Raw genomic sequence first — 144,179 nt, forward strand, 5'->3', positions numbered from 1 at the left:
AGCGTGGAAGAGGAAAGAAGGGGGACTAGCTTACATAGCTGTCTAATTAAGTTAGTACAGGTCCCAACCACAGATGAAATCTGACTAGCCATTGACAGTTCATGGTAAATTGTTATACCTAGAATTTTTACCTTAGGGCAAGGTTTCGGGGTGGGGCCAAGCTCTTGGAGCCAAAACAGATCGCTCCAAGGAGAAGCCTCAGTGGAGACCACCAGGACCTCCATCTTGTCTGGGTTGATCTTCAACAAATTTGCTGTCATCCAGCACACTGTGTATCTAAGGATTTTTTGGGCATAGGTCTGTGCGCAAGCTGTATTATTGATGCTCAGTAACAACTGAGTATCGTCAGAGTAATTAAAAGTTTTACAACCCATGCTTACCAAGGAGCTGATTAAGGGCTGCAGATAAAGATTAAAAAGGAGTGGGTACAAAGCAGATCCCTGGGGGACTCCACACTTCAGAGCACCCAAGTCTGATACACAGTCCCCCATTTGAATCCTCCGAGTTCTCCCAGAAAGAAAGGATTTTAGCCAATTATAGGCTGTGTCTTTTATCCCAAATGCGGCCAATCTGTCCAGAAGCAGGGTATGGCTGACAGTATCGAATGCCGCTGACAGATCTAATAGTATCAGGGCACTCGGCGTTTTACTGTCAGCCATACCTCTGAGCTCATCCAGCACTGAAAGTATCACTAATTCAGTGCTATGGTGCGCCCGAAACCCTGCTTGCCACTCATGAAGTAGATGGTGTGACTCCAGAAATACTGAGAGAGATCTCAGGACATGTTGTTTCTAAATTTTGGACAGAAAAGGCAGCTGGGATATAGGCCTATAATTTTTTAAGTTAGTGGGATCAGCCCCCAGCTTTTTTATTAGGGGCCTAAATCGTGCTTCTTTGAAACTAGAGGGGAGCTGGCCAATATCTAGTGATTTATTCAATAGGGAGATAAAATTATTCTCTAAAGTAGGAAGCGCCAGGCGAAAGATGCTAGGAGGACATGGGTCTGCTGGCGAGCCTGACTTAGTACGATTTATAAGTTGACCTAAAACTGTAGAATCAATCAAAGGAAATTTAAGGAAGGTGTGCTCAGAAGAGGGGGTTTGAGGATGGGAAAATGAAGGTAGAGAGTGGCTGCTGGAAGAGTTCTGAATGTCAGAAAGAATAGTTTTTACCTTATCAAGAAAGTAGTGTTGAAAGATGTTACAATCTATCGGAGATTCTACTTTTCCTTCTTTCTTGCTCAGTTCATTTAAGATCTTAAAGGTTTCTTTCTGTACATTCTCTGCGTTATTGATTCGGGATTTGTAGTACTCTGCTTTTGCTGATAAAATATAGTTTTTGTACAATTTAAGAGATGTTCTATAATGACCCCAATCTGTGGAGTCCTTTGTTTTCCTCCAGCGTCTTTCTAAGTGGCGTGACTTTATTTTGTGTTCTATCATGGAAGGGTTAAACCATGGGGCTCCTTTCACTGCTCTACTTATCTTTTGGTTTCTTTCAGGAGCAATTAAATCAATGGCCTGACTAGGATTTTGCATCACATTTGCGAGTTCATGATCTAAATCTCCAGACGTATCATGTAGCTGTAGATTATTTTTGCGGAGGGTGTCAGTCAGTGTTCCTGAGTCAATTTTTTTCAATTGGCGTACTTTCTTAAATTTTAAGGGTAGTGATTGAGACAGATATCCATCAATTGGGATGTCGCAGTTTATCAAGTAATGGTCTGACCATGTACAGGGTAGGACATCCGTTAGAACAACATCCAGGTCTGAAGTGCAGATGAGTTCAAGAGTATGACCTTTATCATGCGTGGGTACATCTACCAATTGCTGGAGTCCAAGTGTACTGAGAGTAAGGAGTCCCAGTGTATGTGTAAATTAATGTTTAAACAATCAAAGCAAATAATTAACAACACATTGAATGAGTCCACATTGTTTTAATCACAACGAGACTGGGTATATTAAATATACACAAGAGTAAATCAATAAGGACAATTGGTTGTACAGTGCCCCAAGAGGGATAGGGAAGATGAAGGTGAGTGATCAGGTGAGGATGAGGTAGTGAGGAAGAATAAGTGACAGTAAAATCAATGAATCAAAAACACTGTATTTATTATTCATATACAGTATGGTGGACCAACAGTTCCTGATAGTTAGGTTAAGGGATCATACTTCACATAAAACAGTAAATGAAGCAATTGATGGTGTGAAGTTGATAGACCAGTGGGCGGTTGTCGGAGTCCAAGTGTAGTCTTAGTGGTTTCCAGATGTCGAGTTACCACATCTTTAGACGTTTTATCCCAATGGACGTTGAAATCTCCTGTTATTACAACTTTTTGGTAGTGCGTGCAGACATCTGAAATAGTGGGGGTTAGTAGATCATTAAACAAGGGGGTAGATTTTGGGGGGCAATAAACTGTAAGAACAGCAAGGCAGGTGTTCCACAATGTAATTTTCACCCCAAGTAAGTCAGCTAAATCGACTGTTTCTGCCATTAATTTTGTAACAGTTAAATGTATTTTAAAAAAGAATTGCTACACCATGTCCTCGAGCATTATCTACGCGATTATTCCACATAGCATCATATTCATTGGGGAGGGCGGCTATGATGTCAGGTAGGGAGCTATCTCCCATCCACGTTTCTGTGGGAGTTAGGACATCTATGTCTTCATTCTGAAGGAAAGTGAAAATTTCAAGGTGGTGTTTTTGTAACGATCTAGTGTTCATTCTAGTTAGTTTCAAACAGGAGTGAGTTGCAGGCGCATGCCTATTAGTATATAGAATGCCAGTCTCTTTTAGCTTGGTCAAAGTGGTAGGGGTTAAGATAGGATTACTAGAATCTAGCCGGTGTAGCTCACCAGATGAATACATCAGTCGACACTCAGGGGGAGAGGACCGTGTGCCCGGTTGTGCGCGGACGGGCGCACACGGGCAGGACTCTGGCACGACTCCTGCGCAGGTCCGCCGCGTCCGCTGTACGCGTCCGCTGCGCGGAGGCATGGCCGTCCCCTTTTAAGCACTACTAGAGCGCGTCACCCGCAATAGCCCAACCCAATATGGCGGCCGTCAGTCACACGCCAACCAGGAACCAGCTCTCGGCGTCAATACTCAGCCGAGAGCGGTCCTGTGGCGAAGGGAGGGGGGAGAGGTCACAAGCGCAAGGTAAACACAGTAAAGCTTATTAAATCAAGCTAGCGTAACAGCTTATTAAGTCAAGCCAAATTTAAAACACGCAATCTAAAAAGTGCAAAGTGAAAGGAGTAGACCTCCCGGCTTCCGCCTCAGGAGGGGAAGAAATTTGCTCTGTCAAGATCAGGCGCACGGGCACACTAAGCCCCTTTTAAGCGCTACTAGAGCGCGTCACCCGCAATAGCCCAACCCAATATGGCGGCCGTCAGTCACACGCCAACCAGAAACCAGCTCTCGGTGTCAATACTCGTCCGAGAGCGGTCCTGTGGCGAAGGGAGGGGGGAGAGGTCACAAGCGCAAGGTAAAGAGAGTAAAAGCTTATTAAATCAAGCTAGCGTAACAGCTTATTAAGTCAAGCCAAATTTAAAACGCGCAATCTAAAAAGTGCAAAGTGGAAGGAGTAGACCTCCGGGCTTCCGCCTCAGGAGGGGGAGAAATTTGTTCTGTCAAGCTCAGGCGCACTGGAACACTAAGCCCCTTATAAGCGCTACTAGGACATGGCTTTTGTAGTTCGGACTGGACTGTTCCCATGGGGCAACAGGGTCAGAGCTGATTTGCATATCGCCATTGTCTAACCCAGGGTGGTGTGGAGTGCAAAAAATTGATGGATTTGGGCCCAGATCTTTTGACTGGGGGAGTGTGTGACATTGATCCACATTCAGTCCATCACTTGTTGTTTTTGCAATTGCCGCCCTAAGTGCGCTGGGGATGCCCAGACGTGGGTCCCAGGCACTCCACACCACTGGAGTCAAGCTAGCCGGGCTGATGAGAGGTGTTACCTCGAAACCGGTCCGGTCCTCGGATGCTTGATTCCGTTCTGGGAAGGACATGGCTTTTGTAGTTCGGACTGGACTGTTCCCATGGGGCAACAGGGTCAGAGCTGATTTGCATATCGCCATTGTCTAACCCAGGGTGGTGTGGAGTGCAAAAAAACGATGGATTTGGGCCCAGATCTTTTGACTGGGGGAGTGTGTGACATTGATCAACATTCAGTCCATCACTTGTTGTTTTTGCAATTGCCGCCCTAAGTGCGCTGGGGATGCCCAGACGTGGGTCCCAGGCACTCCACACCACTGGAGTCAAGCTAGCCGGGCTGATGAGAGGTGTTACCTCGAAACCGGTCCGGTCCTCGGATGCTTGATTCCGTTCTGGGAAGGACATGGCTTTTGTAGTTCGGACTGGACTGGTCCCATGGGGCAACAGGGTCAGAGCTGATTTGCATATCGCCATTGTCTAACCCAGGGTGGTGTGGAGTGCAAAAAAACGATGGATTTGGGCCCAGATCTTTTGACTGGGGGAGTGTGTGACATTGATCCACATTCAGTCCATCACTTGTTGTTTTTGCAATTGCCGCCCTAAGTGCGCTGGGGATGCCCAGACGTGGGTCCCAGGCACTCCACACCACTGGAGTCAAGCTAGCCGGGCTGATGAGAGGTGTTACCTCGAAACCGGTCCGGTCCTCGGATGCTTGATTCCGTTCTGGGAAGGACATGGCTTTTGTAGTTCGGACTGGACTGTTCCCATGGGGCAACAGGGTCAGAGCTGATTTGCATATCGCCATTGTCTAACCCAGGGTGGTGTGGAGTGCAAAAAAACGATGGATTTGGGCCCAGATCTTTTGACTGGGGGAGTGTGTGACATTGATCCACATTCAGTCCATCACTTGTTGTTTTTGCAATTGCCGCCCTAAGTGCGCTGGGGATGCCCAGACGTGGGTCCCAGGCACTCCACATCACTGGAGTCAAGCTAGCCGGGCTGATGAGAGGTGTTACCTCGAAACCGGTCCGGTCCTCGGATGCTTGATTCCGTTCTGGGAAGGACATGGCTTTTGTAGTTCGGACTGGACTGTTCCCATGGGGCAACAGGGTCAGAGCTGATTTGCATATCGCCATTGTCTAACCCAGGGTGGTGTGGAGTGCAAAAAAACGATGGATTTGGGCCCAGATCTTTTGACTGGGGGAGTGTGTGACATTGATCCACATTCAGTCCATCACTTGTTGTTTTTGCAATTGCCGCCCTAAGTGCGCTGGGGATGCCCAGACGTGGGTCCCAGGCACTCCACACCACTGGAGTCAAGCTAGCCGGGCTGATGAGAGGTGTTACCTCGAAACCGGTCCGGTCCTCGGATGCTTGATTCCGTTCTGGGAAGGACATGGCTTTTGTAGTTCGGACTGGACTGTTCCCATGGGGCAACAGGGTCAGAGCTGATTTGCATATTGCCATTGTCTAACCCAGGGTGGTGTGGAGTGCAAAAAAACGATGGATTTGGGCCCAGATCTTTTGACTGGGGGAGTGTGTGACATTGATCCACATTCAGTCCATCACTTGTTGTTTTTGCAATTGCCGCCCTAAGTGCGCTGGGGATGCCCAGACGTGGGTCCCAGGCACTCCACACCACTGGAGTCAAGCTAGCCGGGCTGATGAGAGGTGTTACCTCGAAACCGGTCCGGTCCTCGGATGCTTGATTCCGTTCTGGGAAGGACATGGCTTTTGTAGTTCGGACTGGACTGTTCCCATGGGGCAACAGGGTCAGAGCTGATTTGCATATCGCCATTGTCTAACCCAGGGTGGTGTGGAGTGCAAAAAAACGATGGATTTGGGCCCAGATCTTTTGACTGGGGGAGTGTGTGACATTGATCCACATTCAGTCCATCACTTGTTGTTTTTGCAATTGCCGCCCTAAGTGCGCTGGGGATGCCCAGACGTGGGTCCCAGGCACTCCACACCACTGGAGTCAAGCTAGCCGGGCTGATGAGAGGCGTTACCTCGAAACCGGTCCGGTCCTCGGATGCTTGATTCCGTTCTGGGAAGGACATGGCTTTTGTAGTTCGGACTGGACTGTTCCCATGGGGCAACAGGGTCAGAGCTGATTAGCATATCGCCATTGTCTAACCCAGGGTGGTGTGGAGTGCAAAAAAACGATGGATTTGGGCCCAGATCTTTTGACTGGGGGGGTGTGTGACATTGATCCACATTCAGTCCATCACTTGTTGTTTTTGCAATTGAGTCCATCTAGGTAGCCTGAAAATCAGCCTGGCTGCGTCATTCAAGACAACTTGAAACCTGTTGATCAAAGATTTGGGCAGACCCAAATACAGGGCGTTCCCAGAGTCTAGTCTTGAAATTATTGTGGTGGAGACAATGGTGCGAAGCGTGGAAGAGGAAAGAAGGGGGACTCGCTTACATAGCTGTCTAATTAAGTTAGTACAGGTCCCAACCACAGATGAAATCTGACTAGCCATTGACAGTTCATGGTAAATTGTTATACCTAGAATTTTTACCTTAGGGCAAGGTTTCGGGGTGGGGCCAAGCTCTTGGAGCCAAAACAGATCGCTCCAAGGAGAAGCCTCAGTGGAGACCACCAGGACCTCCATCTTGTCTGGGTTGATCTTCAACAAATTTGCTGTCATCCAGCACACTGTGTATCTAAGGATTTTTTGGGCATAGGTCTGTGCGCAAGCTGTATTATTGATGCTCAGTAACAACTGAGTATCGTCAGAGTAATTAAAAGTTTTACAACCCATGCTTACCAAGGAGCTGATTAAGGGCTGCAGATAAAGATTAAAAAGGAGTGGGTACAAAGCAGATCCCTGGGGGACTCCACACTTCAGAGCACCCAAGTCTGATACACAGTCCCCCATTTGAATCCTCCGAGTTCTCCCAGAAAGAAAGGATTTTAGCCAATTATAGGCTGTGTCTTTTATCCCAAATGCGGCCAATCTGTCCAGAAGCAGGGTATGGCTGACAGTATCGAATGCCGCTGACAGATCTAATAGTATCAGGGCACTCGGCGTTTTACTGTCAGCCATACCTCTGAGCTCATCCAGCACTGAAAGTATCACTAATTCAGTGCTATGGTGCGCCCGAAACCCTGCTTGCCACTCATGAAGTAGATGGTGTGACTCCAGAAATACTGAGAGAGATCTCAGGACATGTTGTTTCAAAATTTTGGACAGAAAAGGCAGCTGGGATATAGGCCTATAATTTTTTAAGTTAGTGGGATCAGCCCCCAGCTTTTTTATTAGGGGCCTAAATCGTGCTTCTTTGAAACTAGAGGGGAGCTGGCCAATATCTAGTGATTTATTCAATAGGGAGATAAAATTATTCTCTAAAGTAGGAAGCGCCAGGCGGAAGATGCTAGGAGGACATGGGTCTGCTGGCGAGCCTGACTTAGTACGATTTATAAGTTGACCTAAAACTGTAGAATCAATCAAAGGAAATTTAAGGAAGGTGTGCTCAGAAGAGGGGGTTTGAGGATGGGAAAATGAAGGTAGAGAGTGGCTGCTGGAAGAGTTCTGAATGTCAGAAAGAATAGTTTTTACCTTATCAAGAAAGTAGTGTTGAAAGATGTTACAATCTATCGGAGATTCTACTTTTCCTTCTTTCTTGCTCAGTTCATTTAAGATCTTAAAGGTTTCTTTCTGTACATTCTCTGCGTTATTGATTCGGGATTTGTAGTACTCTGCTTTTGCTGATAAAATATAGTTTTTGTACAATTTAAGAGATGTTCTATAATGATCCCTATCTGTGGAGTCCTTTGTTTTCCTCCAGCGTCTTTCTAAGTGGCGTAAATGTATTTTGTGTTCTATCATGGAAGGGTTAAACCATGGGGCTCCTTTCACTGCTCTACTTATCTTTTGGTTTCTTTCAGGAGCAATTAAATCAATGGCCTGACTAGGATTTTGCATCACATTTGCGAGTTCATGATCTAAATCTCCAGACGTATCATGTAGCTGTAGATTATTTTTGCGGAGGGTGTCAGTCAGTGTTCCTGAGTCAATTTTTTTCAATTGGCGTACTTTCTTAAATTTTAAGGGTAGTGATTGAGACAGATATCCATCAATTGGGATGTCGCAGTTTATCAAGTAATGGTCTGACCATGTACAGGGTAGGACATCCGTTAGAACAACATCCAGGTCTGAAGTGCAGATGAGTTCAAGAGTATGACCTTTATCATGCGTGGGTACATCTACCAATTGCTGGAGTCCAAGTGTACTGAGAGTAAGGAGTCCCAGTGTATGTGTAAATTAATGTTTAAACAATCAAAGCAAATAATTAACAACACATTGAATGAGTCCACATTGTTTTAATCACAACGAGACTGGGTATATTAAATATACACAAGAGTAAATCAATAAGGACAATTGGTTGTACAGTGCCCCAAGAGGGATAGGGAAGATGAAGGTGAGTGATCAGGTGAGGATGAGGTAGTGAGGAAGAATAAGTGACAGTAAAATCAATGAATCAAAAACACTGTATTTATTATTCATATACAGTATGGTGGACCAACAGTTCCTGATAGTTAGGTTAAGGGATCATACTTCACATAAAACAGTAAATGAAGCAATTGATGGTGTGAAGTTGATAGACCAGTGGGCGGTTGTCGGAGTCCAAGTGTAGTCTTAGTGGTTTCCAGATGTCGAGTTACCACATCTTTAGACGTTTTATCCCAATGGACGTTGAAATCTCCTGTTATTACAACTTTTTGGTAGTGCGTGCAGACATCTGAAATAGTGGGGGTTAGTAGATCATTAAACAAGGGGGTAGATTTTGGGGGGCAATAAACTGTAAGAACAGCAAGGCAGGTGTTCCTCAATGTAATTTTCACCCCAAGTAAGTCAGCTAAATCGACTGTTTCTGCCATTAATTTTGTAACAGTTAAATGTATTTTAAAAAAGAATTGCTACACCATGTCCTCGAGCATTATCTACGCGATTATTCCACATAGCATCATATTCATTGGGGAGGGCGGCTATGATGTCAGGTAGGGAGCTATCTCTCATCCACGTTTCTGTGGGAGTTAGGACATCTATGTCTTCATTCTGAAGGAAAGTGAAAATTTCAAGGTGGTGTTTTTGTAACGATCTAGTGTTCATTCTAGTTAGTTTCAAACAGGAGTGAGTTGCAGGCGCATGCCTATTAGTATATAGAATGCCAGTCTCTTTTAGCTTGGTCAAAGTGGTAGGGGTTAAGATAGGATTACTAGAATCTAGCCGGTGTAGCTCACCAGATGAATACATCAGTCGACACTCAGGGGGAGAGGCCCGTGTGCCCGGTTGTGCGCGGACGGGCGCACACGGGCAGGACTCTGGCACGACTCCTGCGCAGGTCCGCCGCGTCCGCTGTACGCGTCCGCTGCGCGGAGGCATGGCCGTCCCCTTTTAAGCACTACTAGAGCGCGTCACCCGCAATAGCCCAACCCAATATGGCGGCCGTCAGTCACACGCCAACCAGGAACCAGCTCTCGGCGTCAATACTCAGCCGAGAGCGGTCCTGTGGCGAAGGGAGGGGGGAGAGGTCACAAGCGCAAGGTAAACACAGTAAAGCTTATTAAATCAAGCTAGCGTAACAGCTTATTAAGTCAAGCCAAATTTAAAACACGCAATCTAAAAAGTGCAAAGTGAAAGGAGTAGACCTCCCGGCTTCCGCCTCAGGAGGGGAAGAAATTTGCTCTGTCAAGATCAGGCGCACGGGCACACTAAGCCCCTTTTAAGCGCTACTAGAGCGCGTCACCCGCAATAGCCCAACCCAATATGGCGGCCGTCAGTCACACGCCAACCAGAAACCTGCTCTCGGTGTCAATACTCGTCCGAGAGCGGTCCTGTGGCGAAGGGAGGGGGGAGAGGTCACAAGCGCAAGGTAAAGAGAGTAAAAGCTTATTAAATCAAGCTAGCGTAACAGCTTATTAAGTCAAGCCAAATTTAAAACGCGCAATCTAAAAAGTGCAAAGTGGAAGGAGTAGACCTCCGGGCTTCCGCCTCAGGAGGGGGAGAAATTTGTTCTGTCAAGCTCAGGCGCACTGGAACACTAAGCCCCTTATAAGCGCTACTAGGACATGGCTTTTGTAGTTCGGACTGGACTGTTCCCATGGGGCAACAGGGTCAGAGCTGATTTGCATATCGCCATTGTCTAACCCAGGGTGGTGTGGAGTGCAAAAAATTGATGGATTTGGGCCCAGATCTTTTGACTGGGGGAGTGTGTGACATTGATCCACATTCAGTCCATCACTTGTTGTTTTTGCAATTGCCGCCCTAAGTGCGCTGGGGATGCCCAGACGTGGGTCCCAGGCACTCCACACCACTGGAGTCAAGCTAGCCGGGCTGATGAGAGGTGTTACCTCGAAACCGGTCCGGTCCTCGGATGCTTGATTCCGTTCTGGGAAGGACATGGCTTTTGTAGTTCGGACTGGACTGTTCCCATGGGGCAACAGGGTCAGAGCTGATTTGCATATCGCCATTGTCTAACCCAGGGTGGTGTGGAGTGCAAAAAAACGATGGATTTGGGCCCAGATCTTTTGACTGGGGGAGTGTGTGACATTGATCAACATTCAGTCCATCACTTGTTGTTTTTGCAATTGCCGCCCTAAGTGCGCTGGGGATGCCCAGACGTGGGTCCCAGGCACTCCACACCACTGGAGTCAAGCTAGCCGGGCTGATGAGAGGTGTTACCTCGAAACCGGTCCGGTCCTCGGATGCTTGATTCCGTTCTGGGAAGGACATGGCTTTTGTAGTTCGGACTGGACTGGTCCCATGGGGCAACAGGGTCAGAGCTGATTTGCATATCGCCATTGTCTAACCCAGGGTGGTGTGGAGTGCAAAAAAACGATGGATTTGGGCCCAGATCTTTTGACTGGGGGAGTGTGTGACATTGATCCACATTCAGTCCATCACTTGTTGTTTTTGCAATTGCCGCCCTAAGTGCGCTGGGGATGCCCAGACGTGGGTCCCAGGCACTCCACACCACTGGAGTCAAGCTAGCCGGGCTGATGAGAGGTGTTACCTCGAAACCGGTCCGGTCCTCGGATGCTTGATTCCGTTCTGGGAAGGACATGGCTTTTGTAGTTCGGACTGGACTGTTCCCATGGGGCAACAGGGTCAGAGCTGATTTGCATATCGCCATTGTCTAACCCAGGGTGGTGTGGAGTGCAAAAAAACGATGGATTTGGGCCCAGATCTTTTGACTGGGGGAGTGTGTGACATTGATCCACATTCAGTCCATCACTTGTTGTTTTTGCAATTGCCGCCCTAAGTGCGCTGGGGATGCCCAGACGTGGGTCCCAGGCACTCCACATCACTGGAGTCAAGCTAGCCGGGCTGATGAGAGGTGTTACCTCGAAACCGGTCCGGTCCTCGGATGCTTGATTCCGTTCTGGGAAGGACATGGCTTTTGTAGTTCGGACTGGACTGTTCCCATGGGGCAACAGGGTCAGAGCTGATTTGCATATCGCCATTGTCTAACCCAGGGTGGTGTGGAGTGCAAAAAAACGATGGATTTGGGCCCAGATCTTTTGACTGGGGGAGTGTGTGACATTGATCCACATTCAGTCCATCACTTGTTGTTTTTGCAATTGCCGCCCTAAGTGCGCTGGGGATGCCCAGACGTGGGTCCCAGGCACTCCACACCACTGGAGTCAAGCTAGCCGGGCTGATGAGAGGTGTTACCTCGAAACCGGTCCGGTCCTCGGATGCTTGATTCCGTTCTGGGAAGGACATGGCTTTTGTAGTTCGGACTGGACTGTTCCCATGGGGCAACAGGGTCAGAGCTGATTTGCATATTGCCATTGTCTAACCCAGGGTGGTGTGGAGTGCAAAAAAACGATGGATTTGGGCCCAGATCTTTTGACTGGGGGAGTGTGTGACATTGATCCACATTCAGTCCATCACTTGTTGTTTTTGCAATTGCCGCCCTAAGTGCGCTGGGGATGCCCAGACGTGGGTCCCAGGCACTCCACACCACTGGAGTCAAGCTAGCCGGGCTGATGAGAGGTGTTACCTCGAAACCGGTCCGGTCCTCGGATGCTTGATTCCGTTCTGGGAAGGACATGGCTTTTGTAGTTCGGACTGGACTGTTCCCATGGGGCAACAGGGTCAGAGCTGATTAGCATATCGCCATTGTCTAACCCAGGGTGGTGTGGAGTGCAAAAAAACGATGGATTTGGGCCCAGATCTTTTGACTGGGGGGGTGTGTGACATTGATCCACATTCAGTCCATCACTTGTTGTTTTTGCAATTGAGTCCATCTAGGTAGCCTGAAAATCAGCCTGGCTGCGTCATTCAAGACAACTTGAAACCTGTTGATCAAAGATTTGGGCAGACCCAAATACAGGGCGTTCCCAGAGTCTAGTCTTGAAATTATTGTGGTGGAGACAATGGTGCGAAGCGTGGAAGAGGAAAGAAGGGGGACTAGCTTACATAGCTGTCTAATTAAGTTAGTACAGGTCCCAACCACAGATGAAATCTGACTAGCCATTGACAGTTCATGGTAAATTGTTATACCTAGAATTTTTACCTTAGGGCAAGGTTTCGGGGTGGGGCCAAGCTCTTGGAGCCAAAACAGATCGCTCCAAGGAGAAGCCTCAGTGGAGACCACCAGGACCTCCATCTTGTCTGGGTTGATCTTCAACAAATTTGCTGTCATCCAGCACACTGTGTATCTAAGGATTTTTTGGGCATAGGTCTGTGCGCAAGCTGTATTATTGATGCTCAGTAACAACTGAGTATCGTCAGAGTAATTAAAAGTTTTACAACCCATGCTTACCAAGGAGCTGATTAAGGGCTGCAGATAAAGATTAAAAAGGAGTGGGTACAAAGCAGATCCCTGGGGGACTCCACACTTCAGAGCACCCAAGTCTGATACACAGTCCCCCATTTGAATCCTCCGAGTTCTCCCAGAAAGAAAGGATTTTAGCCAATTATAGGCTGTGTCTTTTATCCCAAATGCGGCCAATCTGTCCAGAAGCAGGGTATGGCTGACAGTATCGAATGCCGCTGACAGATCTAATAGTATCAGGGCACTCGGCGTTTTACTGTCAGCCATACCTCTGAGCTCATCCAGCACTGAAAGTATCACTAATTCAGTGCTATGGTGCGCCCGAAACCCTGCTTGCCACTCATGAAGTAGATGGTGTGACTCCAGAAATACTGAGAGAGATCTCAGGACATGTTGTTTCAAAATTTTGGACAGAAAAGGCAGCTGGGATATAGGCCTATAATTTTTTAAGTTAGTGGGATCAGCCCCCAGCTTTTTTATTAGGGGCCTAAATCGTGCTTCTTTGAAACTAGAGGGGAGCTGGCCAATATCTAGTGATTTATTCAATAGGGAGATAAAATTATTCTCTAAAGTAGGAAGCGCCAGGCGGAAGATGCTAGGAGGACATGGGTCTGCTGGCGAGCCTGACTTAGTACGATTTATAAGTTGACCTAAAACTGTAGAATCAATCAAAGGAAATTTAAGGAAGGTGTGCTCAGAAGAGGGGGTTTGAGGATGGGAAAATGAAGGTAGAGAGTGGCTGCTGGAAGAGTTCTGAATGTCAGAAAGAATAGTTTTTACCTTATCAAGAAAGTAGTGTTGAAAGATGTTACAATCTATCGGAGATTCTACTTTTCCTTCTTTCTTGCTCAGTTCATTTAAGATCTTAAAGGTTTCTTTCTGTACATTCTCTGCGTTATTGATTCGGGATTTGTAGTACTCTGCTTTTGCTGATAAAATATAGTTTTTGTACAATTTAAGAGATGTTCTATAATGATCCCTATCTGTGGAGTCCTTTGTTTTCCTCCAGCGTCTTTCTAAGTGGCGTAAATGTATTTTGTGTTCTATCATGGAAGGGTTAAACCATGGGGCTCCTTTCACTGCTCTACTTATCTTTTGGTTTCTTTCAGGAGCAATTAAATCAATGGCCTGACTAGGATTTTGCATCACATTTGCGAGTTCATGATCTAAATCTCCAGACGTATCATGTAGCTGTAGATTATTTTTGCGGAGGGTGTCAGTCAGTGTTCCTGAGTCAATTTTTTTCAATTGGCGTACTTTCTTAAATTTTAAGGGTAGTGATTGAGACAGATATCCATCAATTGGGATGTCGCAGTTTATCAAGTAATGGTCTGACCATGTACAGGGTAGGACATCCGTTAGAACAACATCCAGGTCTGAAGTGCAGATGAGTTCAAGAGTATGACCTTTATCATGCGTGGGTACATCTACCAATTGCTGGAGTCCAAGTGTACTGAGAGTAAGGAGTCCCAGTGTATGTGTAAATTAATGTTTAAACAATCAAAGCAAATAATTAACAACACATTGAATGAGTCCACATTGTTTTAATCACAACGAGACTGGGTATATTAAATATACACAAGAGTAAATCAATAAGGACAATTGGTTGTACAGTGCCCCAAGAGGGATAGGGAAGATGAAGGTGAGTGATCAGGTGAGGATGAGGTAGTGAGGAAGAATAAGTGACAGTAAAATCAATGAATCAAAAACACTGTATTTATTATTCATATACAGTATGGTGGACCAACAGTTCCTGATAGTTAGGTTAAGGGATCATACTTCACATAAAACAGTAAATGAAGCAATTGATGGTGTGAAGTTGATAGACCAGTGGGCGGTTGTCGGAGTCCAAGTGTAGTCTTAGTGGTTTCCAGATGTCGAGTTACCACATCTTTAGACGTTTTATCCCAATGGACGTTGAAATCTCCTGTTATTACAACTTTTTGGTAGTGCGTGCAGACATCTGAAATAGTGGGGGTTAGTAGATCATTAAACAAGGGGGTAGATTTTGGGGGGCAATAAACTGTAAGAACAGCAAGGCAGGTGTTCCTCAATGTAATTTTCACCCCAAGTAAGTCAGCTAAATCGACTGTTTCTGCCATTAATTTTGTAACAGTTAAATGTATTTTAAAAAAGAATTGCTACACCATGTCCTCGAGCATTATCTACGCGATTATTCCACATAGCATCATATTCATTGGGGAGGGCGGCTATGATGTCAGGTAGGGAGCTATCTCTCATCCACGTTTCTGTGGGAGTTAGGACATCTATGTCTTCATTCTGAAGGAAAGTGAAAATTTCAAGGTGGTGTTTTTGTAACGATCTAGTGTTCATTCTAGTTAGTTTCAAACAGGAGTGAGTTGCAGGCGCATGCCTATTAGTATATAGAATGCCAGTCTCTTTTAGCTTGGTCAAAGTGGTAGGGGTTAAGATAGGATTACTAGAATCTAGCCGGTGTAGCTCACCAGATGAATACATCAGTCGACACTCAGGGGGAGAGGCCCGTGTGCCCGGTTGTGCACGGACGGGCGCACACGGGCAGGACTCTGGCACGACTCCTGCGCAGGTCCGCCGCGTCCGCTGTACGCGTCCGCTGCGCGGAGGCATGGCCGTCCCCTTTTAAGCACTACTAGAGCGCGTCACCCGCAATAGCCCAACCCAATATGGCGGCCGTCAGTCACACGCCAACCAGGAACCAGCTCTCGGCGTCAATACTCAGCCGAGAGCGGTCCTGTGGCGAAGGGAGGGGGGAGAGGTCACAAGCGCAAGGTAAACACAGTAAAGCTTATTAAATCAAGCTAGCGTAACAGCTTATTAAGTCAAGCCAAATTTAAAACACGCAATCTAAAAAGTGCAAAGTGAAAGGAGTAGACCTCCCGGCTTCCGCCTCAGGAGGGGAAGAAATTTGCTCTGTCAAGATCAGGCGCACGGGCACACTAAGCCCCTTTTAAGCGCTACTAGAGCGCGTCACCCGCAATAGCCCAACCCAATATGGCGGCCGTCAGTCACACGCCAACCAGAAACCTGCTCTCGGTGTCAATACTCGTCCGAGAGCGGTCCTGTGGCGAAGGGAGGGGGGAGAGGTCACAAGCGCAAGGTAAAGAGAGTAAAAGCTTATTAAATCAAGCTAGCGTAACAGCTTATTAAGTCAAGCCAAATTTAAAACGCGCAATCTAAAAAGTGCAAAGTGGAAGGAGTAGACCTCCGGGCTTCCGCCTCAGGAGGGGGAGAAATTTGTTCTGTCAAGCTCAGGCGCACTGGAACACTAAGCCCCTTATAAGCGCTACTAGGACATGGCTTTTGTAGTTCGGACTGGACTGTTCCCATGGGGCAACAGGGTCAGAGCTGATTTGCATATCGCCATTGTCTAACCCAGGGTGGTGTGGAGTGCAAAAAATTGATGGATTTGGGCCCAGATCTTTTGACTGGGGGAGTGTGTGACATTGATCCACATTCAGTCCATCACTTGTTGTTTTTGCAATTGCCGCCCTAAGTGCGCTGGGGATGCCCAGACGTGGGTCCCAGGCACTCCACACCACTGGAGTCAAGCTAGCCGGGCTGATGAGAGGTGTTACCTCGAAACCGGTCCGGTCCTCGGATGCTTGATTCCGTTCTGGGAAGGACATGGCTTTTGTAGTTCGGACTGGACTGTTCCCATGGGGCAACAGGGTCAGAGCTGATTTGCATATCGCCATTGTCTAACCCAGGGTGGTGTGGAGTGCAAAAAAACGATGGATTTGGGCCCAGATCTTTTGACTGGGGGAGTGTGTGACATTGATCAACATTCAGTCCATCACTTGTTGTTTTTGCAATTGCCGCCCTAAGTGCGCTGGGGATGCCCAGACGTGGGTCCCAGGCACTCCACACCACTGGAGTCAAGCTAGCCGGGCTGATGAGAGGTGTTACCTCGAAACCGGTCCGGTCCTCGGATGCTTGATTCCGTTCTGGGAAGGACATGGCTTTTGTAGTTCGGACTGGACTGTTCCCATGGGGCAACAGGGTCAGAGCTGATTTGCATATCGCCATTGTCTAACCCAGGGTGGTGTGGAGTGCAAAAAAACGATGGATTTGGGCCCAGATCTTTTGACTGGGGGAGTGTGTGACATTGATCCACATTCAGTCCATCACTTGTTGTTTTTGCAATTGCCGCCCTAAGTGCGCTGGGGATGCCCAGACGTGGGTCCCAGGCACTCCACATCACTGGAGTCAAGCTAGCCGGGCTGATGAGAGGTGTTACCTCGAAACCGGTCCGGTCCTCGGATGCTTGATTCCGTTCTGGGAAGGACATGGCTTTTGTAGTTCGGACTGGACTGTTCCCATGGGGCAACAGGGTCAGAGCTGATTTGCATATCGCCATTGTCTAACCCAGGGTGGTGTGGAGTGCAAAAAAACGATGGATTTGGGCCCAGATCTTTTGACTGGGGGAGTGTGTGACATTGATCCACATTCAGTCCATCACTTGTTGTTTTTGCAATTGCCGCCCTAAGTGCGCTGGGGATGCCCAGACGTGGGTCCCAGGCACTCCACACCACTGGAGTCAAGCTAGCCGGGCTGATGAGAGGTGTTACCTCGAAACCGGTCCGGTCCTCGGATGCTTGATTCCGTTCTGGGAAGGACATGGCTTTTGTAGTTCGGACTGGACTGTTCCCATGGGGCAACAGGGTCAGAGCTGATTTGCATATTGCCATTGTCTAACCCAGGGTGGTGTGGAGTGCAAAAAAACGATGGATTTGGGCCCAGATCTTTTGACTGGGGGAGTGTGTGACATTGATCCACATTCAGTCCATCACTTGTTGTTTTTGCAATTGCCGCCCTAAGTGCGCTGGGGATGCCCAGACGTGGGTCCCAGGCACTCCACACCACTGGAGTCAAGCTAGCCGGGCTGATGAGAGGTGTTACCTCGAAACCGGTCCGGTCCTCGGATGCTTGATTCCGTTCTGGGAAGGACATGGCTTTTGTAGTTCGGACTGGACTGTTCCCATGGGGCAACAGGGTCAGAGCTGATTAGCATATCGCCATTGTCTAACCCAGGGTGGTGTGGAGTGCAAAAAAAACGATGGATTTGGGCCCAGATCTTTTGACTGGGGGGGTGTGTGACATTGATCCACATTCAGTCCATCACTTGTTGTTTTTGCAATTGAGTCCATCTAGGTAGCCTGAAAATCAGCCTGGCTGCGTCATTCAAGACAACTTGAAACCTGTTGATCAAAGATTTGGGCAGACCCAAATACAGGGCGTTCCCAGAGTCTAGTCTTGAAATTATTGTGGTGGAGACAATGGTGCGAAGCGTGGAAGAGGAAAGAAGGGGGACTAGCTTACATAGCTGTCTAATTAAGTTAGTACAGGTCCCAACCACAGATGAAATCTGACTAGCCATTGACAGTTCATGGTAAATTGTTATACCTAGAATTTTTACCTTAGGGCAAGGTTTCGGGGTGGGGCCAAGCTCTTGGAGCCAAAACAGATCGCTCCAAGGAGAAGCCTCAGTGGAGACCACCAGGACCTCCATCTTGTCTGGGTTGATCTTCAACAAATTTGCTGTCATCCAGCACACTGTGTATCTAAGGATTTTTTGGGCATAGGTCTGTGCGCAAGCTGTATTATTGATGCTCAGTAACAACTGAGTATCGTCAGAGTAATTAAAAGTTTTACAACCCATGCTTACCAAGGAGCTGATTAAGGGCTGCAGATAAAGATTAAAAAGGAGTGGGTACAAAGCAGATCCCTGGGGGACTCCACACTTCAGAGCACCCAAGTCTGATACACAGTCCCCCATTTGAATCCTCCGAGTTCTCCCAGAAAGAAAGGATTTTAGCCAATTATAGGCTGTGTCTTTTATCCCAAATGCGGCCAATCTGTCCAGAAGCAGGGTATGGCTGACAGTATCGAATGCCGCTGACAGATCTAATAGTATCAGGGCACTCGGCGTTTTACTGTCAGCCATACCTCTGAGCTCATCCAGCACTGAAAGTATCACTAATTCAGTGCTATGGTGCGCCCGAAACCCTGCTTGCCACTCATGAAGTAGATGGTGTGACTCCAGAAATACTGAGAGAGATCTCAGGACATGTTGTTTCTAAATTTTGGACAGAAAAGGCAGCTGGGATATAGGCCTATAATTTTTTAAGTTAGTGGGATCAGCCCCCAGCTTTTTTATTAGGGGCCTAAATCGTGCTTCTTTGAAACTAGAGGGGAGCTGGCCAATATCTAGTGATTTATTCAATAGGGAGATAAAATTATTCTCTAAAGTAGGAAGCGCCAGGCGGAAGATGCTAGGAGGACATGGGTCTGCTGGCGAGCCTGACTTAGTACGATTTATAAGTTGACCTAAAACTGTAGAATCAATCAAAGGAAATTTAAGGAAGGTGTGCTCAGAAGAGGGGGTTTGAGGATGGGAAAATGAAGGTAGAGAGTGGCTGCTGGAAGAGTTCTGAATGTCAGAAAGAATAGTTTTTACCTTATCAAGAAAGTAGTGTTGAAAGATGTTACCATCTATCGGAGATTCTACTTTTCCTTCTTTCTTGCTCAGTTCGTTTAAGATCTTAAAGGTTTCTTTCTGTACATTCTCTGCGTTATTGATTCGGGATTTGTAGTACTCTGCTTTTGCTGATAAAATATAGTTTTTGTACAATTTAAGAGATGTTCTATAATGACCCCAATCTGTGGAGTCCTTTGTTTTCCTCCAGCGTCTTTCTAAGTGGCGTAAATGTATTTTGTGTTCTATCATGGAAGGGTTAAACCATGGGGCTCCTTTCACTGCTCTACTTATCTTTTGGTTTCTTTCAGGAGCAATTAAATCAATGGCCTGACTAGGATTTTGCATCACATTTGCGAGTTCATGATCTAAATCTCCAGACGTATCATGTAGCTGTAGATTATTTTTGCGGAGGGTGTCAGTCAGTGTTCCTGAGTCAATTTTTTTCAATTGGCGTACTTTCTTAAATTTTAAGGGTAGTGATTGAGACAGATATCCATCAATTGGGATGTCGCAGTTTATCAAGTAATGGTCTGACCATGTACAGGGTAGGACATCCGTTAGAACAACATCCAGGTCTGAAGTGCAGATGAGTTCAAGAGTATGACCTTTATCATGCGTGGGTACATCTACCAATTGCTGGAGTCCAAGTGTACTGAGAGTAAGGAGTCCCAGTGTATGTGTAAATTAATGTTTAAACAATCAAAGCAAATAATTAACGACACATTGAATGAGTCCACATTGTTTTAATCACAACGAGACTGGGTATATTAAATATACACAAGAGTAAATCAATAAGGACAATTGGTTGTACAGTGCCCCAAGAGGGATAGGGAAGATGAAGGTGAGTGATCAGGTGAGGATGAGGTAGTGAGGAAGAATAAGTGACAGTAAAATCAATGAATCAAAAACACTGTATTTATTATTCATATACAGTATGGTGGACCAACAGTTCCTGATAGTTAGGTTAAGGGATCATACTTCACATAAAACAGTAAATGAAGCAATTGATGGTGTGAAGTTGATAGACCAGTGGGCGGTTGTCGGAGTCCAAGTGTAGTCTTAGTGGTTTCCAGATGTCGAGTTACCACATCTTTAGACGTTTTATCCCAATGGACGTTGAAATCTCCTGTTATTACAACTTTTTGGTAGTGCGTGCAGACATCTGAAATAGTGGGGGTTAGTAGATCATTAAACAAGGGGGTAGATTTTGGGGGGCAATAAACTGTAAGAACAGCAAGGCAGGTGTTCCTCAATGTAATTTTCACCCCAAGTAAGTCAGCTAAATCGACTGTTTCTGCCATTAATTTTGTAACAGTTAAATGTATTTTAAAAAAGAATTGCTACACCATGTCCTCGAGCATTATCTACGCGATTATTCCACATAGCATCATATTCATTGGGGAGGGCGGCTATGATGTCAGGTAGGGAGCTATCTCCCATCCACGTTTCTGTGGGAGTTAGGACATCTATGTCTTCATTCTGAAGGAAAGTGAAAATTTCAAGGTGGTGTTTTTGTAACGATCTAGTGTTCATTCTAGTTAGTTTCAAACAGGAGTGAGTTGCAGGCGCATGCCTATTAGTATATAGAATGCCAGTCTCTTTTAGCTTGGTCAAAGTGGTAGGGGTTAAGATAGGATTACTAGAATCTAGCCGGTGTAGCTCACCAGATGAATACATCAGTCGACACTCAGGGGGAGAGGCCCGTGTGCCCGGTTGTGCGCGGACGGGCGCACACGGGCAGGACTCTGGCACGACTCCTGCGCAGGTCCGCCGCGTCCGCTGTACGCGTCCGCTGCGCGGAGGCATGGCCGTCCCCTTTTAAGCACTACTAGAGCGCGTCACCCGCAATAGCCCAACCCAATATGGCGGCCGTCAGTCACACGCCAACCAGGAACCAGCTCTCGGCGTCAATACTCAGCCGAGAGCGGTCCTGTGGCGAAGGGAGGGGGGAGAGGTCACAAGCGCAAGGTAAACACAGTAAAGCTTATTAAATCAAGCTAGCGTAACAGCTTATTAAGTCAAGCCAAATTTAAAACACGCAATCTAAAAAGTGCAAAGTGAAAGGAGTAGACCTCCCGGCTTCCGCCTCAGGAGGGGAAGAAATTTGCTCTGTCAAGATCAGGCGCACGGGCACACTAAGCCCCTTTTAAGCGCTACTAGAGCGCGTCACCCGCAATAGCCCAACCCAATATGGCGGCCGTCAGTCACACGCCAACCAGAAACCAGCTCTCGGTGTCAATACTCGTCCGAGAGCGGTCCTGTGGCGAAGGGAGGGGGGAGAGGTCACAAGCGCAAGGTAAAGAGAGTAAAAGCTTATTAAATCAAGCTAGCGTAACAGCTTATTAAGTCAAGCCAAATTTAAAACGCGCAATCTAAAAAGTGCAAAGTGGAAGGAGTAGACCTCCGGGCTTCCGCCTCAGGAGGGGGAGAAATTTGTTCTGTCAAGCTCAGGCGCACTGGAACACTAAGCCCCTTATAAGCGCTACTAGGACATGGCTTTTGTAGTTCGGACTGGACTGTTCCCATGGGGCAACAGGGTCAGAGCTGATTTGCATATCGCCATTGTCTAACCCAGGGTGGTGTGGAGTGCAAAAAATTGATGGATTTGGGCCCAGATCTTTTGACTGGGGGAGTGTGTGACATTGATCCACATTCAGTCCATCACTTGTTGTTTTTGCAATTGCCGCCCTAAGTGCGCTGGGGATGCCCAGACGTGGGTCCCAGGCACTCCACACCACTGGAGTCAAGCTAGCCGGGCTGATGAGAGGTGTTACCTCGAAACCGGTCCGGTCCTCGGATGCTTGATTCCGTTCTGGGAAGGACATGGCTTTTGTAGTTCGGACTGGACTGTTCCCATGGGGCAACAGGGTCAGAGCTGATTTGCATATCGCCATTGTCTAACCCAGGGTGGTGTGGAGTGCAAAAAAACGATGGATTTGGGCCCAGATCTTTTGACTGGGGGAGTGTGTGACATTGATCAACATTCAGTCCATCACTTGTTGTTTTTGCAATTGCCGCCCTAAGTGCGCTGGGGATGCCCAGACGTGGGTCCCAGGCACTCCACACCACTGGAGTCAAGCTAGCCGGGCTGATGAGAGGTGTTACCTCGAAACCGGTCCGGTCCTCGGATGCTTGATTCCGTTCTAGGAAGGACATGGCTTTTGTAGTTCGGACTGGACTGGTCCCATGGGGCAACAGGGTCAGAGCTGATTTGCATATCGCCATTGTCTAACCCAGGGTGGTGTGGAGTGCAAAAAAACGATGGATTTGGGCCCAGATCTTTTGACTGGGGGAGTGTGTGACATTGATCCACATTCAGTCCATCACTTGTTGTTTTTGCAATTGCCGCCCTAAGTGCGCTGGGGATGCCCAGACGTGGGTCCCAGGCACTCCACACCACTGGAGTCAAGCTAGCCGGGCTGATGAGAGGTGTTACCTCGAAACCGGTCCGGTCCTCGGATGCTTGATTCCGTTCTGGGAAGGACATGGCTTTTGTAGTTCGGACTGGACTGTTCCCATGGGGCAACAGGGTCAGAGCTGATTTGCATATCGCCATTGTCTAACCCAGGGTGGTGTGGAGTGCAAAAAAACGATGGATTTGGGCCCAGATCTTTTGACTGGGGGAGTGTGTGACATTGATCCACATTCAGTCCATCACTTGTTGTTTTTGCAATTGCCGCCCTAAGTGCGCTGGGGATGCCCAGACGTGGGTCCCAGGCACTCCACATCACTGGAGTCAAGCTAGCCGGGCTGATGAGAGGTGTTACCTCGAAACCGGTCCGGTCCTCGGATGCTTGATTCCGTTCTGGGAAGGACATGGCTTTTGTAGTTCGGACTGGACTGTTCCCATGGGGCAACAGGGTCAGAGCTGATTTGCATATCGCCATTGTCTAACCCAGGGTGGTGTGGAGTGCAAAAAAACGATGGATTTGGGCCCAGATCTTTTGACTGGGGGAGTGTGTGACATTGATCCACATTCAGTCCATCACTTGTTGTTTTTGCAATTGCCGCCCTAAGTGCGCTGGGGATGCCCAGACGTGGGTCCCAGGCACTCCACACCACTGGAGTCAAGCTAGCCGGGCTGATGAGAGGTGTTACCTCGAAACCGGTCCGGTCCTCGGATGCTTGATTCCGTTCTGGGAAGGACATGGCTTTTGTAGTTCGGACTGGACTGTTCCCATGGGGCAACAGGGTCAGAGCTGATTTGCATATTGCCATTGTCTAACCCAGGGTGGTGTGGAGTGCAAAAAAACGATGGATTTGGGCCCAGATCTTTTGACTGGGGGAGTGTGTGACATTGATCCACATTCAGTCCATCACTTGTTGTTTTTGCAATTGCCGCCCTAAGTGCGCTGGGGATGCCCAGACGTGGGTCCCAGGCACTCCACACCACTGGAGTCAAGCTAGCCGGGCTGATGAGAGGTGTTACCTCGAAACCGGTCCGGTCCTCGGATGCTTGATTCCGTTCTGGGAAGGACATGGCTTTTGTAGTTCGGACTGGACTGTTCCCATGGGGCAACAGGGTCAGAGCTGATTTGCATATCGCCATTGTCTAACCCAGGGTGGTGTGGAGTGCAAAAAAATGATGGATTTGGGCCCAGATCTTTTGACTGGGGGAGTGTGTGACATTGATCCACATTCAGTCCATCACTTGTTGTTTTTGCAATTGCCGCCCTAAGTGCGCTGGGGATGCCCAGACGTGGGTCCCAGGCACTCCACACCACTGGAGTCAAGCTAGCCGGGCTGATGAGAGGCGTTACCTCGAAACCGGTCCGGTCCTCGGATGCTTGATTCCGTTCTGGGAAGGACATGGCTTTTGTAGTTCGGACTGGACTGTTCCCATGGGGCAACAGGGTCAGAGCTGATTAGCATATCGCCATTGTCTAACCCAGGGTGGTGTGGAGTGCAAAAAAACGATGGATTTGGGCCCAGATCTTTTGACTGGGGGGGTGTGTGACATTGATCCACATTCAGTCCATCACTTGTTGTTTTTGCAATTGAGTCCATCTAGGTAGCCTGAAAATCAGCCTGGCTGCGTCATTCAAGACAACTTGAAACCTGTTGATCAAAGATTTGGGCAGACCCAAATACAGGGCGTTCCCAGAGTCTAGTCTTGAAATTATTGTGGTGGAGACAATGGTGCGAAGCGTGGAAGAGGAAAGAAGGGGGACTAGCTTACATAGCTGTCTAATTAAGTTAGTACAGGTCCCAACCACAGATGAAATCTGACTAGCCATTGACAGTTCATGGTAAATTGTTATACCTAGAATTTTTACCTTAGGGCAAGGTTTCGGGGTGGGGCCAAGCTCTTGGAGCCAAAACAGATCGCTCCAAGGAGAAGCCTCAGTGGAGACCACCAGGACCTCCATCTTGTCTGGGTTGATCTTCAACAAATTTGCTGTCATCCAGCACACTGTGTATCTAAGGATTTTTTGGGCATAGGTCTGTGCGCAAGCTGTATTATTGATGCTCAGTAACAACTGAGTATCGTCAGAGTAATTAAAAGTTTTACAACCCATGCTTACCAAGGAGCTGATTAAGGGCTGCAGATAAAGATTAAAAAGGAGTGGGTACAAAGCAGATCCCTGGGGGACTCCACACTTCAGAGCACCCAAGTCTGATACACAGTCCCCCATTTGAATCCTCCGAGTTCTCCCAGAAAGAAAGGATTTTAGCCAATTATAGGCTGTGTCTTTTATCCCAAATGCGGCCAATCTGTCCAGAAGCAGGGTATGGCTGACAGTATCGAATGCCGCTGACAGATCTAATAGTATCAGGGCACTCGGCGTTTTACTGTCAGCCATACCTCTGAGCTCATCCAGCACTGAAAGTATCACTAATTCAGTGCTATGGTGCGCCCGAAACCCTGCTTGCCACTCATGAAGTAGATGGTGTGACTCCAGAAATACTGAGAGAGATCTCAGGACATGTTGTTTCTAAATTTTGGACAGAAAAGGCAGCTGGGATATAGGCCTATAATTTTTTAAGTTAGTGGGATCAGCCCCCAGCTTTTTTATTAGGGGCCTAAATCGTGCTTCTTTGAAACTAGAGGGGAGCTGGCCAATATCTAGTGATTTATTCAATAGGGAGATAAAATTATTCTCTAAAGTAGGAAGCGCCAGGCGGAAGATGCTAGGAGGACATGGGTCTGCTGGCGAGCCTGACTTAGTACGATTTATAAGTTGACCTAAAACTGTAGAATCAATCAAAGGAAATTTAAGGAAGGTGTGCTCAGAAGAGGGGGTTTGAGGATGGGAAAATGAAGGTAGAGAGTGGCTGCTGGAAGAGTTCTGAATGTCAGAAAGAATAGTTTTTACCTTATCAAGAAAGTAGTGTTGAAAGATGTTACAATCTATCGGAGATTCTACTTTTCCTTCTTTCTTGCTCAGTTCATTTAAGATCTTAAAGGTTTCTTTCTGTACATTCTCTGCGTTATTGATTCGGGATTTGTAGTACTCTGCTTTTGCTGATAAAATATAGTTTTTGTACAATTTAAGAGATGTTCTATAATGATCCCTATCTGTGGAGTCCTTTGTTTTCCTCCAGCGTCTTTCTAAGTGGCGTAAATGTATTTTGTGTTCTATCATGGAAGGGTTAAACCATGGGGCTCCTTTCACTGCTCTACTTATCTTTTGGTTTCTTTCAGGAGCAATTAAATCAATGGCCTGACTAGGATTTTGCATCACATTTGCGAGTTCATGATCTAAATCTCCAGACGTATCATGTAGCTGTAGATTATTTTTGCGGAGGGTGTCAGTCAGTGTTCCTGAGTCAATTTTTTTCAATTGGCGTACTTTCTTAAATTTTAAGGGTAGTGATTGAGACAGATATCCATCAATTGGGATGTCGCAGTTTATCAAGTAATGGTCTGACCATGTACAGGGTAGGACATCCGTTAGAACAACATCCAGGTCTGAAGTGCAGATGAGTTCAAGAGTATGACCTTTATCATGCGTGGGTACATCTACCAATTGCTGGAGTCCAAGTGTACTGAGAGTAAGGAGTCCCAGTGTATGTGTAAATTAATGTTTAAACAATCAAAGCAAATAATTAACAACACATTGAATGAGTCCACATTGTTTTAATCACAACGAGACTGGGTATATTAAATACACACAAGAGTAAATCAATAAGGACAATTGGTTGTACAGTGCCCCAAGAGGGATAGGGAAGATGAAGGTGAGTGATCAGGTGAGGATGAGGTAGTGAGGAAGAATAAGTGACAGTAAAATCAATGAATCAAAAACACTGTATTTATTATTCATATACAGTATGGTGGACCAACAGTTCCTGATAGTTAGGTTAAGGGATCATACTTCACATAAAACAGTAAATGAAGCAATTGATGGTGTGAAGTTGATAGACCAGTGGGCGGTTGTCGGAGTCCAAGTGTAGTCTTAGTGGTTTCCAGATGTCGAGTTACCACATCTTTAGACGTTTTATCCCAATGGACGTTGAAATCTCCTGTTATTACAACTTTTTGGTAGTGCGTGCAGACATCTGAAATAGTGGGGGTTAGTAGATCATTAAACAAGGGGGTAGATTTTGGGGGGCAATAAACTGTAAGAACAGCAAGGCAGGTGTTCCTCAATGTAATTTTCACCCCAAGTAAGTCAGCTAAATCGACTGTTTCTGCCATTAATTTTGTAACAGTTAAATGTATTTTAAAAAAGAATTGCTACACCATGTCCTCGAGCATTATCTACGCGATTATTCCACATAGCATCATATTCATTGGGGAGGGCGGCTATGATGTCAGGTAGGGAGCTATCTCCCATCCACGTTTCTGTGGGAGTTAGGACATCTATGTCTTCATTCTGAAGGAAAGTGAAAATTTCAAGGTGGTGTTTTTGTAACGATCTAGTGTTCATTCTAGTTAGTTTCAAACAGGAGTGAGTTGCAGGCGCATGCCTATTAGTATATAGAATGCCAGTCTCTTTTAGCTTGGTCAAAGTGGTAGGGGTTAAGATAGGATTACTAGAATCTAGCCGGTGTAGCTCACCAGATGAATACATCAGTCGACACTCAGGGGGAGAGGCCCGTGTGCCCGGTTGTGCGCGGACGGGCGCACACGGGCAGGACTCTGGCACGACTCCTGCGCAGGTCCGCCGCGTCCGCTGTACGCGTCCGCTGCGCGGAGGCATGGCCGTCCCCTTTTAAGCACTACTAGAGCGCGTCACCCGCAATAGCCCAACCCAATATGGCGGCCGTCAGTCACACGCCAACCAGGAACCAGCTCTCGGCGTCAATACTCAGCCGAGAGCGGTCCTGTGGCGAAGGGAGGGGGGAGAGGTCACAAGCGCAAGGTAAACACAGTAAAGCTTATTAAATCAAGCTAGCGTAACAGCTTATTAAGTCAAGCCAAATTTAAAACACGCAATCTAAAAAGTGCAAAGTGAAAGGAGTAGACCTCCCGGCTTCCGCCTCAGGAGGGGAAGAAATTTGCTCTGTCAAGATCAGGCGCACGGGCACACTAAGCCCCTTTTAAGCGCTACTAGAGCGCGTCACCCGCAATAGCCCAACCCAATATGGCGGCCGTCAGTCACACGCCAACCAGAAACCAGCTCTCGGTGTCAATACTCGTCCGAGAGCGGTCCTGTGGCGAAGGGAGGGGGGAGAGGTCACAAGCGCAAGGTAAAGAGAGTAAAAGCTTATTAAATCAAGCTAGCGTAACAGCTTATTAAGTCAAGCCAAATTTAAAACGCGCAATCTAAAAAGTGCAAAGTGGAAGGAGTAGACCTCCGGGCTTCCGCCTCAGGAGGGGGAGAAATTTGTTCTGTCAAGCTCAGGCGCACTGGAACACTAAGCCCCTTATAAGCGCTACTAGGACATGGCTTTTGTAGTTCGGACTGGACTGTTCCCATGGGGCAACAGGGTCAGAGCTGATTTGCATATCGCCATTGTCTAACCCAGGGTGGTGTGGAGTGCAAAAAATTGATGGATTTGGGCCCAGATCTTTTGACTGGGGGAGTGTGTGACATTGATCCACATTCAGTCCATCACTTGTTGTTTTTGCAATTGCCGCCCTAAGTGCGCTGGGGATGCCCAGACGTGGGTCCCAGGCACTCCACACCACTGGAGTCAAGCTAGCCGGGCTGATGAGAGGTGTTACCTCGAAACCGGTCCGGTCCTCGGATGCTTGATTCCGTTCTGGGAAGGACATGGCTTTTGTAGTTCGGACTGGACTGTTCCCATGGGGCAACAGGGTCAGAGCTGATTTGCATATCGCCATTGTCTAACCCAGGGTGGTGTGGAGTGCAAAAAAACGATGGATTTGGGCCCAGATCTTTTGACTGGGGGAGTGTGTGACATTGATCAACATTCAGTCCATCACTTGTTGTTTTTGCAATTGCCGCCCTAAGTGCGCTGGGGATGCCCAGACGTGGGTCCCAGGCACTCCACACCACTGGAGTCAAGCTAGCCGGGCTGATGAGAGGTGTTACCTCGAAACCGGTCCGGTCCTCGGATGCTTGATTCCGTTCTGGGAAGGACATGGCTTTTGTAGTTCGGACTGGACTGGTCCCATGGGGCAACAGGGTCAGAGCTGATTTGCATATCGCCATTGTCTAACCCAGGGTGGTGTGGAGTGCAAAAAAACGATGGATTTGGGCCCAGATCTTTTGACTGGGGGAGTGTGTGACATTGATCCACATTCAGTCCATCACTTGTTGTTTTTGCAATTGCCGCCCTAAGTGCGCTGGGGATGCCCAGACGTGGGTCCCAGGCACTCCACACCACTGGAGTCAAGCTAGCCGGGCTGATGAGAGGTGTTACCTCGAAACCGGTCCGGTCCTCGGATGCTTGATTCCGTTCTGGGAAGGACATGGCTTTTGTAGTTCGGACTGGACTGTTCCCATGGGGCAACAGGGTCAGAGCTGATTTGCATATCGCCATTGTCTAACCCAGGGTGGTGTGGAGTGCAAAAAAACGATGGATTTGGGCCCAGATCTTTTGACTGGGGGAGTGTGTGACATTGATCCACATTCAGTCCATCACTTGTTGTTTTTGCAATTGCCGCCCTAAGTGCGCTGGGGATGCCCAGACGTGGGTCCCAGGCACTCCACATCACTGGAGTCAAGCTAGCCGGGCTGATGAGAGGTGTTACCTCGAAACCGGTCCGGTCCTCGGATGCTTGATTCCGTTCTGGGAAGGACATGGCTTTTGTAGTTCGGACTGGACTGTTCCCATGGGGCAACAGGGTCAGAGCTGATTTGCATATCGCCATTGTCTAACCCAGGGTGGTGTGGAGTGCAAAAAAACGATGGATTTGGGCCCAGATCTTTTGACTGGGGGAGTGTGTGACATTGATCCACATTCAGTCCATCACTTGTTGTTTTTGCAATTGCCGCCCTAAGTGCGCTGGGGATGCCCAGACGTGGGTCCCAGGCACTCCACACCACTGGAGTCAAGCTAGCCGGGCTGATGAGAGGTGTTACCTCGAAACCGGTCCGGTCCTCGGATGCTTGATTCCGTTCTGGGAAGGACATGGCTTTTGTAGTTCGGACTGGACTGTTCCCATGGGGCAACAGGGTCAGAGCTGATTTGCATATTGCCATTGTCTAACCCAGGGTGGTGTGGAGTGCAAAAAAACGATGGATTTGGGCCCAGATCTTTTGACTGGGGGAGTGTGTGACATTGATCCACATTCAGTCCATCACTTGTTGTTTTTGCAATTGCCGCCCTAAGTGCGCTGGGGATGCCCAGACGTGGGTCCCAGGCACTCCACACCACTGGAGTCAAGCTAGCCGGGCTGATGAGAGGTGTTACCTCGAAACCGGTCCGGTCCTCGGATGCTTGATTCCGTTCTGGGAAGGACATGGCTTTTGTAGTTCGGACTGGACTGTTCCCATGGGGCAACAGGGTCAGAGCTGATTTGCATATCGCCATTGTCTAACCCAGGGTGGTGTGGAGTGCAAAAAAACGATGGATTTGGGCCCAGATCTTTTGACTGGGGGAGTGTGTGACATTGATCCACATTCAGTCCATCACTTGTTGTTTTTGCAATTGCCGCCCTAAGTGCGCTGGGGATGCCCAGACGTGGGTCCCAGGCACTCCACACCACTGGAGTCAAGCTAGCCGGGCTGATGAGAGGCGTTACCTCGAAACCGGTCCGGTCCTCGGATGCTTGATTCCGTTCTGGGAAGGACATGGCTTTTGTAGTTCGGACTGGACTGTTCCCATGGGGCAACAGGGTCAGAGCTGATTAGCATATCGCCATTGTCTAACCCAGGGTGGTGTGGAGTGCAAAAAAACGATGGATTTGGGCCCAGATCTTTTGACTGGGGGGGTGTGTGACATTGATCCACATTCAGTCCATCACTTGTTGTTTTTGCAATTGAGTCCATCTAGGTAGCCTGAAAATCAGCCTGGCTGCGTCATTCAAGACAACTTGAAACCTGTTGATCAAAGATTTGGGCAGACCCAAATACAGGGCGTTCCCAGAGTCTAGTCTTGAAATTATTGTGGTGGAGACAATGGTGCGAAGCGTGGAAGAGGAAAGAAGGGGGACTAGCTTACATAGCTGTCTAATTAAGTTAGTACAGGTCCCAACCACAGATGAAATCTGACTAGCCATTGACAGTTCATGGTAAATTGTTATACCTAGAATTTTTACCTTAGGGCAAGGTTTCGGGGTGGGGCCAAGCTCTTGGAGCCAAAACAGATCGCTCCAAGGAGAAGCCTCAGTGGAGACCACCAGGACCTCCATCTTGTCTGGGTTGATCTTCAACAAATTTGCTGTCATCCAGCACACTGTGTATCTAAGGATTTTTTGGGCATAGGTCTGTGCGCAAGCTGTATTATTGATGCTCAGTAACAACTGAGTATCGTCAGAGTAATTAAAAGTTTTACAACCCATGCTTACCAAGGAGCTGATTAAGGGCTGCAGATAAAGATTAAAAAGGAGTGGGTACAAAGCAGATCCCTGGGGGACTCCACACTTCAGAGCACCCAAGTCTGATACACAGTCCCCCATTTGAATCCTCCGAGTTCTCCCAGAAAGAAAGGATTTTAGCCAATTATAGGCTGTGTCTTTTATCCCAAATGCGGCCAATCTGTCCAGAAGCAGGGTATGGCTGACAGTATCGAATGCCGCTGACAGATCTAATAGTATCAGGGCACTCGGCGTTTTACTGTCAGCCATACCTCTGAGCTCATCCAGCACTGAAAGTATCACTAATTCAGTGCTATGGTGCGCCCGAAACCCTGCTTGCCACTCATGAAGTAGATGGTGTGACTCCAGAAATACTGAGAGAGATCTCAGGACATGTTGTTTCTAAATTTTGGACAGAAAAGGCAGCTGGGATATAGGCCTATAATTTTTTAAGTTAGTGGGATCAGCCCCCAGCTTTTTTATTAGGGGCCTAAATCGTGCTTCTTTGAAACTAGAGGGGAGCTGGCCAATATCTAGTGATTTATTCAATAGGGAGATAAAATTATTCTCTAAAGTAGGAAGCGCCAGGCGAAAGATGCTAGGAGGACATGGGTCTGCTGGCGAGCCTGACTTAGTACGATTTATAAGTTGACCTAAAACTGTAGAATCAATCAAAGGAAATTTAAGGAAGGTGTGCTCAGAAGAGGGGGTTTGAGGATGGGAAAATGAAGGTAGAGAGTGGCTGCTGGAAGAGTTCTGAATGTCAGAAAGAATAGTTTTTACCTTATCAAGAAAGTAGTGTTGAAAGATGTTACAATCTATCGGAGATTCTACTTTTCCTTCTTTCTTGCTCAGTTCATTTAAGATCTTAAAGGTTTCTTTCTGTACATTCTCTGCGTTATTGATTCGGGATTTGTAGTACTCTGCTTTTGCTGATAAAATATAGTTTTTGTACAATTTAAGAGATGTTCTATAATGATCCCTATCTGTGGAGTCCTTTGTTTTCCTCCAGCGTCTTTCTAAGTGGCGTAAATGTATTTTGTGTTCTATCATGGAAGGGTTAAACCATGGGGCTCCTTTCACTGCTCTACTTATCTTTTGGTTTCTTTCAGGAGCAATTAAATCAATGGCCTGACTAGGATTTTGCATCACATTTGCGAGTTCATGATCTAAATCTCCAGACGTATCATGTAGCTGTAGATTATTTTTGCGGAGGGTGTCAGTCAGTGTTCCTGAGTCAATTTTTTTCAATTGGCGTACTTTCTTAAATTTTAAGGGTAGTGATTGAGACAGATATCCATCAATTGGGATGTCGCAGTTTATCAAGTAATGGTCTGACCATGTACAGGGTAGGACATCCGTTAGAACAACATCCAGGTCTGAAGTGCAGATGAGTTCAAGAGTATGACCTTTATCATGCGTGGGTACATCTACCAATTGCTGGAGTCCAAGTGTACTGAGAGTAAGGAGTCCCAGTGTATGTGTAAATTAATGTTTAAACAATCAAAGCAAATAATTAACAACACATTGAATGAGTCCACATTGTTTTAATCACAACGAGACTGGGTATATTAAATATACACAAGAGTAAATCAATAAGGACAATTGGTTGTACAGTGCCCCAAGAGGGATAGGGAAGATGAAGGTGAGTGATCAGGTGAGGATGAGGTAGTGAGGAAGAATAAGTGACAGTAAAATCAATGAATCAAAAACACTGTATTTATTATTCATATACAGTATGGTGGACCAACAGTTCCTGATAGTTAGGTTAAGGGATCATACTTCACATAAAACAGTAAATGAAGCAATTGATGGTGTGAAGTTGATAGACCAGTGGGCGGTTGTCGGAGTCCAAGTGTAGTCTTAGTGGTTTCCAGATGTCGAGTTACCACATCTTTAGACGTTTTATCCCAATGGACGTTGAAATCTCCTGTTATTACAACTTTTTGGTAGTGCGTGCAGACATCTGAAATAGTGGGGGTTAGTAGATCATTAAACAAGGGGGTAGATTTTGGGGGGCAATAAACTGTAAGAACAGCAAGGCAGGTGTTCCTCAATGTAATTTTCACCCCAAGTAAGTCAGCTAAATCGACTGTTTCTGCCATTAATTTTGTAACAGTTAAATGTATTTTAAAAAAGAATTGCTACACCATGTCCTCGAGCATTATCTACGCGATTATTCCACATAGCATCATATTCATTGGGGAGGGCGGCTATGATGTCAGGTAGGGAGCTATCTCCCATCCACGTTTCTGTGGGAGTTAGGACATCTATGTCTTCATTCTGAAGGAAAGTGAAAATTTCAAGGTGGTGTTTTTGTAACGATCTAGTGTTCATTCTAGTTAGTTTCAAACAGGAGTGAGTTGCAGGCGCATGCCTATTAGTATATAGAATGCCAGTCTCTTTTAGCTTGGTCAAAGTGGTAGGGGTTAAGATAGGATTACTAGAATCTAGCCGGTGTAGCTCACCAGATGAATACATCAGTCGACACTCAGGGGGAGAGGTCCGTGTGCCCGGTTGTGCGCGGACGGGCGCACACGGGCAGGACTCTGGCACGACTCCTGCGCAGGTCCGCCGCATCCGCTGTACGCGTCCGCTGCGCGGAGGCATGGCCGTCCCCTTTTAAGCACTACTAGAGCGCGTCACCCGCAATAGCCCAACCCAATATGGCGGCCGTCAGTCACACGCCAACCAGGAACCAGCTCTCGGCGTCAATACTCAGCCGAGAGCGGTCCTGTGGCGAAGGGAGGGGGGAGAGGTCACAAGCGCAAGGTAAACACAGTAAAGCTTATTAAATCAAGCTAGCGTAACAGCTTATTAAGTCAAGCCAAATTTAAAACACGCAATCTAAAAAGTGCAAAGTGAAAGGAGTAGACCTCCCGGCTTCCGCCTCAGGAGGGGAAGAAATTTGCTCTGTCAAGATCAGGCGCACGGGCACACTAAGCCCCTTTTAAGCGCTACTAGAGCGCGTCACCCGCAATAGCCCAACCCAATATGGCGGCCGTCAGTCACACGCCAACCAGAAACCAGCTCTCGGTGTCAATACTCGTCCGAGAGCGGTCCTGTGGCGAAGGGAGGGGGGAGAGGTCACAAGCGCAAGGTAAAGAGAGTAAAAGCTTATTAAATCAAGCTAGCGTAACAGCTTATTAAGTCAAGCCAAATTTAAAACGCGCAATCTAAAAAGTGCAAAGTGGAAGGAGTAGACCTCCGGGCTTCCGCCTCAGGAGGGGGAGAAATTTGTTCTGTCAAGCTCAGGCGCACTGGAACACTAAGCCCCTTATAAGCGCTACTAGGACATGGCTTTTGTAGTTCGGACTGGACTGTTCCCATGGGGCAACAGGGTCAGAGCTGATTTGCATATCGCCATTGTCTAACCCAGGGTGGTGTGGAGTGCAAAAAATTGATGGATTTGGGCCCAGATCTTTTGACTGGGGGAGTGTGTGACATTGATCCACATTCAGTCCATCACTTGTTGTTTTTGCAATTGCCGCCCTAAGTGCGCTGGGGATGCCCAGACGTGGGTCCCAGGCACTCCACACCACTGGAGTCAAGCTAGCCGGGCTGATGAGAGGTGTTACCTCGAAACCGGTCCGGTCCTCGGATGCTTGATTCCGTTCTGGGAAGGACATGGCTTTTGTAGTTCGGACTGGACTGTTCCCATGGGGCAACAGGGTCAGAGCTGATTTGCATATCGCCATTGTCTAACCCAGGGTGGTGTGGAGTGCAAAAAAACGATGGATTTGGGCCCAGATCTTTTGACTGGGGGAGTGTGTGACATTGATCAACATTCAGTCCATCACTTGTTGTTTTTGCAATTGCCGCCCTAAGTGCGCTGGGGATGCCCAGACGTGGGTCCCAGGCACTCCACACCACTGGAGTCAAGCTAGCCGGGCTGATGAGAGGTGTTACCTCGAAACCGGTCCGGTCCTCGGATGCTTGATTCCGTTCTGGGAAGGACATGGCTTTTGTAGTTCGGACTGGACTGGTCCCATGGGGCAACAGGGTCAGAGCTGATTTGCATATCGCCATTGTCTAACCCAGGGTGGTGTGGAGTGCAAAAAAACGATGGATTTGGGCCCAGATCTTTTGACTGGGGGAGTGTGTGACATTGATCCACATTCAGTCCATCACTTGTTGTTTTTGCAATTGCCGCCCTAAGTGCGCTGGGGATGCCCAGACGTGGGTCCCAGGCACTCCACACCACTGGAGTCAAGCTAGCCGGGCTGATGAGAGGTGTTACCTCGAAACCGGTCCGGTCCTCGGATGCTTGATTCCGTTCTGGGAAGGACATGGCTTTTGTAGTTCGGACTGGACTGTTCCCATGGGGCAACAGGGTCAGAGCTGATTTGCATATCGCCATTGTCTAACCCAGGGTGGTGTGGAGTGCAAAAAAACGATGGATTTGGGCCCAGATCTTTTGACTGGGGGAGTGTGTGACATTGATCCACATTCAGTCCATCACTTGTTGTTTTTGCAATTGCCGCCCTAAGTGCGCTGGGGATGCCCAGACGTGGGTCCCAGGCACTCCACATCACTGGAGTCAAGCTAGCCGGGCTGATGAGAGGTGTGACCTCGAAACCGGTCCGGTCCTCGGATGCTTGATTCCGTTCTGGGAAGGACATGGCTTTTGTAGTTCGGACTGGACTGTTCCCATGGGGCAACAGGGTCAGAGCTGATTTGCATATCGCCATTGTCTAACCCAGGGTGGTGTGGAGTGCAAAAAAACGATGGATTTGGGCCCAGATCTTTTGACTGGGGGAGTGTGTGACATTGATCCACATTCAGTCCATCACTTGTTGTTTTTGCAATTGCCGCCCTAAGTGCGCTGGGGATGCCCAGACGTGGGTCCCAGGCACTCCACACCACTGGAGTCAAGCTAGCCGGGCTGATGAGAGGTGTTACCTCAAAACCGGTCCGGTCCTCGGATGCTTGATTCCGTTCTGGGAAGGACATGGCTTTTGTAGTTCGGACTGGACTGTTCCCATGGGGCAACAGGGTCAGAGCTGATTTGCATATTGCCATTGTCTAACCCAGGGTGGTGTGGAGTGCAAAAAAACGATGGATTTGGGCCCAGATCTTTTGACTTGGGGAGTGTGTGACATTGATCCACATTCAGTCCATCACTTGTTGTTTTTGCAATTGCCGCCCTAAGTGCGCTGGGGATGCCCAGACGTGGGTCCCAGGCACTCCACACCACTGGAGTCAAGCTAGCCGGGCTGATGAGAGGTGTTACCTCGAAACCGGTCCGGTCCTCGGATGCTTGATTCCGTTCTGGGAAGGACATGGCTTTTGTAGTTCGGACTGGACTGTTCCCATGGGGCAACAGGGTCAGAGCTGATTTGCATATCGCCATTGTCTAACCCAGGGTGGTGTGGAGTGCAAAAAAACGATGGATTTGGGCCCAGATCTTTTGACTGGGGGAGTGTGTGACATTGATCCACATTCAGTCCATCACTTGTTGTTTTTGCAATTGCCGCCCTAAGTGCGCTGGGGATGCCCAGACGTGGGTCCCAGGCACTCCACACCACTGGAGTCAAGCTAGCCGGGCTGATGAGAGGTGTTACCTCGAAACCGGTCCGGTCCTCGGATGCTTGATTCCGTTCTGGGAAGGACATGGCTTTTGTAGTTCGGACTGGACTGTTCCCATGGGGCAACAGGGTCAGAGCTGATTAGCATATCGCCATTGTCTAACCCAGGGTGGTGTGGAGTGCAAAAAAACGATGGATTTGGGCCCAGATCTTTTGACTGGGGGGGTGTGTGACATTGATCCACATTCAGTCCATCACTTGTTGTTTTTGCAATTGAGTCCATCTAGGTAGCCTGAAAATCAGCCTGGCTGCGTCATTCAAGACAACTTGAAACCTGTTGATCAAAGATTTGGGCAGACCCAAATACAGGGCGTTCCCAGAGTCTAGTCTTGAAATTATTGTGGTGGAGACAATGGTGCGAAGCGTGGAAGAGGAAAGAAGGGGGACTAGCTTACATAGCTGTCTAATTAAGTTAGTACAGGTCCCAACCACAGATGAAATCTGACTAGCCATTGACAGTTCATGGTAAATTGTTATACCTAGAATTTTTACCTTAGGGCAAGGTTTCGGGGTGGGGCCAAGCTCTTGGAGCCAAAACAGATCGCTCCAAGGAGAAGCCTCAGTGGAGACCACCAGGACCTCCATCTTGTCTGGGTTGATCTTCAACAAATTTGCTGTCATCCAGCACACTGTGTATCTAAGGATTTTTTGGGCATAGGTCTGTGCGCAAGCTGTATTATTGATGCTCAGTAACAACTGAGTATCGTCAGAGTAATTAAAAGTTTTACAACCCATGCTTACCAAGGAGCTGATTAAGGGCTGCAGATAAAGATTAAAAAGGAGTGGGTACAAAGCAGATCCCTGGGGGACTCCACACTTCAGAGCACCCAAGTCTGATACACAGTCCCCCATTTGAATCCTCCGAGTTCTCCCAGAAAGAAAGGATTTTAGCCAATTATAGGCTGTGTCTTTTATCCCAAATGCGGCCAATCTGTCCAGAAGCAGGGTATGGCTGACAGTATCGAATGCCGCTGACAGATCTAATAGTATCAGGGCACTCGGTGTTTTACTGTCAGCCATACCTCTGAGCTCATCCAGCACTGAAAGTATCACTAATTCAGTGCTATGGTGCGCCCGAAACCCTGCTTGCCACTCATGAAGTAGATGGTGTGACTCCAGAAATACTGAGAGAGATCTCAGGACATGTTGTTTCTAAATTTTGGACAGAAAAGGCAGCTGGGATATAGGCCTATAATTTTTTAAGTCAGTGGGATCAGCCCCCAGCTTTTTTATTAGGGGCCTAAATCGTGCTTCTTTGAAACTAGAGGGGTGCTGGCCAATATCAAGTGATTTATTCAATAGGGAGATAAAATGATTCTCTAATGTAGGAAGCGCCAGGCGAAAGATGCTAGGAGGACATGGGTCTGCTGGCGAGCCTGACTTAGTACGATTTATAAGTTGACCTAAAACTGTAGAATCAATCAAAGGAAATTTAAGGAAGGTGTGCTCAGAAGAGGGGGTTTGAGGATGGGAAAATGAAGGTAGAGAGTGGCTGCTGGAAGAGTTCTGAATGTCAGAAAGAATAGTTTTTACCTTATCAAGAAAGTAGTGTTGAAAGATGTTACAATCTATCGGAGGTTCTACGTTTCCTTCTTTCTTGCTCAGTTCATTTAAGATCTTAAAGGTTTCTTTCTGTACATTCTCTGCGTTATTGATTCGGGATTCGTGGTACTCTGCTTTTGCTGATAAAATATAGTTTTTGTACAATTTAAGAGATGTTCTATAATGATCCCTATCTGTGGAGTCCTTTGTTTTCCTCCAGCGTCTTTCTAAGTGGCGTGACTTTATTTTGTGTTCTATCATGGAAGGGTTAAACCATGGGGCTCCTTTCACTGCTCTACTTATCTTTTGGTTTCTTTCAGGAGCAATTAAATCAATGGCCTGACTAGGATTTTGCATCACATTTGCGAGTTCATGATCTAAATCTCCAGACGTATCATGTAGCTGTAGATTATTTTTGCGGAGGGTGTCAGTCAGTGTTCCTGAGTCAATTTTTTTCAATTGGCGTACTTTCTTAAATTTTAAGGGTAGTGATTGAGACAGATATCCATCAATTGGGATGTCGCAGTTTATCAAGTAATGGTCTGACCATGTACAGGGTAGGACATCCGTTAGAACAACATCCAGGTCTGAAGTGCAGATGAGTTCAAGAGTATGACCTTTATCATGCGTGGGTACATCTACCAATTGCTGGAGTCCAAGTGTACTGAGAGTAAGGAGTCCCAGTGTATGTGTAAATTAATGTTTAAACAATCAAAGCAAATAATTAACAACACATTGAATGAGTCCACATTGTTTTAATCACAACGAGACTGGGTATATTAAATATACACAAGAGTAAATCAATAAGAACAATTGGTTGTACAGTGCCCCAAGAGGGATAGGGAAGATGAAGGTGAGTGATCAGGTGAGGATGAGGTAGTGAGGAAGAATAAGTGACAGTAAAATCAATGAATCAAAAACACTGTATTTATTATTCATATACAGTATGGTGGACCAACAGTTCCTGATAGTTAGGTTAAGGGATCATACTTCACATAAAACAGTAAATGAAGCAATTGATGGTGTGAAGTTGATAGACCAGTGGGCGGTTGTCGGAGTCCAAGTGTAGTCTTAGTGGTTTCCAGATGTCGAGTTACCACATCTTTAGACGTTTTATCCCAATGGACGTTGAAATCTCCTGTTATTACAACTTTTTGGTAGTGCGTGCAGACATCTGAAATAGTGGGGGTTAGTAGATCATTAAACAAGGGGGTAGATTTTGGGGGGCAATAAACTGTAAGAACAGCAAGGCAGGTGTTCCTCAATGTAATTTTCACCCCAAGTAAGTCAGCTAAATCGACTGTTTCTGCCATTAATTTTGTAACAGTTAAATGTATTTTAAAAAAGAATTGCTACACCATGTCCTCGAGCATTATCTACGCGATTATTGCACATAGCATCATATTCATTGGGGAGGGCGGCTATGATGTCAGGTAGGGAGCTATCTCCCATCCACGTTTCTGTGGGAGTTAGGACATCTATGTCTTCATTCTGAAGGAAAGTGAAAATTTCAAGGTGGTGTTTTTGTAACGATCTAGTGTTCATTCTAGTTAGTTTCAAACAGGAGTGAGTTGCAGGCGCATGCCTATTAGTATATAGAATGCCAGTCTCTTTTAGCTTGGTCAAAGTGGTAGGGGTTAAGATAGGATTACTAGAATCTAGCCGGTGTAGCTCACCAGATGAATACATCAGTCGACACTCAGGGGGAGAGGCCCGTGTGCCCGGTTGTGCGCGGACGGGCGCACACGGGCAGGACTCTGGCACGACTCCTGCGCAGGTCCGCCGCGTCCGCTGTACGCGTCCGCTGCGCGGAGGCATGGCCGTCCCCTTTTAAGCACTACTAGAGCGCGTCACCCGCAATAGCCCAACCCAATATGGCGGCCGTCAGTCACACGCCAACCAGGAACCAGCTCTCGGCGTCAATACTCAGCCGAGAGCGGTCCTGTGGCGAAGGGAGGGGGGAGAGGTCACAAGCGCAAGGTAAACACAGTAAAGCTTATTAAATCAAGCTAGCGTAACAGCTTATTAAGTCAAGCCAAATTTAAAACACGCAATCTAAAAAGTGCAAAGTGAAAGGAGTAGACCTCCCGGCTTCCGCCTCAGGAGGGGAAGAAATTTGCTCTGTCAAGATCAGGCGCACGGGCACACTAAGCCCCTTTTAAGCGCTACTAGAGCGCGTCACCCGCAATAGCCCAACCCAATATGGCGGCCGTCAGTCACACGCCAACCAGAAACCAGCTCTCGGTGTCAATACTCGTCCGAGAGCGGTCCTGTGGCGAAGGGAGGGGGGAGAGGTCACAAGCGCAAGGTAAACAGAGTAAAAGCTTATTAAATCAAGCTAGCGTAACAGCTTATTAAGTCAAGCCAAATTTAAAACGCGCAATCTAAAAAGTGCAAAGTGGAAGGAGTAGACCTCCGGGCTTCCGCCTCAGGAGGGGGAGAAATTTGTTCTGTCAAGCTCAGGCGCACTGGAACACTAAGCCCCTTATAAGCGCTACTAGAGCGCGTCACCCACAATAGCCCAACCCAGTATGTCGGCCGTCACTCACACGCCAACCAGGAACCAGCTCTCGGTGTCAATACTCGGCCGAGAGCGGTCTTGTGGCGAAGGGAGGGGGGGAGAGGTCACAAGCGCAAGGTAAACAGAGTAAAAGCTTATTAAATCAAGCCAGCGTAACAGCTTATTAAGTCAAGCCAAATTTAAAACGAACAATCTAAAAAGTGCAAAGTGAAAGGAGTAGACCTCCCGGCTTCCACCTCAGTAGGGGGAGAAATTTGTTCTGTCAAGGGGGATATAGATTTTGAAATCCCCCAGACAACCCCCACTTCCTCAAAAGTTTTAAGCCTCTCCTCAATTTTTGTTATTTTGAGGAAAAGTTGTTCCAAAAGCATAGTGACTTTAGTCTTTAATCTTTCCTAGGTGGCATCGTCTAGTGATCCTGGGAGTTGAGTTGGCGTTTGTATAGTGTTCCCATTTACTGTTTGGCCAGATTCAGAAGCTATTGTCCCTCCAGTCCCTCTAGATTTTACTGCCAAATCTGGTTTCTGGGGTTTTTGCTTCTGTGATCCTTCAGTTTCCCTTTTTTTTACCAGCAGTTTATTTTCATTCGCAAGCTGGTTTTTTGCAGCCTGTCCCCTGGTGGTAATATTAGGACCCGTCATTACCTCCACCAAAGGGGAAAGTGAAATTAGTGCAGGGAGCAGGGAATCATTGGGCGATGTTTGGGAGACAATTGGAGTTTTACCCGTCCTAGCAATGCTGCCTAGGGAAGAGCGCTTTTGGGAAAAGAGAGATCCCAGTGAAAGCTGTCAGCTGGATCTCGTGGTTTTGGACTGACTCTACACTGGTTAAAAAAGTGTCCAGTGTCCCCGTTGTTCCTTTCCCAAGTTGGTCAGTCATACCCTTCTTTTTGGCAATGTTAGTAATCCCAACGAATGGCAGAGTTTAATTTACGAGTGCGCAAAAACAACTAAAGGACCTGTACCTTGTGTAGAGGAAGTATCAGCACTCAGGGGATCTTGGTTACTCGGGCATAGAGGAATGGCCCAGCCTCTTCTGGGCTCCAAAGGGCATAGACGGGCCCACCCTTTGTCTGGGATTTGCCCGGGCATGGTCCATGCACGCCCACTCATGTCCTGGTGTGAAAAACATGCGTTGGTCCCTCCCCGGTCCAAAGATCTCGGGGACTGGAGTCCCAGCAGGTGGCAACAAGTGGTGGTCACAGGCAAACAGGTATGGGCTCCCGTGCTGTGGGAGCCAAAGCCCCCTTTTCAGTGCCTCCTGGTGCGAAAATCATGCATTGGCACCTCCCCAGCAAAAAAAACTCAGGGTACTGGAGTCCCAGCAGGCGGCAACAAGTGGTGGTCGTGGGCAAACGGGTACAGGCTCCTTGATAGTCATGCACATTGTTACCCGGTGACCAACCAGATAAACTTTTCAGGAAACACCCAACACATTCCACTCAGAACTTACTCCGGGTAATTAGAGTATCCCTGAATACTATTCTGTTTTTTTTCAGTGGTGAGTCCATAACCCTCAAAAAGGGACCCTTCATGAGGTTATAAGACTCAGTATCTTTCTCAATCAATGTCAGAATTCTTCTCATGCATTTTCCTAAGAAGAGTTCCTACAGGAGAGGATGCCAATTTCTTCTGGCTACCCTTCTGGCTAGGTGGGCTCTCTGGACAACAGTGAACCTTTTGTTGATGTCACCACCCTCTGAGTATTTAAGGATAATCTCTTTGTTGAATATTGAATCAAAGGAAACTTCTTGCTCCCTATCGATAACATTGCTGCCACCAGAGATAGGTCCTAGGCCCAGCTCCTGTCTTTGTCTTTCTATGTCCAGAACTTGAGATTCTAAGTTCCACATCCTGGTCACTACTTCTACCCTGAGGTACTCCTCTGAGGGACTCCTCTGGTTTTGAGTAGGTGGACACAGCCCCTTCCTAAATTTGATCTTCATAGTCCATCAGATTGACCCACTCGCTCTGGATGATCTCCTTCAATCTCTGCTAAAAGCAGTCTAAGCTTATCATTTTTGCACGTTTGCCAGTATTGATAACTTAATTTTACAGAGGGTCCCTAGCCTGGCAGGGGACAAATCCATGTAAGGAATCAGGAACGAGCTCCTGGGCCTGTTTATCGGTATCAGACATTATTTTACTAAATTTGGGAACCTTTTGGGAAGCTAAAAAATATCGAACACCTTATAATTTCTCCTAACTATAGCAATGGTATTTCAAATTGTATAACCACTTAATTTCAGGGTCTTAGCCAAGGCCCTAGCAGTAAATTATAGGAATTTAGGAAAAATAGACCAATTTAAAAAATACACCGAGACAATGTTTTTGATTTGCTCATGTGTCAATTATTGACAACGTGATTCCAACAAACGCAAAGTCTTCTAACCCTCTGCTGAACCACCAATGTAGAAAGCTGGCTCTCTCTGTAGTGAACTAAAACAACGTACACTGTTCAGAGAGTCCAGTTGATCCCTTACTGGTACACAGAGGTTAAAGTAGATAATACTGATGCAGTTGTACTTATCAGAGGGTAGTGCTAAGCATTTGTTGTACACCCTTTGGCAATAAATCAGATCAATTTTCAAAAAATTGTAGATTTTTATGCATATTTTAAGATGAAGAACTTCGATCTACAGAGTTCCTAAAATATATCACACTTGTGTGCAATTACACACCATTGAAGTCTTTGGAGAAAAACAGAAACATGCATATAATATCAGGCAAGGCTTACACAAAGTTCACCTTCTGATTTTAGGTTGGTAGCAGGTTTAGGTCCAAAGTTACAATGGAAGATTAGGATTGTCCTGGATTTATTCAAGAGCAGAGTACCAACGGTGGGTTGTAGGGGCCAGGTGCTGAGCATATAGGTCAGCTGGGCATTGTGCATTGAGAAGTCCTTGCAGTCAGGAGCAGGCAACTTGGAGAGGAAAATTCTGGACAGCTCGACCACTCAGGATGTGGGTCTCAGGGGTCCCTATGTGAATTTAGGGGTGCTACAAGGGGAGACAATAGTAGCCTATAGGCCACCTAACATTAGGTTGCCTACACTCTCTAAGTGATCACCTCTTGTGGGGAAAAAGCACTCCCCTAGCCCTGATCAGTGGATTATCTGCCAATACAAATTGGTGGATTTTCAAGAGAGGTGAGTGTAGACCCTACTCCTCATCAAACTAATTGTCCCACCTGTTTTTCCACCAAATGTGGAGCAGGACAGGGGGGATGGTATCCCCCACCATCTGGAGGAGTCTGGGCTGAAGGTGGTATGAAGCACCTCCACCAGATCAGCTTTGTTTCTGGCCTCTGAGAATGAAAGCTCATACTCCATGAAATCAGAAACATGTCTGGTGGTGGCAGACTGGCCATGACTAGTCAGAGACCGCACCAGTGCTTGGTAGGTTTTCAGGGGACCCTCTACAGGGTCTCCTGTATGCATGTATTAATAAATCCCACACATGTTTACCTGTGAGGATATATTAAGACAATATGTTTGATACCGAACATCTTAGGGTACAGAGAAGCCATCATGAAGCTGAGGAAACTCATACTGACAAGTATCGAACCCATATACTCTTTATGGCTTCCCTGTGCATTCCAAATATCCAGAAATGACTCAGATATTGCAGGGTAATATATGCTCATGTCTATATTTCCACACATAAGATACAGTGAACCCTGTCTTAGGGCTGTAAGACCTGCAGTTGAGGAGACTTACCTATATCTCAAGCAATGTGTGAGGGCATGGCATACAGGGCTGATGCCATGCCAATTCTTTGTTTTTTTTGTCTGCACCAACACACAATGCCTGCAGTGGAGGTTTTCATGGTCTTGGTGAGGGTTCTTGGGGGTTCTTGGGGGTGGCAAAATGTATGATATAGCCCCAGTGAGCCCTCTTCAGTACCCATGCCCGAGCTTCTGAGGGTACCATTTACTAGGGACTTACAGGGCTGGTGGAAATTGTGTACAGTGATGTGAAATAGATCTGATAATGGAAACCTTGCAACCAGGGTGTGACATGGGGGACCCGGACGAGGGGCCCCCGGGTATGCCTATTAATGTCTCTACTCTTTTTGTGCAGCACACAGAGGCTTGGAACACTCCGGATGTCATCCGACGGTGGCCCGATGTGGAGAACAGGCATCCTTGCACCTTTAAGGGGGCGGACCCGGAATGGCGGCACGCCCTCACCGAAGAGGTAAAACCCATCCCGGAATCCACCCAGGTGTGCGAGACACCCGGAGGCGGAGTAGGAGACTGGTGGCGAGAGTGGAGAGAGAGCGGAGCGGAGTGGACGGAAGAGGACGAGGATCGGAGGACGGAGGACGAAGAGGAAGAAGAGCGGAGGACGGGGGCGGAGGACGTGGTGGAACATCGGAGGAAAGACGAGGGATACGGACCGGGACCTCGGAGGAGGACGGGGAGAGAACATCAGGTGGAGCGGAGTTACGAGGAGACTTCAGGAGAGAAGCCGGCGCCTGGTCCGAAGGACGACGCTGAGGGTGACGACAGCTTCAAGCCAGGAGGCATTGTGGATCGCGCTTCGCCCCGCCACACTAACACGAAAGTGTGGCTCGACCAGGTACGGTCCAAGTTCACCGGGTGGGCGGGCATTAGGCGAGGGAAGCCCCACTGAATGCACGAAACCCTACGGCACAAACCCCCCCCCCTTTTTTTAGGTCTTTTAAAAGGGGTCACGTCACTGATCAGGGGTACGGGTTTTCACGTGTGTTTCCTCACCCCCTTTCCCTGCGAGCAAGGGTCGCACAGAACACGTTGACTTAGACGGTTCTCCTTTCTTTCTTTTATACCGGCATACCGAGGACTTCGAGACGGCGGGCAGACGGCCTACAACTCCCAGGAGACCGTGGGACCGTCGCTCCGGGGGGGGAAGATCCACCACGGCGGAAGCAGAACAACCATTACCATTCTACCGAGTGCCTGTACAGAAACGCAGACTTTATAAAATAATAAAACCCGCACTACCCCGACAACCTGTGTCAGTAAATCTGTTTCAGACACCCTCCGAAACCCCACAAGTGGTGGAGAATGCGGGCAGTCCAGTGGTAGACATCGAGGACACAACGATGGATGCGATCCTGCAGGCCCTCGTGAAGGGCCAAGAACAGCTAGCATGGGCGGTAGAGCAGCAACTCGCCGCCGCCCAACTGGACAGAGACACTTTTCGGAGTACTGTTGTCAAGCAACTAGAGGGAATGAGGAGTACCGGTGACACAGCCAGTCCCCAAGTCTGGGAGAACCGGGCCCCCCCCCACTCCCGCAGGTATTTCGCTGCAGAAATACGTCAGCGGGGAGGACCCCGACGCCTTCCTGACTAACTTTGAAAGGGTGGCTCTGGCATGTGGATGGCCTCTGGATAAGTGGCCTTTTTTCTTAGCACCCTTACTCAACGGGGAGGCACAGGCAGCATATCAGGTAGCCAACAGCAATGGCATAACACCCTATGCCCAGATCAAAACCATTATACTGGATCACCTAGGCTTGGACTCCGAAGCGTACAGGGTGCGGTTTCGAAAGGAAAGGGGGCAAGCCGGCGACAATCCCAAAACATTGTTTTTTAGATTGAAAACCGCAGCGGACAAATGGCTTACCCCAACCACAAGCTCCAAGGAACAGATCATGGATAAAATATACCTGGAGCAATACCTCGAAGCCCTCCCCTATGGGACACAGCGGTGGCTGCATCAACATTCCAATTTAACCACAACCCAGGCGATGGAGATGGCCTCCACCTATGCCAGAGCCCAGCCACGTCTACATAATGTCGAACCAGACAGACCAGCAAAGGTACCGACCAGACCAGAACGCAGAGTGAGGGCTCCGCCGGGACTGCTCCCTCCCCCTCCACGACCATCGGCTCCGGAACATCCGCCATTCCGGGGTCCGCAGTGCTTTGACTGTGGACAGTGGGGACACATAGCCCGCTTATGCCCCCAGAAACGGACCCCGGAAGAACCGATGGACATCAACTATCTTCACAAGGCGGTGTTGTATTCAGCAGAACTGGGAGGCTCCTTCCACGTGAGTGTTGCTGTCAATGGGGTGGTGGTCAGGGCACTCCTTGATTCCGGGTGTAAACAGTCGGTGATCCAGGGGGATTATGTGAAGCCTCTGCAACTGGTGCCTGACACCAGTGTATTCATAAAATGTGTGCACGGGGATGTAAAGGAATACCCGGTCGCACACCTTCCCGTTGGGCTGGAGGGGATGGAAAAGATGGTTGTAAAAGTGGGGGTACTGGACGCCCTGCCCGAGCCACTGATCCTGGGTATGGATAATCCCCAATTCCTGAACCTATTCAAAGACCGCCTACGCCAGAACTGTGACAACGAGGTAGCGGTACCTAATCTTTTGTCCACGGGTCCCTGGGAAGGAGACAGGTCTTTTCGCTTCGCCCAGGCCAACGATGACTCCCTCATCAACGCTTGGGAGCAAGCACACATCGGACAATCCAACGCCTCCCCCAGTTACCCCCGTTTTCTGATCAAGGAGGACCTACTGTACCGACAGGCCTCTCGAGATGACCCAATGCAATTGTTGGTGCCATCCTGTTTTCGCGAACAGATCATGTTCTATGCGCATACACACCTGTTGGCTGGACATATCGGGAGTGAGAAAACCACACAAAATATACTCAGGAACTTCTACTGGCCGGGTATCTACAGTGATATAAAAAACACTGCCAAACATGTGATCTTTGCCAAAAGAAAAATACCCAGAGACCTCCAGCGGTGCCTTTGCAACCTCTTCCGGTCATCGGAACCCCCTTTGAGAGGGTGGGTATGGACCTCATTGGTCCATTAACGCCCACCAAAAAGGGCTGCAGATACGCTCTCGTCATTGTGGACTACGCCACCAGGTTCCCAGAGGCCTTTCCCCTAAAAGCCCCTACCTCCCGGAACATAGCTGACAAATTTCTTGAACTATTCTCTCGAGTGGGGTTCCCTAAAGAGATCCTCACAGACCAAGGGACCCCATTCATGTCCCAGGTTATGAAGGAAGTGTGCCAGTTGTTAGGACTACACCAGATAAAGACTTCCGTGTATCACCCGCAAACAGACGGATTAGTGGAGCGGTATAACAGGACTCTAAAGACAGTCCTTAAGAAAATGGTTGCTGTGAATCAGGCTGACTGGGACGCTTTGTTACCGCTGGCCCTATATGTGATCAGGGGCCAGAGACAGAGTAGTCTCGGTTGTTCGTCATTCGAGATGCTTTATGGGAGACAACCCCGAAGCCTGTTGGACATGACAAAGGAAGTATGAGAAACAGAACAAACAGGAGAGACCAGAACTCTCCTCGAGTACAGTACAAACTTAAGGAACAAGTTGGGAAAAATCAGAGAACTTGCCTTTACACACTTGGAAGAAAGCCAGAAACAACAACAGGTACACTATAACAAAGGAAAAAAATGGAGAACCCTAAGCATTGGAGATTGGGCCCTAGTTCTACTGCCCTCGACGTCTAAGAAATTCCAAAACGAATGGCAGGGCCCCTTTGAAGTCACCGAGACGATTGGTAAGACGACGTACCGATTGCGTCTCTCAGCAAAAAAATCCCAGATATTCCACATTAACTTGTTGAAAAAATGGCTGGGAACAAACCCAGTAACAGCCCATCTGGTAACGACCAACAACACGGACCCCTCAACCACCGTGGATGATTTGGTTGTCAACGAGGAACTGTACAAAGACGAACAGGACGGACTCCGCCAAGTGTTGAAGGGCTTTGCACCTATATTTTCCGACCTTCCCGGAAGAACCAGTCTAGCAGAGCACAGGATCGATACCCCTGTTGGTACCACAGTAAAACAGCGTCCGTACAGGATTCCCGCGGCCAAAAGGGAAGCAATAGCAAAAGAGGTAGAGGAAATGCTCAGATTAGGCGTGATACGGCCGTCCAGGAGTGAGTGGTCCTCACCCATTGTCATGGTACCCAAACCTGATGGAAGTAGCCGTTTTTGTATGGACTTCCGTGCTCTAAACGCCGTATTGGCATTCGATTCTTACCCGATACCCCGGATCGATGAGCTCATCGAGAAACTCGGGGACGCAAAGTACATAAGTACACTAGACCTGACCAAGGGGTATTGGCAGGTACCCCTGCGAGAAGAAGACAGGAAAAAAACAGCATTCGCCACCCCTGAGGGACTATACGAATTTACTGTCTTGCCCTTTGGACTGCATGGAGCCCCTGCCACATTTCAGAGGCTCATGAATACGGTCTTACGGGGACATCATTGGTACTGCTCTGCATACCTAGATGACATCATCATTTTCAGTCCCTCATGGGAAGAACACTTACACCACCTCGGTATAGTGTTACAACTGCTAAAAACCGCCGGGCTACACGTGAACTCCAAGAAGTCCAGAATAGGATTCCATAAGGTCAAATACCTGGGATATCTCCTGGGTCATGGTGCCATTGAACCGCAAATCGAAAAAGTGAGGGCTATTGCGGACACCCCTTTCCCGAAAAACATGAAGGATATGCGAGCCTTTTTAGGACTGGTAGGCTACTACCGGAGATTCATACCTGCCTTTTCTGAGGTGGCGGCCCCTCTGACCGATACCCTCAGGAAAACGAAAACCGGCACGGACTTCCACAGTCCTACACCGGCCATGTGGAGAGCCTTCCAAACCCTGAAAAAAGCCATCACCACCAGTCCAGTGTTGACATCTCCGGATTTCAACAAGCCCTTCATCCTGAATACAGATGCTTCAGACTTCGGCATCGGGGCTGTTTCATCCCAGGACACAGGGGAGGGGGGCATTCAGCCCATCCTGTACATCAGCAGGAAGCTGTTCCCGCGGGAGGTCAGGTATCCTACCATCGAGAAGGAGTGCCTTGCCATCCGGTGGGCGGTAGACAAGCTGCGCTACTATTTGGAGGGGCGTACCTTCCTGCTGTACACTGACCATGCCCCTCTATTGTGGATGGCGAGGAACATATCCAACAACCCTCGTGTGATGCGCTGGTTCCTGGCCTTGCAACCCTTCAGGTTCCAGGTCCGGCACCAGAAGGGGTCTGACAATATCAATGCGGACTTCCTGTCTCGATACCCTCTCCCCGATCGGGAGATTCCTAGGGGGGAGGTGTGTGACATGGGGGACCCAGACGAGGGGCCCCCGGGTATGCCTATTAATGTCTCTACTCTTTTTGTGCAGCACACAGAGGCTTGGAACACTCCGGATGTCATCCGACGGCGGCCCGATGTGGAGAACAGGCATCCTTGCACCTTTAAGGGGGCGGACCCGGAATGGCGGCACGCCCTCACCGAAGAGGTAAAACCCATCCCGGAATCCACCCAGGTGTGCGAGACACCCGGAGGCGGAGTAGGAGACTGGTGGCGAGAGTGGAGAGAGAGCGGAGCGGAGTGGACGGAGGAGGACGAGGATCGGAGGACGGAGGACGAAGAGGAAGAAGAGCGGAGGACGGAGGCGGAGGACGTGGTGGAACATCGGAGGAAAGACGAGGGATACGGACCGGGACCTCGGAGGAGGACGGGGAGAGAACATCAGGCGGAGCGGAGTTACGAGGAGACTTCAGGAGAGAAGCCGGCGCCTGGTCCGAAGGACGACGCTGAGGGCGACGACAGCTTCAAGCCAGGAGGCATTGTGGATCGCGCTTCGCCCCGCCACACTAACACGAAAGTGTGGCTCGACCAGGTACGGTCCAAGTTCACCGGGTGGGCGGGCATTAGGCGAGGAAAGCCCCACTGAATGCACGAAACCCTACGGCACAAACCCCCCCCTTTTTTTAGGTATTTTAAAAGGGGTCACGTCACTGATCAGGGGTACGGGTTTTCACGTGTGTTTCCTCACCCGCTTTCCCTGCGAGCAAGGGTCGCACAGAACACGTTGACTTAGACGGTTCTCCTTTCTTTCTTTTATACCGGCATACCGAGGACTTCGAGACGGCAGGCAGACGGCCTACAACTCCCAGGAGACCGTGGGACCGTCGCTCCGGAGGGGGAAGATCCACCACGGCGGAAGCAGAACAACCATTACCATTCTACCGAGTGCCTGTACAGAAACGCAGACTTTATAAAATAATAAAACCCGCACTACCCCGACAACCTGTGTCAGTAAATCTGTTTGAGACACCCTCCGAAACCCCACAAGTGGTGGAGAATGCGGGCAGTCCAGTGGTAGACATCGAGGACACAGCGATGGATGCGATCCTGCAGGCCCTCGTGAAGGGCCAAGAACAGCTAGCATGGGCGGTAGAGCAGCAACTCGCCGCCGCCCAACTGGACAGAGACACTTTTCGGAGTACTGTTGTCAAGCAACTAGAGGGAATGAGGAGTACCGGTGACACAGCCAGTCCCCAAGTCCGGGAGAACCGGGCCCCCCCCACTCCCGCAGGTATTTCGCTGCAGAAATACGTCAGCGGGGAGGACCCCGACGCCTTCCTGACTAACTTTGAAAGGGTGGCTGTGGCATGTGGATGGCCTCTGGATAAGTGGCCTTTTTTCTTAGCACCCTTACTCAACGGGGAGGCACAGGCAGCATATCAGGTAGCCAACAGCAATGGCATAACACCCTATGCCCAGATCAAAACCATTATACTGGATCACCTAGGCTTGGACTCCGAAGCGTACAGGGTGCGGTTTCGAAAGGAAAGGGGGCAAGCCGGCGACAATCCCAAAACATTGTTTTTTAGATTGAAAACCGCAGCGGACAAATGGCTTACCCCAACCACAAGCTCCAAGGAACAGATCATGGATAAAATATACCTGGAGCAATACCTCGAAGCCCTCCCCTATGGGACACAGCGGTGGCTGCGTCAACATTCCAATTTAACCACAACCTAGGCGATGGAGATGGCCTCCACCTATGCCAGAGCCCAGCCACGTCTACATAATGTCAAACCAGACAGACCAGCAAAGGTACCGACCAGACCAGAACGCAGAGTGAGGGCTCCGCCGGGACTGCTCCCTCCCCCTCCACGACCATCGGCTCCGGAACATCCGCCATTCCGGGGTCCACAGTGCTTTGACTGTGGACAGTGGGGACACATAGCCCGCTTATGCCCCCAGAAACGGACCCCGGAAGAACCTATGGACATCAACTATCTTCACAAGGCGGTGTTGTATTCAGCAGAACTGGGAGGCTCCTTCCACGTGAGTGTTGCTGTAAAAGGGGTGGTGGTAAGGGCACTCCTTGATTCCGGGTGTAAACAGTCGGTGATCCAGGGGGATTATGTGAAGCCTCTGCAACTGGTGCCTGACACCAGTGTATTCATAAAATGTGTGCACGGGGATGTAAAGGAATACCCGGTCGCACACCTTCCCCTTGGGCTGGAGGGGATGGAAAAGATGGTTGTAAAAGTGGGGCTACTGGACGCCCATCCCGAGCCACTGATCCTGGGTACGGATAATCCCCAATTCCTGAACCTATTCAAAGACCGCCTACGCCAGAACTGTGACAACGAGGTAGCGGTACCTAATCTTTTGTCCACGGGTCCCTGGGAAGGAGACAGGTCTTTTCGCTTCACCCAGGCCAACGATGACTCCCTCATCAACGCTTGGGAGCAAGCACACATCGGACAATCCAACGCCTCCCCCAGTTACCCCCGTTTTCTGATCAAGGAGGACCTACTGTACCGACAGGCCTCTCGAGATGACCCAATGCAATTGTTGGTGCCATCCTGTTTTCGCGAACAGATCATGTTCTATGCGCATACACACCTGTTGGCTGGACATATCGGGAGTGAGAAAACCACACAAAATATACTCAGGAACTTCTACTGGCCGGGTATCTACAGTGATATAAAAAAACACTGCCAAACGTGTGATCTTTGCCAAAAGAAAAATACCCAGAGACCTCCAGCGGTGCCTTTGCAACCTCTTCCGGTCATCGGAACCCCCTTTGAGAGGGTGGGTATGGACCTCATTGGTCCATTAACGCCCACCAAAAAGGGCTGCAGATACGCTCTCGTCATTGTGGACTATGCCACCAGGTTCCCAGAGGCCTTTCCCCTAAAAGCCCCTACCTCCCGGAACATAGCTGACAAATTTCTTGAACTATTCTCTTGAGTGGGGTTCCCTAAAGAGATCCTCACAGACCAAGGGACCCCATTCATGTCCCAGGTTATGAAGGAAGTGTGCCAGTTGTTAGGACTACACCAGATAAAGACTTCCGTGTATCACCCGCAAACAGACGGATTAGTGGAGCGGTATAACAGGACTCTAAAGACAGTCCTTAAGAAAATGGTTGCTGTGAATCAGGCTGACTGGGACGCTTTGTTACCGCTGGCCCTATATGTGATCAGGGGCCAGAGACAGAGTAGTCTCGGTTGTTCGTCATTCGAGATGCTTTATGGGAGACAACCCCGAAGCCTGTTGGACATGACAAAGGAAGTATGAGAAACAGAACAAACAGGAGAGACCAGAACTCTCCTCGAGTACAGTACAAACTTAAGGAACAAGTTGGGAAAAATCAGAGAACTTGCCTTTACACACTTGGAAGAAAGCCAGAAACAACAACAGGTACACTATAACAAAGGAAAAAAATGGAGAACCCTAAGCATTGGAGATTGGGCCCTAGTTCTACTGCCCTCAACGTCTAAGAAATTCCAAAACGAATGGCAGGGCCCCTTTGAAGTCACCGAGACGATTGGTAAGACGACGTACCGATTGCGTCTCTCAGCAAAAAAATCCCAGATATTCCACATTAACTTGTTGAAAAAATGGCTGGGAACAAACCCAGTAACAGCCCATCTGGTAACGACCAACAAGACGGACCCCTCAACCACCGTGGATGATTTGGTTGTCAACGAGGAACTGTACAAAGATGAACAGGACGGACTCCGCCTAGTGTTGAAGGGCTTTGCACCTATATTTTCCGACCTTCCCGGAAGAACCAGTCTAGCAGAGCACAGGATCGATACCCCTGTTGGTACCACAGTAAAACAGCGTCCGTACAGGATTCCCGCGGCCAAAAGGGAAGCAATAGCGAAAGAGGTAGAGGAAATGCTCAGATTAGGCGTGATACGACCGTCCAGGAGTGAGTGGTCCTCACCCATTGTCATGGTACCCAAACCTGATGGAAGTAGCCGTTTTTGTATGGACTTCCGTGCTCTAAACGCCGTATCGGCATTCGATTCTTACCCGATACCCCGGATCGATGAGCTCATCGAGAAACTCGGGGACGCAAAGTACATAAGTACACTAGACCTGACCAAGGGGTATTGGCAGGTACCCCTGCGAGAAGAAGACAGGAAAAAAACAGCATTCGCCACCCCTGAGGGACTATACGAATTTACTGTCTTGCCCTTTGGACTGCATGGAGCCCCTGCCACATTTCAGAGGCTCATGAATACGGTCTTACGGGGACATCATCGGTACTGCTCCGCATACCTAGATGACATCATCATTTTCAGTCCCTCATGGGAAGAACACTTACACCACCTCGGTATAGTGTTACAACTGCTAAAAACCGCCGGGCTACACGTGAACTCCAAGAAGTCCAGAATAGGATTCCATAAGGTCAAATACCTGGGATATCTCCTGGGTCATGGTGCCATTGAACCGCAAATCGAAAAAGTGAGGGCTATTGCGGACACCCCTTTCCCGAAAAACATGAAGGATATGCGAGCCTTTTTAGGACTGGTAGGCTACTACCGGAGATTCATACCTGCCTTTTCTGAGGTGGCGGCCCCCCTGACCGATACCCTCAGGAAAACGAAAACCGGCACGGACTTCCACAGTCCTACACCGGCCATGTGGAGAGCCTTCCAAACCCTGAAAAAAGCCATCACCACCAGTCCAGTGTTGACATCTCCGGATTTCAACAAGCCCTTCATCCTGAATACAGATGCTTCAGACTTCGGCATCGGGGCTGTTTTATCCCAGGACACAGGGGAGGGGGGCATTCAGCCCATCCTGTACATCAGCAGGAAGCTGTTCCCGCGGGAGGTCAGGTATCCTACCATCGAGAAGGAGTGCCTTGCCATCCGGTGGGCGGTAGACAAGCTGCGCTACTATTTGGAGGGGCGTACCTTCCTGCTGTACACTGACCATGCCCCTCTATTTTGGTTGGCGAGGAACATATCCAACAACCCTCGTGTAATGCGCTAGTTCCTGGCCTTGCAACCCTTCAGGTTCAAGGTCCGGCACCAGAAGGGGTCTGACAATATCAACGCGGACTTCCTGTCTCGATACCCTCTCCCCGATCTGGAGATTCCTAGGGGGGAGGTGTGTGACATGGGGGACCCGGACGAGGGGCCCCCGGGTATGCCTATTAATCTCTCTACTCTTTTTGTGCAGCACACAGAGGCTTGGAACACTCCGGATGTCATCCGACGGCGGCCCGATGTGGAGAACAGGCATCCTTGCACCTTTAAGGGGGCGGACCCGGAATGGCGGCACGCCCTCACCGAAGAGGTAAAACCCATCCCGGAATCCACCCAGGTGTGCGAGACACCCGGAGGCGAAGTAGGAGACTGGTGGCGAGAGTGGAGAGAGAGCGGAACGGAGTGGATGGAGGAGGACGAGGATCGGAGGACGGAGGACGAAGAGGAAGAAGAGCGGAGGACGGAGGCGGAGGACGTGGTGGAACATCGGAGGAAAGACGAGGGATACGGACCGGGACCTCGGAGGAGGACGGGGAGAGAACATCAGGCGGAGCGGAGTTACGAGGAGACTTCAGGAGAGAAGCCGGCGCCTGGTCCGAAGGACGACGCTGAGGGCGACGACAGCTTCAAGCCAGGAGGCATTTGTGGATCGCGCTTCGCCCCGCCACACTAACATGGAAGTGTGGCTCGACCAGGTACGGTCCAAGTTCACCGGGTGGGCGGGCATTAGGCGAGGGAAGCCCCACTGAATGCACGAAACCCTACGGCACAAACCCCCCCCCTTTTTTTAGGTCTTTTAAAAGGGGTCACGTCACTGATCAGGGGTACGGGTTTTCACGTGTGTTTCCTCACCCCCTTTCCCTGCGAGCAAGGGTCGCACAGAACACGTTGACTTAGACGGTTCTCCTTTCTTTCTTTTATACCGGCATACCGAGGACTTCGAGACGGCGGGCAGACGGCCTACAACTCCCAGGAGACCGTGGGACCGTCGCTTCGGAGGGGGAAGATCCACCACGGTGGAAGCAGAACAACCATTACCATTCTACCGAGTGCCTGTACAGAAACGCAGACTTTATAAAATAATAAAACCCGCACTACCCCGACAACCTGTGTCAGTAAATCTGTTTGAGACACCCTCCGAAACCCCACACAGGGACATATTGCATTTATAGTTCAAAATCACATCAGGCATCAAGGAAAAAGTGGAAGCTAACCGTGTGAAAAGAGGCCCTTTCCTACATATGCCATGATCTAGGAATGCATATCAATGCAATTATAAGTAAAGACAATGTTGTTGTCAGTATGACAACTGTACGCATAATGTTGAGAATGTCAGCAAAAATGATATAAATGACTGCCACACTATTTGTAGAAGTTCCAAAGAACTCATATCATTGTTGTCAGATTCACCCAAGGTGACCTCCCCATCAAACCTGAGTCAGAGATATATAGTCAAACTGGCCCTCTGATGCCTGCCCACCCATATTGAGTGACAGGTAGATAGTTGCACCACAAACAGGTCTGTGGAAATTGGTCCCAATAAAACATGATTGGCAAAGGATTGTTCCCTAAAAATTTTCACAAATGTAGATGGCACATGTAGATAGAAACAACATACACACCACACATAGTGATCACCCGATCCCCACATCAGACCTCTGGACACAGACCTGCTGGCATACTTTAGCTCTCCCCAGTGTCAAGAGCCATCTGTCTCCTTATCAGATGTGCAAAGTTATTTATTTACAATTGAGATGCCTTTTCAAGAATGCAGAATTGCTTTATTGTACCTCACAAGATATATATATGGGTAAATTCCTATCTGAGCAACATGGCCACTCACAGAGCCACTCACTCATTCATACAGTCATTGACATACCCGCTCACTCACACATACAGCTACCAACCCAGACACACACTCACCCATACAGCCACTCATACAGCCAATCACTCACCCATGTAGCCATCCATGAACTCAGTCACTCACCTATATACTACTCATTCACTAAATCATCCATGTACCTCTACTGCACTAACTCACTTACATATACATGCATTAACTCACTGACCCATACACACACCCATGCACTCATTCACCCGTACATACACTCATGCACTCACTCGATCACCCATAGATGACTCATGCATTCAATCACCCATACACCACTGATTCACTCATTCACTCACCCATGCATCCGTCATACAATTACTATCTCACCTCCACACACACTCAATCAATCAACCATATACAAACTCATGTACTCACTCACTCACTGATACACATACTAAAGTTCTCTCTTACTCACGCATACACCACTCTTGCATTCACTCACTCATCTATACACCACTCATGTACTCAGTCAATCACCCATATAACACTGATGCACTCCCTCATTCACAGATACATGCACTCATGCTCTAACTCACTGACCCATACAAGCCTTCCTGCTCTCTCTCACTCACTAGTATTAACTTGCCTTTGTAAACACCAAAAAGTAGTAAACCTTGGCTTAAGTGTAAATGCTGTACTCTTTGGTATTCACAAATGTAAATTAAAACAATTAAAGTTACTATTAATACAGTGACTAGTATTAAAGTTACTACTAGTAGAATAAATAATAGTAAAGTTACCACTAATAAACTTACTATTAGGAAGCACTTGTGGATACCAAAAAGCAGTAAACATACACATACATAGTATTTGTTTAATTTTTCAATAAATAATTGTTTGGAAATGTTACCTAAATATAGGGAAGTTCAGAATCCATTTTGCACAGACAAATTTATATACATGTATAACCACTTATATGTGTTGTCTTATAGTATTGGTAATGTTTACATGACCTTATGTTGTTTTTCAAAAATCATTCTTTACTTCAATTTTCCAATACCAACTCGGGATAAATCAATAAGTAATCTATGAATTGTAATAAACAACAGATACTTTTGTTTAAAAAAGTACACTTAAATGTTATTACTAACTATACATAAAATGTTAAAATAGTATGTAACAAATATATTTTCAGACAATGAATTAACATGTATGATGGATTTAAATTATCCCGGTAAAGACAGTAGTTTGGAGTTTATGTTTACAATAGATCTTTTCACCCAGAGGCAATTGTGTAGAATACATTTGCCCCAAGAGTAAATGCTAGTGCCTCACTGAAGAAAAGTTGGTCTTGCTCTTCTTGGTGGTGGCTTTGGTGGAATCATCTCTCACTGATCCAGCCAAATTACCCCTGCTGAGTGAGCCTGTTGAATCCACAGTTTCAAAGTTTGAGGTGATACCAGGTGTCTCCAGGGGTTGAAGGGCCTCCCTTTCTGTGTAGGAGCATGGCGGAGTGATGGCTCATGTTGAAAGTCTATGGAAAGTGGCATATGAATCTCTAATAGCCATACTGATGCCCTCACACCATCCTGCACAAGCCAATTAAGGAAGCACAGACTGACATCTACCTCACTATAAGGTCATTGCACTCCCTATACAACTAGTAGTTTTGCTCCCCAAGACACTGAGTGTTTGTTTTGAGGATCCCTATTACCTTGTCCACCTGGACTTCATGTCTGGAGACTGGTCCATGATATTGTGTCCCACAGTTTCATGAAAGCAGTCGGCATCAGTGGCCTTGCTCAGCTGTCTCAATATTAGCCTAACCCCGTCTCACAATACCCTGTGGCCTTTGAATAGTGTGTACCGTAACAGTGGGTCCTGATTCAAGATGTTTCACCACAGGGAGCAGAGACAGTTATAATATCTGGAGAAGAAGCAGGTTGTAGGAGTTAAAGGGTAAGTGAGGCTCAACCTATCAACCTGCCCGGACACGCCTGACAGACCGGACTGCTCCTCATAATGATCCAGACCAGCAGGAGTTGTGTCTCCACTGAAGGCTTATACAGACGATTGGGATATTTTGAGCAGATTTTTGAACTTCAATTATGGCTGATTCGTACAATGTAAAGAAGAAGAAGAAGAAGAAGTGCTATCACTTCTTGAATATTGATTGATTCAAGAACATTTATCAATCCGACCCTTAGTTTTGAATGCTTTCGTATCCATATCTATATTACAAACTCATGTATGTGTTCCTAATGAAGAAATTAAAAAACATATTTTCCACCTAAGATAAATACTACTTTAGTGTGACTGAGATGAGGTTCTACAACACAAACATTATATACATACAAAGAAGTAATATGAAAAGAATAGATATAACTTCAAACTAGTAAATCATTAAACAACGCGTTTATGCAAGTATTCAATGTGAGTACATGAGTTCATTGTTTTTCCTATGTGTCTTCACTAATGTCCAACACGAAGTCAGAGGTATTGTTTGTGTGACACATTACTCCTTCTTTTAAATCAATATGTTGGACACCTAGATGTTGCTGTTGTTTTCAAATAAAGTGGTGTATATTAAACATTATTGTAAAATGGCAGATGCATGTGGACCATACTGCACACAACAATTTCCATTGCAAAATGTATCCTCAGTATTATTACTTACTTGAACAAAATAACTGATCTAACTAAATTGTGAATTGTGACTGCAAGCAACCTAAGAGTGATCGCATCCTTATAATGTCACAGAGATAGTTACTAATATTTTAACAACGGTGCTATGCTTCAGACTGATAAGAGTGATTAAACATGTATCTTCCCCATTACAATATTACTCCATATTGTCTTAATATTTGCGTGACATCAAACATTATCTTGAAAGGCTAGAGAAAAGCTGAGAATTCATTGGTAAGTGTATTAACCTATAAACACCATGGAGCACTGATTATGTATAACTAAAATTGAGATTCAAAGACTACAGACTAAATTAACATGTTGTTCAATATAGTTTTATAGATAAGTACAGTACATGTATGAAGGTGAGGTTAGTGGAACATTTAGCGTAATGTGGTTTAAAATACAATACAAGCACTTTAACCAGCATGAAGCATTAAGGGAGATGTACTCAATTACCACTAATGCTGTTAAAGTAGCCAATTGCTTGCCAATGCGTTTCATCCCTCTTGAGACTTCTTCAGGGCTTGTTCAAGTTCTGTTTCTGATGTTGATGGTAAGTATGGCTTCAAGCCAATCTTAACTGCAACGTTGGTGAAACTGTGTATTGGTATTGGTCTGAACGTTGTCAATAATATATCATTATTTCTCTCTAGACACCAGAAAGTCGATCCTATATTAAAATGATTATTAAGGTAATCATTATTTGTAATTGGGTGACTTATGATTTAGTTTCGATAATCTGGGGTAAAAGACCAGACGTATCTCATATACTCCCTATTATAAAAATGATGAAAATGTCCACATTATCCGTTTTACATCTGTGTGTTTAGTGGCTTTTTTCATACAACTGTATCATCATGTGGCTGGGTAATTCAAGTAACCTCAAAGTATTATTAATGCAGTGTCGCATCCTCTGCACATCCACGATCAACTGGTATCTCCAAACTATGATTATCGAAAGAAAATCATAAGTGTTCGCACAATTACATATATATAATGTAGTAGAAACAGAACTTGAACAAGCCCAGAAGAAGTCCCAAGAGGGATGAAACACATTGGCAAGCAATTGTGTTTTGATTTTAAAAAGGATAAGTGATTTACAATAAAAGATTTACTATAACTACAATAAAGAGACACTTGAATGAGTTGTATTAGGATATTTATAAAAATAATATTTACTCTTCTCGGGTGCAGTGTCAATTTGTAGCTGTGGGTAACAGGGGTTTCTAACCGCCTATTTGGGATGCATGTGGGTCACATCCCAGACCTGTTGCACTGAGGTTTAGCGCTAATCTAAGAGGCATATTAAGAAGTGACGTCTGGTGCTGCACTGTTCAAAGCTCTGACCCTGTCTCTTTTGGTAATATATTTATATATTATAAACTACACATTCAGAATTCATAGATAGTGGAAAGAGGGTGATATCTTATTCTCCAAGGAAAAATAGCCACTATATATCTCAAACATATATTTATGGGCATTAATGGACACACAAACACACATAAGAGGTATAGCATTGCAGAACAAAACACACACGATTTAAATTATTTGAGAAAATGGGCGATAATTTTATTGTAAGATTTAAATAATCGTTATAGCTGCAAATGGAATCAAATGCATGATCAAATCATCACTCCTCCCAGCAGTTATTGACTAAGCAACAATCCATTTGATTTTTCAGTAAAGGACAAGAGTATAATAATTAAATCAGTAACTGGCAGAGCCAAGGAAAAGTGGTCCCAGCAAAAGCAAAGGCCTGTGGTCAAGAAGTACGGAGAGACAGAGAGCAGAGCATCACTGGTGTCAGCAGCAATAGGTCCAACAAAGGAGGAAACAGAAGAGATTTGATTCTGGACAGAAACAACCTATTCCTTTCCTCTCTGTGGATATTATGTCTATCAATTAGGATTCACAAGTACATGAAACAGGTCTTTTTATTTTTGCATGAACAAGTATTACACTGCTGTAATCTATCACATCATACAATTGATTAACTGTCCTAGGAAACACCTGCAGCTCCTTGATAACATAGTTAGCATCCCCAAGCGCTTTCCTTATAAAACTCTCATCGATACATAGATGGGGAAACTTAAAGCCCCCAACAATGTAATAAGTGGTATCGAGGCACACTATCAGGATTAAATTCCCTTCATCTTTTACCAGTGATGAAACATTTTTTAAAGCACTGCAGAACCCATCTTTAGTTGTCACGTGCATCTCCAAACAATGAGGCAAAATCAGACAGTCAGCCTGAGGCAGGATGATGGGAGACAAGGGGTTACTTTTGTTGGCATCATATTGAAGAACATGCTTGATTTTTCTTCGTAACATATTTTGCTTCTCAGGCCATGCGTCACTAAAAAATAAAATACAACGTTTTTTTGTTTAAATGTATTATTGATTAAAACATGTTATTTTCTCACAAGTTATGGCATATTTTTCAAAACTGGTTTGTATGAATATAAACAGTCTGTTTGCAAAGGGACTATATATATAAATAAATAAAAATGTAACTGTTTGTTCAAAATCTCAAATCTCCGAAGGTTCTTCACCGATTGCTTTGATATTTTGACACAATGTTGCATTCTAATATGCGCATGTTTTTATATACACAAAGTTGGATTCGAATACGCGTGTTTTGAATACGAGCGTGTTTTTATTTCAAAAGTAGACACATAAAAATGTCAATGTGAGATTGATAAAAATATTTAATCAATGATGATTTGATATTTTGACACAACGTTGAATTCGAATAAGCGCGTGTTTATATATTCACAATGTTGGATTCGAATACACGCGTGTCAAATATACGCGTGTTTTTCATCTAAAGGACGAACAGACCCTATCCATTGGGTTGCTGCATAACAACTACAATAGATGCATAGAGACAATAATCTACATATATTAGGATGGACAGTTGGTGTCAGGATGGCAGACCGGGAAGTGGGTGGAGGGATGGGGGAGGAGTTGGTACACTTGGCAACATTAAGAAAGGACGCATAGAGACAATAGTCTCATATATTAGGATGGACAGTTGGTGTCAGGATGGCAGACCGGGAAGTGGGTGGAGGTAGGGGGGAGGATTTGGTTCACTTTGCAACATTAGCACGTGTTTATATATACACAACGTTGGATTCGAATACGCGCGTGTCCAATACGGGCGTGTTTTTAATCGAAAGGCTGAACGGACCCTATCGATTTGGTTGCTGCACAACAAATACAAGGGATGCATATAGACAATACTCTACATATATTAAGATGGGCAGTTGGTGTCAGCATGTCAGACAGGGAAGTGGGTGGAGGGAGGGGGCAGGAGTTGGTTCACTTTGCAACCCGAACAGACCCTATCGATTTGGTTGCTGCGCAACAAATACAAGGGACGCATATAGACAATAGACTACATATATTAGGATGGACAGTTGGTGTCAGGATGGCAGACCGGCAAGTGGGTTTAGGGAAGGGGGAGGAGTTGGTTCACTTTGCAACATTAAGAAAGGATGCATAGAGACAATAGTCTAAATAGATTAGGATGGATGGTTGGTGTCAGGATGGCAGACCGGGAAGTGGGTGGAGGGAGGGGGGAGGAGTTGGTTCGCTTTGCAACATTAAGAAAGGACGCATAGAGACATTAGTCTAAACAGATTAGGATGGACAGTTGGTGTCAGGATGGCAGATCGGGAAGTGGGTGGAGGGAGGGGGGAGGAGTTGGAAATTAAACATATTAGAAATGTGCGCTGACTCTTTTTTTCTCTTCCATTAAACTAGACTGAGCCACAGCAAAGCGTGGCCGGGTACAGCTAGCACATGTATATATATATATAGCTTTTGAAAAAACAGTATTTAAAATATTGTAAAATAGAAAAGACTGTGAGAGGTTCTGTCCCTATAGTGAACTTCACTCTAACCAATATGGGATTTGTATGATATAGACATTAAACAACATTGTGACTGGTCCAGTCTTTATAGCATATGCTCCAGAAAGATAGACACAAACACATTCATCAAATACATGTGTTTACACGCACAAAAGCATTCTTAATGATGTTTGTGTTTTATTGACGCATTATTTTCTAGGCTTAGCAAAATATCAGTTTCTAATTGCATTACTACCCTTCTGTACCTCTTTTTCAAGATTGTAGTTTCACCCCGGGACACGATATCTGCTTGTTATGCTCACCTCCCTTTTAAATGATTGCATATCTTCAATAGATCAACAGTCACACCTTAGGAACTACCACTTCTCTCTCCTGCTCATAGTAATCAATATACATTTTTTGAGTGATCAATATATTTTCCAAACCCTTCTCTCTTGGAGTAACCAGGACTCAATCAGCCTGTGTACTGCCCAGAAGTCAGAGTAAAGAATCTCCCTTATAGAGAATTGTCACAATGAGGTAATACCATCTTCCAAATTTATGTATGTATTATTTATAGTTAGGGTTTCCAAAGGCAGGAATTCCTCAGATATTTATCTAATAATAATGATCTTCCATTTTGATGAATCTCTACAAAACTTAGAAGACCTATAGCTTTTACAACATCGGCAGAGGAAACACAGTGTTGTGGTGATTAGTCAACCAGGTGCAAAGAAGAAAGAGTGGGCCAAAAATGTGTTTTTACTTTATTGAACTTTACTTAGAAATGTGTATTGCAGGTAGTGTCAAAAAACAGCTGAACAGATGTTAATGAAACTTGAGAACAATATAGATTATGGTGTACAGATGATCCTTTTGGGTAGTAGAAGTAGGTAGTATTTTAAAACTCATAAGGCGTTTGAATTTGGAGATCTCTGTGGCCACAGTAATTTGTTTGTCTGTTTTATGAGTTAGAGGCATAGAATTACGTACTTTATTAAAGTGGTAATAGGAAGGCAAAAATTATATAAAGTTTCTATATATTTTTTATATTTTTTTAATGAAATTTACGGACTACTACGTCTGAAGTACCAAACAATTAAATAAGCTTCAATTTTCTACATATTCAAGTTGTTCAAAAATATTTTGTACATAGTACTGTGGAACCTGCATCCCATTCTAATACACTTACTTCACTTTATGGTGCGTATGACACTTTGCCCAACTCTGGGCCACTCTACAACACTCTGCTCCCCCATTCTACTCTACTCTATACAACTCCACACTGCAACACATTACTACACCCCACTGTACTCTACTATTCCACTGTATGCCACTCCACTAAATCCAGCATTTGCAGAGCGCCCATCTACCCGCAGGCATACCGGCGCTGGGGGCCGTCAGGAAGATTAAGCAAGCTATTGTCAAATGGTGCTGGGCTGACCTGGGCTGACCTGCTGCCGGTGCCAGGGATCGAACAATGAGCCCCAGCATCCGGTGTCAGTCACCCTGGCCGCAGGGCCACAACTCTTCCCTCACACTGTATAGCCTCTATGCCAATCATCTCTACAACTTTATATAACACTCTACGCTACCACACTCTATAACACTGTACTGTACACTACTCCATTCTACAACACTGTTCTGTATGCCACTCCACTCTCTGACACTTTCAAAAACTCGATAACTGGCCAATCCACTCTAGGGTACTCCACATCATGGTTTTCCACTCTATAACACTCACTATACGCCACTTAACTCTATACCAATCTACTCTATGCTATTCTGTTCTATGCCATTCCACTCTACCCAACTCCACCCCACACCACTCCCCTCCACTCCACTCTATTGCACTCTACTCCACTTAACAACACTCAACACTCAAAGCCATTTCACTATACCACCCATTACACCTCTTTATAGTACTCCACTTTCTTACCTTTGCAATAAGGACTCTTTAGAACTCAGGGAAGAGGTGTGGCGCCGCGGCTAGGGCGACTGACTCCGGAATCTGAGGATCACGGTTCGATCCCCAGCACCGGCGGCAGATTAGCCCAGCACCATGTGGCTCTGGGCAATAGCTCGCTTAATCTTCCCGACGGCCCCCAGTGTCTAGAGACCCTTACGGGTGATTGTGCGCTTTACAAATGTGGATTATTATTATTTAGCACTCCACTTTCCAACATTTGCATAAGGACGCCAATCTAATACACTCTGGGGACACAGACGTAAATGGGTGATGTCTGTTTTTCGTTGACATGGTAAGGTTTGTTAGAAAGGCAAACACTGGGCATTCACCACAAATCAGAATAACAGATCTGTGAAGTATGATGGGCAAGTATGTGTAAGGAAAGTATGAAAAGGCAAGAAGGAAATATAAAAAAAAGATCAGTAGTGTATGGAGACAGTAGCCTACAAAGAATACAATAGTACAAACATGAATGTAAAATTCAAGTGCAGCACCCAGAGAACGGGACAACAATACTAAGCTATACTGTACTTTAACCACTTTTATAAACCCACTATCCCACACCCTACAACATCTCTCAGATATGTAAAATGACTAGAATAAGTGTACAGCAATCAGCCAGAAAATAAGAGACTTCTCAATTAGCAATACACTAGAAGCTGAGGATCATATTATAAGATTGAAGCATATGAAACATTCAAAGCAACATAAGACTCTGACCAGTAATAAACAGAATTGGTGCAAAAGGTTAAGGATGTGTCAAGATGATGCAGTATATTAAGCAGTGCAGCTATGTTTAGTTAACTCCGCTTGTCATAGGTTGGTTAGCTCTCGTTAAAAATAGGATAGCTACAATTCATTTGTTCAAAGGGCATCTCAAATGTACAGACCTTTAAATATACTCTGGAGGAGATAGACAGCCAATGAAGAGGTCCTAATGCTGGTGAAATTATATATACATACACATATTCATATATATACAAATAAATACAAACACATACATATATTTAAACATGGATATGTATACACATATATATTTATATCTATATAGAGATAGATTTTTTCTAATGTTTTCTAGAGTGTCCCGAACCCTGATTTACGTATATGTAGAGACATGGTTCCAACGCAGTGGATCCATGGAACCACGCTCCACCATAAATGCCTTGATTGGCTGGCTGCAATCTGAGAGGAAAGTTGCAGCCGCACTTTTGTGAATCAGGACACAGTTCTCTGGGAGGGGGAAGTAAAGGAAATGATAGGATACAGTTGGTCAGGAAACAGGTTTTCTGACCCCATGGAAATGAAGCAGGGGTCTGTGAAGGTTCTCTCGTGGGCAAGAAAGTATTGTCAATTTTTTTTACATGCACAACATAAACTCACACACCTAAACAGTAACTCACACATTCATTCACAGAGCCAGAGAACCACCCATAAACCCACACAGGCACTCACACCGCCATGTACATTCCTATACAGCTACTTACACACACACACCCACAGGCCAACACAGCCACTTATACAAACCCTAACACCTGCATATATCTCAAACCCACTGAAACACCCACTCACATACACCCAGAGTCCCACACAGCCACTTAGATACCCACTCATACACCCACCCATCACACACTGATATTCCTGCTTACACATCCACACAACAACTCACACACCAACTCAGACACAGATACAGCCACTGACACACCCACTTAGAGACCCATAAAATCATGCACGCACCAACTCACTTCCTGGCTGAAGTGTTGGCAGCCAATCAAATTTCAGTAGTATTTCCGTATGATTTTGGGCTTCCAGATATCTATATATTTTAAACCTACGGAACAGATCTACACCAAATCCCAAACAGCACACTTTCCGGAACATCATTTGGATTTCTTACAAATTTGATGTAATTTCGTGGAGCGGTTCAAGCTGTAGTCATGTTCAAAAACTGAAAAATCCCAGTAGATATAACCTGGGAAAAAAACGCTTTGGGACTCTCCCTTTTTCTCAGCCCTTGCTTGCCAAATTACCCCAAAACATTCAACACAGCAGCTGAACCAAAAGATTGAAATGTTGTGAAACGTTTCTGAATATGGCAATTTTATTGGCAAAATGAAAAAAAATGCATCTTCTATTGAATCTTTGGTCCTAACTATAACTATCTACTTTCACCTGTGAATTTTGGCACATTCTTAGACTTACCATGGGTGGTAGACTGGAGAATGTGCCAAAATGCTACGCCTCACCAAATAAGGCATTACAGGAGCAATGTCTTTATTTCTCCTTGTATTTTCTCTTTCTATGCGTGCTGTATTCTGCAGCACACATAGACAGAGAAATGCCTCTGAAGATTGTTTTTGTGCAGGAAGGTGTGTCTTTCTGCACAAAAATAAATCTGCCTACAGCGCAGGTACCCGTGATGGAAAGGTGCCTTATTTCTCACTAGGCAGCCAAAATTGCAACAGCGCTAGGAAAGGACAAGAATGTGCTGAGTGAAAAAGTTAAATATGCCCACATGCATATTAGACCTGTCTAGACGTATAGTATGCATTTCCTCAGAGCTGCAAGCAAAAACTTTGTCACTCTGCCTTGGGCTCTCACCTCGGTGGAAGTCCACAAATTTTCTCTTGAAAGTCTGGATGGGGTTTTACTCACTCCTTTTTCATGTGGGGCTTGATCTGTTTAGACCATGTCCACTACAGAAAGGGTTATATAAAACCTGGACATTTATCTTTATTCTAATGTCTCACTTGACTCACTAGAAGAACAGGGGCATCATTTAAATTTCATGCAACAGAGCAAGCTGGCTTGTACCCTTGGTATATCTTTTATTTTAGGTTAGGCTGAATTATGCAAGTGACGCTAATATGGCCATTCTCTGTCATCAGTTTTCTTTATTGGCTGCCTATCTGCTCCAGAGTTTGTTTGAAAGCCTGTCAATTTGTCCATCAGTGCAGTTACTGACATGCGCATCTATACCCTATGCTCCAAATTGATCCTTGTACTCCTCCAACCAGTTGTTGCTTACTTGCCTTAAGCCTAAACAGAGCTGTGTAATTCTCTCCTATTGACCCTCGGTGCAACTTAGCTATCTTTAGGAATGTAATGTATACTTTGCCCTTATTTAGATTACAATGGACAGGCAATTTGTGCACTAGGATGATGGAATAAATTAGTCTATCGCTCTGGTGGTGGTACCACACTAAAGATTCATAATTTTCACCGACAGGTGGTCATTCATAAAGCATTGGCAGGAACCACGGTCCTAGCAGTTTCCATTAAAGTATTTCGATGTTAAGTGCAGAGTGTTCCAGTAGCATGACCAAAGAGTATTTTTCTTTATTTAAAAAAAATCCTTTGCAATTAAACAAATAATGCCTCCCCCTCCATTGGAGTCATTGGCAATGTGGTGGGGATATTTTTCCTTTACCACCAGGGTGTGCCTGGTAGTGACAGACAGTAAAAAAACTGCTATATGTCCACCAATCCTAATTGGATGGATGGACATATAGCCAATTCTCCACCAACACTTACTTCTTTGAGCAATTGGAGACATTCGGTCATGGCAGTCAAGGTATAATCACTGACTCAATGTCCAAGTGCATCTAAATTGAGTGGGGTAGACCACAATGTTGGTGGGGTGGGAACTCTGTCACCTTTACAACAGAGTTCCTGCCCCACCAACATATTAATCAGGCTCTTTAAGTTATAATCAGTAATTCTTCTTTTTCTAACACCTACCTATAATCTATCTTACTCATCTTTTTCAATGTGTTAGTGCAATCTAAATAAAATAGCCTAACTTGACACTTTATCATGATATATTGACACTGTATCAAGCCCTAGTTACCCACAATCCTGCATTTGACATTTGGAATAAAATACTACTGCTGTTTACATTTATTCAAAAATGGGCCTAAGGAAGTATGCTTACAAAATAGTGCACCAATTATTAAAGAACTGAAGAAATTGAGGTCCTCCCTCTATTCTTTTGTCTAGCATATTGTTTTTAGAAGAAATGTGAGTGTCTAAAAATATAGTATTGCTTTTTGTATTTGCAAATCTAATATGTCTGCCATTCTATTCTTGACTGTCTCTTTCTTCTAGACTTCAGCTTGGTTAATAAGAAATCAGCTTTTGTTAATCTCCTGACCATCAATTAGTTTGGCATTAGGACTCAGGACCTAATTAGAGTTTGTTAAGTGGAATATTCTGTCTGCTGTAGTACAAGTGACCCAGGATATAATATACTGCGATAACGGGGACAGGATACTCTGTCATATTTGTGAAAGAACATTCATCTGCCAAAGTCTAAATCAGACTCTAAGTCATAGAATTGGTCACAAGAACGGATTGAGCCTGGCAGCCCTTTCTTTGAAACTGTGGAATTCCGAACTGCGATAGCCGACTTAGATTTTAGACTCATTGTTGCTTAGTAAATGCTCTCAAGTGTATCTTTTCACAAAGGGTCTATTCACAAAGGTAACGTTACAAGTGAGTAAATCTACATAGGGAAGCTTACTCATACACTATTAAGTAACTTTGCCACTTTTGGATATCACCATTAACTTAATAATTATTAAAAACTATGTATACAATTAATTAAAACAATTAATTAAAATAATTGGTTTAGAATTTTACAAAACGTAATAATGTTGCATTCATTTCTCATTTAAAAAAACATATGATAACATATTAAAATGTGATACAAATATATTTACTTTTAGATACATTTTTAAACATTAAAATGAATGTGTCCCTATTTTGAAATATTTTAAATATTTAGTTCCATTTCATTTTATTTTCCATGGGGGTTTATTTGAAGTTATTAGATGGATTATTTTCCATGGGAGGGTCGTACATTATCAGCTGTTAGCCATGTATGGGGCTGGGCTTACACTACCTCTGATGAAGAGTACATATCCAATAATAACTTTAGAATTGCAGTTTGTGAAATGTAATGTTGTTACTCTTTTGTAGATGGGCGAATATCCCTACCTAATCCTCTATACTCCTTCATTAACCCCTCCCATTCAGCAATTAATATTTCCCATTGCAACAACTCCTCCCTGTCTCTCCCATATTTGCAACACAAATGCATTCTTATGAGTGTGGAAACTCCATAGCAGGGGTGGAGACCTCTGCACAAACAAAAGATTTAGGAGGCACAGGTGGAACCATCACATGAAAGTTTGTGAATAGCTTTTTGCAGTATGTTCGTAGTACTATTGAAGTAGAACTAAACATACTACAAAGGCATTTTGTGAATAGGCACCTGAATATTTACTTAGATTTGTTATCTTAAAATGTGCTCTTGATTTGATATGGCTGCAATTGTACAATGATAAAATAGGTGAGAAATGTCCTAAGCTTTTCCATTTTTAAGGTTTTCTTACTGTTTTGAATAACAAAATGTTGACATTTCATCTACCAAGCTTACGGCGTGGTGTAGAAACAGCTAGAGGCTGGGAGTTGATCACCACGCTCTTTTGAACTATCTGCAATACAATCTCTATATTGATATAGTTGCATTGCAAGATTTGAAGTTATGTCAAGTGTCAAAAAAGCTGAGCTAAGGCATATTAAATAGGTAGGACACTTTATGTGACTCCCATCGACTGGCTCCAAACACAAGGATGAAACAGGGAACAGCGTATCATGTTCCCTGTATTTGAATCCAAAAATGTGATATTTTTCGAAGGAACCTGCACTACTGTTCTAAACAGAATCCCATTTGAGAACTTCATTTACAGAAGCAGCCTTAGACACCCCAACAAACTCCCTGGAGAGGAAACTGACCAATGGAACAGCATCCCTCTTTGAATGTTTTATCAACTCCTTTGAGAATTAAGCAACTTGTTTAACTTTTATGAGCACAATTGCAGTAACGAACCAGTGACACACCTCAATGCTAATCCTAAAAACAATGCAGATGCCCAATGCATGACTTCTCCTATTTATGATTCAGAATGAGTTGATACAAAACAAATTACCAAATAACAATTACCACATTGCACTTCAAGAAATTTGGGCCTGATTCACAGAACTAACTTAAGACAAAATCCTAAACTTACAACTTTTGGTATTTACAGAAGTTAGGATTTGGTCTTAAGTTTGTCTTAAGACAAACTTAAGACAGACTTAAGACAGACTTAAGTTAGGATTTTGTCTTAAGTCTGTCTTAAGTCTGTATTAAGTCTGTCTTAAGTTTGTCTTAAGACAACCTTAAGACAAAATCCTAACTTCTGTGAATACCAAAAGTAGTAAGTTTAGGATTTTGTCTTAAGTTAGTTCTGTGAATCGGGCCCATTGAGAGGTATGTCATGCTGGCTCACTTACAGGTTCAAAGATGGAAAGCAGTTTGATGAACGCTCTACAAATCTCTAGTTTCAAAAATGGAAAAGTGACATGAACCTGCTGCTCACCTCTGGAAACAATGAAATTAATTTCATGAAAGTGAAACTGTTTCCCTCTGCGTTAGGATTGCTGGCAAGGTCAAAAAAGGTAGGCATTTGTAATACCTCATCAGGTGCAGAATACATACCTGTTGCCCTGAAGCTCACAAAGTGCCTTTGCTGCATGACTCCAGTCCACAGCTCCAGGTTCATTTCTCCTCCACTTCTCAAACTCTGCAACACACTGATCAGTTGAGCCGCCAAGAACGATGTCTGAAAAATAGTCACAGGCTGGAAAGGTCCAATGTAAGTAAGGAGCATAGGACAGCTCGATCAGGAGCTCCCCTTTCACAGCACCTGATAAGAAAAATGTACAGAAATCGATTATTGATTACGATGTTTCAAGTCAATACATTATATTAACCTCTGCTCCCCTGGTAACTTGGCACAGATCAATCAGGTTTATTTTTAGAGGCAGCGTGTAAATTATTTGTGCAGCAACTCAAACAGTAAAACAGTGAAAACACCGCACAAAAAGATAATACACCTGTTTAGATAAATATAGTTTAATGTCATGAACAAAATTAGACAACAGCTACACTAATCCAAAAAGAACTTGAGTCATACATTTTTAAAGAATAAACTGAAATGTAGTGCTTAAAAGCATAATTCGCCAACCAGGGCTATCTGGTCATGCTTCACTGGAACACATACAAACAATCAGGCCAACCACGATGGAGCCTAGTCCAGGTGGATCAGGATTGACCTGAAGCAAAGTTTCTTAAGTGCATCGTTGATGGGGCAAAGATGCGAGAAGCAACAGGGTGATTTGTCATTGTTAATCTCTAGGATGATGGTGATGCATCAGCTCTGAGCCGCGCAAAGTTGAAGATGCCTCGGAAATGTAGTCACTGAGCTGCAGAGTCAGTGATACATCACAGTCAATCCTAAGAAAGGTGGTGATGCATCTGCTGTTGCAGTGGTACGCTGGTTCTGAGATGCTGTGTCTATGGCAATGCATAGAGTCTGCTGGAGCAGCACCACTGGCCCATTTCAAGGGTCCAGGACTGGGCTGGCACCACTTGCCAGGGCCGACTCACAGAGGGCAGATTACAGGTGCTGCTGCAGGCTGGTTGGGAGTCTTTTATGTCCTTGAGACTTCAGAACAGGATGTGAGCCAGCAAGCCCTTGGAGTCTATTTGGTTCTAAGTTCAAGGGATGTGGGTCCAGTCCTTCTCACTCAGGTAAGGAAGACAGAAGGCAGCAGATTAACACAGCAGAAAAGCAGTTCTTCCAACGCAGCAGTCCAGCAGAGTGATACTCCTTGAGGGGAAACAACCTTTACAATATAACCATTACATTGCACTACACTTACAACGCAGGCATTACATCGCGACATCCTTTAAAACACATGACACTACAACGCAGGCATTATATTGCATACCATTACAACACATGACACTACAACACATATCACTACAAAACAGGCATTACAACACATACGATTGCAACGCATTCCATTTGAGTTAGAATATTAATTTTAACCCGTAAATCATCCAACAATTACCCTACTGTTGCACCCCCTGGAGCTAGAATAGTATTTTCTACCCCTACACCATCCAGCATTTACCCCACTGTTGCACCACCTGGAGATAGAATAGCATTTTTTACCCCTATACTATCCAATACTTACCTTAAATTCACTGTATCGGTATGCGTTGTAAATGTAGTATACAATGTAATGGAATGGGTTGAAAGATACTTTTTTTAAATGCGATGTAGTGGCATGGTATGTAATGGAATGCGTGGTAGTGGATGTTGCAATGTAAAAACTGCGTTGTAAGTGCATGCGTTGTAAATGTAAGTGTTGTAACGTCATACATTCACGCTTGAGTAGCACATCAGTCCTTATTCCTGCCAGACTATCCACAGGTGAAGAAATATACTGAGTTGGTGATGTCAGAAGTCCAGTTCTTATACCCAGTGGTGTCTTTGAAGTAGTCAAGTGTTGCCTTCCTCCTATATCTTTTCTGACCTGTTCTTGGCTGTTTTATGGCTCTGGGCACCTTACCACTTCTGATCAGTGCTAAAGTGCATATGCTCTCTATTGTAAATTGATGTATGGATTAGTAACTCCATGTTTGGTGTATTTGGTTTACTTGTCAGACCCTAGTACAGTGTACTGCATGTGCGCAGGGCTTGTAAATCAAAGGCTGCTGGTAGGCTTGCAGCAATGATTGTGCCACCCACCGGAGCAGCTTGTAAAGTGTGTCTCAAGCCTGCCATTGCAGAACCTGTGTTCAGTCTGGCACTGCCATGTTGACTTGGCAAATGCACCAACTTGCCAGTCCCTGAACCTTCTCTTTTCCATATATCAGTCACTCCTAATGTGGTCCCTAGAAGAGGGTGCAATGTTTGTAAAAGGTAGGACATGCCCTGATGTGTGTGGCATGTCCTGGTAGTGAGTTACATTCAATTTCGTTTTTCATTATAGCAAGGCTACCTGTTCAATCAATCAATCAATCAGGGAATTTCTAGAGCTTGCTACTCACCCGTAAGGGTCTCAAGGCCCTGGGGGGTGGTCGTTACTGCTCAAACAGCCAGGTCTTGAGTTGCTTCCTGAAGGCGAGATGGTCCTGTGTCAGCCGGAGGTGGGTGGGGAGGGAGTTCCATGTCTTGGATGCCAGGTAGGAGAAGGATCTTCCTCCGGCGGTGGCTTTGCGGGTGCGTGTTCCCCATTGGCCAGAATGGGCAGTTTGAATATAACATTTTATAATCTTAACTGACTCAGGGAACTAGTTAGAAATTTTAGGTAAGTGTGCCTGAACTCAGAATGATAAAATACATCTTTTAGTGAAGTTGGTTTAAACATTCTGTGTTTGAAAATACCACTTTTAGAAAGTAGGTCTTTTCTTGCCTAACTATCCAAGCCTGCCTTTGCTAGGTTCTGTGTTCCTTGTCTGGAGTTTGAGTGACGGGGGCTGGGGGATTCCAGGAGACAGGGTGAGTCCGCACAAGGCTGAATAGAAACATCTGCATGTAGAGTGAGGGGAGGGAGCACCTGGGACCTGAATGAGGCTGTTCCTGCCTTTCACAATGCTGGCTCCACCTCCTGTTGGGCGTCTGATGTCCCTGGTCCACACTGTCAAAGGAAAAAAGGAGTCTTGTCAACAAAGTCCTCCAGGACTGACCAGAACTGGTTTGGACTAGGTACAGACACTCTGTGCCTTCAGAGAACAAAGAAAATAGGTGTAAAAAGGGGGGACCCAGACCCCAGAAACTAAGTTTACTTCTGGGAAACAAGAAGAACCTTTGCTGAGGAGAGTAACCAGAGAGAAACTGAAGGAGAAGACTATCCCTAAGTTGAGTGCTGTTCGGGGGATTGGCCTGCAGTGGTTGCCTGACTGCCAAAGAAAGGAGAAAAGAACTTTGTGCTACTTTCATCATTTTTTAGAAGATCTCCAAGGGCTTGAAGACTGAGTTGCCTCCTACTGAAGTCTCAGGGATAACAGACTTCACTAACCAGCTCCCCTGAATTCCCTTGCTGGGAATTTGAAGTGCCTGCTGTTGTGCTGGGCCTTCTGAGAGACTGCCTGTCTCTGGGAGCTGGAAGCGCGACTCAAGGAGAAGAAGCATGACACCGCCGCAGCCGCTGTCATTGCATCACTGATTATGGGTGCCCCCGGTGGCGTTGACACCATCGCATCACCAAAGCGCCTCACATCACCAGAGAAGTGTGTCGCCGCCGCAGCCGCTGTAGTCGCATCACTGAGTAAAGGTGCCGCCTCGGTCGCCGTCGCATCACCAAAGCGCCTCGCATCACTGGAAAAGAAAGTTGCTGTCGCAGCAGATACCATTGCATCACCAGAGAAGCATGTTGCAGGGCCTGTCATGGCTCAGAAGATTCACTGAGTAGCCACACGGCTGTCAGGCATGCACGCATCATTGTTACATCAAGAAGAAGATGCCATTTTGTTTCATTGCACCAGATCGTCATAGCATTGCGGCGCTGCTGGTTGCATCACCACAGAAGCGCAGTAAGAAGCCAAAGCATCACCTCTCCACGTGGAAAAGAACCAATGCTTCACCTCCCTTCCAGTAAGGACCGGATGCATCACCGTCCCCTATGCAGCAGTAGGGAACTGATGCATCACCTCCCCCGGAGAATGGAACCGTCGCATCACCTCCCCTCCAGTAAGGAACCGAAGCATCACTGTCCCCTACGCAGCAGTAGGGAACTGATGCATCACCTCCCATGGAGTAAGGAACCAGCGCATCCCCGTTCTTGCGTGTAAGGAACCAACGCATCACCTTCCCTGCAACTCTTTTGTTTGTATTGCGTTACGCATCCAAAGGTACATGCATCCTAAAGAGATCTGAGCTATTTCTACCATTCGAATGTACAGTATTGTGGATTTTTGTCATTCGTGCTCTTGTGTTAAGACTAAGTAAAAATACTTATTAATATAAACAACCTGTGTGGTGTCCATCTGTAGTATTATCACTGTATTACTGTATGAGTTCACAAATGCTTTACACACTACCTCTGAGATAATGATGCACTTTGAACACCTAAAACCTAACCGCTGGCAAACAGCGTCATCCATACACTGATACAGCACCGATCAAACACATAAAATTGGGACCAATAAGCCAAGTGAGATACAATAATTGGAAACAGGATATATGCATAACCAGCCACACAGAAAAGTTGGTCGGAAATTGTTGCCTCGTTATTTAATGCACTGACCACTGGAAGACAATCGGCACATTAAGGAAAACATAGCAGAAACTGGCCAGCCAACCTCAATGACTTTAAAGAATTCAAAGAGAGCAAAAAGAGATGTTGTCTGGCAGAACAATAGTATAGGAGAGAATAATGCTCAGAATCAGTTTTGAAAACTGCCAGAAGATTGCACAAAAACTGTGCAGCAGTTGAAACAAACCATCACAGATGATAAATGGAAACGCATTTATTCACTGCTTGCTCCCAGCAAGAGCAGGGAATTTTGGAGTCATGTCAATGTCTCAATAGTGGAAGCTATATACACAATGCCGTCCCACCAACGAATGGGCAGCCCATGCAACAAGGCTGTAAGAACTGGGGCCATCAGCTCTCCAGGGGGTAGCATGGCAAGAGCAGAAAGGCAGCCAGGGGCTTGCGTGTAAAGCAGCCACTTAACACACTCATCCAATGACACACAGTGGGCGCAATAATGGAGACCACACCAGTAGTTATATTTGCAAATCAAGTTCTTTTATATAGACTTTGGATCAAGAAAGTAATCCATTTAATTAATCAATAGTATTTCATTTAAGCATTTCATTAGGCAGTTGCAGTAAGACTTGTCATTAAAATAATAACCAGCTCATCTATGCAGTGAAACATTAAATAACATAGCCTGCCGCATCATACTCTTCAGCAGGCAAAGAGGGTACTTCCATAAACCTGGAGGATCCTACAAGAAGCGACTATAGCATTGCAGTAAAGTACCACATTAAACCTCCTGCGGATGCCTTCTAAACTGTACTTCATAGGAAGTGATAAAACATTCCATCAAGTACTTTCAGTACAACAGATAACTTCAAAGAACACAGCCACAAGCATTTCTTCTTGTGAATACTGATCGTTTTGTGACCCAGAATCAGATCCTCAGAATACCATTAGAATGAATCAATACACATCGCAGTCTGATCCCTTCAGGAGCTGTAGAAGCTCGCCCCTGTAAGAAATTCAGTACAATTAAGTAAATCACCCTTCCATTAATAGGCTTGTAAATAGGGTGTAACCATGAACATTTCAGGCTGGATACCTGCATGCAAAACAATATAGGGGGGAAAGTGTCTATCCCCAGACCTCCTAGTTCTCGAGGCACATAAAGGAGGGCCAACGGGGCCCAGTCTCAGTTCACCCCGGTGTAGGGGCAACCTCTGGCCTTACTCGGCCTACCGCCCTCCTCCCCGGGGGTTACCTTGTACTTTCGGCCCTCCGGGGCCCATGTGCAGTCACCAGTAAAGGGGAGGGGTGTTCAACCCTCCTAGGGCCTCACTGGGCCCGGCGCGGTGCAGGGGTGACTTCGGGGCACCAGCGCCGGGGCCGGATCAAGATCAGCGTGGGGGGCACAACCGGAGGGGGCTCTCTGGCTCCGCGGCCCTCCTCCGAGGTGAGATGCGGCTTCCCCAAGCGCCGGGCCTTGTCAGCGGGGCCCGGCGGTAAAAGCCAATGGTGATGCAGCATGGGCGGGGGCGGGGGCGCGGCCGATGACGCGGCGGCGCTCCCGCTCACGTGATGGGGCCCAGGCAGGCTTCAGGCCTAACGCGGCCCGACGATCTTGATGCGGTGGCCCTCTTCTGGCACCGGGGGCCGCCGAGGGGGGCTCAATGTCGGCGCTAGACACAACGCGGGGCAAGCGGCCACAGGACAGGCCAGCAGCGCCTCTGAGGCGTTGTATGGGCGGCGCTGATGCCGCGGGGCAACTCTCCTCAAGGTCCTCAAGGCGCCAAGGTACAGCGCAAGCGCCAGTCCCAGGAAGCGCTTGGGGCTACACAGCGCGGGTCATCCGGGGGGGCCCGAGGGACAATCTCGGACACAGCGCTGAGCAGTGGGGGTCAGAATAGAGCATTTTTCTCTCAGTCATTTAGCAGATTGGGTCTTTAGGACGGAAGGCGACCTCCAGCATCCTGAAAGGACAGACAGTCTCACCCACAGCGCTGACCAGGGGGGTTCAGTATGAAGCGTTTTTCACACCGTTCCACAGGGACAGCAGAGCAGTTCAGTCAGGGGTAGACCAGTGGGGCAAGGAGGGCCCACTGCAGGCAGGGGGTTTGCGCAGGGCAGCACAGTCCAGTACCTGGTCGATCCCCCAGCAGTCTCTGGTCAAAAGCAAGCAATCTTCTTGGCGCTTGGATGGTTCTGCGCCCTTGGGTGTTTGTTTCTTGAAGTTGCTGAGAGGGGGGGTGAGCTGAAGGCTTGAAGAGTTTTTCCTCAGTCACTGCAGATGGACCCTGGGGTTCCCTACCACTGGGCCAGATCAGGGGGCTAGCTTAGGACACCTCACCCAGCTTAAGAGGCAGCACCTAAATCCTGTCACTCCTAGTAGTATAGGTTCCTCACTAGGCCCTCCCGCCTAAAACTCCGCGTAGGATCCCCAGGGCAGTGATGCCCCAAATGACTAGAAAGTTTCCCTCCCTTTCCTTATATAGCGTCAGTTGGTATTTGGCAGTGGCAGTTGGTGTCACCTCCCCTGTTCTGGAAGGTTCCAGGAGCTTCCCTCATTCTAGCTATGGGCAGGCTGGCAGGCTGGTATGGCAACATTGTTTAAGGGTCCCAGCCAGCTCCTGGCTACTAGAGTGCGCCTATACAGACCACGCTGCAGTAGCAGGGGTCAGTGGCAGCCATGGTGGGAGAAGAGAACACCTGCACCCTGGCATTGATTAGCAATGGGAGGGTGCTCAGAGTCCTAAAGCCAACAAAAAGTAGGTGGAAAAAATGAGGCAAGGGCAAAAAAATACCACCCTAGGCTGACAGGTCTAACATTCGTCCCCCCCCAGCTGAAAGTGGGGAGAGCTACCCAACCTCTAGGGAGTTCTCGTCACTAAGGCGGGAAAACCGGGAGAGACCATCAGCATTGGCGCGGTCAGCTCCGGGCCGATGTTCCACCCTAAAGTCCATCCCCTCTAGGGAAATGGACCACCTTAGCAACTTAGGGTTTTCGCCTCTCATTTGCATGAGCCAGCGAAGGGGTCGGTGGTCGGTTTGAACTAGGAAGTGTGAGCCAAAAAGGTATGGCCTCAACTTCTTCAAAGCCCAGACCACAGCGAAGGCTTCTCGCTCAATGGTACTCCATCGCCGTTCCAGAGGGAGGAGTCTTCTGGAGATGGAGGCCACAGATTGGTCTTGGCCATCATCATTGAGTTGTGACAGCACGGTGCCTACGCCATGCTCTGAGGCATCTCTCTGCACGACAAATTCTTTTTGGAAGTCTGAAGTGGCCAGCACCGGAGCAGTGCACATCGCGCGCTTCAGTGTTTCAAATGCCTCCTGGCAAGCAGCCGTCCAGATGACCTTGCGTGGCTGCTTCTTGGACGTCAACTCGGTCAAGGGGGCCACGATGGTGCCATAACCCTTGACGAACCTGCGGTAATAGCCAGTGAGGCCCGAGGAAAGCTCGGACCTCTGTCTGAGTTTTGGGGGGCTCCCAGGCCATGATGGTCTCAATTTTGGCCTGGAGGGGTTGCACCTTACCTCCAACCACCAAGTGTCCCAGGTACATGACAGAGCCCTGTCCAATCTGGCACTTGCTAGCCTTGATGGTCAAGCCAGCATTGTGCAAAGCCTGTAGCACCTCCTGGAGATGCTGCAGATGGTCCTCCCAGGTGCTACTGAAGACAACTATGTCATCCAGGTACGCCGTTGAGAAGGACTCCAGGCCAGATAGCACCTGGTTCACCAACCGCTGGAAGGTGGCCGGAGCATTCTTAAGCCCAAAGGGCATCACTCAAAATTGGAAGTGACCCTCGGGGTGGAGAACGCTGTCTTCTCCTTCGCTCCATCGGCCATGGCAATCTGCCAGTACCCTGATGTCAAGTCGATGGTGCTGAGGTACTTGGCTGCTCCCAGCCGGTCAATCAGCTCATCTGCCCGTGGTATCGGATGAGCATCTGTCTTGGTGACAGAGTTCAATCCCAGATAGTCCACACAGAACCGAAGTTCTGGTGTGGTGCCCGGTGGAGCCGCTTTTGGTACCAGCAGAACCGGACTAGCCCACGGGCTGCTGGAGGGCTCGATCACTCCCAGCTCCAGCATCTTGGTCACCTCACCCTGGATGCTGTTCTTCACTTTATCGGACAGCCGGTAAGACTTGTTTTTCACTGGCGGGCTGTCCCCTTTGTCCACATCATGGGTACACAGATGGGTGATTCCGGGTGTGAGGGAGAACAACGAGGCGTGCTGCGCCAAGACCTGGCGGCAGTCCCTCTGTTGCTCTGGGGTCAAGGATGGGGAGGGGACAACTCCCTCCACTGAAACATCCTTTTCTTGAGCCGCTAGAAGGTCAGGAAGAGGCTCACTTTCCTCCTCCTCGCTCCCATCCGTCACCATGAGGAGAGCAATCTCTGATCGCTCGTGGTGAGGCTTCAGGCGGTTGACGTGGAGCACCCTATGGGGTTGACGGGGGGTCTTCAAGTCAGCTAGAGAGGTGGTCTGGCCTCGATGTTCCACAATCTCGTACGGACCAGTCCACCGGTTCTGGAGGGCACTAAGCTCCCCAGGCTCCATGACCCACACCTTCTGTCCAGCGTCCAACTCTACCGTCCGAGCGTTGCGGTCATACCACTCCTTCATGACGGCTTGGCCAGCCTCTAAGTTGTCTGAGGCTTCTTTCCACAGCTTGGCCATTTGGCTGCGGAATGCCAGCATGTAGCTGACAACATCACGGGGAAGCTTCTTCGAAGTCTTCTCCCACCCCTCTTTGACCAGACTGAGGGGTCCCCTAACTGGATGGCCATAGAGCAATTCGAAGGGGCTGAACCCGACTCCCTTTTGTGGTACCTCGCGGTATGAAAACAGCAGGCAAGGGAGGAGGATGTCCCATTTCCGCCTCAGGTCTTCTGGCAGACTCCGGATCATCCCCTTCAAGGTCTTGTTGAAGCGCTCTACGAGCCCGTTAGTCTGGGGGTGGTAAGGAGTGGAGAACCAATAGGTCACTCCGCACTCCTTCCACATGGCCTGCATGTAGGCCGACATGAAATTCATGCCTCTGTCCAACACCACGACCTCGGGGAATCCCACTCGGGTGAATATCCCCATCAGGGCCCGCGCCACCACAGGTGCAGTAACGGTCCTCAGAGGCATGGCCTCCGGGTACCGAGTGGCGTGGTCCACTAACACCAGGATGAACCGATGTCCCGCAGAGGTCAGAGGGTCCAACGGCCCAACAATGTCGAAAGGGGTCCCAACCACTGGGAGCGGTTCCAACGGGGCCTTCACTTTGGTCCCCGTCTTGCCACTGGCCTGGCAAGTCTTGCAGGTCCTGCAGTAGGTGTCAGAGGCAACCCTCATCCTAGGCCAATAAAAATGTGGGACTAGCCTTGCAAATGTCTTGTCCTGGCCCAGGTGTCCAGCTAAGGGTATCTCATGCGCCAGTTCCATCAAAAAGGCCCGGTAGCCCTGGGGGACCACTAAGGCCCTTGATGATCCATGCACCGGAACCCTTGGCTCACTGTACAGGAGGCCATCCTCCCAATACACGTGGTAACTGCCGGTCTCTTGGTTGACCGCTTGGGCTTCGGCCTGTCGCCGCATGCCTTCAAGTGTATGGCAATCTTTCTGCCCCCGACAGAAATCCTCCCGGGTTGGCCCTCCTTCCACCTGCCAGTCGGCAAGGGTCGGCAAGTCTCCCACGGGAACGACATCCACCTCCACGGACTCCGGGTTACCTCTGCGGGCTCCTCATACATCACACGGGGTGTGTCCACCACAACACTCTCCTCTGGACTGGCATTGGGTTGGGCCATTGTTTCAGGCTCCAACCCAGGTTGAGCTTCTTGCCGGGCAGCCATGGACCGCGTGACTACGCAAGTCCACCCTGGTAATCCCAGCATCTCAGTGTGGGCCTTAAACTCCACTTCCTTCTAGGCGGTATGTTTGAGGTCATTACCGAGCATACCGTCCACAGGCAAGGCAGGACTAATCGCAACTCTCAAGGGACCTGACACTCCTCCCCACTCAAAGGGAACTTGAGCCCCCGGATAGTAGCTCATACTAGTAGCTCATACTGCCGTCAGCCAACACGGCCGGATGGTACACATCAGGAACAACCTGCTCAGGGGACACCAGCCGCCTCACTACGGTGGTCATGCTGGCTCCTGTGTCCCTCAGAGCGTCCACCTCCTCCCCATTGACCTTCACCCTCTGCTGGTACTTAGCAGTATTCGATGGTAAGGGCATCACTGGGACCATCTCTCTATCCCCAAGTGAAACCAGGGTCAGGCCTGTCCACTTCCCTTCCCTATCTAGGGGCAGCTCCAACCCAAGCGCTACACTAGCCACCCCGGGACTCTTGCCACCAGTGGGGGCGGGGGGTCGTTTGCGACACTGGGCATCTCCCTTGTAGTGTCCGACCTCTCCTCATTCATAGCACTGGACCACTTTTGGCTGCTGACTCTTGTAAGGGTAAGTGGGTTTTGGGGAACGATTCTGAGGTGGGGTACCTACTCCTTTCTAAGCATGGGCGAATTTTGCGAATTTGCGATCCGCGAATTTGCGGATTTGAGAATTCGCTAAATTTCGCGAATTTGTGCGAATTTGCGGATTTTTGTTTTTGCGTGTTCGCGAGGTTTTGTGCGGGTTCGCGGGGATTTTTGCGTCTTCGCGAGCCGATTGCATAGCGAAGTTACCCATGCAGTCGTTTATGGGAGAGGGAGAGAGAGATAGATAGATAGATAGATAGATAGATAGATAGATAGATAGATAGATAGATAGATAGATAGATAGATAGATAGAGAGAGAGAGAAAGAGAGGGAAAGAGAGAGAGAGAGAGAGAGAACGAGAGAAAGAAAGAGAGGCCGCATCTCTGAAGGGCCAGATTCCTGAGTTGCCCCTACAGAACATTCATATTTATCAAAATGCATATGAAAATTGTGCTGTAAAGGTCTCTTTTAGTTTAACCCCTCCTGACAACTCAAAATGGGTGTATTTGCCATCCTCTCCCTTCTTCCTGTTTTTTATATCTGTAAGTGCTTCCTGATGAGGTTTAATTCCTTGGACAGGTGCCTCGTTGCCTTCTTGTAACTATTCTCTGACCCTGCTTCAAGGGTCAGAGCAGGGTCAGAGAATAGTTGCAAGTAGGCAACGAGGCGCCAGGAAGCAATTAGCAGCAGGTGTCCAAGTTGAATTTAATTTGTTTGTAACCCTTTTGTAAAAGGTTACAAAGAAATTAAATTCAACTTTTGCACCTGCTGCTGTAACCCTTGCTTGGCTGAAAATCCGTCCCCGCTGATTCGCGGATTTTACCGCGATTTCGCGAGATTCGCGGATCGTGAAATCGCGGAAAATCCGCAAATTCGCCCGCGAAACGGATTTTACGCCCACCCTTACTCCTTTCCCAAACTGTCTAGTTTGTGGGCCTCGTGAGAACTCCGGTCTTTTATCTCCACCCTCTTTCCTCTGAGGGGCGCCCTGTCCGCCTTTCGGGCCATCTCCCCCGGGGCCCTTGTGAGACACCCGGGTGCTAACCCAAGTATCCACCTCCTTCACAAGCTCACGGGGAACAGTAAGCTTGCGGTCCACCAGATGTTGGCGTAACTCCTGAAAACACTTATCCAAGAGGTGCTCTCTCAAAAAAAGGTTATACAGACCCTCAAAATCATGCACCTCGCTGCCACGCACCCAACCATCCAGAGCCTTAAGGGCATACTCAAAAATCCACCCAATTCTGTGTGGACAGCTTATGGCTGCCACAAAACCTCTGGCGATATGTTTGATAATGGCCTCCTTCATGGGGGTATACCTAAACTGGTCTGCCTTCTCCAAATACAGGAGGGTGTCCCTGATGTCAGGAGGTATATACCGGTACAAACCACTTCCCCAATGTTTCTCAGGCACCCCATGGGCAGTCAAAGCCACTTCATTCGCCTCCAACCACCTGGCAAAGTCATCCCCCTTGGTGTAGCTCGCTATCACCTCCTTGGGTAACCAGAACCCGGCTCCTGCCGAGCCCCTGGTACACTGCCACCATTAGGACTTCCTGGCACACCTATCTGTAATGCTCTCAGCTCCATTTCTTTGAGCTGAAGCTCGTGCACCAGCTTCCTTTCCTCCATAGCAAACTGCTTATCTTCTCTCTCTCTCTCTCTCCCTTTCGTGCTCCAGCTTGGCAAGCTCCCACCTTAATCGCCTCTCCTCCTTCCTGTGCTCATACTCCTGCGACGATGCACTCCCTCTAGATACACTACTCCCCGCCCCGGAACGTCTTCCTGGCAATACATTGTCTGACATGTCAATGTTGAGTAGGCCTGGGTCTTCGTGAGTGTCCGCCTCCCCGTGTGTGACCTGTTCCTCATCCTCTTCCTCCTCTTCTGGGTGGGCCCTTACCCATGCCCTCAAGGTGGCACGGAGCTCTTCTTTAACAGCTCTCATCCCCACAGGCACCCCATCCCCTGACAAAACTCCCTTAACTGCACTACAGTGTACCTATCAAGGTCAGCCAGCTGGAACTCCATTTTGTCAGGTGGGGACCCAGACAACCTGAAAGAAAAATTCTAGGGTCAATGCTGGGTCAACACCGGTTCCTACACACTTTGCAGACTTAGACAGTGGTGGACAATTAGGTTTGCTTGCAGCACCACAGGTGTCCAATTAATTGCTGCACACTCTGTCCAACTGGAGGGTGTTATGGAGCTACAGGTCCTGGATCCCACCGCTCGCCAGCAATGTAAGAACTGGGGCCACCAGCTCTCAAAGGGGGTAGCATGGCTCAAGCAGAAAGGCAGCCAGGGGCTTGCGTGTAAAGCAGCCACTTAACACACTCATCCAATGACACACAGTGGGCGCAATAATGGAGACCACACCAGTAGTTATATTTGCAAATCAAGTTCTTTTATATAGACTTTTGGATCGTGCAAGTAATGCATTTAACTAATCATTAGTATTTCATTTAAGCATTTCATTAGGCAGTTTCAGTAAGACTTGTCATTAAAATATGAACCAGCTCATCTATGCAGTGAAACATTAAATAACATAGCCTGCCGCATCATACTCTTCAGCAGGCAAAGAGGGTACTTCCATAAACCTGGAGGATCCTACAAGAAGCGACTATAGCATTGCATTAAAGTACCACATTAAACCTCCTGCGGATGCCTTCTAAACTGTACTTCATAGGAAGTGATAAAACATTCCATCAAGTACTTTCAGTACAACAGATAACTTTAAAGAACACAGCCACAAGCATTTCTTCTTGTGAATACTGATTGTTTTGTGACCCAGAATCAGATCCTCAGAATACCATTAGAATGAATCAATACACATCACAGTCTGATCCCTTCAGGAGCTGTAGAAGCCCGCCCCTGTAAGAAATTCAGTACAATGAAGTAAATCACCCTTCCATTAATAGGCTTGTAAATAGGGTGTAACCATGAACATTTCAGGCTGTATACCTGCATGCAAAACAATATAGGGGGGAAAGAGTCTATCCCCCGACCTCCTAGTTCACGAGGCACATAAAGGGGGGCCAACGGGGCCCAGTCTCAGTTCACCCCGAGGGAGGGGCGGCCTCTGGCATTACTCGGCCTACCGCCCTCCTCCCCGGGGGTTACCTTGTACGTTCGGCCCTCCGGGGCCCTTGCGCAGTCACCGGTAAAGGGGAGGGGTGTTCGACCCTCCTATGGCCTCACTCAGCCCGGCGCGGTGCAGGGGTGACTTCGGGGCACCAGCGCCGGGGCCGGATCAAGATCAGCGTAGGGGACACAACCGGAGGGGGCTCTCTGGCTCCGCGGCCCTCCTCCGAGGTGAGACGCGGCTTCCTCAAGCGCCGGGCCTTGTCAGCGGGGCCCGGCGGTAACAGCCAATGGTGATGCAGCTTGGTCGGGGGCGCGGCCGATGACGCGGCAGCACTCCCGCTCACGTGACGGGGCCCAGGCAGGCTTCAGGCCTAACGCTGCCCAACGATCTCGATGCGGAGGCCCTCTTCTGGCACCGGGGGCCGGCAAGGGTGTCTCAATGTCGGCGCTAGACACAGCGCGGGGCAAGCGGCCACAGGACAGGCCTGCAGCGCCTCTGAGGCATTGTATGGGCGGCGCTGACGCTGCAGGGCAACTCTCCTCAAGGGCCTCACGGCACCAAGGTACAGCGCGAGCGCCAGTCCCGGGAAGCGCGTGGGGCTTCACAGTGCGGGTCACCCGGGGGAGGGCCCGAGGGACAATCTCGGACACAGCGCTGAGCAGTGGGGGTCAGAATAGAGCAATTCTAAGTCACTCAGCAGATTGGGTCTGTAGGAGGGAAGGCGACCTCCAGCCTCCTGACAGGACAGACAGTCTCTATATTCACAAAGACACTGGCTTTTATGTTTACAGGGAATACTTGCGCTCTGCTAAGTTTCTGACAACCTGTCTGGTTAGAAAAAACGTTGTTGGTGGTGCCACAGGAAAAGGGAAGCCCTCTGAACCCTTCACAAGGTATCGTGAACAACACCTAGAATTTATGCAAACAATTTCCTATGCACACAACATATCAATTTAGGTACAAAGTATTGTGAACATGCATCCATTTGGTTTAGTCCTAGAAATTAATATTTCACTTCTTCTTTTTGAGCAATTTTTTTCATTTATTGCTCAAGAGACCTTACGCCAGCCGACACGTGTTTCATCAGAGTACAGATTGCTCTGACTCTTCAGGGCTTTCTTGTAATGATGGCGTATGTTGTAATTCTACTTAACCGGTGATAATTCCAACCCGGTAAGGGTATCTTGAGCGTTCACTCGTTATAACTCTTCTTCCCTCGTATCTTTAAAGACAAGTGATTATCAAAGGAATGCCGTATCAAAGGGCGCATGGGCGGAATAGTAGTGATCACTATCATCCAATCGTCAGTTTTGTTTAAAACCGGTCCACTGTAAATGAGAAGATCTTCTAAGGCTGTGTTTACGTATCACAAAGAAGACCGAATGTCCCTGGACCTTTTGTTTTGCCCAGCCTCGAGTCCGGCGTCCTTTCCTCAGTGGTGTAGCATCGAATGCGGAAGAGGACAGACAGTCTCACCCACATCGCTGACCAGGGTGGTTCAGGATAAAGCATTTTTCACACCGTTCCACAGGGACAGCAGAGCAGTTCAGTCAGGGGGAGACCAGTGGGGCAAGGAGGGCCCACTGCAGGCAGAGGGGGTTGCGCAGGGCAGCACAGTCCAGTACCTGGTTGATCCCCCAGCAGTCTCTGGTCAAAGGCAAGCAATCTTCTGGGCGCTTGGATGGTTCTGCGCCATTGAGTGTTTGTTTCTTGAAGTTGCTGAGAGGGGGGGGTTGAGCTGAAGGCTTGAAGAGTTTTTCCTCAGTCACTGCAGATGGACCCTGGGGTTCCCTACCACTGGGCCAGATCAGGGGGCTAGCTTAGGACACCTCACCCAGCTTAAGAGTCAGCACCTATATCCTGTCACTCCTAGTAGTATAGGTTCCTCACTAGGCCCTCGCGCCTAAAACTCCTGCGTGGGTTCCCCAGGTCAGTGATGCCCCAACTGACTAGACAGTTTCCATCCCTTTCCTTATATAGCGTCAGTTGGCAGTTAGCAATGGCAGTTGGTGTCACCTCCCCTGTTCTGTAAGGTTCCAGGAGCTTCCCTCATTCTAGATATGGGCAGGCTGGCAGGCTGGTATGGCAACATTGTTTAAGGGTTCCAGCCAGCTCCTGGCTACTAGAGTGCGCCTATACAGACCACGCTGCAGTAGCAGGGGTCAGTGGCAGCCATGTTGGTGGAAGAGAGCACCTGCACCCTGGCATTGATTGGCAATGGGAGGGTGCCCAGAGTCCTAAAGAAAGCAAAAAGTAGGTGGAAAAAATGAGTCAAGGGCAAAAAAATACCACCCTAGGCTAACATGTCTAACAAAGGCTATATGTCGATCAAGACAAATCCGGGGCAAAAACCATCGAGGCTGAAGGCTATCACCCAGATGAGCATGATATTGAAGATCTCGTCACCACATCAAAAGAAGCATTGAACGTATTAAAGGGAATAAGGAAGGACGGGGGCTCCAGGGCCTAATGGGATACGACTAAGTGTCTTCAGACAGGATCGAGATTTTGAGGCCCCCCACATGCGTAGCCTATTCAATCACTGTCACAGCACCTCAGGAGTACCAGACTAGTTGAAAGGCTCTATCCTGCAACCCATCTACAAGAAAGGAGATGCTTCATAGCTGGAGAACTACAGACTATTTGCATTACTAGACGTTGACAGTAAGGCATTCACAAAAGTGCTTCTAATAGAGCTAGATGCATGGATAACAGATAACTAAATCATACCGCAATACCAGATAGGATTTCGGCCGAACTCATCAACAATCGACAATGCCATTGCATTATCATATCTTACAGATAAGGCCACAGGGTGTGCTACCCCACCTATACACCTGCTTTGTCGACTACAGAGCTTCTTTTGATAGTATTGATTTCAAACGTGCTAAGTGGGGCATACAGAGGAGACTCCTGGCAGCCATCCTGTCTCTTCACATCTGCACTTGGGTCTGCAATAAGCTCACACAGGCATATGCAACAGCCAAGATCTGCAAAAAATAAAGGGCTAACACAGGGCTGTGTGATTGCAGCAACATTGTTCAACTTATGTAATGCGGACCTGTGAGATGCTCTTTTAAAAACAAACATCTTCCTACCCAAATTAAGTCATTTTCGACTACTAATCATGCACTATGCGGATGACATTGTCAAAGTGGACCAAACCAGAATAGGCATGACAAGGGCACTGGAGACACTACATCTTTATAATATGGAAAACAAACTCCAAGCCAATGCAGCTAAAACTAAGGTACTGGTCTTTGGTCATAAACTCCCCAAAAACTTATTAGGCTGGTATCTTGGACCATTAAGAATCGTCACCGCAAACACGTATACCTACCTGGGAGTACAAATCTCAGATACCAGCAGAACATCACTACAGGCCAAACCACTGGAGCAAATGCAGGCAAGGTCACACACAATCTATGCAGATGACACCAGAAGCTTGTGATCCATTCAACGGAGTGCATACGATGAGTACTGCAAGCCAACCTAATTCCAACACTGAGCTATGGCCATCTTGCTTTTCCCAGCTTGTTCACCAACAAATTAGAGCATCTACACACCATGCTTTCAGAAAGGTGTTCAGGCTGCCAAATTTGACAAGGCGCACACTGATTCGATTAGAGTTTAATTTAACAGCAATGGACATAGAATGCAAAAAAGATATTAGTGACATAGTTATCATGTGATTAAGGCAAGCCCAGGTACTTTTAGGGAAGCACTCCAAATAGTCTTCACCGACAATACTAGCCGATGAGGAGGGTTGTCACTAAGTTCAAGATCCCCTCATCTGGTCTCATATCCCTACCTAGAACACCTAGAACTCCACTTGGAACTGATGTAGAAGTTGTTTCATCCCAGGGTTTGTGCTTAGCTCTAGCCCAGAAATACTAACTCAGCCACAGCGAACAGCCCAAACGGGTAGTGATCGATAACAACTCTGGGATTCACTATCACCCACTCCAAAATGCTTACTTACCCAAATCAGACCACTAGGAGTGGGAAATGTCTTGTCCCTGAGTCTCCCAAACACCCAACTCCACAACTGGTTAAATCTTCACAGTGTAGTGATCTGTTTTCCAAGTCACAGGCGATCAAGGTTTCTCACTAGCTGCCATCACAGGCTTATGTCTAAACTGCTGGAAGGTTGTATAGATAGATTCAGGGATATAATAATGGTGGGGCTAGCCCCCTTAGTGGCTCACCTTGGTGTGCTGGATGACAAAATAGAGGCCGTAAAACCTCACTTCTCCCAGCTTTAGGCAATAGACCTCTACTCACTACTGGGTCTATACACCAAACCCTAATACAGCTGCTAGATAGGTCGGTTATGGCCCAAAACATTTCCAGCTTGGCTGAAACCAAAACAGACCAGGGTCCTGAGGGTAAACTAGGGGGGTAAGCTCAAGGTGTCATCAGGTTGCAGCATATAGGTGTTAGGGAAAGGCTCAATCCACCTACTTTCTTAAGTAGAGCTTTGCTAAAGTACCCTCAATCGCCACCAGAATGCCCACCTTACTTGATAGCTCTTAGGAATGTTTAAGAAATGGCCGAATGCAAATGGAGATTACCAGGCACTGAAAAATAAAACTGCTCACTGGTTAAAAATGAATGTGAGATGGTCAAAGGATCTCACTCAGGAATCCATATCTGCAAGAATAGTTCCCTGGTTAGTATTACACCCTTGATATTGTCTTGGAGATTGCATGTTAGTACATTTCAAGACCCAATCACTAGTGGAACTGCCACTACCATTACTAAGCTTGATGACTCTTTCTTCAGCTAGCATTAAAGCATTGCTACTAGGGTACTTTTATGGACCACTTCCTGCCCCTTCTTCCAATAGGGATGCACCATGATTGGAAATCTATACCAACAAATCTGGCCAAACAATAGTCAATATAGCGACCCAAAACTGTTTAAACCCCTTTCACTATTGGATGCCTAGGCCTGAAGGTGTTAGAACCCGGGACTCAGGGGCATTGGAATTCCAGCAGGATGATCTTGAATGTGCCACTACTGTAAGTCTGGCTGAATCAAATCTCCCACTATTTCACTACAAACCAGATTACATGTGCACAAACAGAGATGTCAAGAGAATGATACTAGTCATACAGTAACAACTACATTTAGCTTGGAGGCAACAAGGAGGTCAAATGAAGGTCCCTAACTCTATTCCCTCCAACTAATCTATTTCAAACCCACATTGTGGAAAGGGGCGACCACTCGGTCCCCCCGAACGTATGGCAGAGTGCCTCGATCCCCCCGGGAAGCCATTTTGGGCGGGAGGCGCGTCTCGGCTGGTATGCCCGAAGCGGCGTAGCCGGGGCGCGCTCTTTCCCGCCCTAGAGTGGGCTGGCCTAGACACTGACGCGGCTGGCCACGCCCTCGGGGCAGGCAGGGGCGGGTTTACGCCCGCCCTGAAGACGGATAAAAAGGGACGCAAGACCGGAAGACATCCTCTTGTTCCTGTGCTCTGAAGCTGCACCTCCTCGCTGCACGTGAGCTCGAGACGGAACGAAGAGCCAATTTTGAGCGTTGTAATCTTTCTTTTGTCTTACAGATACTCTGTCGGAAAATGCCCAAGAAAGGCGGGAAGAGATTGACGACCGAACAGATGGTTCGGGTCCTCATGAAGGAGATGACCGAGCTGAAGAAGCGGGTGGCGGAGAGAGACGGGGAAGTGGGGCCGGAGCGTCCGTCGGCCGGAGCAGCTCCGGGAGAAAGAGCCAAGAGGCCAAGGAGGGGACCAGCTGGGGGAGACGCCCCGGTTCCCGGTACCCCGCTCGAAGCGCCAACCCCAGTACCAGTAGAGGGGAATCCGATTCCTGTGGTGGTCACCCCGGTGTCCAAAGAGGATATGCCGCCCGAGCTGGCAGCACAACTTGCAGCGTGGTTGGGCGACAGTAGCGAGGGCGCCACGGCTGCCGAGGCCCAGGCGCTGATGAAGCAATTGCGCGAGAAACGGGATGCAGCCAAGACGTCCTCGCCGACTGCAGTAGTTGACAAGCAACAAGGGACGATTGCGACCGCAGATGCAGCGTCCGGTGCAGGTAAGCGGCCATTGCCGATTGCGAGGGATGAGTCAGCACCCTCTCGTAGAGAAAGGTTGGGTCAACATGTGCCTTTGGCAATTAAGGAGAAGATTTGGGCGGGGGAATACGTGAACATCTTCTCGTTGCTTGTTGATCATTATGAGGTGGAGCATGTTAAGGGTCAGAAAGATCTTATGCATCCGAGTGTTTGGCGCGCAAAAATGGCCGCCTTTAAAGTAAATGAGACTATCGGCAATTGGGGCAATGCATGGGGAATTTTTACGTCAATCTTGGGGGAACGTAGGCCCGAGTTGCTTTCCGAGTTGCCGACCTATCAGTCAAGAATCATGGGGTACTCGACATCATACCAGGGTAACCATTGGTTCTGCTACGATAACCTTTTTAGAAAGGCAAAAGAGCATAATAAAAGCTTAACCTGGGATTGTTATGATTCTTTGACATGGGATAAAATGAAGGAGACAGGTATGTTGAAAATGCCATTGGTAGGAGGTAATGTTGGCGAGTCCTCCCGCCATTATGGGGGGACGCCCTTTCGGTCAGGTACGAGTACCGACGATTACTCGAGACCTGCCGGCAATACAGGAAAAAGGGGGTTCTGCTTTAATTTCAACAAAGGTAAATGTACCAGGCCCCAGGGGTCGTGTAAATTTAAACATGAATGTAGTGGGTGTGGGTCGTCCCATCCTGAGTCCACGTGCAGAGCCAAAACGGGTGATAACGGGGGGAGAGGAGGCGCCAAACAGGTCTAACGTAGTCCGAGGGGCGCCTTTACCCACCCCGATTGATACCTTGGCGATGATTCCCTGGCTCAGTGAATACCCGGATCGTACTTCTGCTGGGGTGCTGCGGAACGGATTTTCGTATGGTTTCCGCATCCCGGTAGGGGACTTTCAGGGTGTGGAGAAGTGTAAAAATCAACTTTCCGTCCTGCAGCATACGACCGTGGTTCAGGAAAAGATCCGGAAAGAGGTTACTCGAGGTCGGGTCGCCGGCCCATTTAGTGTACCCCCGGTACAGAATTTTGTGTGTTCTCCTTTAGGGGTGGTCCCCAAGAAGGACCCGGGTGAGTTTCGACTGATTCATAATTTGTCAGCTCCACGTGGTCTTTCTGTAAACGATGCAATAGACCCAGAAGTGTGTTCGGTGCGGTACGCATCCTTCGATGAGGCCGTAGCCATTTTGAATCGCCTGGGGCCCGGGGCGCTGATGGCGAAGTCAGATATCGAGTCAGCGTTCCGGTTGCTCCCGGTATACCCGGACGATCAGCGTCTCCTAGGTTTTATGTTTCAGGGTTGTTATTACATGGATAAGTGTATGCCGATGGGGTGCTCTATATCTTGTGCCTATTTCGAGAAATTCAGTAGTTTTCTACAATGGGTCTTCACAAAGAAGACGGGTTTCCAACATGTAATGCATTACCTTGATGATTTTCTGTTCCTTGGGGCAGCCGGGGACCTCGAATGTGGCCGGGCCTTGGCCGAATTTTGTGTATTGATGAAGCAGTTCGGTGTGCCATTGGCACCAGGTAAGACGGTGGGTCCTGCGACTTGCCTCGAGTTTCTGGGGATCGAGTTAGACTCCAGAGAAGGTTGTTTTCGTTTGCCAATTGACAAAGTGTGGAAGTTCAGGGCAGCCCTGCAAGTGTGTCTAAATGGATCTAAAGTTACGCTGCATCAATTACAGCAGTTGGTGGGACAGTTGAATTTTGCCCTGAGAGTTATACCGATGGCCCGCCCCTTTTCTCGTTCAATTGCCCAAGCTATGGTCAGCCTAAAGGAGGGCCATCATCGCACGAGACTATCGGCTGAGGTCCGCCAGGACGTGCGTATTTGGTTAGCATTTCTGGCGGACTTTAATGGTCGAGTCATCTGGAACAAACCAGCCGTATCCTCTGAAGAGCTGGGGCTATGGACAGATTCGGCTGGTAGCATAGGTTTTGGTGCCATCTTCGGCACAAAATGGTCGGCACAAAGGTGGCCGACATGGTGGCATGACAATGGTCTGACAAGTAATATTGCTTTCCTGGAACTTTTTCCCATTTTGGTGGCCCTGAGAACCTGGCCAGAAGGGTTCAAAGATCACTCCGTGATATTTTGGTCTGACAATATGACCGTGGTCGAGTGCATCAATAGTCAGGCAGCACGATGTAAACTGATTTTAAGACTGCTCAAAGAAATTGTTTTACTGTGTATGCAACTGAATGTGCTGTTCAGAGCAAAACATGTCCCAGGGGTACTGAATCGGGCGGCTGATGCACTGTCTCGTTTTCATATGCAGGCTTTCTCGGGTTTCCTTCCCTCAGCGGACCCTTCCCCGAAGCTCTCTGGTCTCTCGGTGCCCCGAACTTCGTCACCTCGTGGGAGAGAGTCTAGCACCACGGACGAGGAAAGCATATGAAGGGGCGTTTAGGTCCTATTTAGCCTTTTTGGGGACTGATAGAGAGAGGCTTTGGGGCCACGAGGAATGGGTAGTGAATTTTCTGATGTCCTTACGTAGGGCTGGGAAATCTGTGGCTTCGGCCCAGAGGCATCGTGCTGCTATTTCCTTTGTTGCCAGGGCTCATAGTATCCAGGACCCGACAGCGTCTTTCGTTGTACAGAAAGCGCTGCGTGGGTGGCAACGCCTTGAGGGCCGCAGAGTAGATGAGAGGCGCCCGATAGGTTTGGATAGGTTGGCCCAGTTGTTGGCTACACTCCCTGCCACATGTTCATCTCAGTTTGAGGCGGTGTTGTTCCGAGCCGCTTTTACGCTAGCATTTCACGGGGCAATGCGAGTAAGCGAACTGGTGGCAAGGAACAAACAGGATGTGGCGGGGGGTTTGTGCCAAGAACACGTTCAGATCAGAGGAGAGGCAATGACGGTCTCCTTTGTCAGGTCCAAGACCGATCAAGACGGGATGGGTGACTGCATAATCATACGCAGGATTCCCGGGTCCTCCATGTGCCCGGTAAAGTGTTTAGAAGATTACCTAGCACGAAGGGTGGCATTATGGGGGGGGACCTTGTTGAGACACGCGGACGCCACCCCACTGACGAAGTTTCAGTTTCAGCGGGTGCTTGCGATGTCAATTGCCGCTGCGGGCTTGAACCCGGGCAAGTTTGGGACCCATTCCTTTCGGATAGGGGCTGCTACGGAAGCTACAGCCAGGGGTCTTAATGTTGAACAAGTGAAACGAGTGGGTCGTTGGTCCTCCAATTGTTATAAGAGGTATGTGCGGTTGCACATGTTGTAAAGCTGTAATGACGTACTCACACCTCTTGTTTTTGTTTGGTTTTCAGTTGCGCAAGCCTACGAGGCGGGGCGGACTATGCAGTCGACCCAACACCGGGCCAGCGGTCAGACATCACCGGCTGTGAAAAAGGAGGTGTGGGTCGTGGGCCACTCATACGTGAGGCGTGCCGCGGACGTATTCAAAGCAGGTGACATGATTCACGTAGCTGGGGAATACGGGTACAGGGTGTCCTTCTACGGAAGAGGCGGTCTCTGTATTGACCAGTTTCAAGCATATTTTGAGGATTTGTTAGGGCGGACGAGGTCACCGCCGTCTATAGTCATAGTGCATTTAGGGGGCAATGATTTGGTCACCACCGGTAGACGACTTCTCCTGGAGGCAATGCTTTCCACTGTAAGTTGGTTGGCGAGGAGAGTTCCGGGGTGCACAATTGCGTGGTCCCATATGATCCCACGAAAGGTGTGGCGGGGGGCTATTTCTATTCCTGCTTTGAATCAGTCTGTTAGAAAGCTTAATAACAAAGTGAGTAGGTTGTTCCGTTCCGGGACATTGCATTCTATTTCGCATGGCTGTATTAATGATGACAGTATGTATTCAGGGGATGGTGTGCATTTGTCTCGGGTGGGGAATGAGTTACTCATAGGAGACTTCTTAGCATGGTTAAAAAACGTTAAAGCATGACCTTTAGGTAGGAGCTTTGTGGGGGGTCCGGATAGCCGGTCAACTATCCGGACCTGTGGCGGTAAGGTCATGATCGGTGAGCAGTAATTGGAAGATCCCTATGAGTGGGCGTCACCCAACACGGATGGGAGCGCTCGGGAGAGGTGGCCTTTGGCCCCTCAACGGGGAGGCGGTCCTGTCTAAGGAGAGGCCGCCGGAAGGAAAGGAAAGGCGGTCAAGGCCCCTTCCTGTGTAGGAGGGGTTACAGCCCCCTCCTGGGGAATTTCCCGGGGCCAGTGACGTCTGCGACGGCAGATGTGGTAAGTTGTGTGGGGTTTGGGGGGAGGTCTACGCTACCTTCTAGATACTCACACGAGTCCTCGAACGACCTTTAAGTGGCGTCGAGTTTATTGGGGCCCCCGTCAAGTCAAGGGAAATTGGTAGTTGCACTTGGGGTACGCCTCAGTGCTGTCGCCCCTCCCAAGTGGGGGGGGTATTTCTGGTTAGGGATATTGACACCGGTTACGACCTTGCCGTTGGCCCTTAAACGTTAGGATGTACAATTTCATTATTTCAAGAAAATTTTTGTAGGTTGTTAGTTCGGCTAGGAGAACCTCTGTATTAGAGAATCTGTTAAGGTTAGCCAAACATCGCAATGTGGTTATGAAATTGTACATTAATATGAAACTGTTTAACGTTTAATTTTTTGTTTTAATAAATACGGCCGGGGAGGGTCACTCCCTCCCTCTTCCAAAAAACTTCAAGAACTGTTTCCGGTTTCCCTCCTTTGGGGATTGTGTTGAGAGGGGGTGGCGGGTATCTCAGCCATATGGAAAGGGGCGACCACTCGGTCCCCCCGAACGTATGGCAGTGCCTCGATCCCCCCGGGAAGCCATTTTGGGCGGGAGGCGCGTCTCGGCTGGTATGCCCGAAGCGGCGTAGCCGGGGCGCGCTCTTTCCCGCCCTAGAGTGGGCTGGCCTAGACACTGACGCGGCTGGCCACGCCCTCGGGGCAGGCAGGGGCGGGTTTACGCCCGCCCTGAAGACGGATAAAAAGGGACGCAAGACCGGAAGACATCCTCTTGTTCCTGTGCTCTGAAGCTGCACCTCCTCGCTGCACGTGAGCTCGAGACGGAACGAAGAGCCAATTTTGACCCACCCACCAACACCTGAGGACAGCCAGTTGTTTTAAGATAGATCGATAACTCTATTTTCGTTTACAGGTTGTGGTATTATCATGTTGATATTGAGTGTGTAATAAAGTTGGTCGATTTTATGTATGTTTGGTGATTAAAGATATTCGGTTTTTAGTGTCCGTTTATAAGCATGCTTATTCGGGTCATAGTGGCCAATGTATTGTGGTTTAGTTAGCATTGTCGTATTTATTTTGGTCGGGCGGTAAGGTCATGATCGGTGAGCAGTAATTGGAAGATCCCTATGAGTGGGCGTCACCCAACACGGATGGGAGCGCTCGGGAGAGGTGGCCTTTGGCCCCTCAACGGGGAGGCGGTCCTGTCTAAGGAGAGGCCGCCGGAAGGAAAGGAAAGGCGGTCAAGGCCCCTTCCTGTGTAGGAGGGGTTACAGCCCCCTCCTGGGGAATTTCCCGGGGCCAGTGACGTCTGCGACGGCAGATGTGGTAAGTTGTATGGGGTTTGGGGGGAGGTCTACGCTACCTTCTAGATACTCACACGAGTCCTCGAACGACCTTTAAGTGGCGTCGAGTTTATTGGGGCCCCCGTCAAGTCAAGGGAAATTGGTAGTTGCACTTGGGGTACGCCTCAGTGCTGTCGCCCCTCCCAAGTGGGGGGGGTATTTCTGGTTAGGGATCTTGACACCGGTTACGACCTTGCCGTTGGCCCTTAAACGTTAGGATGTACAATTTCATTATTTCAAGAAAATGTTTTGTAGGTTGTTAGTTCGGCTAGGAGAACCTCTGTATTAGAGAATCTGTTAAGGTTAGCCAAACATCGCAATGTGGTTATGAAATTGTACATTAATATGAAACTGTTTAACGTTTAATTTTTTGTTTTAATAAATACGGCCGGGGAGGGTCACTCCCTCCCTCTTCCAAAAAACTTCAAGAACTGTTTCCGGTTTCCCTCCTTTGGGGATTGTGTTGAGAGGGGGTGGCGGGTATCTCAGCCATATGGAACCATCTCTCCACTGGCCACAACCACACATCTATTGATGCAATTATATCCTTTCATGGCACATTACAGGTATCAAGTCTAAAGAAGCTGCACCGGTCTGGATGGAATATGTAGACCAATTTAATATATGCCTGTTTCAAGAGCCCTAGAGAATATAACCTTCGTATAAACCTGGATATGTCACCTATTTCATTAAAGTGTTGCTATCTGTTTGAGGTAGGGCATCAGGATATATTATAGTTTGAGTTAACATAAATATAAACCTACACATTGAGACTGTATGCATTGACTCCCAGGAAATTATTGGGTTAAAATTTGAATTGGATGTATTTGTTCAACATCTATTGTAGACCCAGAAGTAGGAGTGTGTAATCGACTACTTTGACCATTTTGTTCATTTGATTATTTGAAAGGACTTATTCATTATAGGTGGTGGTTTAAAACCTAAATACAGCAATGCTTTGATGGTGGAAGATGAGGATGAAAGCCAACTTTAGGTAAGGCCCAATAAAATCTAAAATTAATTACAACTTGATTAAGGCTGCTACATGGCATAAAATGGAGGATTTCAAGGTAGACGAAAGAGAGGAGATTGACCATCAACCCTTATGTCTTAACTTCTTTGGCTACCATTCTAATAATCATTACATCACTAAGGCACTCCAAATCTTTCCAATAATGAGAAACAATTGCAGGTTAAATAAGTGGCCTTCAATAGTGGGGAATGTGGGGACAATGATCAGAATAAGCGATCTATTTGTGAAGGTCTTGCCCCACTAAATGCCTTGAAAACCCCCAAGATCTCTATCTCTGATATCCTATCAAATTTGATACAAATCTTGACCCAGCTATCAAAAGGAAACCTCCTAATGACATGCATAGTGCAGACAGTAATCTCTGGTACACAAAAGATTATAAAATGGCAAACAGGGTGTTGATGAATGCGATCAAAAGTAAAAAGTCCCCTAAGTTTCATACAGCAAGAGACCTGTATAAAAAAGACACTAAAAAGGGAATGGGGCAACTGTGGGAAGCCAGCTGCTGTGACCCCGTAATAGCTGAAAGGTCCAGTGAAAAAAGTTCATTTTGATAAAGAATTTCCCATGGGAGCAGGTGTACTAACTTGATTATAGCAAACACAAGGAGATGATGGATGGAGCGCCATATACTGGAACCCTATCCCAAAAAATCTATAGCTCCTCCACCCTTCTTGAATTCCACAAGAAGCTGAAGACGTGTCAATTCAATTAGTCAGGTCCATAATGACAGTCTGTACTCAGGCCCGGCCTTACCACATGACTACACTCACCTCAGGACCGGGATACCCTCACGGATGACAAGCAGTACAGTTCAAATCGACCTTACATGTTTATCGCATTATCAATAATCTTTAAGGTAGTCCACCTGGTAATGGCATTGTAGAATACAAGTAGTTCAAGCAGACTTAAGCCTTGCTATGGGAAATATCTGAGCAATATCGTCATTGCTTCTCATTATGTCCTCTTTCCACATGCCAAGGAAACAAAGATTAGGTGCACAATATTTTAGAACACTGCATCCTTCAACGTTGAACTAACCAAAAACTAATAGATAGGATTTTCATCCTACTCAGTTATGGCTGATATTTGCCTTTCACCCACTCCATACTTCTATTGGAGTATTTTACTGGAAAAAGGGGTCTTTGTGAAAAGCACAACTGAATTACTATAGTATCTAGTGTTAAATTAGTGCCTTACCAAACGTTGGGCGCCAGGTAGTGTAGTTCCTATATTCCCAATAGGCTCTGCAAATTGGAATAATATACCCTATAGATATGACATAGGACTTAGGTCAGTATGTCTCTATCGAATATACTGAACTTAATTGTGAGTGCCAGCTAGTTCAGAGGTCACTAGAATTTTTCTCAAATACACAAGAAGGGATTAGATTCTGACAACCACACACACATGACAACTTTGTTTCCCCAGGACTGGAACAAATATCTTCAGAATTGTGGAAACAATAGATAACTATTATACTCAGTCAATCGTGCATGCTTCGTTTCTACAGAGTTGCAGAGAAAATAGAGAGACAGGCGTTTCAATAAAAGGGGTTTATTGAACCATCTTCTTTCTCATGCAAGAGAGGAGAACTGCTACCATTGTTAGATAGAATACAGAGTATAATGCGTACACTGTAAACAGTAGTATAAAATTAAACTGTAATAGCATTGTCTTGTGCTATGACATATAGACATACATACATAAATAACACAGGCTAAAATAATCAAATGGTGCATCTAAAACATGCCTACCCCAATGTACCCAACCGAGGTCTAGTATGAGGGAAGAAGTAAGTATTGTCTTTAGCATAGGTTTAGTTTTGCCAAGAATTGCCAAAGTTTTCTCTAGGTTCTAATCAGCTCCATACCTTAGAATGAAGGAGGTTAGTAACTCTGTCTCGGACTCAATTTCCCAACACCCCTCAAGGGGAGTCAGAAACATTTGAGCTGGATTCTCGTCAGGAGGATGACAGCTTCTGATCAGTGCGTCAGCTGGAGAGTTGTCTTCCTTCGGCACTTGCTGTAGTGAGCTGCATCGTGCAAGTAGATAGTCAAACTGCACCGAACCACACCGTACTTTGCCATAGCAAGTGAAGGTATATTTATACCTTGACGGTGTTTAGGAAAGCCAGCATTGATGTAAAGTCGGGCATATGAACGTCATGAATGAACCCCTAAGGAATAGATGTTCATTGTTAAATAAGCGCTGGGATGCTCCAGAGTGGCCATGCGCTATAGAAGAGCCTTTTAATAATAATAATAATAATAACTGAGTTCTTGGACAAAAATCAATATTCAAGCAAGGGGAACTCCCTAACGGCTTAAGAGTCTGGTTTTCCAAGAAATCGTTGTGACGTAGATGAGCGGATGGATGTAGCCATGCTTGTATTTGGGCTGAGTGGGCTATGCCTAAATATGGACTGGAATTTTATAGCTATGTAAGGGCAAATCAAATTGTACCTATATAAGGGTATGAATTGGGAAATTCAATCGGAATCTAACATCAAACACAACACCACGTCCTACCCCTTCTTCCAATAGGGATGCACCATGATTGGAAAACTTTACCAACAAATCTGGCCAAACAATAGTCAATATAGCGACCCATAACTTTTTAAACCCCTTTCAGTATTGGATTCCTAGGACTGAAGGTGTTAGAACCCGGTACTCGGGGTCTTTGGAATTCCAGCAGGATGATCATCAATGCCTTCTACTGTAAGTCTGGCTGAATCAAATCTCCAACTGTTTCACTACAAACCAGGTTACATGTGCACAGAGATGTAAAGAGAATTATCCTAGTAATATAGTAACAGCTACCTTTACCTTGGAGGCAACAATGGGGTCAAGGGAAGGTTCCCTAACTTTGTTCCCTCCAACTAATGTATTTCAAACCCATGTTGTGGAACCATTTCCCCACTGGCCAAATCCACATCGGTTGATGCAATTAAAATACGTTCGTGGAACATTATAGAAGCTGCACCGGACTGGATGGAATATATAGACCAGTTCAACATATGCCTCTTCCAAGAGCCCTAGGGAATATGACCTTTGTATAAACCTGGATATGTCACCTATTTCGTTAAAGCTTTGCTGTCTGTTTGTGATAGGGCATCGGGGGGTGTTATACTTTGAGGAAAAAGTTAAGCATTGACTCTCAGGAAATCACTAAGGCACTCCAAATCTTGCCAATAATGGGAAACAATTACAGGTCAAATAAGTGGCCTTCAATAGTGGGGAATGTTGGCACACTTACCAAAAAATGTGATCTATTTGTTTAGGTCTTGTCCCCAGTAAATTTCTCGAAAACCCCAGAGATCTCCATATCTGATATCCACTCAAATTTGGTAGCACTGCTAGAACAAATCTTGACCCATCCATCAAAAAGAAACCTCCTATTAACATGCATAGTGCAGATAGTAATCTCTGGTACCCAATGCATTATAGAATGGCAAAATGATGGATCCTGATAAATGCAATAAAAAGTGAAAAGTCTCCCAAGGTTTATACAGCAAGAGACCTGTATAAATAGACACTAAAAAGGGAACGGACAACCGTGGGAAGCCAGCTGATGTGACCCCAAAGTAGCTTAAAGGTCCAGTGAAAAAATGTCATTTTGATAAAGAATTTCCCATGGGAACAGGTGTTCTAACTTCATTATAGCGAACACAAGGAGATGATGGAAGGAGCGCCATGTCCAGGCACACTCTTGCGACACATCGATATCTCCTCCTCCCTTCTTGAATTCCACAAGAAGCTGAAGACGTGGCAATATAATTAGTCAGGACCATATGGTGGTCTGCATTCAGGCCCAGCATTACCGCACAACAACACTCACCTCAGCACCGGGATACCCTCACGGATGACAAGCAGCACAGTACAAATCTACCTTACATGTTTATCGCATTATCAATAATCTTTAAAGTAGTCCACGGGGTAATGGAATTGTAGAATAAACGGAGTTCAAGCAGACTTAAGCACTGCTATGAGAAATATCAGAGCAATATCTCCATTGCTTCTCATGATGTCCTCTTTCCAGATGTCATTCATTTAACAGCTTGTGTAGGAAGTGGTAAATGCCTGTAGAGTTAAAATGTGTGCATGCTGGTATACATTCATTATTCGAAAGCAACCCAGACCCATAGCACAAACACCCTAATAATATGAAGCAAGGGTGCATGCGTTGGTGCTAGGCTGAGCACAGTGAGCCAGTGTAGGGAGAGACATATTATGGAACAAATATTTGACAATATTAAGTATGTTACGTCTCTTCCTTTGAATCAATTTACACAGTTAAATGACTTGCTGCCCTCCATGTATAAAATGTGTTTTAGGTGCCTATTTTTGTACTATTCATCAAGAGACAACCCCACATGATGAGATAGCAATGTCTTTCACGTTATCAGGTATATTGATGTGTGGTCCACCACTGATATGAACATAGCAGTGCATAAAACAAACGCTGGCTTCACATTAGTAAATGGTATGCACACAAATTCATATACCATTTAACGCCCAATATGTATGTATTGATATTTGATGATTCTCAATGCTGGCAAGTCCATGTAAGTTCCAAGTATGTAGCTAACCTATAAGTTGCTAGTAGACGTGGACAACCATTACCACTATGTAATCTTTTAGGGCCTGATTCACAAAAGTAATCTGAGACAATATCCCAACGTTATGACTTTCAGTATTCACAAAGAGCATTTAGGAGTACTAAAGTTAGGATTCCTAACTTTAGTACTCCAAAATGCTTTTTGTGAATAGCAAAAATTGTTAAGTTAGGATTTTGTCTCAGATTACTTTTGTGAATTGAGGCTTTTGTGTTTATGAAACTCTAAAACAAATGTAGATTAGTATAATCAATATATAAACTTGTAAAATGTCTTTTGTACAGCTGTTATGAATGTGGATGAAAGGAATGTGTCTGCTTCCTGCAAAGCATGATATGGAAGTCTTAAGAATGTGGCAAGAGGGTTTAGAAAGATCACATGGGCAACATTTGCATTCAGTATATGTATTTTTTCATTTATTTTACAGGGATTGGTTATTGATGTTTAAGATATAGATAAGTAGTAATACGTGTCAGTACAGATAGAGGTATTAAAATAAGTAGATAGGTTTTAGATAGTCATAGTCAGGATTTTAGTAATGTGATATGATCTTTTTATTATTTTTGATTTTTTTACCTTGAGTGCTTGATGAGTTATGGTGCAACCTACACTATACCCATATCATTAGATTATCATGTTTATCAAAACAAATGATTTAGCAGTTCTATATTAATTTATTTATCTATTTATTTGAAAAGTTTTATAGAGAGCGAACAAGACCCCAAAGGGGTATCAGAGCAATGTACATCGTTGTCATCAGCAATTATACAGAACATAAAGAAGGTGAGTGATTTAACAAACTGATGGTAAACATTCACGATTAAGGAGTAGGGTGTATCAGCGCTGCCCTAGAGCGTTTCGTGTAAAGCATCATACACATAGAACATCCCGGAATAGCAAAAATCAGCAGTTGATGCAGTTAAAGGGGCTATCGAGGACGAGAACAAAAAGCGGAGAATAACATATCATACAACATCAGTGAAAATATTTCACGTTTTAGGTTATTAACAGAACATAGGTGTATGATCAGTGCATTAGCGTTAGTTCATTAGTAGTATTTTGACTAGTTTTTTAAAGGAGGTAGTGGAAGGATTTGATCTGATTTTGGTTGGCAAGTATTTCCAGATTCTAGGAGCAAGACCGGTGAATATACCATTGTGCAATCTTTTTTTTTTTAATCTTGGAGATTTCAAGAGACGGGTGGACATACTTCTGAGATTCCGGTTGGAGCCCGATAGCTCACATTTGTTTGCTAGATAGTGTGGGGTATTGTGGTGTATGGCTTTATGAGTCAGACAAGCTATCTTGAGTTGGATTCTACCTTCAATAGATAACATGTTTAACTGCACAAGGTCCAGTGAAATGTGATCAAATTTCCTAGAACCCGTTCAAAGACTGGCCAATGCATTCAGGGTAGCTCTGAGTGGGGCCAGGCTGGCTATAGGAAGTCCTGCAAAGGTTACCAACCCAGATTCCTATCTTGGGGTACTCAGGTATAGAACCGCCGACCTGAGATCTTTGGGGGGAAGGAATGGTTTCATTTTCTTTAGTGTGTTGAGTTGGAAATGTTCTCTCCTAATAGTAGCAATGATGTGTGTCAGCCTGTTTAGATATTTATCCAAGCAGATATCTAAAGATTTGTCAGAGTCTACAAGGTGAGGCATACAGTTCAGAGCAGTTAGGTGTTTAATCCAGTCGATGGTAGGAGCTGAGAGATTAGGAGGGGTGATCAAAGGAAATTTTGTTATGAGAGTATTTGATAGTAGATGGTTCTGAGCAAGCCATTGTTGAATTTGGGCTAGTGTGGCATTTAAAGCTGTTATGTCATATTGCGAGGAGATCTTCAGGTACATTTGTGTGTCATCTGCATACATGTGGTATTGGATGTTGGCTCTGTTCAGAATGATCGCAATAATAGGATGAAGAGAGTGGGCAAGAGCGCAGATCCTTGGGGGACTCCAACCAGGGCAGGGGTGCGGGATGCCAGGGTATAATAAACTTTGATTCTTTGCTGGGGTTGTTAAGGAAGGAGACAAATCAATTTAGGACCAGGCCAGAAAATCCCATCCTATGTTGTAGGAGATCAATCAGGTTTTTGTGTTTGATGGAATGGAAGGCTTAGGACAGAACTAAAAGGATCAGGAGACAAGGGACATTTTTGTCAAGAGCTCTCACGGCATCATCCACAATGTGAGTTAGTGCCGTTTCAGTGCTGTGCCCTGCTCTGAATCCTGACTGATGAGGATCCAGGAGTTGATATTTTTCAATTTGTTTCCAGAGCTGCGAGTGAACACATTGCAAGCAATTTTGCGAGAGTCATGTACCTGGTAATAGGTCAGCAGTTGTTTGGATCTGATATGTCAGGTTTGTGCTTCTTAGAAATGGGAGTAACTTGCACAACTTTTAGGTAGTCCTGAATTTTTCCCTGTGAGAGGGATTCATGAATGATCCTGGACCAGAGAGGTAGAACGGCTGAGATGAAATCTTTACATAGCTCGGCAGGTAGATGATCACCAAAGTAGTTGGAGGGTTTGATGGATGTCATGTTGCTACATATCTCAGTGCAGTCTGGTAGGAGAGACCTGCTCCAAGAGGCATTGTTTTTGAGTCCCAGAGGGCATTGTCATGGATTCTGCCGCCTCCCCTAATCCTGCGGGTTGACTCTTGGATAGCAGAGTTGGGGTGCTGGGTAATAGCTCCAGCTCTATTTTCATTGTTTTTTCAGCGAAGGGAGCTGTAAAATCATCACCAATAGGGAGCAGGAATAATGGAGTAGAGCTTTGGTTAGAAGATTGGTTATCTGTTATGTTGCTGCTCAACATGATGTTTACATATGGATGAACTCACTCTGACATTGGACACATTTCCATACATATTATTGGTGTAGGGTAAGATAGTGTTAGAGTTATGATTTACATTTATATTTAGTAAGATGCATTAGTTAGTGGGGGCGATGTTAAGATTGTACAATATATGTGTAGGAATATATGTATAAATTAATTGATGTTTACCATTCAGTAAGTGCATGTGTTGTATTTGGGGATTGATGTTTGAGATATGTTGTGTTAGATATAGATACGTACATTTGACACATGCCCAGGCGGAAGTTACCCGGATGCAGCGCGTGCAGAATGCGGCGGCCAGGGCCCTGGTGGGTCTTCCTAGATTCTGTTCAGTGAAGGAAACTATCTGGAAACTCCATTGGCTGCCCATGGCTCAAAGGATTGAGTTTAAGACTCTATGTATTTCCTTCAAGATTCTTAAACTGTCTTCTCCCCAGATCCTAGAACACCTTCTCATTCCCTATGTCCCCTCTCGCTCCTTGAGGTCATTGGGTCAAAATTTGGCTACATTTCCACGGTTCAAACGCTGCAGAGTGGGAGCTTTCTAAGCTCTGGAACTCTCTACCAGCTCACATCCGTGCCCTAGATGACCTGCTTATGTTCAGGAGGGCTATTAAAACCTACCTTTTCCCTCCTGGACCTTAATGGACTACTCCACTGCTACTTCTCTTATCTTTGTTATGTATGCTATGTTCTTTCTGCCAGTCAAAGCGCCGGGACGCCCCTTAGCTGGGGCACCTGTGTGCTATACAAGTTATGATAACATAACATAACATAACATGTAGACTGTTATATATCTCAGTCTCAGGGTAATATGCTACAATGTGTGAATGTTAAAAGGGTACACATAGACTTACAATATAGACATGTTTAAATCTAAATTCTACTTCCGTTCTGCTGCCTCATTATATGATGTTCTTACTACATTTCCACATCAGTTTTCACAGTAAAACTGCTGGTTAATAGGTCTGCAAACTGGAGTATGAGGAGGGGCTTCCCTTTACTTTCAAACATCTCTCTCAAATGACAACTATGCATAGTAGGGCATGTGCAGAGACTCATCTCTTGCAAGCCCAGTGTATATAGCAGGGTGTGTCTTGGGGCTCCCCTTTACTTTCAGGACTCTCTCTTAGATGACAGGTGTTCATAATAGGATATGTGGAAAGAGTAAACTCTCCTTGAAACTTCTTTCATATGACTGGTGTGCATAGTAGTGAGTGGGGGGACTGCAATTTCCTCTCAGATCTCTTACTGAGGTGGCATATGTATGTAATAGTGAGAGGAGAGGGACAGCTCTCTACATCTAGACCTCTCTCTCAGATTAGAGGTATGTGTGGTACAGTATATGAAGAGAGACTGGCCTTTCTGTTGAGACCTCTCTCCCAGATGATAGGTATGCATACTAGGGTGTGTGAATGGACTTGCAATTCTTTACAGAGCTCTGTCTCAGATGACAGAAGTAAATGGTAGTGTGCAGAGAATAACGGTCTGCCCTTTCATACCACTCTCTCAGATGACAGGTGTGCATAGTAGTGCGTGGAAAGGGATTGGCCTCTCCTGTCAGACCTCTCACTCATATGACGGAAGTCCATTGTAGAGTGATTGAATGGCTTGGCTACTCTTTTCTGACCTCTCTCTCAGATGACAGGTGTGCATGGTAGGATGTGTGATGGACAGGCCATTCCTTTCAGACCCCTATCTCAAATGATGTGTGTGGGTAGAAGTGTGCAGACAATGACTAGGAAATCCTTCTAAACCTCTCTCAGTTGATGTTTGTACTATCAGACCTCTCTTGGGTGTGCATAGTAGGGTGCATTGCGAGAGACTGGCCTCGCTGCTGGCACCTCTCTCAGATCTCAGTGGAGAAGTGTGGCTCACCGGTTAGAGGTGGCAGACCCAGAAGCAGAGGTCGGCCCGGGACCAGGGTTCAATTCCTGACGTGGCAGGGTACGGAACCAATGTCAGCGGGCTCGATAAATCTCACCTCGGTGTCTCTCTAACCATGGGTCCCACGCTGCAACTCTGGGCAATAGCTTGCTTAATCTCCACAACGGCCCCCTCGCTGCTGGGGACGCCTGGCTTCACCTTGGGGATGCCCAATAGGGAACATCTCACGGGAAAGCAAGGACGGGTTCCCCAGCAGTACATAGCGCCAAGAAACCCTGCGGTGAACGTGCGCTCTACAAATTCATACTAACTAACTAACTAACATGACAGGTGTGTGAAGTAGTAGGTAGAGAGAGACTGTTCAGGTTGCTAACACCCCACTCTCGGATAAAAGGTGTGCATAGTAAAGTGGGGGAAGAGATTGTACTTTACTCACAACTTTTACCAAGCCAATGGGTATAAATGGTGGATACTGATTAACATCATATCCAGTAAGACTCCTTCCTAGTGTAATAACTGTATATACCAGAGTGTATTCAAACATCAGCCTATTCCTTCATGCTTTTCAACCTACCACAGGTGTCTTGCAAGATTGTAACTCCTTTTTCTCATCATCACAGTACTTATCTCTTACTCACTTACTCTCAAAACAAGGACCACAAAAAGCATTCCTAATAATAGAGTGTATTGAGAACTCATGTACTCATTTTTACCATTCACAATCCTGTACGAGTCCTGTGAGATTGTAAACATTAAATATATACATTTATTTGTTTTCAAATAGTTATCCATTAGACACCTCTTCTGTAAATCTATGGGGGAGGGAGCATAACATTCTGCTGGGTTGTTCTATAGCTTTTTTACTTAATTTTCTCAACAACTCTACTGTTTCACTTTTTCAATCTTTTTTTAAAGTAACAAAATATTTAATTCCCAAATGTTAATACAACATTTGGCCTCCGGGATTGTGCGGTGGGGCATTGGCCACAGGGACTGCCTATGACCATGCCATGCAGCCAACAACCGCATCTAGCCAATGCCATGCTGTTCATGGCCTTTGGCTGTGTGAAGTGGCTCTGTGGCCATCCCACTAAAGGAAGCAATGCACATTCGCCCTTGCCAGGCTGCTTTTGGTCACAAGGATCTCAACCCTTAGGTCCGAGCAACATATGGAAAAGGGAGCGAGCACTTAGCCCTTTGCCCTGGAAGATTTTAGCCCCAGCTACGCCACTCCCCAGAGCCCGGCTTCCGATGTGAAAGGAAGCAGGGCACACAGTGTATTCAATGCAACTCAATTGGTTTTGGACACATTCTCACATTTACCAACAGTGTTACACCTGGCAATGCACCAAAAGATACGCTTCCGCAGGGGAGACGTATCAGGAGAAATATATGTATTTATCCTCGTTACTTCCCATTTCTATGTGTGTATCAATTTGAGGAATAAGCCTCCCAGGATTGTTTTTGTGCATGAAGGTACCCTTTCCTGCATAGAAGCAATCCTGCTTGCATCACAGGCACCCTGGTGTAACGGTGACTGCAAAGGCACTAGGTAGCCAAAATGCCACCAATATGCCATTGTTTTGCCATTTCCCTATTACGTAGCCCTAAGTGGCAAAGGGGCACTTGCTCACTGTGCCCCTGGAATCAACCTACACCCAAATGACAAGACCCAATCTGGCAGAACCCCTTCATGGGATGTTCATGTTCCATTGCAAGGAGGGCCTGTCTTGACAATTTGACAATTTGACAATTTAGCACCCCTGTTATTTATTATCTACATAAATGGCCTGAGTAATTCCCTGAAGAGGGCCACCACAGATGTTCCCAAAATTAAAGGAGGTTTAATACCCTGTCTTTTGTATGCGGATGATGCTGTGCTCATGGGATTAACACCTAATGCCCTACGCGCACTAGTCAGGGATTTTTCTTATTATATGGGGCACTTGGATCTTAAGGTAAATTTTAACAAATCATTTATTATGTCCTGTGGGTCGGGCGCCAGACAACTAAATTCCATCACGGTAGGAGCTGATAAGTTGCTTCCAACTAAGACTTTTCCATATTTAGGTATGGTCTTTGCTGCGAACGGCCTGTGGAGTGGCCATAAATTCAATTCTCTCCCTTCCCAGACCGAGGAGAATTGGAGCAACTAAAGCAATCCTACAGATATACAGACTACAGTGCACTCCTGTGGCAACCTACGGCGCTGAAATCTGGGGGTTAGTAAAAACCCCTACACTACAAAGAGAAGAGAATCGGCTCTGTAGGGAACTGCTGGGGGCCCCCATTTCATCATCGGGGTACATTTGTCACTCAGAGTTGAATATACCGTATATCAGTGATTTGATTGCTGCAAGGCCTGCACTATTCTGGCTGGCCATTTGGGCTAATGATTATGCTAGTTTAACACAGGATATCCTGAGGGAGTGCCTAGCCTGCGATAAATGGAATAGGATCCCATGGCTTTGTGCTATACAGGAAAGTTTGTCTAGCATAGGCAGAGGCAATCTCTTTGATAACCCATCTCATATCAAGAGTACTGATAAAAAGGAAGTCCAAATTGAACTATATGCCACCTATAATGAAAAGAGACTGTCAGATGAGATGCGGAAACAAACTGTTGTGTCCTATACTAACAATGGCTTATTTATACAACAACTCCCATTGTATCTGATACTGCCAATGTGTAATTGGGAAAGATCCTTACTTTTTCGAATGAGAGACGGAACTATTAAGTTTTCACTCTGTTTCCCTTTGGGACATAGCACATTTGGAAATACTCTGTGTCCTTGCAATGGAGTTAGTAAACAAAATGACTTACACCTCTTTTTTAATTGCAAGTTTTATATGAAATATATCAAATGGTTTTTAGCCCCATATTTTAAAAAACATAGACCGCGCTCCTTGAATCAGTCCTATTTAATGCTCCTAAAATTAGAGGATGATGAACTTATATTCCACACAAGCACTTTCTAAAAGTTATTTTTAATGTACGTAAAACTATGGAATGCCCCTGATTTATCTGCACTTTCTATGACTGCTGACCTCTCTTGCACTTTATATATAATGAGAAATATGATACTTTGTAATTGTATTGATATGCGCTTTAATTACATCTATTGTAATTTCAAAAATGTTGAATTGTATTTTAATTGTGCTTTTATGGATTTGTTAAAATCCGAATAAAGATTTTGAATCGAATCGAATCAAGAATAATTTGCATATAGCTGGGAATGGACTGATCTGAGGTGGCATGGGAAGCAAAAGAGCAAAGGCGCAGAATATTACCCTGAGTGATTGCCAGTGGGTCGACTGATTGCAAAAACTCCTCTCATTGTCTTTTGTGTGCCTGCTGTGTCATTGTGGTGGAAGCAACCTTTTGGGAGAACTTGGTCCATTGCTCAGTCCCCACAGGTCCCATGCATGCCAGAATCTGCAGAGCATCACACACAGTGGTGTCCCGGAGCATAACAAAAACAAATACTTATCCCTGTATCCAGGGAGTGTTTCTACTATGGTGTGAGGTCAATATGTGTACCCACACCAGGTTTTACCTGGATGTGGGAAACAGAATAGGGACTCAGACAGTGTCCTCTAAGTTGGGTGGACTGTGTAAGGTGGTATCTGAAACAGCTACTATTACATTAGGTGATCAGAGGTTGCTTTCCATCAATATAGGGCTCGGTCAACAGAAAGCTGGTGGTCCTCCCAACACTGAATAGGGTAGGCAGGCAATCATTAGTCAAATATATTCAAATAAATTAGCATTATTTTTCTGAAGTATACAAGACAAAAAAATCCCTCACACAGAATAAATATTGTATTTATTATTATGTATTACTACTTATAAGTGATGTATAGACATAATTTAAATTAATTCAATTATATTTCAGTAAAACCTAATGTCACCTTAATAATCAAATGATAAAATGCTGTTAAAATGATTTATCATAAATGATATGTTTTTTAGATAATTTTTAACCATTAAACAAGATTATTTAAATGTAACTTTTATTTTAAGTAAATACATTTTGTTTAAAGTCACAACTATCATTATTGTTTATGGGACGCTATTCCGTTTCAGTGGTGGGCCATGTATGGTGCTGTACTTACTACTGTTCCTTTCTGGAAGTAGTAACTTTTCACTTATAAATGTGTCTATTCCCCTGTTTCAAGGGTTATGGTAAAGTAAGACTACATTTTTGAATAATTTTACAGTACGATTTTGTTAATACCCGAAAACAATAAATACACAACATTGTAGGAGTACGTTCTACTAGTAGTAAATTTACCTTTCTGAACAGTGCCAAAGTATCCCAATATGTCGGCTGAAGAGGGGAGTGATTTGCTTATGGACTGTGGAGGCTGGAATCAGTACGTACAAAATCAAAATAGGAATGGTGCCTCCCAGAATATTAATCAAAATTCACTCTCGTAGAAGAAACCAAAAAGGTGTTCCTTCTATGGACTTTGATTTGACCCACTAATATTTAAATATTCAGCCCAAGTTATACACTCATATGTATCACACCTTTATATGTGACGTGTCCATTATTGACTTGTAATGATTCACTGAAGCTTCTCATGAATCTTAGCATTTTTTCTTTGCTTGATTTTGGTAGAAACAGACATTTGTAAGGAAAACATCATAACATTTACAGACTTAATAACAAGAGACCCAACTTATATGAATAACTGACATCACAGCATTTCTTGGATACATGTACAGGGTTAATTCAAAAGACAATTAATATGCAGGAAGAATATCTTAAATACAGTTCATGACTTGATGTACGAGCATGCAACAGAACATATACAGTTGCCTTCCTGGTGTCCTCATTAGTGTTTTCATGGGGACCTTTACCACTTGCGTCCCCTTGTGTGTAGTGATAAACGCTACTACTGGCCCTGATTATAGTTAGGGTCAGAGCATGAGTTTATACCAGGATGGCATCCCGGATTCCATCACTCATGGTGCACTACTATTGTCGACGCAATGCATCATTTTAGGTTTGCCCTTGGCCCCGTTTGTATTTGCGCCAACACGTTTCGACATTCAAAAAGGGGCCTGTGAAAATGATGTGGAATTTCTTCATCAGGGCAGATTGTTTTGGGGACACTGTGTGGGTGTTAAGAGAAACAGTTACTATTGTATATTGCTCCTTGTATGCCAAAAGTATTTGAAATGTGTGAGTGAATTCCTCTTGTTCTTAACGGTTGGTAGGAGAGGTACCGTTTTGCTAAATGCTTTGTCACCACCTTGTTTGTTGTGTCTTGTTAATTTCTTGTTCCCTGTGCAGGTCTGGTCATTGAGTCCTGCATGGTGATTGGACCTGAAACAAGAGTGGAATTTGTTCTAGAGGTTGAGGAAAAGCTTGATCTCTGATTTCATGTAGCTTGAATGGGGAGGGAATGATACCTTAAAGTTTTTGGTGTCTGGTCCCTTCATCTAAAAAGGTTTAGGAGCCTAATAGACAGTAAGGGGTTTCTTGTCAACAACTTGATCAGACAACTAGAAGGGTTATAAGATGATAGAGTCTTGGGTGTGCTTTTGGCTGCATCCACCATTATTCCTTCATACTGTACCTAGTGTGGGCAGTGACTAGTGAGATATATATTATAGCAAAACTTGCAGTGGTACCATTTTTTGCAGAAGCATGCATTATTCTTGGTCACATCGTAAAACCTGTCCAAGTGATACTCAGCAGTCCAGGTTCTATGCCCATGTGTATCACTGGGCCTCGTTGGTCTCTGGAATGAGGTTGGTGTGCAATGTTTTCATCGGGGGCAGGGAGATAACTAATCAGCATGGTTCCCCTATTGGTGTTGGTAACATGCAATGCTCTCTAACAACAAACTTACCATGCTATATGTGATTCCCCATCAAGGATGCTGATGACATCAGTATGCAATTCGTGTGTGCAAGTTCTCTTTACCTTAGTGTGGATCCGCAGTGCTCGACTCTGCCGGAGGGTTCCCACGGCAATAGATCTGGATCAGTGGTGCCACTTGGTTTGGCTCTGATGATATATCTCCTGACCGCCTCAGAAAATGGAAATCAACGGGGCGGGACAATGATTAAACAATGATTGCCTGGCCTTCTGCTTGAAGGTTGCTAAGCCTGACTTCCTTTGTGGGACAGTCTTCCTGTTTACAGTTATTTGACACAGATAACTTTATTGGTGCATGAGGTGGGTCTTTGCACGGGCACTGACAGTTTAAATATTAATGAGGGTGATTTCTATAGGCCCTCCTTCTGGAGCCCTGCATGTTTGTTGCCACACAATGTATGTTATGAGGTGTCATATCTAACTCATTCTGTGTGGTAATTTGATGGCACTGCTAACATTAGCTGAACATGTTTAACTTCCATTCAACTTAGAAGTGATTTAATGCAAAATCTAACAAACTATCCAAATATAACACAAAATGTATATATGTGACAATAGAAAATCACTGCCACCTCCAGAAATGTGGCAGGCTGATAGATATACTTTTGAATGCAGCCCTTGAACGTGCATTATTTATCCTCTGGGCAAGCTAAAGGTTATGGGGGTCTAGGTTGTATGTCCAATGTGATATTGAGTCTATTTACATGATCTAAGGTAAAATACCTCCAACTGTGCATATATACTCAGGTATAACTGTTTTATCATGAAATATTGAGATAAAAAAAATTCATTAAGGGAATATATTTGTTTATTGCATTTATGAATCAACAGAATTTTAATGTCACTAATATTCATTGGGATCAGATCTGTGATACAATTTGTCTCTTCTCAGTCTCAGGTGCATTCTATATACTGAGCTGCAGAAACAGCCTCCTGTGTTTTATTCCAATTCTCTATACTCAAAATCTACATTATTTGTGCAACATCAGAAAAAATAAGTGACTTTATTGTCGTGCATCTTGTTTTTTAATACGCAGTGTACAAGACGCTATGGATAAATGCTAATTATTGATATACTTTTCAATGTACTTTTCATTATCAATGTGTTTTTGCCCAAAGCACAATAATTTACATTTGATCAATCATGTCAATTGCCTATCCCTGCTTTTGATTTAACTAGCAACATAAAATAAATATACATTTATTATTAAAAACAGACCTGAGGAGAAGATTTTGTTGAAAGAAGGTAACATCCGTGTAATCGCATCATCAAGGAAGGCAGAATCCTTTGCCATGTATGCAGTCACTGGCGCAGTCGCATCCAAGTGCCGATCATGGAGCTCTTTCAGCTCAGAAAATGATGCCATGTTCAAGGATGAAAAGTTTCAAACTTTACTTCTTCTGTGTGTGCACCTATTCTTATATTAAATAATCTAAATTGCAAATTATTGATGAACAAAAGTCAGTTGTATGTGTGTGCGCTCCAAACCTTATTCCAAATTCAATTTTTCTTTGATGTCAGCAGAGTCAAGCTTATTCATATTTAGCATTCTGTTTACAAAGCATAATGCTATAAAGTGAGTCACTTGTTCCATCACCTAAATTGAAACAGATACAGCAATGCAATTTCTGCCACTACAGCGAAAATTATTTTTGTAAAATTCCTTTAAGACATGCACTTTTTTGTGCTTTTTATTATACAATGAAATTATTAGTATCACAAAAATACACAAAACATAGGCCCTAATTACGATGTCAGTCGGATGGAAGTGGGACCTCCGGACAAGGAGTCGGAAGTCCGGCTTCCACTATTATGATGCGGCTGCCTTCACGCTGGATGGAGAGTATATCATTTCTTTTGAGGTCTGTGCTGCAGGTTGCAGCACCAGCCTCAATAGAAAATATGCACATTTATACCATCCATGGACCATATGACAGACACCATGCAGTGCCTGCCATATGATGAAGGATGTATGGTGCCCCCCAGACCCCATAGCAGAGGGCCATGAAAGGGCAAGTGAAAAGTGACATTGTAATCCCAACGGCAAAGCCAAAGCTGGCTCCACTGTCCTTTTGGGTTTACTGTTCCGCCAGCCACCCCGACGGGCTCAGTGATCCCTTTAGACGCAGAGTGAAATTTCCCTGTAGACAAAAAGACTGCGAAAAGCTGTTGGATGGCTTTCTGCCCAACATAACTATCACCCCTTTAAAGTATAACCATGTGCGTGATATCAGATTCACACACAATCTGATAAATGTTCCAAGTAGGGAATCAACACATTGTGAATATTTCTTAAAAATATGATTACTAATGGGAAGGGGGTACTCATACCAACACAAAAAACCCTCTTTGGGGATATCAAAACAATTTCCTGATTGCATTTCCAATAAGCCCCTGGTAGCTAGAGCACAAGAAGCCGGCAGGCTTATATGAAATGTCTGCTATGTTCAAGCAGCGCCCACAATTTTAAAGCAAAAAACTAAACCAGTCACACTTTTTACCTTTTCACATTGTCCATTAGGCTCCTTCAAAGTTTTATGCAAATTCATCAAGATGTGCTGGATCATGTGATTTTGTCAGCAATTGTTCTCAGTGGAAGCAACCTGGATGTTGCCATCACTGGAGAGTGCTTCAACTGGCAGAAATATTTATTGCTTTTCACTTGTTCAAGGTTTAATCTTTGGACTTTTTTGGAAGCAGCAATTTTCTGGCGGAGCAAGACTGATCAGGGATCTGCAATGCTGCATACCTTTGACACAATTTTGCCCTGAATCCATATTGATTGGAGCAAAAAGTGCTGAGCAGTATGAACCTGGATTTCTTGCCAACCTTAAGTGCGGCCTCCATGGGTACACTTCAGCAACTTCCCAGATGTTACAGAAATGAAAACAATGAATAAGGGCTCTGGCTTAAAGCTTAGAGGACATGTTACCCCATCACAAATGTGACAGATGTTCCAGTCACCTTATTACAAGTATCACAGGATAAATGTAACTTGTAATAAGGTGAACATGATATTTCACTGTCTAAAAATAAAATGATTAAGTTCGGACATTTGAAAACTGGATGGTAATTGCTGGACAATCCTCTCTCCCAACCTCTGAATAATAATGTCTGAAATGGGTTAATTAATTTGAGATGACAACCCCTAACCAACTCATAAATTCACTCTGGTTAAATCAAAATAAAATGCAGAGTAAATTTCTGTTAAATCCCTGGTAGCTATGCCGCAAGCAGCATGCAATCCTCAGCAGAGAGTGTTTTAAGTTAAAGCAATATCAACAATTTTAAAGTAAAGTACAAACATACTAAAATTCCCAAACTAATTTAGAAAGTTAGAAAAAAATAATTTGTGAACCAAAAGGTATCAAGACCATCAAAATCCATTACACTTTTGAGTAACTTTACTATATTTCAGTACTCACAAGCTGCACTTTTGTAGTAAGTTCTGTACTGGGGTGGGTGATAAATGTAATGCAGAGTTATGGCCAAATTCCACCAAACACCGCATGGTGGAGTTTTTTCTTGCATATGGCTCCCCAACTTACAATTTGTGAGCAAAAACTGGTGTTTCCTGGGGTGATTTTCATGGGCGATTGAGACAATTCAAGGTGAGAAAGATGCCACTCGAGCAGAAAATCTACTTGGGTGACAATAAAGAAGCAACGCCCTTGGGCATGCCATGAGATGCTGTGCACTGATCTTGTACCCCACAACAAGCTCCTGGTGCTATAAATCAGAGCAAGCAGTGCAACAAGATGATATTCGCAGTTTTAATTTAACTACTCAGAATTCCATACATTGAAACTCCGCACGTGCCATCCCCCCCTATTCAACTCGACAAATGGCTAACCACTGATACTGCAGCTGTCTCTCATAACATTCTGGGGGTAGGGACTTAAAATAAAACCTCATAGGAAATATGGTTACATTAAGTAAAATTAAACTTCAGTTTACACTATTTGAAATAAGTATTTTCATTTATGGGAAATAATATATAAAAATGGTATGTATTTACTCATTTTAAAACTGCTCAAAACATAGCCTGTTTAATCCTTAAAGATCACAAACACCACAGGGAGAGAAAGGGTCATAGGGATATTTAAAGACCTGCCAGGTTAACATCCCCTATTGCTCAATTATAATAACAAGAACGAACTGGGGGTCTCAAGAGCCACTAGGGTAGCTCGCTGGCTGCGACTCCTCACTGAGTGAGTCAGGACACAAGTTACCTACAAGCCTACAAAAACAGGAAACCAAATAAAAGGAAAGAGCAAAATACAAGGAATTACCAGTGAGATCCTCATACAGCTAAATCGATTCCCATCAATTTGTCGCTATGATCAATCTTCTCATTTGGTCGTCCATATGTCGGGATGGTATCCTCCTGATCATCGAGACTTGTTACCATACCCATGATATTAGGCTGAATTGGATCAGACCCATAATCAATTTAGACCATAAATGATAGATCATATGAGAATTGAGTGCAGTGCAAAAACACAAAAGAGTGGTGAATAAAATAGGATGAGGAGGCACAAAACAAAGCTCTTCATTAGAATATCGGCTCAACCCCTAATTAAAAACAAAAACATTGCAAAAATGCAGTTTCAACAAATAACTGCAAACGGGCCAACATGTTTCAGCCAGTATGGAACCAAATCCCACGGCTTTCTTCAGGGCCTTTGCTCTCTAGCTTTGCTACTGCGAAAAAGGCCTCCCCCTTGACTCAGGTTCCGTCTGAGGCAACGACAGATAAAGCGGGGCCTCCAATTCCTGAGCTTGGTCCAGGTGAGGTGAGGTTCAGTCCCTGGTCAAGCTGGATGCTATCCACATTCCTTGACGAGGAAGATGAGTACAAGTAGGCTGTAACTGTTCTAACCTCTTAACGTTTTTTTGTATGTTCACTAATAATTCTTTTGTATGTAAGTTTTTACTTTTGCATACACCTTTTTCTACCCTCTTAGTATCTCGTCACCGCCCTTTTTAATATTGTCCAGTTGCTTCAAAATAAAATTCATAATTTCACTAAGTTAAACCAGGACAATTTTTAACACTTTTTTTGCACTTACACTCACAACCTGCTCCACTGTATTTCAGGTGTTGTAGCACACCCTGGTGACACTAGGCCACCAGGGTGGACCCCGATGATGAAGCATGTCACCACTAGGCTGGTGAGTGAGGGTTTTTTTACAAAAGGTTACATTTTTTCCTTTTGTTAGTCAAAACGCCCCATTAGGAAATCTTCTATTTTCCCTATGGTAGTACTCCTCTCTTTGTTTATTTAGTCATTGACCAGGGGAACAGGAGTACTCTCCGTTCACCTAGAGTGAACACGATCCCTTGCTCTCCCCTTTGTTATTTCAAATCACAAGACCCCAGATCTTTGGTCAGGTCTATGGCTGTGGAGTCTAGTGGGTTGTTAAAGTGAAGGTTCATGTCCCCCAGCACAGTGAAATTGGATTCTGTGCTAACCAGGTCCATTACTGCTTCGACTAGTCCCTCGTAGAATTGTCCTGGGGGTCCAGGTTGACGATATATCAGGAGTCCTGAGAAGGAGGTTTCTGGGGATAAAGTGATGGAGAAATGTACATTTTCACAATCCGGGATAGGGCTACCTAATAGACGACATACTAGATGATCTTTATAAAGGATGGCAATCCCTCCTCCGACCTTGGATACTCTGTCAATATGTTGGATCACGTATCCTGGTGGTAGGGCCTAGCCAATATCAGGGCCAGAGTTGGGTCCAAACCAAGTTTCGGTGATAAAGAGTATGTCGAGTGCCGGACTGTGCAGTAGGAGGGACATTTCAGTGGCAAGCTTAGGTAGTGATCGGCAGTTTAATAATGCCATATTTAGTTTCGCCTCCGGTTTCCCTCTGGTTTCATCGGGGCTCGTCACTTTGAAGGGGCAGTACTGGCATGAGAGCTGACGGTACGGAAAGTCTATAGAGTGGCTGCATGGGAATGGGGTTTCAACTTTTAGTTGAAGGAGTGTAGAACGAGAGTAAGTAAGTTGGGAATTAGTTGCCGGGGCAGAGGTCCTGGTCCCTGGGCCTGACTGTGCGTGAACGGGCGCAAACGGGCTTACATCTGGCGCACCTCCGGCGCGCCATCGGTGCGCCCGTTACGCGCCGTCGCTGCGCGCCAGTGTTTCCAGTTCTAGTTATCAAGGGTGAAAACCCGTCCCAACCACTAGAGCGCCTCCCCACCTATGGCGGTTCGTTTATGATGAACAATAGGAGCCTGCCTGTGAGGCTCTAGACGGACACAGGAAATAAGTACCCTCTTGCAGAGTGGACTGCATCACCGAGTTTTGCCTGAGTTTATTTTTTGGACACACTAGCATGTACCCCTTTGCCCGTTTCGTTCCCAAAGAGGAGCATCCTTTTGCACCACGTCATTATCCTGTAAATATGCCTGTTTTTTCTAGTTGGACACAACGTGTTAAAATTGCATTTGTGATCACTATAGCAACCTTGCTAATAATAATAATGAGTGTGTTTATACACTTAGAATTTCGCCAACCTATGCATAGTGTCTTAGGAACTACTTCCCCACCCCCCGAACATGTATTTTATACTTTAGCCCTGCATAAGGAAAGGCATCGTCAGACTTACACAAAAAATGTATTTGTTGAAATGCTTCATCAAGCGCACAGTGCTACTAATACTACAAAGTGTTGGGTTGGTGGGCTTTTACCCTAGTTATGCATAAGCACGATTTATTGATATCCCTGCCCCTTTCCAATTTAGGAAGCTGTGAAGCTTGGTTTAAGTTACTCTCTATGATGTATATGCATTATACGGTGAATGATTATGAGATGATTCTGGCATATATAGAAATACACCAAGGATTTGACCCAAAGGGAAATAATGGGGAAGGGATCCTTAGATCCAAGTACTTGTATGAATGTGTATACTGAACATGAAAACGTCACCTGGTTAAAAAAATGAAATCCTGGATTTTACAGAATTCAATTTCATCCAGTATTTCCAGCAATTTAAAGAAAGAAATTTTACTGATGATAGAGCTATTCCAGTGCCTATATTAAACAGTACTTTTGCCTTTTTTGTTCAGGGGGCATGGTCCATTTTGGTAGGGGAGAGTCGATGCCATTACACCTACCGCTTACGTACCTTTAGTAGCCCGCCCTTGTTGACTCCGTTCAATGTATATTTTGTTTGTGGAGAAAATGCATAAACTTGGCTTCCCTGAGGATGGTCCGAACACTGCTACTTGTCGTTCCTGTACCCTTCGGTTTATATAGCCCCTTCTAACTATCACCGGGATCATAGTTTGAATACGCGAAGCTTGTCGTCCTTCCGGAATAAGAGAGAGATTGATACCACTGATATAGACCAAACCGATACTCCTGAACAGTATTTCATTATTGTAAAGGGGGTATTTCCTATCTGGTGACCCATCATCACAAGTAAGGAAGTACTGCGTTTGTCCAGAGTAGTTGAGAAAGTGATCAACACTACTGCAGGTATGTTGACCAATATAGCTGTAGAGCTTCAAGCGATGAGACTCCTCTCGCTTCAGAATAGAATGGTTTTAGACGTCATCTTGACTGATCGAGGAGGAACATGTCGAGTGATCGGAAGTTCCTTTTCTGTAGATATTCCTGACTCTGCCCCCTCTGTTCATTTGGCCATTCAGAAGCTGTATCGGTTGCCGTCTGAAGTGCATGCAGAAACTGGTACCTGGTCGCTCTCTGGTTGGATCTGGGGTCTGTTACCCACCTGGGGATAGAAAATCCTGATGGTACTGGCAGGTATAGCCGGTATCATATTTACCTGCTGCCTTTGTATACAATGTGGGCCGACATGTTGCTCTTACTGTGCTGCTAAACTCACCTCTGTAACAGGTCCTTCATCAGCAGTGGTAAAAGCTCAATTGGTTCAACAAGAAATACAGGATATGATGCAGAAAGATGAAGGGATATTTGAAGATGATTTAATTTGAAGATTAAATAATTTTTTGTTAGCTACATCATGCTAAAAGGGCCGTTCTGAGGGATAAACGTTAGATTTCCCCTACAAAAGAAGGATCAGACACATATATATATATATATATTCTGTTAGCATGATGTATCTATAAACCTCGTGTTAATATATACACCACCGGCCTCACATGTCTTTTATGTGCTTTAGTCAGTAGTCATTCTTTCGATTGTATAAATGTTAATAGAGTAGGGCGAGAACCACACAGACGCCATCTTTTATTTTAGTGTCAGACCCGAACGGTAATCACGTGTTATTATTCAGTAGTTGTCAAGTCCCAGTTCCTTTGAGCTACAGAGAGCAGCTGAAAGCAAGCCGCTCTCCCTCTGTCCAGGGACTCAAGGTCGCATTTGGCTTTAGGTGCGAAAAGCGCATTCCAGGAGGCGCCATGCCTACACTCCCGGGCACCAGGACGAAAGTGGTGTTTTTCCATTTATGATGACTTCATGTGTTGATCTGAAAGTATATATGTTCTGTTTTGACTGTAAGCCAGCAGTCTTCTCCGCGCACCTGATGGGTGAGGGTTGGAGAGGCTCCTCTATAGAGTATTTTGTCTAATAAACGATTGAACTTTCTTCACTGCCATCTGACTGACTATTTGTAAATGGGATTGGGGCTGTTGGTATGTATAGCTCTTTCAGTTATTTTTATGGTACTTCAGTTGGCGACTCCGCCGGTACTACACGATAGGGTCGTCCTCCCGTAACCGGGTAGAAAGGACAAAGAAAGGGGAGCTCTGGTCGAGTGGGTGGACTGACCGAAAATTCTGTGGTGGTCCTATCTTTGAAAATGGCCTTGTCTGCGGGCTCACACCAAAGGTTTGCCTTCCTCCTCCCCTGATTCTGTCCTTGTTTCTGTTGGTGTTAGTACTCTGAGCGGTTTATCACTGCCTACAAGTATTAACTTGCATTTGCTCTCTCTCCTTAAAATATGGTAATATCGACTCATATCCAACTACCATATTTAATGTACTTATATGTTATTAGTAAAGAGCACTAACTGTGCCCAAGGTCTGTAAATGAAAGGCTACTAACGGGCCTGCAACACTGCTTGTAAAACCCACTTCAATAGCCCTAAAACCATATTACACTCACTGCAGAGCCTGTATTTGCAGTTTACACTGCCATTTTGACCTGGCACGATAAACCTCTTGTGAGGCCTAAACCCTACATTTTTATACATATTTCACCCCTAAGGTAAACTGTGGTTAACCCAGAGGGAAGCCTGCAATATATTTAAAAGGCAGGACACATACCTTTAAGTTTCACATATCCCAGTTGTGAAAAACTTGAAATCGTCCGTCACTACTGCAAGGCATATCTCTTCCTTAGGATAACTTTGGGAGTATCTTATTACATGTTTTAAATGTAATTCGTAATTGAGAAGAGATATACTTTCCATTTGAGTGTCTCGGGCCACATGATCTAAAATCACAACTGGTATAGTCAGATTTTAAATTGCAGGTCTGAAAATAACACTTATATATACTTTCTATGACGTCTCCCCCACTTGAAAGGCACAACTGGGTATAAGTAATAGACCTCTGACACCAGCATTTCAGTACCCTTCTGGTATTGTGAACTGTCTGCCAGGAAGAAGATCTGTGGTGCTGCTGAAGGAATTTCACTCTGCTGCCTTCTGTTCCTCTGTATGGGTGAGAAATACTGTATCAACATCACTTAATCCCAGAGTCGCTGCAAGTCTTGTTAGTTTTCATTCTGATTTTAAGTTTCAGGGGCAAAAAAGACTTCTATCCTGCCTGCTCCTACACCTAGGCTCTGTAATCTATGAGTCCACCCTGGCAAGGGGTTCCACCCCTGTCCTGGACCATAGTAAGTGGGTCTATGGTGCTTGCTCCATCAGAACTAACACATCCTGTGCTGCATGAGCAGAATTCAGACATTGCTTTTGTGGGAACATTGCTACGCCTTCGAAACAGCCACTTCAGAAGCAATGCCTCACAGTCACTGCATGGAGAAGATCGATGCATCACCTCTACTGCTTGGAGAAACTCAGCAACTCATAGTCTGAACTGTTGTACCTGTGATCCAGTGCATCGCTCTGGTTGCATAGAGAAAATCAGCACATCACCCCTAATGCGTGTGAACACCAATGCAACGCCCAGCTCCACCCTGCATTTTCGCTGGGACAGCCAAGTTCAAGGCACTTTTGTTGAGCAGGAATAACTAGGCCTCTGTAACTGGAACATGCTCCATCGCAGTCTGACTGAACCTTTGAATTTGTCCTGAGCTGGCGTGACCAGATAATTCAAGTAAACGCATATTGCTTCTATGTTCTATTTTACAGTTTATTCTTTAGAAAATTCATATCTAAAGTTCTACCTATTGGATTCTTGTCATTTTAGTTTTGTTTTATTTATTGAATTCAGTTCTAATGGTCTAACCTGTTGGAGACTCTTTTTGTGTGGCATCCCTACTGTTTTACCTTTTGAAGTGTAGCACAAATACTGTACATATTGCCTCTAAGGTAAGCATGACTGCTCAGTTCCAAGCTACCAGAGGTTGAGCATCAGGTTAAATTAGGGTTTGTCTAACACTTACCCTGACTGGGACTGTAGCTGCTGTTTGAGTCATATCTCAGTCACCCTACATCCCAATATCTAACATCTGGGTATGGGATGCTGTACACAAAGGACCTCATATCTGTTCAGCATTCTGTGTAGCGTGGACACATGGGTATAGATATGAAGTGATCACAGGTTTTGCACAGGATTTATTGTTGTTGCAAGATACATGAATGAAACTTCTTAAAATATGGTGGTAAACTCTACTAAATATTGAACTTTCATTTTTTTATTGAAAGTACAAAACACAAATACAAAGATGACAAAAAACGTTTTCGATCACAACCCACCCTCCTGACCGCCCTAAGCCCCCCGGCTCTAAAAACATCACAGTAGCAATTGGTTAATGAGTAACTTATTACAGTTATTCAGTGTCTAATATTTCGAAGAGCGAGAAGACAGTGGACCAGGAGTAACAACACAGAGAAAGAAAGAAGAGAAGAGGAAGAAAGAGGAAAGAGAATATATCTAAAAGAAGTAAAAGCAATTGTGCAAAATAGCCTACAACATTAAACTCTATTAATGACATCAGCAGTATGAATACAAGAATGTCTCAGCTAACATCAGACAAAATCAGATATTATTGTGATCAAACCAAATATACCTCAGAATATGCCACAGAGGAGTAAGAGCTATACCAAAACCCCTGTTAAGTATGTCTCTCTAAGCCAATAGGATAGCGGTTGCCAGATAGCAAGGCACATTTTTTGTCCCCTATTGCCCAATTTGGAGAATATAGTCTTTTCCATGTTATGAGTGGAAATCAGTCGAGCTAGCCAGTGAGAGAATAGTGGAGGGTTAGGGTCCTTCTATGATGACCTTATAGAGAGACGCAGGATTGTCATAGCTTTTCCATGACATACATCTACATCATCTGGAAATGTCTCTATTAGATGTGCATAAAACTGACCAATAGGCTTTTTATTTTTCATTCTTTCAATAAGCGGGATCCTACCAAGTTGTTGTTCAAATCCAGGTCCTTGCTTATTAAAATAACTACGGATTTTAAGAAATTTAAAGAATTCATGTTTAGCCAAACAAAATTTTACTTGTAATTCTGCAAATGTTACCAACTGTCCGTCATCACACAGATCTCCTAAACAGTGAATTCCTTTTAAGCTCCATCTATTGGAAACTTGATCACGAAAGATTATTGGGAGCAGCCGTGGAGCTGAGAATGGAGTGTATGAGTTCAGCTTAGAAACACTGAGTTTACGCTTGACCTGTTTCCAAACAGAATAGGCGGCCTTAAGTATTTTACATTTATTTTTCTTAAAGTAACTTGTTTCTATTATTTTAACAATAGAAGTAGTGCATACAAGCATATGAATGCATCCCTGTGTGAGGCACACCTCTTGGTTCATCGAAGATTGACTCCCAAACAAAGTTCATTGAGTTTTGTCAAAGTCTATATTTAATTGTTAATATCTTCAAATGGTTAGGCAACTTTTCATTAGTTGGAATGCCACTGCTAGTCAACACAGGTTCACTAACTTTATTTAATACACACCGGTACACACACTTAAGATGGCCGCCCCAATAGCCAGTCATCTATTTCCATTAACCCCACGTGACGAGCACAACTAATCACACAGATTTAACATGAACGCACTTCCGCGCGTTTCACAAAGTTCCCGTAGGACGCTCTATGGACTTGTAACACCAGCAAGCTACACGGACTAACCTCCTAAGTAAGTTTCTCCTGCACTACTTTATAGCTAGATGAGACAGGTCTTTCAACCGCGAACAGACTCTTACGCCATGTCGTTTACTTTTTACAGCCCTGCTGATACTATTCATCACATTTTGCAGTTGTAAGTTGTTTCGACATCCTGAGCTTCCCTTTTGATTCTCTAATCACTTCACAGCCGTTGTACCTCGTTTGACACTTAACTTTACACTGAGAACTCCAGTGTTTTTCTATCGTACATTTAGTCCTTTATTAACTCACATTGGCGACTTTTGTGGCAATACTATCTTGGACATCACACTGCATGATATATACTCCACTAAGCATGCTTTTCGCTTTTACCGACCTCCCATATTGGCGACCCATAAGATAGCACTTTGTCGGACATCTTACTGCATGACACGTATTGTTCACCTTACTCAGTAATACAGTGTTATTTACATTGATTGCTATATCTCCTTTTTTTAGAGCTCCTTGAAAAGGGGCTCACAAGCCCAAAATGCATTGGAGCTATGAAATGTGCATACATGATGAATAATGATGCAAGTCGTTTAAATGATATGTTAAAAACATTTGAAGATTTTAACAATTAAATATAGACTTTGGCAAAACTCAATGAACTTTGTTTTGGGCGTCAATCTTTGATGAACTGAGAGGTGTGCCTCCCACAGGGATGCATTCATATGCATGTATGCACTACTTCTACTGTATTTAGATAGTGTGACAGGACGGACACACTTCCTGCGAGAGCACCCCATCTAATTGAAATTCAATTGAACTTTATCAAAAAGATCAGGTACAAATCCTGAGCAGTGCACCTTCCCATCTACTGTTTTGCATATTATTTTAGCAAGACATTCCCTAGCCTCATCACCCAGCCAAAATTCATAAAGTGATGGTTTGTGGCAGGGCAAGATTTTGGCCCTGTCCCCAACTACCCGGGGACTGATAAATTGTAGGACCTCTGCCCAATATTACATCATAAAGTATGGCATACCCCAGCCACCATGATCTTTTGGCAACACCATCTTCTTATAGGCTGTTCTCTGCTGGCTATACCCCCACACAAATTTAGAACTCTAGCCTCTTAAAACATGACACTGGAAACTCAAGAGGGATTGTTCTATCTGGCAAAGTGATTATAATTCCTAAATATGTAACTTCTGAAACAGTGTTTATATTTTCAGGAGGATCCCCACCTATATAGAGCACCTGCGTTTTGGAAATATTTAATTTATACCCAGAGAAGCGCCCAAACTGAGACACTAATTGAACTATTGCTTAAAGTGCAGTGGCAATATCTCTTGTAACAACCACAATATCATCAGGATATGCCAGTGCTCTATAGTCCACATACCGCAGTTGATGGTTTTATATCTTTAGCCTGATTTAACTTGTTCAAAAAAACATCAATATATAATGCAAATAATAAAGGTGAACACTGGCATCCTTCCCGTGTACCTCAACCAATCGTAAACAGGCCTGCCTCTTGACCAGAAATGTGTATGCTGGCTTCCGGAGTCATATATAATGGCTTAAGTGCTTGCCTGAGCGTTGAGCGAAATCCCTTCAGTCTTAAAACCTCCCACATATATGGCCAGGAAACCCTGTTAAATGCCTTCTAGGCATCCAACAGGATTACCCCGATTGTGGAATTGGTTGCCCAATCCACAAAAGATATTATATGCCTCACGTGGTCTACTGTATCCCTGCCAGGGATAACCCCATGTTGGAAATTTGAAACCAGTGCAGAGATGACACCAGCTAGGCGCATCACTATAATCTTAGAATAAATGTTATTGTCGGAGTTGATTAATGAAATGGTTCTAAATGACAAAGGCAGTAGATCAGGTTTGTCCTTTTTCAAGAAAACAATAATGATATTCTTACGCCAAGACACTGGTGCAAATCTCAGTTTTGTGCTGCCTGAAATAAGGACATAAATTCTGCTTTCAAAACATGCCGAAAGGTCCTATAAAATTCAAGAGGGATACGGTCAGGTCCCTCCGCCTTACCAACAGCCAATGATGTTATTGCTGCCTCCACTACCTCCAAAGCAGTATCAACATCCAGTTCTTCCATTTGATCTTGTGTCAATTTTAGAATTTCGATATCAGCACAGAATTTCTCCAATTTACCTTCAACTCCAATAATATCATCCTCAGTATACAGTTGATGATAACATTTGCCAAATACCACCAGCACTTCACCTGGCTTATCCGGAATCTGCCCCAGATCATCCTGAATCTTATTTATCCTATTGGCAACCTCTTTCTGATTTAATCTTTTGGCCAATATTCGGCCAGAATTTTCACCAACCTCGTACACTTCAGACCTATATTTTGCAATTTTAGCAGCTAATTTTGTCGAAAACCTCTGATATAACCTCATTTTTTGGACAGCTATATCCCTTAAAATGTGTTTGATGTCTTGACCGTTAAAAACCGCCCCATGAGCTCATTTCTAAAAGCTATAATTTGTTCATCTCATCCAGCACTTCAAACCGCAGTTTTCGTTGTTTAATGATAGAATAACTTAGTGTTTCTCCGTGGACCCCCGCCTTGAATGCATCCAAAACCATAGGACCTGAAGCGGAGCCCCGATTATCGTAAAAAAATTAATTGATCCTTTTACTTATCTGTTCACAATATAAAGGATCAACCAATAGTTTACTTTCAAAGGTCCAAGCTCTTGAAGACGACCTGCAGCTGACATCTAGTTCTATCACAATAGGGTTATGATCTGATATTATCTTGGGATTATTATCAACCCCAGCCTTTCTTGCTTGCTATGCTGTTTAAAAAAATGCAGAAGCTTTTTGTGAGGTGCAGAATAAAAGGTATCCCCCAAAGGTCCCTTACCTTTTGCCCACCATACATCCACCAACCTAAATTCTTTAACGAGCCCTCTGGTGACTTCGAAAAGCATATTTTCTTCCTATCATAAGGTTGCTCGCTTGTTATATCAAAACCACCCGCCAAATTGAGTTTAAGGTCTCCACAGAGGATCAGTAGAGATGGCCATGCCACTAGCTCAATGTTCAAACCTTTTATCATGTCTGGATCATGCAGATTGGGACCATATATTGAGCAAATTGTCATTGGGACAGCCTCTATCCATAATTCAATGATCAGCCAACGCCCGCAAAGATCTTCCTTACTCTGTTTACACTCTCCCACCCAAATCTTTTCAGGATCGCTACCCCTCTCATCGTTGAGCCTTGCTGAGTACAACCCAAGAGCTCCATGCACAAATCCTTCAGCCACCTCCTGTTGTTCCATACAATATGAGTCTCTTGTACACAGAGCAGATCCACCTTCATTGAATTAGGAATCTGGGCCATGATCCCTTTTTCTATCGTTCAGGTCACAAACATTCCATGAACACACAGAAAATGTACCCATCATTATAAAAAATTTCTTTAAACATACCTTACTTGCTTTGCCCCAACTCTAGACTGTGTTCCAATAATAAAAAAATATTTTGAAAAGTGTATTCACCGTACCCTTACTGCTGCATCTATGCCATAGCCATTCTGTACTATTCCTTGCCCCACCACCCTCACCAGCCTTACCACCCCAAGAGTGCCCCCCTACCCCACCCCCATGCACAAGAGGAATAAGGACTGAATAGTGCCTATTGGTGACGGAGAGAAATGATTGTGTACACTCCACTGACCCCCCCTATACCCTAGCATGAAAAAAAAGCTTGAGAACTGACTATACCACAGCCTTCCCTCTATATTGTACCCAGAAATTCCCTTGCAGCAATCACAGAGATACAGAACAGCATTTTGTCTTTGTGAATAATTGTAAGTTTTGTTGGATTAAGTGGGTAGGCCTGTGCCCCTTTGGCTTGAAATAAAGGAATCAGTTGGCGCAAATGCCACCTCTGCTGAACTGTAGCCAGACAAAAATCTGGTCGCACAAAGACTTGCAACCCTTACCCCTTCTCTTATGATCTGGCCTTGCTAAATCATACAAAGACTCCCAGAGCAGAAAGTTATTCAAATCAGTATAGCCCTAGGTTTACTATATGCCCCCCTTGTGCCTCTCCGTACATGAAAAGGGAATCTATGTATTCTCTGCAGCTCAAATTCCCACTTCCAATGAGTCAATTCAGGGAAGGCTTCTGAAAATAAGTCAATGACAAATTGTCAAATATCTTTACCTTTTTTTCCCTCCGGAACACCAAGTACCCGTAAATTGTTCCTTCTAGAGCAGTTCTCTGTTGATGAGCTTCCAATTGATATCATCCCTCAAAGTATGTAGAGAATTCACATCTGCTTTCTGCTGCACAATCTCATCCTCGATTATAGAAATTCTTGCCTCTGCTTCCCCGATCCTAGCAGACATCTCTGTACAAGTCTTAACAACACAACGCACCGTATTTTGGAGTTTGCAGATTGCGCCCTGAGTGCGTAATCCTTCTGCTTTAGTCTCCTCACGATGTGACATTATGGCTTGATAGATAGTAGACAAGGTGTCCTCCTTCTCTGTCAAGACACCAGAACTATTGGTCGCTCCATGTGCTCCAATGCAGCCACCCAGACCACCGTTCACCTCCCCAAGTTGTGGTGAAGATGAATAATCCCACACTAGTGACCCAGCTTTATCGGGTCCTTCCTTAGACACTGATTTGGAGACTTCCCTTGCCTTCTTCACCGTTCCTTTATCACTAGAAGCTGCCAAGCTGATTTCATCATCATCCTGCAGGACTAAGCTAGTCATACTTCTAACGTATGCCCAGTCTTCCCCAACACTTTCATTCTATGAGGAGTTTGATGGCTCTGACAGTGAAAAACATTTTCCACCAAGTCAACATCTTCTGCCACATCTCTACCAAGATTTTTCATACTAGCACCAGTCTCTTGTTGTGCTTCTCCAGGATTCCCATCGGGCATCGTTGAGGGTGGAACCCCCTGAAGATTAAATACGACTCCCGGTGAGCCACCATTTCTGACTCATTATCTGTATCCTTATCCATATTGTGTTTCCCAGCTGGGGAACTTTCATTTTGGCAAGTTTCTAATCCAGCTTCTTCATTACTGCATCCTTTATCTGGCACACTGAAAGTCTCTGCATTCACTGTTAACCCCGTTGCCCCTTGCTGTATTGACAAAAGGGGTGAATTCTTATTTATATTGGCCACAGATATGTCTATTGATAATGTAGGTACATTTGCTACTTTGTCAGCAAATGGAGAGGTTACTACCCCTCCTGGAGAGACAGTATCAATGCTCTTACTTTTCATCCGCAGCTTTTTAAAGATCCTGGGGAACTTTTAAATTCACAGCGGCGCCATCTACAGTCCGGGTGGACCCCAAAGGAGAGGTAAACCTTTACCTTACTTGCTTAAAGCAGGAATAAGAAATGATGAGGCATGTAAGGAGTAGGTATTCCTAACCATTGCTAGAACGAGTCGGGCTTGAAACACGACTCCAGCAATGCACTGGTTGTATGCCAAAAGATGCATCACACATCTGTCTATCCTTGCACCCTGGTGGGCTGCATTGTAAGTGTGATGCATCCATGGTGGCGCAAGAGTTTTTTACCGGACACTAATGAACTGCCGCATCTCAGCTAAAATGCAGAGATGCACCTGTTCATGCCACTCAGTAAATTTTGACTGGAAACAAACCTGTTGACTTCCACATGTATCACCATGTTGATTACTTGCATTGCTTCTTCTCCTGTTAGCAATAGTGCTCTGAATGCACAACTGCATTCCCCGCAATAGGTAAATCCCCTATACCAGCACCAGGAGGCACCGGGACGCCCCCCTTTGCTGGGGCAGCTGTAGCGTTTTATGAGTCACAAAAAAACAACAACAAAAAACAATTGCCCCCCTTGTCCATCTTTGTGGAATACTTGAAAATCCCAAATGACACTGAAACAAAGCGTAAGCAGACAATTGGAACAAGGTTAGTTGCTCATTTGATTTGAAAGTACTACATAAATACACAAAACCTCTTTTTTCTGCTACCCCCTGTCGGCACCCACCACCTGAATGAAGACAGCAGTTATTGGTCTATCATTTTCTACTGGCACAGATTATATTGCACAACAAGATTACACATCTAGGCATAAAGAATGCTCAAACAGTATCTACACACTGCAACTTTTGGTCTACCTGCTCAGGCCTGGGAGACTATCTGCCCCAGAGAGATCATTGGACTGTTGTTAGGGTCTTAATATATCTTCTTGGGTCCTGTTTGTGTATAAAGACAGTCCTATACAGCCTCAGACTTCAACACTCTCTGCATAACAAAAAGCTAACTCTTTCCAGCTAACCTTCAAATATCAAAACTCATCTTAGAAAAATCCATCTAAATATGTTTGCCCAGTCACATCTTGCTGTGTTTGCTCATGTTTATGTTTGTGGTGAGTCTCTTGTGATGCTCCCTCAGTACATTGGCTCTGACTGTTAAAGCCATATGACTGAAAATTAATGTATAAAATACAGATCTCCACCATGCCAAGCAGGAAGTGACATCTGGCGTCAAAGTGCTCAGACAACTGACTGAGAGACTTGTGATTAAACAGAAACAATAATCAACTCTTGTGCACAGCCCTGCAATGCAGAAAACCTGACAGAAAAAAAGGCCACCTACAAATTCAGAGTATGGAGGTGCTTTACAAAACACTGGTCAACCAGCAGGTTTTTAGGAACTATCTTGCCTGGTAGGGAGCTGATCCCACCCGGGACTCGTAGCGGGGCACGCTGTGTCTGACTTGGCCGCAACTGCCGGGGCCGCTTCCCTGCAGGCATCGCCGTGGAGCCCGTTGCTTGGCCCAGTCTCCTCCCGTGACCAACTGGAGCAGAGGCATCCTGGCTAAGGGTCATGGTAAGATGGCTGGAGCGCCATGGGGAGAGAGCTGCCTGCTCCCAAAGCTCGATCGGCACCTGCGATGGGAACCACACATGGCTGAGGATTGAGGCCTACATATCGTAAGTAAGGCCTGAGTGCCAGCGTTGGCCCTTCTGCACACATACTTACCGGCACCCCCCCCTGGCATTTCATTGGCAGGCATCAGGGGAACGAGTAGCACAAGAGCGAAAACAGAGAGGGACATCATTTACGCCCCACTGAGCTATCTAATCTGCCTACTACACCCTGAGGTCCTCGGTACGAGGCATCAATATCAAAGCCCTGCAGAGTGTGCACCACTGCCACTGCACGCCTTGCAGACCCTGCCATAGTGGGCACGTGTTACTGCCCGAAGCGTATGACATCTTTTGAAATTGGGCACACACGATGCCGGTGGACTTGTGTGTCCACAGAAAACATCGACAGAGGCAGTGTGTCAGTCTTTGTGGATCAAAATGAATCCCAAACGACAGAGAGACGATCAGATCAGCAAATGACGTTGTCCCTTTGCTCCCCCATACTACAAACTCAGGGCAGCCACCATCACCTTTGCATCTCGGATTACAAATTCTCAAACATCGAATTAAAAACTTCACAGAAAGGAAGGTCGTTCGTACCTACCAGTCATACCAACTGTTTAGAATTAGAGATAAGCCTTTTCAAGCTAATGAGAATTTAGCCCTGAGAAATTGTTTAGGAAATGTAGCTACAGAATGTTATGACAGTGGAGAAGATCTTTTATAAGATTTAAAACAGTACATCACACCAGTCAGTGACAAAAGTTTCAACGTATTCAGTGAAACAGGACATACTGAAATTGAACTTTAAAAAGAGACAAACATTGAGAAACCTCACCCAAAAGGAATATGGAATTCTATTAAATCTAACAATAAAACCAGCTATCACATGTCAAAGTGCAGACAAGGGAGGTGCCCTTGTTGTGATGAACACAACATATTATGAATAACCCTGGGCGAAGAACTATGCTCCGTTCGCGGAGTTTGCAAAGTTTCGTCAACTCCGCGTTCCGCGGAGTACACGTAGCTGTCGATTACTCCGCGATCCGGTGCGTAGCGTAAATGTCGCGCGCTGAATAACATTATCGCATGCGCGGCAATGGCTTACCTTGGTTCTGCGTTCGCTTTTTCCCGGTCGCGTGTGCCACCATGTTTGTAAACCCTCCCGTGCGACTGTGCGAACGCGATGACGTCATTTGGATGCGCTATAGCGCCATAAGGACGCACGAGGATGCTTGTTGGTAAGATCGAGTTGCCGAACACGCAGAACCTGCAATCTTGCACAGAATAACTCGCGAGCATTAAACCATAATAATAAATTACCATTTTGGTTAGCAAAAAAGTGAGAAACCCCTTAAAGTTGTACCTTTGGCTGTATTTTTTGGGGGGAAGGAGTCCTCTTTCTGTTTCTACTCTATTTTTGAAGATTAAGGAGAAAGGGCTCTGGAGTTTACAACTTCCTGTTCCTGTCCACCAGGCTCCTCCCAGTGCTTTGTCCATGAGGTGCTCACTTTCATTTGGATTTTGAGCTGGCAGGATCACTTTCTGTGTGTGTTGGCTGCATTACTGCTTTTGTTTGGATTTTATTGAGGACTTTTGGATTTTGAATTCTCTTTTTCAAGTAAGTTTCAGTAATGTATGAGTGAGTATGATGTTGTAGACTTGTGTTTGTTTGATTTTAGATTTTTTAACTACAGTATTCATTCCTGGATTTAAATTATTTATGGGTGCCTGTACTTTTATGAGGTCCCAACTTGTATTTCTTTTTAAATTTCATCCAGGCTACATAGAGAGGTACCCATGGGTAAAATCATAATTCTGTGGCCTGTGTTTAAATTTTTATTCAAGTTTGTAAACAAACATCATGGCTGGCATTGGATTATGGTCATCATTATGCAATAGCAATGTCTGCTGTGGAATTTCTGTTTGTGTAATTTAAATGTTTTTTATTTTTTTTAAGCCAATAGCTGACCCTAGTACTCCATGTAGTTAGTGTGTAGGCATGTTTGAGTTCATTGTATTAACTTTCTGTGGTTGGCCAGGCCATGTGTTGGCGGCCATTTTATGTTTCCCAGCCACTTTGCTCTTGCCATAGGCCTCCAAACTTGTGGCCTACTCTGCCAGTAGGCCAGAGGTACTAGTCATAGTAGGCTCATGAAAGTTAATCAACTGTTTTTGTGGTGTACCCTTAATTAGAAAATCATGGATGGCTTGGTTAGATTTAGAAAATCTTATTTTTATGTGTGGGGTATGTCAGGTTTTGGGTGTGTTTAACTAATCTGTCAATTTCTGCCATTAGGTAACCCTAGGAATACAGCTTGGGTAGTTTTGGTAAGTTCGCACAGTGTGAGAACGTGACCTTACATTTTTTGTCTTGTTCGCGCGCTCAATGTACTGGCTCGGGAACGCGATAACGACGTTTCATTTGATTTGCGCTGCTGAACACGCCGATTTTGCAATCTCGCGAACAATATGTCCCGAGTTGCATAAAAGTTCCTCGAAAATGTTTAATGTGTTTCTTGTGCTACAAAAAGTCCTCATTTATGTGTCATTTGCTTGTAGTTTTGTCTTATTGGAGCATGGACCACTTCCAGTTTCTTTCTGTCCTCTATGTAATGATTTCTTGTTTATGGTTGGGGTGACCAATGTGGGCGGTGGTGTGTCCATTTTGTGGAGCTAAGCATTGTCCCTTTGCCATAGGCATTTATTGTCTGTCTTCTCTTTCTTTTCATGTTGTTGTGGGTGGCCAGGCCATGTGGTGGGGGCCATTTTGTGTGTACTTCCTTTGTGATGATTCTGCCATGTTGTTGTTGGTGGACAGACCATGTGGTGGCGGCCATTTTGTGTATGCTTCCTTTGTGACTGATTTTGCCATGTTGTTGGTGGCCATGCCATGTGGTGGAGGCCATTTTGGGTACATCCTTTTTCCATGTTGTTGTTGGTGGCCAGGCCCTATGGTGGTGGCCATGTTGTGTGTCCTTCCTTTGTGCTTTTGCCATAGGCATCCAAGGTTTTTGACTATTCTGGCAGTATGGCAGAGGTACTACTACTCACAGCCATAGGTGCATTCAAGTTAATCAACTCTTTTTGTGGTGTATCTTTAATTACATCGTGTATGGCTTTGGATTGCTTCACATTTTTTTTATGTTGGTACTTTCAGCTTTTGGTTGCTTGTGTGTAACTAATATGGCACTCCCTGCCAGTAGGTAACCTTAGGAATACTGCTCACGTACTTTTGGTAACGTCGCACAGTGTGGACACGCGACATTACATTTTTTGTCTTGTTCGCGCGCTCAATGTACTGGCTCGGGAACGCGATAACGACGTTTCATTCGATTCGCGCTGCCGAACACGCCGATTGTGCAATCTCGCGAACAATATGTCCAGAGTTGCATAAAAGTTCCTCGAAAATGTTTAATGTGTTTCTTGTGCTACAAAAAGTCCTCATTTATGTGTCATTTGGTTGTAGTTTTGTCCTATTGGAGCATGGACCACTTCCAGTTTCCTTCTGTCCTCTATGTAATGATTTCTTGTTTATGGTTGGGGTGACCAATGTGGGCGGTGGTGTGTCCATTTTGTGAAGCTAAGCATTGTCCCTTTGCCATAGGTTGTGGGTGGCCGGCCATGTGGTGGCGGCCATTTTGTAGGTACTTCCTTTGTGCATTTATCATTGGCCTCCCTGCTTTTGGTCTGATCTGATAGTAGGCCAGAGTCCCGGAGGTGGTAGTTACTAGTTAGCGGGGCTGCTTTATGTAGCTGTTTCTATTCGGTCAATTCAATTAACATCATTAGGGCATGTGTGTATGCCATTGCATTCCCAAATTTGTTGTCTGGGCAGGGGTGTAGGTAACTTTTTTGTGTGTGTAATAATTTTATGCCTTGTATGTGTTTTTGCGGTGTAGGTTTCCAACCTCTTAGCCATGGGGTATTTTCCTTGCATTAACCTGTCATGTGTAGCAGGCATCCTCCTTTTTCTGTCCATATTGGTATATAGGCCTGCTTGACTTTATTATTGGTTCTTTCTGGACTTCATGTGGCTGGGAGCTGTGGTGCTGGTAGTATTAGTCTTCTGTTTTGTGTTTTTATACATTGGCCTGTGTGTCTTTCAATTGTTCATGTTGGCTTACTGCTTGTTTGACTGATGTTGTTCTGTCTTCTTTGCTTGTAGGTGCACAAAAAAAGACTGAGGAGGTGATGGTTGTTTTCATCCATTGCCCGTTCTACTGCGAGACGGACGTCCTTCAGTTGTACGCCACGTGTGGTGTGTGACTCATCTGACCACACATCTCTGCAATTTGTGCTACTGAGTGCTGCTGTGTGCTGACATCAGAAGAAGATGGGCCCTAGGAAAGCAGGTACTAGGTCCTCCACCACCAAGAAAGTTGCTGAGAAGAAGGTACAGAAGAAGGAAGTGTCACTTAAGTCTGGTATGGACCCCAAAACCTTTTTTGGGCCCCCAAAAGGTACGCCTGCAGCAGCGGTGTCCGGGGTGCAAGCTGGGGCCAGCACATCCGCATTAGCGGGGGCAAGCCACCAACCCAGGGCCAAGCACATGAGGGTCAAAGAGGTAGCCAGCCTAGTGTTACAAAGCAGTGATACTGAGCCTGAACTAAACTTATCGCTGTCTCAAAGTAGTACACAATCCACGCAAGATGAAAGTGCTCAACAACCACCGCCAGCAGTAGATGTTCAACAACCACAACCACTTCCCGCAATAGTTGTTGAACAATCACAACCACCGCCCGCAATAGTTGTTCAACAACAACAACCAAATCCCACAATAGTAGTTGTTGAAGAACCACAGCCCGCTATAGTACTTCCTCAAGAACAACAACCACCATCTCCGCACGCAGTAGTAGTAGTTGTTCCTCCCGAAATCGGGGCAGTTCAGGAAGTAGAGCCTCATTCCGAGCAAGAAGAAGAGGAAGCCACTTCTGGAGGTGATCTATTGTCTTCCAATTTACCAAGGGAAAGGAGGGTTAGTGGCAGTGCATCGAGTTCTTCGCCAATTATCCCTTCAGATGACCATGATAAGGAACGGCATCCACCACGACTATCTGAGCATTCAAAGGAGAGACATCCCAAGACCAGGCTAGGAAAAAGGAAGGATCCACCAAGGCTTGAACTTATGGAGGTCGATGTAGGTGAGCAGGATACTGCTGGTGATAAAGACGGGTCTGACACTGTCATCATCACAAGCGTTATTCCTGGTGCAGACAATGTAGAGACCAACATTTTCACCCTATCCAGAAGGGCTGCCATTAGTGATGAGCAGGTAGCACGTATAACTCCTACACACTCAGCACCCAAAGTAACACCAGCTCCCATTTTTTCATCAGCGAAGGCCCGGCAGCGTCCGACATCCAGCACAAGCGCCACCTCAACAGAAGGAGGTAGTGGCAGTACTAGTACTGAGCTGTCACAAATACGAGATTCCAGCGCTTTGCAAATACTTTGTTTGTGCTCAGATCACGCTAGGAGCCTTTTAGAGCTACTGCGTGCAACGTGTTTGAATTTTTAAAAAACGCCGATTTTTATTCCTAAATTGTAGAATTTCCATACTGCTTGCACCCAGCACACCTGGCACTCAGTAGGCACTATTTTCGTCTTGTCCTGACGATCACAGCCGATTTTAGGGCTGGAGATCGAGGTGCAGTATTGACATATTGTACGGCGGCCATATTGAGTGAGGGGGCGAGAGCAGTGAGAGAGCTCCAGTGTCCTCTACTTAAGGAGCCCCTAGGAGGCAGGCGCGAGATTCCAGCACTTTGCAAATACTTTGTTTATGCTCAGATCACGCTAGGAGCCTTTTAGAGCTACTGCGTGCAATGTGTTTGAATTTTTAAAAAACGCCGATTTTTATTCCTAAATTGTAGAATTTCCATACTGCTTGCACCCAGCACACCTGGCACTCAGTAGGCACTATTTTCGCCTTGTCCTGACGATCACAGCCGATTTTAGGGCTGGAGATCGAGGTGCAGTATTGACATATTGTACGGCGGCCATATTGAGTGAGGGGGCGAGAGCAGTGAGAGAGCTCCAGTGTCCTCTATTTAAGGAAACGGTTGTTCTCCGCGCTAGCGGTCGCGTTTGTGGACGCGCCATCTCAGCGCCAGAGTCAGCCCGTCTGCGCCCGTCCGCGCCTCGGACGTGCTTCAGGGCGATGGCTTCATCATCTAGCTCGGACCCTGACTCAGCACAGGTATCTCCTTCAGCCAAAGTTGCGATAAACCCCTTAGAAGCGCCTCATATTAAATATACGTCAGCCCATTTGAAGGCACTACAACCAGCTACTAAATCTTCCTGCAGACTGTTACACTTAGAGGAGGGAAAGGATTCCTGTCTAACATGCCACCTACATATTGACCCAGTAGGGACCAAATCCACGCAGAATGATTCCTTCAAAACTCAGTTAAAATCACAAATATTTTCCTTTATTAGTCTCAACTGTCGCTCCTTACCAAAACATAAAACAGAAATTTTTAATTTGCTCTTAGATGAAACACCGGATGCACTGTTTGTTACAGAAACATGGCTCAAAGATAGCTCAGGACCTGATATAGTTATGGCACTTCCTGATTCCTATGCCATTACCAGACTGGACAGGGATAAGAAACCTGGTGGAGGAATTGCTGTAATTTTTAAAAAATTCTTTCACTGCGATTTTAAGCCGCTTTCTTGCGGTGGTTCTGAGGCGGCGATTTTTAAACTTACATTAGCCCCTAATTTCACCCTATCCGGTATCCTTATATATCGTCCTCCCGAGGAGGCAGCATCCAAATGGGTCGCAAATATGTCTGAACTCATCGGTCCACTGGCTATGAGAACTGCCAACTTTACTATTCTAGGTGATATAAACCTGCACTTAGAGGATGAGAATTGCTCCTTGGCCAAAGTTCTTATAAATGACTTAGCAGCTATTAATTTAACCTTAAAGAATTCCGGTCCTACACACCGTGCAGGGCATCTGTTGGATCCCATCTTTTCCAACCTCAACAACATTGAGACGCAGTCTGCCCAGCCTTTGCCTTGGTCCGATCACTTCCTGATTAAATTTAATCTTCAGGTTGACCTATCAAACAACGATAACATACCTTTACCCACTCAACTCATAAGGAAATGGAAAAAACTTGATATTGACAGTCTCAATGCCCTACTGGAAAAACATCGCCCTTGCACTAAGACTACTGTTCAACAGCTCTCCTCCACAGTACAAAACTGGCTTCTTTCAGCCATTGATTCCATTCTGCCTAAAACAAAGTTAAAACAAAACACCCATCGCTCTCCTGCACCTTGGTTCAATGATATTTTACAAAATGAAAAAACTAAATGTAAGAATCTCGAACGTCAATGGAGGAGGTTTTACTTACTTGCAGATAAGGAAAAATATAAAATCCAGTTATCAGCTTACCAAAAACAGTGTAACAAAGTCAAAGCAGAATTCATCTGCACAAAAATCACAAATGCTTTAGACCACTCTAAAACACTTTTCAAGTTAGTTAAAGAGCTGGCGGGATCCAATACGTCCCAACCTCCACCTGAGCTAAACAAAACGCAATGTGACATGTTAGCCAACTTTTTTATTCATAAAGTTGATAAAATCCACCAAGACATCAACTATGCTGCCAATGAACACGACTTCACTCCTGAAGCGACCCCCAATTGTTCATCACATACGCCAGGTAATACCATAAGTATCACTGATTGCCCTTCCTTGGATGATACATCTTTTGCCACACTAGATAGTTGGCCCCTGCTGAACCCTGACATGGTTCAAGGGCTACTAAAAACCATCAAATCGGGCTCTCCTAGAGACCCACTGCCATGTCCAATCTTAAAACAACTTAGCAGTAACGTTCTAACTACAATTACCGATCTCCTTAATACGTCGTTACTTGAACAAACTGTACCCAGTGAATGGAAGCATGCGATGATTCATCCACTCTTAAAGAAAGCTGGCGCAGACCCCAACCTGCCAGCTAACTTTCGCCCAATATCATTGCTACCCACCTTTGCTAAGTTATTAGAGAAGCATGTTCATCGTTGCCTTACAGATTTCATCACCACTCATGATCTGTCACCATCTCACCAGTCGGGATTTCGTGCAGGTTTTTCCACTGAGTCTACATTGCTAGGGGTGACCGAAAACATCCGTCGCATGGTAGATAAGGGCGAAACAGTAGCACTTGTGCTACTTGACCTCAGCGCGGCATTCGACACCGTGTCGCATGCGGTCCTCGCCCAGATTCTCTACTCCCTAGGCATTCGCAGGGCAGCTCTTAATTGGATCAGATCACTATTAGAAAATCGAACGTTTCAGGTATTTTCACAAACTGCCTGTTCTGATACAAGGACATTTAAACACGGAGTACCTCAGGGCTCCATTCTTAGCCCGTTGCTTTTTAATGTTTATATGAGTCCCCTGTCCAAGATTGTGGAAGACACTGGGCTTTTAATGTTTTCTTACGCTGATGACTCTCAGCTGCTTTTTTCGCTATCAGCAGCAGACGCTGACAATTCATCCTCCCTACAACTCGGACTTAGTAAAATCGCCGGTTGGATGCAGAAAAACTTTCTAAAACTTAACGGCGAGAAAACCGAGTTAATCGTGTTGGGTAAAAACAAAGATCTTTGGGGACCCCAACACTGGCCATCTGAAATGGGTACCCCCCCAACCCCTGTTGCGCATGCCCGCAACCTGGGAGTCATTATTGACGACTCACTCAGTCTACACCAGCAAGCAGTAAAAACTTCATCCACCTGCTTCGCCATATTGAAATGGCTTAAAAAGATCTGCTGGATGTTACCTGAAAACACCAAGAAAACAGTTGTCAACGCCCTGATCACATCCAGATTAGATTATGGCAATGCTCTGTACCTGGGGGCAAATAAAGCTACTGTCCGCAGGTTACAGTCAGTACAGAATGCAGCAGCCAGACTACTCTGGAAAATTCCCATCACTACTCCAACTACCAAATACATTAGGAAACTACACTGGTTAAAAATTGAAAATCGGGTCAAATTCAAATCCCTATGTTTCATGCACAGGATCTCCACCAATACCGCCCCAAAATACCTACAAAGCCTGATGCGCCCCTACCGTCCCTCTAGATCTCTTCGGTCCTCTACGGCAAATAATTTTGAAATCCCAAAGATCAAGTTGTCACGCATGGGTGTCAAGTCCTTTTCTTTTCTAGGACCCACACTTTGGAATTCAATGCCACACACATTGCGGTCTGAACCAAGCTACATCAAATTCAGGAAAGCCCTAAAAACATGGCTATTCAACATCTAATTCCTGTAACCGCATTGACACTGGGATCTGTCGCGCCGGGAAACCCTTTGTTGGGTAGCTGTGCGCCATATAAATGCAAACAAATAAATAAATAATCACATAGGGGAATTCAACAAAAATCCTCCAGTTCATCCGGCATTGGAAGTGGGTCCTCTTCCTATGGCAGGAGACAAAAGTTTAGCTCCCCGGTGTGGGATTTTTTTACGGTTCACCCACATCAGGAGAACATTGCTATATGCACCATTTGTCATACCAATGTTAGTCGTGGTAAGATTGGTACAAACTATGGTACTGGAGGCCAAACGACCCATTAGAAAAAAACACACTTAATTCAGTGGGAGAACCACCTTGCAAGCTTAAAAAATGTAAGCACTGGTGTTGGTGGGGATACAGTACTACAAGGTCCACTCATGGAAGAAGAGGGAGACGATGATGACCTTCTATCTGGGAGTGGTATACAAATGAGCCCTGTCGCCAGCACTGGAGTGGTGCAGTCCAAATCCTCTGCATCAGCAACTTCTCAGTGGCACCAGAGTCAGCCGGAGACACCAAGGAGTGCAAAGTCTGACTTGAAAGGTGGTCCGTCTAGCAGCAGAACAGAAAGAATTACCAAGCAGCTTTCCATTACTGGCATGTTTAGGCAGGAGGGAAAGTACGAGCGGAACCACCCAATAGCACGTTTGTACAATGCGAAACTTGCAAAAATGTTGGCACTCGACCTTCTCCCATTTTCATTTGTTGAGGCAGTGGGATTTCGGGAATTAGTGGCAACACTCTCCCCAAAATGGGACGTTCCCAGTCGCTACTATTTTGCAAGAGTTGCTATTCCAGCACTACACCAGGACGTGCTGGAATTGATTGGGAAAGCCTTACAACAGAGTGTTGTCCATTGTATCCACCTGACAACAGACATGTGGAGCAGTCGCGAAGCCACAGCAGATTACATGTGCATCACCGCACACTGGATCTCTTTTGCAGGTGTTAAAGACAAGTTAACTTCAGGCCTTCGTGACGTTGCTGGGATTTTTAATGATACTCGCAGACATGCAACTGTAGCCATGTTTGGCATGGAGAAAAATCATACTGCTGAAAACATTTTGTCTGAGTTTAACAGCAAGGTCTTTGAATGGCTGAAACCAAGAGGCCTTAAGATTGGTTTTGTTGCCACCGACAATGGCAGTAATGTAGTGAAGGCAATGAGAGAAGGACAGTATTTCAGGGTACCCTGTTTGGCACACTGCATTAACTTAGTCGTGCAAGACTTTCTGAAAACTGAAGCCAAAGTCAGCAACATACTGACCATCTGCAGAAGAATATGCACGCATTTTAACCATTCTTTTAAAGCACGGAAGCTGCTATGCGTCATTCAGCGGGAGCATAAATTGCAAGTCAAAGCACTGATCCAGGAGGTCCCAACACGTTGGAACTCTACTTATTTCATGCTTGAGCGTCTCTTTGAGCAGTACATACCACTGAATGCTTATGTCATGTCAAGAAGATTAGTGGATCCTACTGTTAATCTTAAAACCCTGACCGTTGAGATGTGGCAGTGGGACATCATTAAATGCTTGACAGAGATGCTACAACCTTTTGAGGTCTTCACACGTGCAGTTAGCAGGGAGGACTGTACTATGGGCCAAGCCATCCCATTGTTGTACATGCTCGAGCAACAGCTGAATGAGGTCTGTGAAACATACGATGGTGACGAAAAAAAAGTTGATGCATATACCTTGGCCAAGGCCTTAGCCAACCGCTTATCTGTAAATGCAAGGCTTCAAATGATTGTGTCAGATCAACATTACATAACTGCAACAATGTTGGATCCACGGTACAAATTGTTTGTCAGCAGTAGCGCAGTAATTCCTTTTTCAGATGGGGATGTTGCCAATTACAAAACTTCCATAGCTGTGGAAGCTAATGATTTAGAAACTGAACGGCTGTTACTTAAAGGCCTGTCAGTGCCAGCCCAGGACAGTCAAAGT

General features: G+C 45.7%; 1 protein-coding gene across 1 annotated transcript; it reads right to left on the reverse strand.

Moving 5' to 3' along the window:
- Positions 1 to 60,894: 60,894 nt before the first annotated feature.
- Positions 60,895 to 115,095, reverse strand: LOC147718249 (nicotinamide N-methyltransferase-like). The gene is made up of 3 exons (XM_086966656.1): positions 114,948 to 115,095; positions 71,721 to 71,928; positions 60,895 to 61,712 (listed from the first exon to the last, which is right to left on the reverse strand). Exons 1-3 carry the CDS (start codon positions 115,093 to 115,095, stop codon positions 61,259 to 61,261), a joined length of 810 nt encoding a protein of 269 aa, XP_086822782.1. The 3' UTR covers positions 60,895 to 61,258.
- Between the last annotated feature and the right edge of the window lie 29,084 nt (positions 115,096 to 144,179).

The sequence above is a fragment of the Lissotriton vulgaris genome, chromosome 4_1 (assembly GCF_964263255.1).
Source record: "Lissotriton vulgaris chromosome 4_1, aLisVul1.2, whole genome shotgun sequence".
Lineage (NCBI taxonomy): Eukaryota > Metazoa > Chordata > Amphibia > Caudata > Salamandridae > Lissotriton > Lissotriton vulgaris.

Bases quoted from the DNA above. Each gene is read 5' to 3' on its own strand.
- LOC147718249 (XM_086966656.1), bottom strand. From the start codon at position 115,095: ATGGCATCATTTTCTGAGCTGAAAGAGCTCCATGATCGGCACTTGGAT. The intron at 71,929-114,947 runs GTCTGTTTTTAA...TTTTCTTATCAG, and splicing joins CAACAAAATCTTCTCCTCAG to GTGCTGTGAAAGGGGAGCTC. The intron at 61,713-71,720 runs GTATGTATTCTG...TTTATTTTTTAG, and splicing joins TGTGAGCTTCAGGGCAACAG to TGACGCATGGCCTGAGAAGC.